Source organism: Lagopus leucura, unplaced genomic scaffold, assembly GCF_019238085.1.
Source record: "Lagopus leucura isolate 7727_CA_CO unplaced genomic scaffold, USGS_WTPT01 Super-Scaffold_100157, whole genome shotgun sequence".
Taxonomy (NCBI): domain Eukaryota; kingdom Metazoa; phylum Chordata; class Aves; order Galliformes; family Phasianidae; genus Lagopus; species Lagopus leucura.
In genome coordinates, this window is record NW_024962334.1 from 2,780,068 (window position 1) to 2,898,951 (window position 118,884).

The following is a 118,884-nucleotide window of genomic DNA, read 5'->3' on the forward strand; positions in this document are numbered from 1 at the left end:
GGTTGCAATGATGTGTTTTCCTTGCATTTCTGTTTTTGATTTGTGCATGTTTTTTAAAAGTTACATAAGAATTAAGTACCTTGGTCACAAGTTTGTGCTAAACATTGTTACTGCTGCAGTTGGTGTGTTAATTCTGCTTCCTAATATTGCAGGAAAATGTGTGATGCGGGTCTATGACTGGACCAGGATCAGAAGTACAAGGTTTCATAAAACATAGTTTGACTTTCTGGCTATAGGAGATGTTGGCGGGCACAGGGAACGACCTTCTGGCTTGTGCTTTGCACCCATCTGAAAGATCAATGGGAAGCATTGCAAATATAGAACAGCTCTCTATAGGAGAACACAGGCACAAGGCTCAGAGCCTGGAGCTCCTCGGTGTTTTGCTTTGCAGCGCCTGTGACTGCATTCTGCTCTCTGGTTCAGGGAACTCCGTGAGCGGGGAATTTGGCACCACAGGAGCTAGGAAGGCTGATTTTGAGCTGAGTGCTGTCACCAGCTACACCTGACCCAGCCCTGGGAGTGGGTCACCCCACTGTCATAGAATCATGGAATCATTTGAGTTGGAAGGCCATCTACTTCAATTGCCCTTCCATGGGCAGGGACACCTACAGCCAGCTCAGGCTCACAGCCCCTTCCTCTCGCCCCCAAGAAAGGTGCTGGAATGCTTGGATGCCGGCAGTCCCCCAGCAGGGCGGCATAGGGCGGCTTCTGGAAACTACGGTGTGTCCCCGGACCGTTCCTTTCTGTATTTTTTGTTACTTGGCGGAAAAACCCCAACGAGGGGATGCCGCCCATCCCGAGGGGCCAACGGCCGCCTCCCGGGGGCCACCGCTCACCTGAGGCGCCGGCAGCCCCGCCTCTCCCAGCCCTGTCTTTAAGGCCCTCCTCCTCTTCCTCCTCCTCTTCCTCGCCCTCCCTCCCTCCCTCCATCCATCCCCGCTCTCCGCCGCTCTCCGCCGCCGGGCTCTGCCTCGCCCGCCTTCCCCCACCCCGCTCCCCCCGCCGCCAGCCATGGCCGACATGAAGACGGGCATCTTCGCCAAAAACGTCCAGAAACGCCTCAACCGCGCCCAGGAGAAGGTGCGGGGCGGGGAGGGAGGGGGGTGCCGGGGAGAGGCAGCCTGACCGAGGGGCGGGCGGAGCGGAGCAGGCTCCGGTGTTCCCCTGCAACGGGCGGCCGGAACCGCGGTTACATAACCGGCCCGGTTCCCAACGCGTCGCAGCGGCGCTCGGAACCCGGGCACCGAACCGGGTCCGCGTAGCGGCTGCCCGCTTCGGCCCGGCCCGCATCGCCGTCCCCCCGCGGGTACAGGCCGGGCGGGCGCAGGGCTGCAGCCCTCCTCCGCCTGTACACGTAAGGTTCGCCTCCTCTCTCCGCCGCAGACACGCCGCCTAAGAGGATTGCTTTTCCTTTAATATCCACGCCGGCTCATCTCGGGCTAAAGCCCCGCTCTCCCGGCCTGGCCGCCCCTCCGCGGGCTCGGTGGGGAGCGTTGAGGGGCTGTGGCGGCCCGCAGCCTTCCGCAGCGATTGCTGGAGTTGTGGACATCTCTTCTGAATGCTCTGGCTTTGGCCGAGGTGTCGGGTAGCCAGACCGGGTTGATTGCTTAGGAATCGCGGTGCCGGTTCTTCTTGCAGCGCTCTCCCTAGGAGCCGAGCAAGAAGCCGAGTCGGGAGGGTGTTCAAGTTTCTGAGGAAAGACCTTTGCTAATGAAAGGCAATAGCTATGAGCGTTCTGCTTCAACGCCTGTTCAGCTGCCCTGTGCCTCAGAACAGGACCATGGACACGGGCATCAAACCAAGCAGGAAAGCATTTGCGTGTGACTGTGCGCAGCATCCGCACCAGCAAGGCTGTTAGGAAGCTGTTCTCAGCCTCAAAGCAGTCAGCGAGTGGCCTGCCACAGCCTTTCCGAGGGCTGATGAAGCCTCGGCGCCCCTTTAGCTGGCGTTCTGTGTTGTTGTGTGTCGCTGTCACAGGGCTCTGCAGAATTAGAAAAGATTACTTTATGACCAATGTTTTTCATATCTCCCTGCCTAGAAAGCGCTTGCTGCCTCTGCGCTGTGCACTGAGCTCTGAGGTGCTCTAAGGGAATACAAATCACAATTTATATGTTAAAAAGACTCATATGTAGTCACATCGTTATTTATGAACCTAATTGTTGAGACTGTTACAGTCAGGTAATGAACTTTATCTTCCCAATGCTCCTGCCTAGCTCACAAGGTCATAAAGTACTTTTCAATACCAAAGCTGTGATGCACTGTCTTTCTTGAAGGTATCAGCTGTGTCTGTTTTCAGATAAAACACAAATTCTTTAATTTTTTTATCAGATTTGGAGACTTTATTATGTAAGCTCAGCCGGGTCAGTAGTTGGAGCAGAGATCTGCCAATGCCATTTGTTTCCTGCAGGCTTTGTTGGTGTCATTTGCTGGTGTTGTTGCTGTATCTGGTAAATCATAGGTGTAGGTCTTAAAATCATATGTTCTGCTCCCAGGTGTGTCTGTTCTGCCACAGGACATCTGTAGAAACATACAAAGCACATCTTGACTTGAATACCGGAGGTTCTGGTGCTGTGGCAAATTCAGCTCATATTCTGTCCCTTTCCATTACTCCCTCCCCCCTTTAAAAAATATGTTTATATAGAGAGTAACTTGTTATTGGATAGATTAAATTTCAGGACTTAGAAGTCCAGGAATTAAAAGTCTGCTATTTGATGGTGTGAACAGGATGACTCTGTGATGAGTACGTAATACCGTGCTGGCTTAAAGAGATTTTAAACACACTCTGAGTTGTTTTATCTTGTTACTTATATTGGATTTGAGCACCTGCAGTTTTCTTAATGTGTTCTTACAGTCAACTGGGTTTATAACACACTTATAAATAGTATCTATTATTTGTTATTGTGTGGCAGCTATATTAAAGATATGGAATGGCTACAACATGTGAGCCTTTATTTATGAAAACTGTTTTTGTAATGATGCACCCATTATCTTCATTTCTTTGTCATCTAGGAGGAATTTTAGTTGTGTGGTCTAGGTAGTGTACATACCTGTATATATAACTGCTTACTATTTATATGAGAAAAGCTAAATAACTGATGGAGAAACAAATCCTATTGGACAAGTCTAGCTGTCTTGCATTAGCAGCGCTTAATCTGACAGTTCCACAGTTGTGTCATTTGATGTTATTTTCCTAGTTACAAAAACAAGTACTAATCATCTGTGATACAGCAGACTTCTGGTATTTTTTTATATTAGACTTGGTAATATCAGTAATGTTCTTCTTTCCTTGTAAGGTTCCAGAAACTTTGTAGATTCCTTTACACTGTGGAAATGAGTGAGATGAATGCAGCAATGTCTTGATATGTTACTGACAATACAAAATAGCCTAATTTAAAGAAAGAATGAAATCATGAGCTTAGAGTGCTAACGAGAGGAAGAAGGTGATTGCTCACACTGGGCTGGACGAGGCCAGTTCTCAAAAAGGGACAGAATTTGAAAAACCAGAAATAGTTATTGGTCACTCCATTTTTATTTTATTTTTTTTTTTTTTTATGTCTACTGGAATGCAGTACTTTCAGTAGCATGTGTGCCATGGCAGCCCTATTTTTATGCAAGAATGCCCCCCGTACTTTAGTAGTTCTACACTACACTGTTCTCCCCTGCGTTTCTTGAATGACTTTTTCCCCACTATTTGGGTAGCATAGATGTGCTGAGCTTGCAGCACCTGCTGGCTGCTGCCGACAGTCAGCTGAAGGATCTGGTTTAGAGTTCTGAAAGCATCAGAGCAATTCAGGAGCCCACATGCTAGTCATAAAAGTAAATGAAACAGTGATGTGTTTAAATGTCTGCTTACACTGAAAACTGAACAGATGTGTTTGTAACCGAAGCTGGCTCAGTCAATCCTGAGGACAAGCTGACTTGGATGAAAACACTGAGTTTGTGTCCCTGGATTCCTCTGAAAGCTTGAACTAAAACTGCCAACCCAATTTGAAACAGTGGTTACCACTCATACCTCCCCATCATACCTGACACCTTTAGCTGCACAGACTGAGAGTTGTCACAACACATCTGAATTCGGTAAGGCCCGCTCCTGGGAGCTGAAGTAGCTTTTGAAATTCCAACTGGTGTGCTATTAGATGTTCAGCTTCCTGTTAGCTGGCTGTATGGTTACACCAAAAGTTAAAGTCATAAATGCTTTAGGACCTTTGGAGGAGTAACTAGTGATTGAAGTTTTATTGCAAAGGAGGAGCTGCCATAAATTGAAAGATAACTCCCAAGAAGGCAATTTGACAATTCTAGGCCCACCACGTGCTCTGCTGTCACTGAAACAATGGCTCTGAAGAACTGACTGGGGATCTGCATTTGGAATGCATTCACGACAGACATGTAATGTGTATTCCGCCTGCCTGCAAGTGTGATGATGTAGCTCTAGAAACCACAGGCTCTTGAAAGAAAATTACTGTCTAGTGGTATAAAACTTTGGCCCCTCATATGTTATAAAATGTAGCACACTGAACCCATAAAAGTGTTATGACAGACTCCAACATCTGGATCTTTACTGGCACAGGCACATGCAAGGAAGAGGCGCTTCCATTTGCTAAGAGCTGTTTGCTAAGCTATTTGTTTGTTGGCAAACAAAGCTAACCAGAAGTCACTGAATTCTTATGTGAATGCAATGTCTAAGCTCTGCAGCCCTGATTCAGGGTGCAGTATAAAAAACTTGAACTTATTTACTTTTTTTTTTTTTCTTTCTGTCACAGAAATTGCAGAAAAGAGGGAGCACAAGTGGTCATCTGGCCCATTTTTCTAAGCAAAGCAGAATCAGCTGTACTTAAATAATTCCATAGCAATGCTTTTCTTGCCTGCTTTTGAAAATAGCTGATGTTGGAGGTTTTGCATTTACCCTAAAGTGATCTGTGCCGTTGCTTATGTATCTCCAGTCAGAAAGTTCTATTCTCACTTAATAAAAATGTCACTATTTTAAGCCCCTTATTCCCCATCTTTCCTTGATATTGAGGGTGTGCTCTCTTTTTGCCTCAAAATTTACAAGTGATATTCAGACACATACTGTCTGTATGCCCTTTGATCTGACTGAAGCTACAGCATGACCCTTCCAACCAGCCCAAAGAGTAGCTGCTTTTAAAATATTAATTGCTTTTGATCCTTTTGCTTTCTAATATGACGTGTAAAACATAGAGGTAGATTGCAGTAGTCTGGCTGCCGAATGTGTAAGAATTGGAAGAGGAAATGGCCAGAGCTCCTTCCTTTTATTCCTTTGTGAAGATTTTTTTGTTACGTGAAGCAAGGAAATCAGTTTCCTCATTTCCAGTTTTCTCCCCATATACAATAACAGCCATGATGCTGTAAGTCACCATGTCTTTCCCTTCAGCTTCCATCAAATCATCAAAAACAGCATAAAAGTGCTGTTTCCTAAGTTTTATGGGAATCAATATTGCCACATTCACTGACCAAAGTATCGTCAATACCAAGGTGACCTGTTCCTCTGTTCTTGCTTGATGGCTTCATCTTCTCACTTTTATTTTTTGCCCATCTCCTTTTTTAGTTCTTGGTCGCATGCCTGTTCCTCAACCATTATCTGTGAAAGTGGTTTCCTGAGATCTGTCTGTCTCTTCATACATTTCACTGAGAAGTAAAAGGAAAAAAATATCTGTTGCTGCTTTTTGGGCTTGGAACTCAACTCTTTCTTTACTATGTCTTGCCCTCCTTTCTCTTGGAAAGCAGATCCTTTCCCTTGCCTTTTTGTATCATCAAAGAACTAATGCTCCTGAACCAAGGTCTGCCCATGACTGGTGTTTGGTGGGGCTACCATGAGTGGTCCACAGCTGCTCTGCAGCACAGTGCTGCCGTCATACTGTGACACAACTAAAAGTGAGACTTAAACAGTGTGTACAGGAGAGATATTGGGCTATCAGCAACTTGGTTCCAAGTAGCTTTGGCATCTCCTTCTACTAATCTTGCAAAGAAATGAGGGACTGTTTTGCCATGTTTCCAAGCACCAAATAGGTTTGAAGCTTCCAATTCACCCATGCAGCTTTCTCCAGGAAGACAGCTGTGGCTCTCTGAACTCACTTGGAGATAGCAAGTGGATTCTTTCACCTGCCTAAAATATAAACAGTGGGGTTCATCCCTACCAAAACTTATTGCAGAAGTCACTGATTGCTATGCCAGCCCTTCTACTCTCTTCAGGGATTGAAGAGCAGTGGGGGAGAAGGGTAGCAGATGGCTCTACTGCTTCAGGATGGAGAGTGTTTTCCTTGGGGAACTTTTTCCTGGTTTAGTTCATTGGGCTCAGCTGCAAGGCCAGCTGCGTGGAATTTCCAGCCCTGAATGTTTCAAACACTGGGGTTCTGGAGAGGTTAGGGAAAAGTCTCCAGCATCCATGCTGTGTGGTGCTGAGCCTATGCTGTTCTTGAATATGAGCTTATTTGATCCTGACCTGATGAATAGCTGGTTAGTCAACAGTTGCCAGAATCTTAAACCAATGGCTGACTTGGAAAAGCAGATGAACAATTTTGTAATGCTAATTGGAGTTTATCCATCTGAGTGTTGCATAAAACAGAGTCCTATGATAAAGATACGTGTAGCATATTTCTCAAGTTCCATTTGTGCAAGAAAGCTAATGTGGGAAGTAGCCTATCCCTCTTCTTGGCTGCTCTACCTTTCTTTGTTTTCTCAGTAATCTTCTTCTGTATCTGTAGAAGAGCAACATCTTTAAGACACTGTGGAATTGAGGACTGGTGAGGACAAACACTTTGAAAACATCTAAACAGCACTGTACCAGCTAAGAATGGTGGTAGGGCAGTGGGAGAGTTCAGAGGCCTTTCTTTGGGCAGAGACAGAGAGAAGTAAGGGGCTGGACCACTTTTCAAGTCTAATTCTCTGTGCCCTGCTACTACTTCTCAGTTGTCTCTTGTTTTTCTTCAAACCACCTTCTATTTTTTTTTTCCTGATTAAAAAAAGCTCCTGCTTACTCCTAGTCCTCTCAGATATGTTCCCCTGTTTCATTCTCCTTGCCTCTGTAGCTGATTAATTCTTTTGATGCTTACTTGAGTTCTCAGCTTGGAGTCTCTTTCACCTTTTTTTTTTTTTTCCACCTAGAAGACTTAAATCTGTTGAATCTGTCGTTTATAGTGATACAGAGCCCAGTGCTGCAGTCCATGAGCTGCAATCAATTCTCTTTATCTATGATACAAAAGAGGAGAGGAGGCTTGCCAAAGTCTTGGATTGTCACTAAAACAAGCCATTTGAAAAATAATTTATAGTCTAAGTTAACAAACAGAAACCCTTATTTTTCCAGAAACATCTCAAAAAAATGCCATCGTTATAGTGCACACACGCACATCTAACACAGAGGCTGAGAAGAGCTGCAATCCTATTTTTCCCCTATTTAGGTTTCAAACTGAGAAACACTATAAGAATAGCGTGGTGTCATTGTGGGGTTTGTTTTTGCTTTTTAGCAAAATTCTATTTGAAGAAATAAAAATTGCCTTAGGAACACAGAATCTGACTTTCTTTTCTAGGGCGTCAGCAAACATTTGCTTTTACAGAAGTAGAAGGGTTTGGTGGTGTGTGGCAGAGGTAGATGATGGTGTGCAGTGCTAGAGGAGCACAGTTGCATCAGAAGTGATCCCCCTGCATGACGATCAGTGTGCATAAGCACAAAGTACAACCAGATGAAAAGCTTCATTCATATAAGTCTAACTGAATAGAGACTGCATTTTCCATGAAAAATAATCAGTACTTGAGATCTGAGAGAAGATGTTTTTTTTACATCAAATGCATATGTTAGATTTAGATTCAGAGAGAGTTAATATTTTGTTTCCATGTAGGGCATGTAGAGGAGTAAATAAAGATGTGGTATGTTTTTATTGCACTTGTAGAGCTCTGTGTGGGTGCCATTATCAGATAAATACCCTTCCAGATAGTTTTATGTGGATGAAAGAGTTTCATCTTTTCATGCTGGTCTGCATGCTATGGATGATTTTTTAAATACATGAAGCGTATGCTGAGAGCATGAAATCATTTTGTCAAAATAAAATTATCAGTAATTTTGGGTATGGGGCAAATATTAGGCCTGTTTTTACATATGGAAAGGTTAATGAGGCTAATTGAAGACAAAACTGATTGTTTCACGTTACTCAAATCTCTACTAAGCGCACTGGTATCACAAGAACAACAGAAATACTAGGATCAAAGGAAAAAGAAAAAAATTATGGTAGAGTCAGGCCTGAAGAGAGGAAAGGAGCAGGGCTCAGTTCAGAAGCAGGTTGGTGTAGTGCTGGCTTAGGGCAGTGGTCTCCAAAGCTGACCTTGGTAAGTGGTGAAGCACACAGGGAGAAAAGCACACGATGAAAGACAAAAGGAACTCCAGGGCAGGCAAAGCAAGATGCTGCAACCACAGCACTGTCACTGGGGACCATGTTTAGGAAGCATTAAAGGAGCAGATTCATTATATGAGAAATGGCAAGAGAGAAACAACCGCGAAAGTACAAGGTCAGTTTTCAGGTGAGATGTCTGGATGAGATCCAAAAGCGAATCTGATGTGTTGTGATAGGAATTCAAAATGTATGGAATTTGGATAACAGTGTATAACAGTGCAAGGGAGTTCCTTTGAATTTAAAAAATACTTCACTCTTTCCTCTCTGTTCTGTGGAATCTTTTGGATTAATTAGTAAAGAAGTGAACGTATTCCTTATGATGTGACAGCCTTGCAGACTGCTAAAATGTGTCTCGTTGATAGCTCATCTCTAAGCATTGCCCTACTTAATTCTCAGCAAAAATGTGGGCAGAATTCATCCTATCAGAACAGTTGCTTTATCTTTCATGTTTTTTCACCTTCCGTCTTCCTTTTTTGTTTGTTTGGTTTTTTTTTTCCCCCATCATCCTTTCCTTGCTTTTAATTTGCCTTCTGTTCTGCATTAGAGGTGGGTCAGATGGAACCTGGCTATTAATTTAGGGTCTGACGGGCAGAGCAAGGCCCTCCCATTGATAGGAAGCTGAGAATAAAGTGACAGAATACCACATAGGCAGTACATTTATCTAGTAGTTAAAGATGCCAGTGCATAAAAACCAAATGTCAGCTGAAGTGTTCTGCAGTGGGCTATGCTCACAAGCATTATTTTTATAGGAAGCTCCCGCTAGATCCACAGGAATTTCACCTAAATGATTGCCTTAGAATGTAGCCCAGCAGTGCTGTTACTCCCAATGCAGTGAAGTCAAGGTGCTGTGTGCATCCTAGTGCTTTGGAACCTACTTCTGCTCTCTGCTCCTGTTTATATTAAAAACAAACACAAAACAACAGAAAAACCTCCTATGATAGCTGTATCTCAAGGATCTGAAGAGAAGGCAAGCCTTGCTGATGTTTTGCAGAGCTGAAGAATTATTCTTAACACCACCCTGGTGTTATGTTTCCTTCTAGCACCAATCCAAGATTCTATTTGTTTGAAGCAGAGTGCCAGATCTTTTGTGCTAAGTTACATTCTAGGGTAAAAATAAATGGTAATTCACAGATTGGTCAAAAATCTAGGTTGATTTGACAGCCAAACTGAAAAACAAACTGGGAGGGCATTAAAACAACTGTGAGCTAACAAGCTCCTGCATTTTGTGTGTTGTCTTACCTAGTCACATCTCCAGGAGTCAGAAGAGCAATAGGCAGGACAGAGGGGGAGCACTCTGAGAAATACCTGGAGTCAAGAGCACGTGTTTGCAGACTGCTGTAAGAGTGGCAAACTTGAGTATGGAGTATTTTCATCAGTGTTTCAACTTGAATTGTGATGTTTAGATCTGGCTTCTACTGAGAGGGCTGCTCTGAAGAATAATTTAAGAAATTATACCCCACCGAAAAGTATAACTTAAAGGATTCCCTATGCAGTATCAAGGCTGCTAAGCTGCTGTTCAGAAAGATCTATTTTCGTGAGCAGTAAATTGTGGGGTGTCTTCCCCCTCCTACAATCCAATTTCAAGTTTGACTCAAAGCTTTTGTACCACTATCCATTTGTCAGTGTCCACTGGTGCATGCCCATCCTGCCAAAGGCTTATGCTGACATATGCTGTTTAATAATGTTGTTGGATTGCTCTGTAATGTGTGGTATCAGAAGTGTTTGTAGGATTGAAGTTTTAATATAAACCCTGCACAGACTTGCTCCATCCACTTGCTGAAAGCATTTAGTTGTTGGTTTGTGTTTTTTTGTTTTTTTTTACATTTTCTATAGAAAGATTCTTTACTTGCATGAAAACAGTCACCAATCAAGCAAACTTTATTACAGATTAATGGGTCTTGGAATATTTGCACATTTAATGGATCTGGAAAAGAGGCATTAAAAAATCAGTCTCGCAAGCAGATCACTTAATTTCCCCCTTTTCTCTCTCTGCAATTCAGGGTATTTTCAGTTCCACTTCTGGCAAGCTATTATCATTAAGTGTTGACAAAAAAAAAAAAAAAAAAAAAAAAGAGCCACCTCTGGGGGGTTGTGAATGAATTTCTGCCTTTTTATTTTTTTTTAAATTAGCTTTTACAAATCTGAAGAGCTAAAATAAGTGGAAATAGCAAAAAAGTGAGGAAAGGTTTTCTGGAAAGTGTCACAAACTCCCTCGTGTTCTGCAGTGTAGAACATTAGTAAAACCAAGTGTTGACTAAATGCTAACAGGTTACGTCTTCATCTAAACCAGCTTCATCTGTAGCAGTAGTGAACAAATGCTGTCCTATGGAGCCAAATCAGCTGCTGTACTACTGAGAAGTGTTAAATAAAGACCGCATTTCATTCAAGGTCTTTGCCCCTTTCCTCATTTTATTTAGGGCTGTTGGTTCTGAATTCCTTACTCCTGAAGTACCCTTTCTGTGCAGCTAATGCTAGGCTGACTGTGGTGCAGAAGGTTTCTGCTCAGCACTCCTCAGCTGCTTAGAATTGAGACTCCAGGCAGGAACTGAGAGTAACCTTGTAGATTACTTCATGAAGACACGTGTTGTCTGCATCTTCATCCAATGTCAGCTCCAGTAAAATAAGAACTCTCCAAGCCCTTACTTGGTGAGGCACAGTGCAAAGTGTAAAGCCTTCCACTGGGCAGGGGCATATCTCTGTGCATTGCAGAAAAGAAAGATTGCATTTCTGTTTACAGTGGCCCAGGAAAAAATGCAGTCTGAATCTTTAACACAGTTTGTCTGGTACTTACAAGTATTAGCAAAATAAACAGGGAGAACGCATTGATTGTTTGTTTTTTTTTTTTTTTTAATCCCTATTCTGATGCTTTTATGCATAAAAGGGAAGAAGAAAAATTTAACATCAGACTAGTCTGATGCACATCAGCAGAGTTGTTGAACAGTTCTAAAATAGAGACATGTGAAAGACATTCACTTGACAATGACACACGCTCAGACTGAACATGCGTTGCAGTGAGTGAGAATAATCAGTGGGAAACCTTGCATTCACTTAATTGAACATCTGAATGCAATGGGATGCTGGTAAAAATGGAAATCTGATAGACAACCAGTGTTTGTTCAAAATTAAAAAAGTGCCAGCTAAGTTCCTTTGCTTTACTACATTTGCTGTAGGAGTCTATTTGTCCAAAATGGAGTACATGTAGATTTTCTTTGTGGATGTTTTTTCACAAGGAAATGCAAATGTTAGCAAAACATCATTCGCATATGCAGTCTGAAGAGAATTTTGTCATAACTTCATGTCAATAAGGTGAGAAAACACACCCATGTTAATGTAAATTGAACCCAAACAGATGGCTGCATTACTTTTATATAATCTATGATTCCATGAAAATTAAATAGCTCAGTCTTAAAGCACTGGCATTTTAGTAAACAGTGAAGTAGCTGGGTCCAATACCCATGAGATAATGCTGGTATAAGACTGAAGTGATGCTATGGTTGATTAAGGCCAGCTCTTCTAGATGAGAATTTGACTTTCAGTGGGTTTACCTGTTTAGAATTAAAGGGGAAATCTATAACTTCTTAATTTCTTTGCATGTACTGAAAAATAAGAAAAGAATAAGGGTTCAAATAAGGAAAAAAATCAACACTCAGTTATACAACGTTTTTATAGAAGTATTACAAAAATGACGAATGTCTAGGATTTACAATTAATATCTCGTGTCTGTTAGAAGAGCATACGTGCTGTCAAATATAAAATCCATCTATTTGCGTCACGTAAACCTGACTTGCAGTAAAGAGCTTTAATTTCAAAACAATGGGTTGTTTTCTAATTCAGGGCATGTAAATGCATATTATTGCTTGGTCCATAATTCTGCAGTAGCTAATTTTACCAGAGACACATGAAAATGCCTCTACTCCCACCTGGGATCTTACTGATCCTTTGGTCTTTGACAAGCGTAGGAATAACAGAATTCTTCCTTTCTCACCGCCTGCATCAGAAAAGGCAGTGATTTAGATGCATTGGATGGACCAGGGGAAAGGTCCCTCCCCAGCACAAGCATTTATGGGATGCATACACATACCAAGAGTTATTTTACTCTATTAGTAATCTCACTGACATGTGGTGGGCTGCTATACAGCAGAAAGAAATGCACACCAATCAGTGTCAGCCAGCTTCCCACCTGGGTTACGTTTACTCCCATTGTCTTTTTTATTTATTTTTTTTAATGTTTTGAGTTGTTTTAATACAAAACCTGATCTTGAGTTGAATCATGTAGGAGTTCAGTCTGTATGAAAGAATTCAGATCAGAGCCACACATTGAGAAACAGACATTACACCCATCATAGTATTTAACCTTTACTTCTATTACAAATTGTGATGAACTTGTTATCAAATGACTCTGAACAGGTGTCATACATAAGTTTTCCTGCTTGTGTTGATTTTACTGGCAGCAGAACATGGCTCCGCTGGTAAAATGTAATCCACTTCAACATGCTAGCACAAGATTTAATGCTACGTGGTCTCTGTACTGCCTCTGCATGGGACTGAATTTAGCCATATCTAGTTGCATGATTTTCTGCAAATGACAGCTGGTCATATGTATACATATATTGTGATGTAAGAGGAACTTTTACTTCAATATCAGAAGCCGTTTTTCTCCTTGTTTTGAGGGAATCCAGCTGGTTATGCCAGCAACAAATCTGACCTGTGATCATAAAATTCCTAGATTCTACGATTCTATAAAATTCCTGGCTGACCTAGCTGTTGTCTGCACAAGTTGATAGTTCTGTTTTGCTGATACTGCCAGTTTTGTGGCTAATTGTAACTACTTCAGGACACCTACAATGTCCAACAGAGAAAATGCCTGACATTGACTTTGTGCTAAGATTTAGCAAAGGAATATGCATGTTCACTCCCTCAAGCCTTTTGCTTGCTACCTCTGCATCAAACGCCTACACACAAATACAGAGGACTTAATAGAAGAGTCTGGGACCGTCTGTCACTGTTTTTAATCCTGCTAATTTTTCCTTGCCTATTTGTACCCATCAGTTGGAGTGTACACGCAGTTTGATTGCTCCCTTTTCATTTTGTACACACCAACAATGTGTTTTGTTTCACTTCATTTGAGGCCTGAAGGTGCAAAATGTTTAATCTGAACCCAAAGAATCATTGACCTGAAAGATGGTTTTTCATCACCTCCTTTGCTTTTGCAGAGTAAATTCCAACATTTTGTTGTTCTGTTCAAAACAGTGAAAAAAGAAATAAACCAACAGGGAAGGACAGTGACAGGCTGTATTCTTCATACTTGGAAGAATAATAGGAATTTCTGTGTTCCCTTTCATCTTACTAAGGGCATAGCATGAATTTACTGAAAATGGGAGCAAATAGTTATTCCCCTCATTCCCTTTGATTAGCGTTTTTCACTTTAATTTTTAATCACATGCACAGCCCTCACAGTACCCATCACTGCTTCTTTCTCTGTTTCCGTCAGGACAGTGTGTAAGACTTGATGTAAGTTTGAATTTAGAAGCGTAGAATAATTTAGGTTGGAAGAGACCTGTGGGTGCCATCTAGTCCATCTCCAGCTCAAGGCAGAGACACCCTCAAAGCTGGGTCAGGTTGCTCAGTACAGAGACAGGGAGTTGTGTTGAGTGCGGCAGGAGCGAGGTACTGCCTGCCCTGAAGTGGAAACCAGCCTCTAAAATAATGTAGGCATTCACTGCACATGGATCAGTTAGACTCTGAATCACAGCCAACCTTTGGCTCGTGTAGGTGAGTTCTCTGGAATCAATGGAAATGCATCTGGCGCAGCTGAGAGCATTTAAAAACAAAACAAAAACAACAAAAAAACATGTTGATTCATCTCCACAAATGTTTTTGCTTAATCAACACTTGAAGTGCTCCTTATTACTTTACTTGATGGCCTTGAAAAAGAATGGCAGTGTCTCTGTGCAGAAGTTCAAGATTCAGGCCCAGATGGCCTATTAGTTAGCCTATGAATGAAATCCCCGATTTCACTGGAAGGGACCATAGGGAGTGGGTAAAGGAAGCCCTACTTCATAGATATTTAACTCCATACTATTTATGCAATAATCTTAGAGTTCCATTATGTTTCACTAAACTTCATGAGTACAGCAGCATCAAAAATATCATAACTTCATCAGAATCATAACTGCAGAACCTAACAGCTTTGTGGTATCTGTGCCTTGCTGTTAGTTTGTTCCTGTAACGCTTCTGTGGAGTCCAATATCAATAAATATCATCCTTCTGCACATGACGCACCAGGTGGGACTGTTCTTATTTCTCATAGCAGAGAGGAAAGACTCTCACAGACTCCTTTAGATGTAGATACGCTTCATGTGGAGAGTTTGAGATTCTTTGCATTTCATTTGGCATTTCCTGGATGCATTTACTGTGTAGAAATAGTCTCGGGCTAGTGTGTTTTGCCTGTGTGCTGTATGGTTGTTTCGTAAGTGCACACAATGCAGTCAATGCAGGAGTACATACACCTTTCTGCCTTGAAACTGGAAGTCCTGGAAGGAATAGGAGTGTCCCTTCACATCTTCACATTACCTGTGGTGGTGCCATATCCATGGTATGGAAACATCTTGTGTTTGATATGTATCAAAACAACTAATCTGAAGATAACCTATTGCTCTCTGCAGTAGAAATACAGGGCTATATTCTCAGGTGTTGTATCAGTTCACATCAGCCTGCTGACTTCACTGACTTTAATGCCAGATGAAAATCTGGCTGACATCTGGTGATTCTACCTGCATTAATTTTAATGTCCTTGCTATGGAAAACTTTGTGCCACCCTGAGTCTTTGTCTGGATCAAGACTCTATGGCTCCGAGTATTTGTGTTTTTGGAGAGTTTGCTAAGGGCAGTAGAACCTGCAACATTGCTTCCACCATTCCCCTTTGCCAAAAACTGTAACTTCCTGTTTAACAGCTCTTCATAGATTTTCAACTATGTACATATTTAAATTTTGAATATATTCATAATTCTGCAAACTGTTTTGCTCTCAGTTCTGTTGTATTCCTTTATTTTAACTTTTCTGATAAAGCAGAAGCTTTGGAGAAGGGGTTAGACCTCTAATATCCTATACCTAACACCTGATTTTTTTTTTGCTACCTGATTTTGCAGGCAGTGTTTATTTTTTAGTTTCCAGTCTGTATTTAACGTGCAGTTGGCATCCTGAAAGCTGAAATGCAGAGCAAATGTAAATCCAGTGACAAAACTCTGCTTTGTTGGGGACTAGAGATCTAGAAATCTACATTTTGCACTGTGTAGCAATCTTTTGGAAATGGATAAATAAAACATCTGCATCATCTCTGAAGCCATTCCTAAGATTTGTGAAGTGCTGGTGTATTTTGCCATACTAAGTGGATTTGATTGTCTTTTGTCCCTCCTTTGATTAAAGCACAAAGCAGAATGTAGCATGCATTTTCTTTTTCTTGATAGGTCGTACTCTTTAGGAAGAAAAAAAAAAGTTTTTTTTCTACTTTTAAGAAACATCCCCCACTTCTCACCCTTGAATTATGTAGGGATGGGAGAGAATGGGAAAGGTGTGGGCAGAAGACTGTTAATGCCTGGGCAGCTCAGAACACAATGTTTCAGATTTCTTTCATCTCTTCTGTTATATAATGCCATCAATACTTCACTGAAACTTGATTTGATAAGCTCAGGTTGAGTCCAGTGACAGTTAGAAAATACCTCTGATACAGAGTGCATGCATGCATTTTTCATCAGAGGTCATTGTTTTTCTCTGTGGACAGAACAAAAGGGGCTACAGAAATCAATTAACCTGAAAGAGCCCAGATGATAAAAAGCTCGTGCCAGCAGTTTTGCCCTTAGAGTGGAATGATGTCAAGAAATCTTTAAATCTCATCAACTTTAAAAAGTTTTTCATCTTAACACTTCTCAGATTTTTCTAGTATTGAGCCTTTTTTTGCAGCGTTCTGCCAGGTCAGTTTTGAGAGTGTGGGAGACTTACCTGTTTATTATTTGTAATTGCATCTGCAAATCAAAGCACAGTGACAAAGCAATTTGAATATTGTGTAAGTGATTCCTCTGGTATAAATTGTGAAGAAAATGAATACACGTAATACAGCTGGCAAGAGTTTTCCCACTGAAATTCTTCCCTGAGCTGAGAAGTTTCTACTGAAAAATGCCCCTTAGTATGTTAAACACTGAGTGTGTCTTGTTTGTTAATAACTAAAGACATACTTTTGTTATGGCTTTAAATTATTTTCTTTTAATTCATAACAAAACAAAGCAATTACTTCTTGCTATTACCATTCCAAAAGCCTCTTCTTAAAATGTTAGAGACTTCAGCATGAAGTCAGGTCATCTGATTTTCTTCACTATTATAAAACTTTCCTGCTAGAAGTTCATTTTCCATTTAACTTGTATGAATTAAGCAAAATACTTTGTCATTGTTAATTGCCATACAACCAGAAAAACAGCTATATTCAAAACTGATGAAAAGACTATCTTTCCTTATTAAGTTAGTTTTTGGGAAAAGCCCTTTTTTTTAATTTTAATAAGATAAATATTCTAAATGTGGTAGAAGCACAGCATCGGACTGCATCAGAAAATAAGTAGATCTTTTCTTTGCAATCTCAGAATGATACTGTGAAATTGGCCTGCAATTCTGAACCTACTGATTTCATTATTTTTCTTGCTCTTTTGTTTCTGGGGGTGGAGGGGGGAGGGAAGGGAGGGGATGGTAGGGTGGAGTGCTTAGCTTTGGAGATGATTTTGTGCAATTGTGTTCAGACAGAAAACTTGTTCATCATAGATGTCCTATGGATGAGTGCAGCTTGAACCTCCAGGAAACTTCCTAAAAACTGTAGATATGATGCAAATGTTTCAAGCAGAAAAAAAAAGATATTAACCAAATGCTGAGCTGCAGCATAGCAAATTAGAGAAATGATTTAATGTGGGCTGGGTTGAATGGCATATATCTTAGATAAGGTACCCAGGGCAAATACACATATTTCTAGAGGGTGTCTGTCATGAACAACCAGAAGACAGCTTTAAATGACTTCAAGTTTGAGTTGCTGCGAAGACAGGTGGGATGGTGGTAGGGAACAGCATTTAAATAGTCTGTCCATTATCTCTGGACAGGTCAGAATATAGAAGTATAGAAGTGTTGGAAACTTATCAAAACAGCTTACTAAGAATTTGAGTTTGTGTAAATACTTGTAGAGAAGACATCAAATGTGTTAAGAGGGAGGAGACTAAATCCAGGGATGTCAGCAGATGTTGTTTTTAGTGGAGACGGATTGAGCAGAATCAAGCAGAGGGCGTCTTTATGCATATATAAATATATACACACATTCATATACAGAAAGGATTGTTTGCCCTTAAAGTTATCACTTGTGATAAGGTGCAGGTAGAAAAGATTCTGGCGAATGTCCCCACTGTCACACAAAGTTGGCCCTGCAAGTATTGCTGCTTGATGGAATGGAATGGATGATGTATTTGACTGACTTCAGACTGTGCAGCAGCCCCAGGCAGAGTGGCAAATGAAATGATAGTCCAAATTAATTTGACAAACAGAACCAAAAAGCTGAAATTTGGTAAAAATGAACAAATGTCAACAGTACAAGGCCATTCAAAGAACTTTACTTAGTGATCAGAGCTAGTCGAGTCACATTTACAAAAAGGCAAAAGGTAAAAAAAAAAAAGTATCCAAGCCACTGATGTTAACAGTTCAGTTGATGACTTGTGTAGTTTTGGGTAAGAATTACTTGAGAGGTGAGTAGGAAATATACAGAGATGGAGGAGGAAAAAATGGAATGCAACAACGTATTTGAGGAAGTTGACTTTCCTTAGTACAGAACAGAAAACACTAAGTGGAGAGGTGATGTCTTCTATGTGAAACTATTTACCATTACCAGATTGGGATCTGTTTAATTGATGGGAACTCTTTTCTACGCTGTCAATTCCTTGAGAGCATATATGTAAAATTTCACTGTCACACAACTTGAAAATTTTCGTTCATGAGGTGTGATTTGACTTGAAGGGTATCTAGATATGATTCGAGTTCACTAAGATGATGTTATATGGAAAGAAATAAAATCCTGCTATTTGGGCATATATAAAATGCAAAATAGAGCATGGAAAGGGGACTGTTGTATCTTCTGTGTTTCTGCAGCTTTGTGTTTTTCTTTCCTTAAACCTCTGTTGTGGTTTGTTAATGAAGGTCTGCCCTAGAACACAACAAGTTGCAAAAGCTGGCCCATAAATATTTATATATTTATGATTTTTGCTATTTTAGATAAAATGTGAGCCATTGAAATCATTAATGCCTACTGGAAACTTAGTTAAATATTTTTTAGCTTGTCTGGCTTTTCCTGAGCTTACAGTATTTTTTCTGTTGTCTCCTGTTAGAGCAGATTTGTGAACAACAACGGGGAGACTGCAGCTTTCTCTTCTATGGAAAAAAAAAAAAAAGGAAAAAATAGAACATAAAATAGTCTGTCATTAAGGATCTCTGTCGTTTGGAGACAGTTTAGTAACGTATTTCTTTCTAGATTTTGCTCTGTTAACAGTATTAATGTGTCTCAGTACTTGTCACTATCCAAGCTAGAGAAGTTGATCCGTTGTGGCACAGCAAAAAATACTGGTCTCAAGATTTGACTTTCAGAACCTCTTCAGGGCACTGGGAGGTTCCAAAAGGAAATTTCCAGCCTGAAGATGTTATATGCTAGAAGCAATCTCTCCAGTTACAAGCCAGGCTGAGGAGTTTGTAGGTGTCATGCAGTTAGGTTCCTTTTTTCACAAAGCAAAGCAAGTGTTGCTCTTCTAGTAGCAATCTGTTTGCAGTATCTGGACTGTGAGTCAGATTCTAGCTGTGGCTTAATTGCAAGGGGAGAAAAATGGAAAGAAATTACTTCAAGCCTGATATTGTACTGCCCTGCTCTAACAGTCCTTTGAATGTGCAGAAGGCACCAGGCGTGGTGGTGCATCCAGGAATTACTCATTGACTCCACCTCAGAAGCCCAAGAGAGTTCTTAATTATTTATTTTGAGCATAATTTTTTTCTCGACTTTCAGTATTGAAAACTATCATGGTTTAGTAGGAGCTATTGGGAATAGGTGAACGGTTGGACTGGGTGATCTTTTAGGTCTTTTCCAACCTTAGTGATTCTATGATTCTATGATTCTATCATCTTCTGCCAAGGCTGGAATGAATTAATTGTTGATTGCTCACAGCGTTGTTCTTAATCCTCAGTTGTGAAGTTAGGAACCCAGGGAACATATTTTAGTTTTGATGAATCCAGATGTGTAGTCATCAGGAGCAGGACGCACCTACTAGTGTGAGCTGTAGACACAGACAGCTGAGTGAGACATCCACTGATCAAATACTGCCCTTGTTGTAAAGGCCATGAAACAAACTGAGGAGAACTGTGATGGGTAACTAAACACACGCCTGCAATGAGCCTCACATTGCTCTGAAGTACCTACACCTCTTTGCTGAACCAGAGTGGAGTTATGTGGTTACAGGTGACCAGCCTAGCAAACTTCATGCTGGAAGATAGTGAGTATCTGTGATCTCCACTAGCAAAACTGCTCCAGCATTGAACTAAAATGTTTTCCCAGTACCAGCTTGCTTATGGACTTGGTATGCTAACTGCTGACTCCCTTATGGTCTTGCTAATTCATGCACCCTCTGAGTGAGGTTCAATTCCCACATACCTATTATGAAATCCTTCTGGCATTCCTGTAATTCTATTGACATCTTCCTGGATGGGAAATGAGATTGAATAAAAATGCCATGATAAAAATCAGATGGAAATAGTTAACATAACTAGAAAAATCACTCTGAGTAGTGTAGGTATAAAGCAACGGTTTGTGTGGAAGCACTGTCTTGTGTTGCAGTGGAGTGTAACATAATCAGAAGTGTTAATTTACAACATAGAATGCAGCACTTCTTGCTTTCTCTTCAGCTCTTTTCTTCTTAGTATCAAAAGGAATTTAAACAAGATGAATAATTGAAATCTTGAAACAACCATCTATATGGATATTTTCAAATTAAGATTTGTTATGATCAGAATAGCACAGTGGGATTCTTTCTCTGCTAAGTGGTGAGAATTTGCCAGAAGTTTGGGGAATACTGTATGTCTGTTCAGATGTTTCAGATATTTATTGATTTGGTTCATCTGTGTTTTCTTTCCATTCTTAGCCAAAACTGTTCAGGTGTCAGTAGAAACAGGAGGAATAGATCCATTTTAAGGTACAGATATTGTATCAGCACAGCCATTCAGTGAGTAGCAACTCAGGTGTTCGGCTCTACCTGTGTTGTTGTGGCTCTCTGGTGTCTGAAACCAGGGGTGTAAAACACCAGCTGGTTGTCTGTGGGGACAAACAGAAGAGGAGAGGGTCACCTTCCAAGCCTTCTCCATGTCATACGCTCTCTCCACCTGGCATCACAACACTGAATCATCTGGCCCCTTGCCATCAGTGTTTTTCCAAGTGCTTTCAAGCATCCAAGGTTCTGCATGCATTGAGGAATCCCTAGCAGGTTTACATTATAAATACATTTTTTGTAACTCTCTCCAGATAATTTCATGGCATAGTTTATCATTCAGTACTCTCGTGCTTACTTGTTTTCAGAAGAATGGGTGGTTCTTGGTGACCTTGTGCACACCAAGCACAGGAGTCCAAGGGTGGTATTTCCAGGAACACCTTCCTACTATCTACTTGGATTTGCATTTCAGTTTTGGTTCTTTTGTTTTGTTTCTCATTCCAAAAAGGGTGATATTTGAGTTGGCCATAAGCTGTGGTGATGGGGCTCCATGCTTCTTGTCTATGGGCTTGCTGAAGTAGCTCTGCATGCCTCTGCATTGTGCCTGATTGGATGGCACGGGGAAGTTCTTTCCTATGAGAGTGGTGAGGTGCTGGAACAGCTGCCCAGAGAGGCTGTGATGCCCCGTCCATCCCTGGAGGTGTTCAAGGCCAGGTTGGATGGGGCCCTGGGCAGCCTGGGCTGCTATTAAATGGGGAGGTTGTTGGCCCTGCATGTGGCAGGGGGTTGGAGTTTCATTATCTTTGAGGTCCCCTCCAATCCTGGCCATTCTGTGATAGCTGTATCCTTTGTTCACACTGAGGAAAACTGCTGTTAGGCAAATAAGAAAACACAAACTGAAATTCCTCTTTTTGAAAGCTTCTTCCAGTGTGGGATTGAACAAATCAGTCCTGAGTTGCGTTGGTTTTTGATGATTCTGGTTAGTATAATCCTCTACTGAGAAAAAGCTTGCATTTTTATACTGTTGGCTCACACTGTCCTTAAATTCTTAAGAGAGAAAAGCAATTATCTGAAAATACATAAATGTGAATGATAGGTTGGATTGCTTTCTGTACCCTCTTCTCCATGCTATCTTGCATCTTCAGAGTTGAGATGCAGTGCCCTATGAAGCATTCTTCTCACCTTGCTGTGCTCCTGTTGAATAATTTTTGCTTACATGGAGTAAGCATGTCAAGGAACTGCATATAAATTCCTCATAAAAGATTCATTTCTCATATTGTAAATGTAATTATATGTAAAATGTTAATTAATACAAACTGTTCATAGTCCAAACTTAAAAGAACAGCAGTATTTTTATAGTTTACTCTAAACAGGCTTAGATGTTCTTATGTATTTATGTTGCAGTTATATTTAAGGAAAAAATGTTTTTTGAGGACCAATTTATGCTATTAAATGGAGAGGTAATAAAATCTTGAGATAGACAAGGAGAACTGATACAAGTAAATCAAAGCATTTTAAAATGAGTGTTTCTGGTTTTTTTTTTTCCTAGCTGCTATTGATTTGTATACTGCTAATAAGCATTTCACATGGTTAACTAGCAATTAGTGCTTCATAACTCGTTAATGAAGAGTAGAAGCTGTATGCTGCTACTGAGGATTTGGAAGTGCAATAAACAGGCAGACTTGACCTTTTGAGATCTGATTAGTTCAGATAGAGAGCTTTGAGATATGATCTTATTTAATCAGAGCCAGGGAAAAAAAGGGAATGATGTATGAAATAAAAAAATAATGCAGATTTTTGTTGAAATTTTTCATCACAGTTTTTAAAGCAATTTCCAGATTTGTTACTGTTATTTGCTGCTGTTAGCAATATCAAGAATACTGTGTACAGTGTGGAGGCACTGAAGCCATTTTCTTTTATAGTTGCTTTCATCATTTTGTCCAAAAATGTAGGGGTTGTTTGGCCCTATGGCGAGAGATGCACAGCAAGAAAAGCAGTAAAACTCTATCTTCCTTCTGAAAGTAAACCAGATTGAACATTATTCTTGCAAAAATAAGAGCTTCCTGGTATTTATTTGCAGGAAAGGCTTATGAATGTGAACCAACCTACCTCTGCTGTATAAGCACAGGAGCAATTCCCAGTTCTAAGAGGCTGATGGGCACTGCTGTGACTGTAAGGAGCTCCCTGAGTGGGTGGGAATGGCAACACCAAAATGTGAGCAGGTGTCTGATTACAGTGAAATTAACTATTCTGATGGCAATCATGTTTCTGAATGCGATCTGATTATCTTCTTGCATTGTGATTTTGAACAGATTTCAATTTCTTCAAGTTATTTATTACTTGGTCACTTACTAGCTTGTCCATAACCAGAGCTTTAAAACTGACTTACTTTTTTGTTTTAAAAATACTTGAAATAGTCACACAGGTGACTATCCAGTCACAAAGACTGGATGTTGTGTTGAGGGATGTGGTTTAGTGGGAGCTATTGGGAAGAGGTGAACGGTTGAACTGGATGATCTTTTAGGTCTTTTCCAACCTTGGTGATTCTATGATTCTATGATAGGTATAAAAATAATTATCCTGTAATTTAAATAAATTATTAGTAAAAAGCAGAATATTTATATATTCAATATTGATGAAATTTTCCTTCGAATTTAAACCAAGTATAAGAGATAAAAAATGGAGCATTTAGTCCTGAGCGAAGTGTCAAGACAGACTGTGTGGTAGGGTTTCAGGTGGAGGTAGAAAAGATGACCAAGGTGGTGAGCTAGGGAGAAAACTCGAGAGAGAGACAGGAAAGAAAGAGTTGGACTAAGGGCCAAAAATCATGGAGATGCTGTGACAGAATAACAGACAAACAAAAGAGACTGAAAGGAAACTGAGCAGAGCTGAACTGTGTGTTTGCACGTTGCTCATTAGTGTCGATACGTGTGTTTAATTTGGGAGAAAAACTTGTTTCAAAAACGCTGACTAATTTTGTTGTTTTCTCTCGTGATATACCTCGGGGACTTGATGCAGTTTTCCTCAGGAGTATTTATAATAGGATGGAAAATCCTGATGTAACTCTGCACACTGCCTGTTTGTTATCAGTGGGATTTCCAGCACTAAAAGCATGATGCACAGAAGAAATCTGACTGCATTTTACCCTTAAGGGCTTTCTGAAAGATGACTTCCTGCCTTAGCAAAGGTTACTTAGCTAAAAGCCCATCATTATTTCCTCAATCCTGCTACAGCAGAAAAAGCCACCATGAGTTTCCCCATGTAGTTTGTATCTAGCTAAGGTTACCTCTGTTTTCAAAATCACCCTTCATTTCTTCAAGTGCTTCTACAGCCAATATTCAACCAAATTGGTTATCAGTTGTACTTTTGTGGGGAAAAAAGACACAGCACTACATAGAGGTACCAAAGGTACAGCTCCAAGAGCCATGGGGCCATGGGAGCAGGCCCACCAGAGCTGAGATTTTACTAGGATGGAGCTGCTGCTCTTGCAAAGCCACGCAAACCCACCCAGCCTGGTGTCTCTGCACACCCCTACACTTGTGTTTTGTGATAAACCATCTGGCATTCATTTAGCTTTTGTATCTGCCTCCTTCCCTTGCTGCAACAGCTTCCAGATCCTTTAAGTCAAACAACTTTAGACATTTGACAGCATGATAATTAAAATATCAAACTATATGAAGGTTTTTCAAAATTGAGATATTCTTGGATTGTAATTTTCTGCATCAATCTGGCCTTGCAATAGCAAAAATGAATTTAGGAGGGTTTATTTTATTATTTTTTAAAATATGAAGACCCAGCACTCAGATAATGGGTGAGCATAAATGGAATACTGCATATGCTAACAGTACTGTCTGTACTTTTCCCCCCCACCCCAGGAAGAAAATACTCTGTGTTCTTGCCAAAAACCAGTGTACTTGTTCCACCCTGTAGGTCACTGGTGTACATATGTGTGTGGAGGCTCTGCATAGAGGTGTTTCCTGGTGCTCCCCTGAGCTGCACTCAAACTAAGAAGCAGGTGACCTCCAGTGGGGGCATTCAGCTAAACTCAGCTGCTCATACATTTACTTTCTGGCAGCATGCTCCTTCCCACAGTTTCCTCAAGCAATGACAACAAACAAGCATTTTCATTCTCATGCTCAGCCATTCCTTGAGCTGGCACTGGCAGGACTCACCTTGCTCAGGGACTTGGTGAGTCAGCAAAGTATCTTGCAGAGGAACAGAAGCAAAGCTGCAAACCCGTGCTTGTGAGAAATATTCATTTACTAAAAGCCCTTTTTGTTCAACAGGGAAAAACAACTGAACAGATGCACAGTTGTTTGCCAGACTTCTCACGAATAAAGCTTTTCAATTTACAATTAAAAAAAAAAAAATCCCTGGTCTGATAGCTTGGCATACGCAACCCAAAATGTAAGAATTAAAACAAGTTCTTGCTGTCATTGATGATAAAAGAGATTTTTCAGACAGGATCTCTTTCTTAAAGTCTATGGGTAACCTTAAGGTAAAATATAACCCAATTCCTTTGGCACAGCAAATCTAACAAAGGGAGGTGTAATCATTGTGTTCTAAAGCTCGACATAAATAGACACCCTTCTTGAAATGCGTCGGAAATTGTTCTGCTAAATAAGGATAAATATTTTTATAATGGGCTTTAATCACATGGTAGCAAGATTTACTGAATAGAAGGTCAGCTCACGCAGAATCGGTCTTCAAAAGAGCCATCATTTTAGACAGACAAAGAAATCATCCCTGGGTTTGATTGGTGAATTTTGATTTTCCTTGGTTGTAGGAACTTCTTGCTCAGTTTCTTGCATTAAAATGTGTATAAAAATGGAGAGCTGAGCAGATTAGTTCTTCTCAGAATATTTTCATCCTGGAATTACTCAGTTCTCACCTCAATTTCTAGCTAAAATTTGAAGATGCCAATGGAATGACCTCTTTGTGCAGCACACAGCGATCAGACTCTCTGGATCCCGCAGAAAAAAGATGAGTAATAACTGCACTGAAGCAATGTGGGTTGGAACTGCAGGGCAGAACCACGTCCATCGTGTCTCTTGCACTTAATGAAAACTGCTTCATCCTTGTGTTTTAGGGAAGGGGAATTTATTTTTTTGCTATTATTTCCCTTATAAGTGATAGCGTATTTATAGTTGATCTGTGGTACTCAGTAGTCCTTCACAAAATGAGAAATGGGGAACTATGACTGCAAAAGGAAAACTAGGACCTGCAAGCAAGTGAGAAATCTCAGCTCTGTGCATGTAGAAAGTGGGAGCTAGAGGTTCTGGTGATGTGCCCCTTGCCACACAAATGCACCACCTTCTCCTGATACACAGCTTATCTGCAATATTTGGGAAAATCTCAGTCTTCAAGTTATGCAGAGTATGAAGCATTAACTTGGAAAAGCTGATTACCTTTCATATTACAGAGGTTGCTAAGGCTGTTCATCTACGTGAAAGCTGTGTTGTTGTGTTGAGTGATATTGTGCAGAGGGAAGATGGTTTCTCACAGTAGAACGTTTGTATTTGTTTGGTTTTATTTCAGAAGGAGGTGTTTAAATGGACATGATGGGTTTGCTGGGTTCAGACTAATCTTTTTAACATCTCTGTGCTCGAGGCTATTTATTTATTCATTTCTGTCGTTGTGTTTGGTTAGCTCCAGTAAATCTTACTGCAGCAGATTCTGAAATCCTTTTGAGGGTAATTTATCTCGTGGCCTAGGAAACTGGCAAAAGGTTTTATAGGTTTTGGATTTGATAAAGGATTAAAGCTTATCCAAAGGTGAGTTTTCCTGCCTATACCCAGGCACTTTCATCTGTGTGATGCTCAATTTCATTCCTAAATATTTATTACTGCAACTTAACTTTGAGCCATTAAGCTTTGGCTCTGTGAGCACCTGTTTGTCTTCCAGAGTTCATCTCTTTCTTTTGTCATCTTTACTGGCATCTTTTTGGAATGTAATATCTGCTCAGAAGATAAATAATTTCAGTGTAATTAATGGGTTGTAACTGTATGATTGTGTGGGTAGAAATTATATTTCTTGGATTTGTGGGTAAAATGTTGTAAAGTTAATGCTATGTATTTTATGCACCATTTCCATTATAAAATAATTATTTTATAATGGAAAACATGCTTCTCTTGAATTTGTGTAAGACTCCTTCCTATGCTTCCTGTGCTTTCTGTCTTGAACTAGGCAACAGGAAAAATTCCCCTATGGCTGATTCAAATTCTCATCTAAGTTATCCTGGCAGGGGAGTTAGATGCTGCATTTTTATTTCTTGATTACTTGATTGATTCCTTTCTGATAACCATTTGATTTTACTCTGATGGCTTTTTAAGTTATCCTGACTTACAGTCAGTTATTCCTGACTTTTCCAGGCTCCAGTCTATGCTAGAAATTAATTGTATTTTTTTTTCATCAAAGTTTACACACAATTATTTTTGAGATTGTTATTATTATTGATCTTGTTCTTTAAAAGAACTGATGGACTTAAAGCTTTGAAAATCCAACTATGTTTAACTTTTTTTTCATGTGGAGATGTGGGAGTCGTGGGGAATCCGCCCTGAGCAAAGACTAGCAGATTTCCCAGGGGTTGTTCAGCACATCCTTGCACATGCACTGCACTTCACAGCAGCACATGGCCAGCAGCTGCCCTGCAGGTAGGACAGCATAGGAGCTGTTTCTTTCAGAAAGGGATCCTCTGGGGACAGGGTTCAGTCTTGCAGCTGTTGTGTACCCAAATGCAAAGACTATCTATAATTATGAAAATCTTTGAATCATAGAATCACAAGGTTGGAAACGACCTGCAAGATCATCCAGTCCAGCCACCCTCCCATTCCTATTAGTACCACAAGCACTAATCCACATCTCATAGCTCCTCATCCAGGCGCCTCTTGAACACTGCCAGGGACGGTGACTCCACCACCTCCCTGGGCAGCCATTGCAGTGCCTGACCACCCTTTGAGAGAAAAAGTTTCTCCTAATGTCCAACCTAAACCTCCTCTGGTACAACTTCTGGCCATTTCCTTGGATCCTACTATTTGGGAGAAGAGGCCAGTCCCTTTTTCATCACAACCTCCCTTCAGGAAGTTGTAAATTAATTCTGCTTTAATTGAAGTGCACATTCTTGTGGTAAAGCCTGCATTTTTGCAAAATCTTGCTGTGACTCCTCATACATTTAAGGCTTCTTGATGCTGCCAAGGAAGCAAAGTCTTCCATTCTGCAGTAAATTGTTCTCACCTGCATGTCTTTCATTGCTGTGATTTACTTGCTGAGATGCCGTGCAGTTGCACGGTCATGAGTGCTTCATTTTTTCAAGAGTCTGGCATCGTTTAATATAAATAAATAACAAGACAGCTCTTGAGATCTCCCTTTTATTTCTGGTGTTTTCTCCACTGAAAATTCCACTCTCTATCTGTTGTTTCAGGCCGTTAATATTCATGCTCAGGTGCTGCCATTCAGAGGAGCGGGTTGCAGCACAGGAAGGTTGCTGGGGCTGTTACACAACGGCTGGAGCCTGCAGTGGTTTTGAGAAACAGAGCAAGCTCTGACTCAAGCTGCGTGAGTGAGGAAGGCAGGGCTGTGCTCTCTGTTGCCTGCAGCAGCCATGTAATCTTTTTGTGACCTGAACATGCTTTCCCACTGATGAACAGAGGAAGGTGGCCATAAGAAACAACAGTGCTTTGGGCCTGACTCTTCCTCAGGATAAGTGATTTTTAGAGGTTTTTTTCTCTGAGCAGAGCATGTCTAACTACTTGATTTCTGAGCAACCAAGCTGGATTCTTTCCCATCTGCTCCAGGGTTTGAGAATTCTTTTCATACGTTTTGCAGATTTTTAATGCATTTCATGTGCTTACAAATGCCACTGTCATACTTGATAATAAAAATCCTTCCTCGTCCATATTCATAAGGAATGTTGTATCACTCTGGTAAATCTAATTTTTCTCTTAACATGACCCCAGAATCTCTGAAGCATCTATATTTAGCCAAATGTTGTAACCCACATGCAGCGTTTTCCCCTGGAATCAGCTACTATGTCACTGTGAGAGATCTTTAAGCATTCATGGGTGCATATTTATTTTGAAGCAAAATAGTAAATAGCTGGAGATTAGAAAAAGAAATGCTGTACCAACACGGTACTTTCAGTCTGAAAAATGCTTTAAATAGTGTCATCCTAATTTTGAAACAAATTTAGAATCAATTAAGTTAATTGTGGAAAGAGAAAGCAGAGGACTGATGTGTTGCAGCTCTGTTAATCACACTGGCTTGCACTTAATCACACAGTTTCACATTAATCGCGTAACTCTGCATTTACATTCTTTTATCATCCATGAGGACCGCCGTGTTTCATGCAGAATCCATTTCAGGCACTACTGAAATGCAGTTTCCTTTTGAGGGATGTAGCAAGTGTTTCCCAGTGCGTAGCAACACTGACAACAGCTGAGAACAGGGAGAGAAGAATATATCAACTGGTAAATGGAGAAGGAAGTTAAGAAAGGTAGAACGTAAGAACTTGAAATTATTCTTCCTCCTAGGAAAAAACATGCTGTGATCAATGCCTGGGACTAACAAGATTTAGCTTTGGTACTTGTGTGAAAATGTAGCATCTCCATTGGGCTCCTAGCAACCAGCTGAAGTACTGGGGTTAATTTAAATTTGAGGAAACAATGGCATCTACTGAATAGCTAATACAGTTTCTTGCAGCATCCAGGATTTCCATTGCAGTTATCAATCACGGTATGTGTAATATATATATATATAGTGCATCAAATTCAACATTCAAAGACATATATAATTTTTATTCCTAGCTTTGTTCCTTTTAATATTTCCTCTGTCCTCTTATTAGTTTGCGTATTATGAAATTTTCTTGTAGAGCCTTTAGTCTTCACAAACAGAAGCAAGTGGGCTACCTAACAAAAGAGTTATCCTGATAGGAGTAGCATCATTATTTAGGCAGCCTTTCATTTAGGTTCATTTCATGAGCTTTCTTTGCCTTAGCACTGTTTCACAGCCTGGAAATGCCTCAAAAAACAACTTCCTTTCATTTTCCTCACCTTACCTGCAGTGCTGTAGGAATCATAACAGTGATGAACATCACATGGATGAATTAGTATGAGTCACATAGGCATTACAATGGAGGGGGCATTAGAAGACCAGGAACACTCATACAGACGTCTTCTTTTTACTAAAACTTTATCACGCCACATTACATCTGCCTAGTTTATTATTCAAACACTTTATTTGCAGAATTGTTAAATAAGTAAAAGGACCTGGCAACAGCAAATGTTTATTCCTCAAGCATCCTTCCAGACTATCTATCTATGACCTCTCAATTTATGAAGCTGTAACTGGTGCTGCTGCCCCTGCTGTCTGCAGCGCATCCCATTCTAGGGTGCTGGTCCATCCCCTGCGTGTGCCTGGGGAGAACTGCTGGTGCAACTGGGGCAGTACAGGGGGAATCCATACAGATTAAGCTGACTAATTAAGCTTTTCGTGTTTTCAGACTGAAAAACTCTCAAAGGTCCTTTCCTTCCCAGTACTTGTACTTTAAGCATTTCTTCATTGAGGACGATACAGATTCCACTGTGACCCCACAGAATCATCTTAAATTGGTCGCTTTCAACCAGTCATAGAGTTTCTCTGGAAAGCTGAGGGCTGAGAAGATGCTGGCTTTGTCTTTGGTCTTTTCAGAAGAAGTATGAGGTAAAAGTTTGATTTCCTCTTCATCGGAAAAAGTTAGAGAATCCTTTTCTTCCTTTATCCATGCTGCTGCAGCATCATCCCAAGCTGTTCCTTGATGCTATCCTGGGGGAACAGCAGAAGGGGAGCCTGAGGTCTCAACAAGCTCCTCTGGATCAGAAGCAGAAGACATTTCTGATTCAGGTAGCTCAATTTTAATTTCTCTTTTTTCAGTTTGGTGGAAGTTCTCATGCGGAGACACTTCTGCATGTCTTTGCCCTGCCAGTTGGCAAGCAACATCTAACAGAGAGAGCGTCCATAGGAGGTCTGCATGATAGGAAAGGGTCTGGAGGGCAAGGAGCACCTAAGGTGCCTTGCTTTGCTCAGCCCAGAGCAGAGGAGCTGATGGGAGGCCTGATGGTGGCTGCAGCTCTGCTCTGTGTGACAGCAACAGGGCAGAGGGAATGGCACGGAGCTGTGCCAGGGGAGGTGTGCATTGCAGTGATTATGGCCCTGAGCTGCTGGAGCTCAAGGAGCATTTGAGCAACACTCTCAGACAAAGGATTTGAGTTTTGGGTATTCCATTGTGGACCCAGGAGCTGTACTTGATGATCCTTGTAGATCCCTTCCAACTCAGGATATTCTGTGCTTTTCAACTTCAGTGGCAACAGGATAGATCATAAAATAATTCAAGGTGTTTGTCTCTTGCCTCTGGGATAGTTATGAATTAAGACAGCTGATTGCTTGAGTATATAATATGTATTAAATAAAGCTTTTCCTGCTTTATTTTCCTGCAACATTTATGAAGTCAGAAGAGGTTTGTGTGTGGTACATGATAATGATTTCCTTAATATCATGGCTCAGATCTCAGTCCAAACTGAGTTCTTCACATTGTGGAAGTCTGATTAAACTTGGTAAATTTAGGTAGATTAAAAAAAAAAAACAACAAAACCCTTTTTGCTTAGTTTAATGTATTGACTGGTACTTTATGATTGCATTGGTGGAAACTTTTTTGAAGTAAAAATATTTTTCAAGGAGTCTTAAGATTAAAATAAGCTAACTAACAAATCCCAAAAGGTTAGACATTCCTGAAGTGCATGAGACTCAGGGGATCAAATCTTCAATCAGATGTATTACATCAACTGATATTAATTTATGACAAACCACCCAGATGTGGGAGACACTGACTCTTGAAGAGGCCACAGAACTCTCCCATTTGGAATAAGCTGGCATATAGTGCAGTCAATTTGGCTTTATCAGTTTCCTTGAGGCTAACACGAGAGGAATGAGAACTGATAAGGATGTGTTTCTGGATCAAAACAGCAAGTGTGGACGACCTGGCACTCCGCTCTGTTTGTTTTGTGTTGGTTTGGTTTGGTTGGAGTGTTTTAAGGGAGCAGGGAGGAAGAGGTCTGGAGTTCTTGTTGGTTTGTTTTAAATTTAGGTTAACTCTAATCCCATGAATTGAACACCTGTGTGAGGCTGGGAGTTGTGCTGCCAGAGCACTCCCACAGTTTTGTTTCATCCACAAGCAGCATCAGTGGAGTTGACTGGGAGATCTACTGCAGAAATGCTGTCCTGGTCTCAGCTACTTATATACCATGCACGTACATGTATTTGTATATTTACAAAATTATGCATACATATTTTTGTGTCTGTGTAGGTATATTGTCCATGGATGCCTCATTCTCTGCGTTCCTCGTGCAGGCTTGCAGCACTGCAGTTAAAGTGAGCATCACAGACATGCGAGGTAGAAAAGTGGTGATACAAATATCTTGCTCTAGAATGATGACTTACAGTATAGTTTAATCTTGTAAAAGTAAGCTGTTTAATGATAAACTTCTCCTGTGACTGAAAGTCAGTACAGTGGCTCCACTCCAGTATTTGCAAAGACAAACATTTTATTACTGCTAGGATACTTGTTGTTCTTCTGAGTGGAAAAGACATTCTCTGCCGAAAGGCAGCAGATGCTGCTTATTTAGAAGGAAAGTGGGAGCCAGAGAACTGCAGCAGTAGTTACAATTCATGAACAAGGTCGGGATTAGTTAATTTGGTGAAGCCCAAACTAATTATAACACTAACGATTGAGTACATTTTCCCTCATGGAGAAAAAGCTTAACTGACAGCTTCTTAAAATCTCTTCTCCACAGTTTAAGGATACAAACCAGCTGCAGAATAAGCAACTTGCAAGTTTCCAAGTACAAGAAGGGACTTTGCCCCTTAAACACAATTGGATAAAGGGTATGTCACGATCCCTTTGACTCATAGCATTATTTTTTTATTTTCTTTTCCTCCCCTAATCCCCACAACAAACTGTGTTGTTTTTTTAACACTCTTATCAATCTCATTGTCTGTACTCTGAGATGAGCATTAAGAAAAATTTAATGGACTGAATCTTACAGTACACAATTTGGTATAAATTCTATAATTTTACTCAGGTAAACTGTAAAAGAGGAAAACACTGAACAACTTTTACAGCTTCTAATTGTCAGCTGTTTTGGACCTTGTGCTGTGGAGTGTATTAAATCAGTTAGCGTATTATTTTACTGCAATAGTAGATGAGAAGGTTCTTAATATGATCATTTATTTCCCTGGAAACCATAGTCTTCCTGGGAGCTGCTCTCTTCAAGGACATCTTGTATGAAATAAGCTGGACAGTAGAATTCAGCTGCAAGAAAGAGCTGAGACATGGATGGAAGCACAGGTACTTACATAGGTATTTTGGATCAGGAGGAGGTCTATAATGCTCCTTTATTATAATAATTTAGCATCATGTGCAGAAAATTGATTTGCCCAACATAGGACAGGTGCATGTCCTCTCTTTTTTGTCTTTTTATAGCCATCTCTTCAGTGTAGCTTGGTAGCCCGTATTCAATATCTTCTACTGTTAATCCCACAGACACTGAAGGGTACTGTGTGATTAAACCTATGATTTTGCTCAGTCAGGTGAATCTTGAAGTTATCTGAAATATATATCTCAGCAGCCTGTGAGATATTTGGCCTTATAATTTCAGTTATTCCATTAAACAAGCTCCTCTGCTACTACTATGCATGGACTGATCTTCTTTAGTCATAAACAATGTCTCTAAACATTTAAATAAAAAAGCAGGATTTTTTTAAAGACACCCAAGAGTATTATGTGTTTCCTGAAGTACTTGTAGCCTCTTTCCTTACCTTTGGGTGATAAATACATCTGTATTCCTAGACATACTCTTTATATACCTGAACAAAATGGTATGGATGTGGTGCATTTCTCATCTGTTAGCTGCAGCCAGAGGTTACATTTGTATTTATAAATGCCTATAGTTCTGCTTGCTGTTATGGTTCAATTTGTGAAAAGCATTCCTTATGAAAGAATGTAAGAAAAATCATTTTAAAAATGTCTTTGTTAGGAAATTACATACTGCAGAAGCTATTTTACACAGCTGAAAATTTCAAGGATAGTATTTGATTAAGAAATGAATCAATAAATCTAATCATGCCACACACGTACAGAATTATCCACAGCAAGTTCTGATTTCCTTATTTTGCTCCAGGATCTTTAAACTGAATTTTAATTTCTTGCTATAAGAACTGTGACAGCTTGAGTAGCTATGATAGACAGTATTAAGCAGTCACTGCCATATGCATCATTTTATTTCTGGAAGTGAGAGAGAAACTAATCCTACCTCTTTCTCTCACATATTCAGATTCCCAAGTCTAATCACACCAGTGTAATAATCAAGATTGGCCCCTTATATGTATTTGTACTCTCTCACACATGCTTTTCTAGTTCTTTGTGTTGTTCAGTTGTTGTTGCTGAGGGAGAATTATATTCATGGGAGCTCTGGAAGTGTAATTTTCTATATTTCCTATCACTTTGTAATTTATTTTTTTTTATCCCTCTCAATGTATCAGAAATATATTTTTACCAAATCCTGAGTTCATTCACGTTGATCACGCTGGCATTGTCCTCTGGCTCGTTGTTTATACAAATAAAGACCACTAAAAGATATAAGAATGTGACTGCAGCTGAGTGGGGACTTCAGGAGTACCTCTCACTGTGAGGGCTTTGGAAAAGTAATGTTCTTTTCTGCCAGTTCTTCTCTGTCATTAGGAGATATGCTGACTTTTCCTGACAACTTTTTGCATGGAAACTGTATCTATTAGGGAGCTCTTAAATCTGTTGATTTTGCCATGTAGAATAGAACAGGACTGCTGTTTGCTTGGCAAAGAAAGAACTTCACTGCAAAGTGGGCCTAACTGTGCTCTGGGTGCTGTGGACCCAAGCAAAACACACCAGTTTCCATGCTCAGCAGCTCTGAGCTATGTCCAGGGGAGTTGCCAGGGAAAGGGCTAATTCTGGGGTCTCATCCCTAAACCTTGCAGGAGAGCGTGGGGCTGTGTTTGCTTGCAGCATCTCAAGCAAAATCTAGATGTCAAAATGTGGGCATTTTATGCTACCTTGGCTTGTAGACCTTGCTAACACTGGCATTAATTTAGAGCCTTCTTTAACTTTTGCCTGTTATTTTAAAGTCCTGTTTAATTTGTACTATTTCTCCAACCTCAGTTATCTGCATCAGCGTGGTTATTTTCTTCCTTGGTACTGAAATAATGTCTAAATCATTTCAAGTACCCGGTGACCATGACTTGGGATGAGCATGAAGAAATGATGCACGTAAACTCCTGAGAACAACCTTATCCTTAGCAGCTATCAATGAGAAATGTAGAAATATGCTATGTAAGATGAGCTCCTTCAGAATACTTTAGGTTTTTTGACCACGAGTAATGCAAAAATGTTGAATAATTGTAAAATACCATGAGATGGGAAGCTGGTAACTTTTCAGAAGTATTTACTAGTATTCTGCTAGTCAAAGCTACCACGTTATGCTAGGTTAGTTGTAATTTTTATAAAGCTTGTCTTGGGGAATTTGTGATTGTTACGAAATGCCCTCAGATTCTTCCAGTAAGTAAAATAATTCTCTCATGAATCAGTGAGCTTTTGAAAAAGCTATTTTGAAAAAACGAATGAAAGAAACGCCTGGGTAACATAAATGATTTCCTGAGTTTTCAAGTTTCAAGAATAAGTCTATGGGATCTATCTAATTTTTCATATACCTGGGAAATAATTTTCTCAATTATTGGGAATGGAGACCTAATTATCATTCCACCTACAGGGCAGTGAATTCACCTGGAAGTATCAGGTCACTTCCTCTTGCTTTGGATGAGGGTGCAGCAGAAAGCTTTGGCACAAGATGAAAAGTAACTCATTAGCAAATGCTGCCATGTCAGGCACTTCACTGGTATTTAGCTTGCAATGTATTCGTGCTTCATGAAGAAACAGTCAATTCCTCCACAGATGAGCATCAACCTGGCAAATGTTTTGCAAAGTATGAGGTGAAATGTTCTTCGTGTTCTTCATTGCTATGTGTGGCATGACATGAAACTGTCTAACAGGTGGTGAGATATTCTGTTGGCAAGCCACCAAACCACAGTGGGAACTCTTGATTTTGCTTCCAAGGGTTTTACTCTCAGTCCTGTAGTGAAGATTGCCCTGAGCCTTCAACAAGGAAATCCTGTCTCGACTGGGCATCAAGGAGCCTCTGGGTAGACAATAACTGCACTTCTGTGCTGGACCAAAGGTTAGCATTTTGTTCAGCCTCAGACAACTCCTTTATCAAGGAGTAAGAATATCTGTGAAAATGCCACAGCTCAGACTGGAGGAGGCAGTCAAGTTTAGGCAGCTGTATTGCTGCATTCAGCATATGGATTAATTTAGCAGCCAAAGGGATAAGATACAAAAACATGACTAGCCTTGCATATGTAACAATGAAAGGAAAGTAAGTTCACCTGTTAACTAGCTGCACAATGAGTAACCTGTGAGCTCCATTATTACCCATGTCGGAATGGCTGAGCTTTTGCTTCTGCCATCATGGCTGTGGTTATGGATGTTTTTGTCATTCAAGGCCTAGGAATGTGGATTGAATCTTACTGCAGAGTGGGAAATGGAGCCATTTCTCCTTATCTTGCAGACAGCGGATAGAAAAGCACGTTGTGTCAAAATGAAATATCTCTCTTAAGCATTTTATTTGCCTTTACCTTTGCAGAAAATTTATTAATTTTTGAAACTTTTTCTCTGGTTCTTCGTCCAGATTTTAGAAGTCACATTCTTTTGTAAATTGACCTTTATTTGCCTTTTTTTTAATTGGAATTAACCTGGAGATGCCCATAAAGTTATTGAATGGAATTTACAGACTTAATATAAACCTGCTGTGGAGACATTATGTTTTAATACTAACTCTTTATCTATTTAATGTCAAAATCCATTTCTCTTGTTATAAGTTGGTTCTGTTCGGTGAGTTTAATCAAAATCAGTAGAAATTGTTGTTCTTGACTCTTGGAAATAAGTACAGAAAATCAGGTACTGCAATGCAAGTAGAATGGGAAATAACCTGAAAAGCATCATTACTTAAAGTGAAAGGCAAGTTTCTTTATGAATTCTTTGATCCACTGAAAGCATACCATCAGAGCTAAAAAGAATAAAATAGGAATCTGCTATATATATCCAGTTGAACTAGACAGGGGAAGAATGCCTGTGTGTTTTTAAATTCAAGGTCTGTCGTATTGAACGTGATCTTTATTTTGGCTTTGTTACTGAAAAGCTTTTTGCTTGATTATTTTTTATTTGACTGCCATTAGACAGACAGATAAAACATCATTAAATACTTGCTGCAATGAATCCAGAGCAACAATTCTGAGTCTGTAAAGGACAAAGTTGTCTTTTTCAAGGTAGAATTTAAGTGCATAAATATGAAAGCAGAACTGAGCTAACCACAGATAAATTGCAATTTTATCTTTGAAATCTTTCTTCTTGACCCAGGAAAAGCTTAATTAGTTTAGAGATAACAGAATGGTGCTGCTGAGGACTACAGTAGGGTAGATAAATTTCCATGTGCAAGGGTGAGCTTCGGTAACACTGTTGTACAGAAGACAGGTTTTTTGCAATCATATTGCAGCTTTTTCCAGATTAAATAATTTTTCACTGAATGTCACTGTAGTTGATTTCAATGTTCTATTTGCAGGAGCTCAAAAATTAGTTTTGGGGAACAAAGAAAGTTGTTTATAGGCAATCTACTCCTTTTTTTTAACATATTTGGATCATTAAATTGTTGTGAATAGTAATTCTTCTACAGCTGGTTTGATGCTACTTCTTATGCTTTGAAAATACAATGAAAAAAGTTTTGAATGGTGGCTTTAACTTTTCTCTCATAGTTTCTGAGGACCAGAATTTTCAAGTAAATAGTGAAATAACTAGCTGGTCACTGGGTAAATTTAAATTGGAAGATAAGTTGTAAAATCATGGGTTTTTGGGTAGGAACTTCGAGCAAATCAAGATAAGTACTGCCTTGTCTTCAATACAGTGAAAGGAAAATATCAGATACTCTCTGCTTTGAAAAGTTTGCAGCCCAAATAGGGGAAAAAGTGAATAGAGGACTGATAACATGAAGTTATAACATGAGCTGAGTGAATAGTTGTCAGAGTGGGAAGTGTTTCTTGTTAGTACTTATTGTAGAATGTGCACTAAAGGAAAATATCTGCTCAACAGAAAGTGTAGAGGATAAACCATAAGGGAACAGGGAAGTGAAGGAGCTGGTAAGGAAGAGGGAAATAAAATTGTCCATGGCCTGGATGTACAGATAGGACCTACAGGTCTGAAATACTTGTCCAAGTACTTTCAACTGGATTAGTAAGTTTAGGCAGAAGTAATAGCAACTGACAGGATGCTTTATTAATTCAGCAGAGCAGTACTTTTATTTATGTGGGATGCAGTAAAGGATGTGGAAATTCAGCCAAGGACGTTATTGCTAATTGTGCAGACAGTTAAATTTAGCTCCTGTTCAACCAAAGAAGTGATCAATCTTTTCAAGAAATACAAACTTCAATAGCTGGAGAAGGGCATACATATTGTCTTTTTGTTCTCTCTTCCTCTTTTATTCTGTACAGGTCTAAACACAGCAAATTTCTGTAGTAAGAGACTCCTCCTCATAGGAGGAAGGCCAAGAAGTTAAGATGCTTGTCTGCATTTGCTACCCTTCTGTAACTAACTTTCTCTGAAGTTGGTGAAGAAGTTACTTGCTCTTACTGTACTTCAGTTCCTCAGTGGTAAAGTGAGCAATAAATGAAATATCAAACTCACAGCTTCTCAATGTTCATTCTTCTGTTATAGGTTACCTTTAATGTAATGCTTTCCTTTTAATTCCTCATTTGGTTTCTTACTTTTTTTTCTCCCCTGTTTTTTTTTAACCTTTCTTTCTATTTTGTTTTTCTCTTTAAAATGCCTCCCATGAAGGTCATCCACCATGCCCCTTCCCACGTTCTCTACCTGGATGCCCTTCCCTGTTAGGCTGGTTCCATGGAGCACACAGGAAAACTAGTTCCATGGCTTGCCTCTCCAGAGTTCAACTTTTTAAGTACACTGCAGGTGTGCTGTGCTAGGCTTTCACTTTCAGTAGGTATGCATACTTTTCAGACCACATATGGAGAGCGATGAGCCACCCTTCCAGCTGGGAGGGTTTATAGCATTAAACTCCATGCAAGTCCCCAGAGACAAGCAGGAAAAAGGCCTTAGCAACGCTTTGACACTGCTCTTAACATTTCTTCTTTTCTCACAAGCAAAACAAGCCTCCAGAACTCCGAAGTTTGTCTTTAAGTCTCCTTAAATTGCTCAACCTCACAGAATCCACTTAGGCAGAACAATAGCCACCCATCATGTTAAATGTTGCAAAGGTGCCTAATTACAGTACAGCAAGTTTTCTGAGTGCAAGAAGGAACCAGTAGTGAGAAACAGTCTAGCATTGTGCTGCACTGCAATGTGCAGGTCTGTGCTCTCTGTAAAGCACTTTCTGGCTTTAACCATAATGACCGAGGGCTGATGTCGAAGTCTGCCTGTGGTGTTACTGTGAAAAGAATTATAATGTTTATTTTGCAGCCCTCTCTAGAGCTTTTTAACATCATCTGGTCAATGATGTGCAGTTAGATTCTGTAATTTGCAGAAAAGTTGTTATAATCATCTCTCATAGCATAATGTTCACATTTGTCATTCAGGCTGTGTAGAAAGATCACATTTCCCTCTTTCAATTTCATTTAAGAGAACATATCTTATCATAGCATTTTATGCTTGTCTGGTTATTATTTAGCACTCTTCCCATTTGTTACATAATTACTTCTATATATTGTAGTATTTTACAGCACTCAAAGCACCAGCAAACAAAATCTGACATAAAATTAGCAAAAGAAAAGCAGCCATGAGAAAGTGAATATTCATGCAAACAGCAAATCCCTAACCTGACTTTAACAAGGACAGGACTGTCATTAGGAAAAATCCAGCAGGGATTTAGAACCTGAAGACACCACACCAGAAGATGATTGAAACAGTTTGCTAGGTTCTGCAAGGATGTTCAGAATTGCCACTGCACAATTGCTTTGTATCCTCCCAAAGTATCTTCTCCTGGGAAGGCCTGAGAGAGGTTGGTAGGTCATACAGGTACTTAGTCTGACCTGTAGAGTACTTCTCGTGCTCTTCCATCCTGGTGAGCACTTGGTTCCACTTCCATCTCTTAGGCCATATCTCATGTATTAGTGATGTTCAGTATATGACTTTTCTTTTTGTCTCCATGCAGCAGAAATTGTCATCTATTAGGACAGCAGTGGTGAAGTTGCATTCCTCCACTAAATATATTTTCCCAAATTGCAGTTTGCTTTGAGGCTTATCTTCTACTATGTGATCCACCACATCCAGACTTCAGCAGTAAAATTTAACTGGAGGTGGTGGGTAAATAAGGGCTATTGTACCCGGTATAAGACAAGCCCTAACAGGGGACAGGGAAACAAATGGAAATACAATAATAGAGATACAACATACATTGCACAGCAATGAGAATTGACTGCAGAATGTTGAATGATCAGGAATTCTCTCTGCATCATAAATACTGTAAGTGTGCAGGGACAAATAGAGTGATAACTACAGATCAGCTAGCACTGACCTGAAAACCTGAACCAAGTGTCATCATTTCTTACAGTAAGTAATGATAATGATCCAGACTGCAGGTAACAGAGGAAGAAGAGAGAGTGATCAAAGAAGGGTGAGGATTGTTCTGTATGGAGAAGGCTCAGGGGAGAGCTCATTGTGGCCCGCTGGTACATAAAGGGGCCTAAAGGAAGGATTCTTTATCAAAGAGGGTAGAAATAGGGCAAGGGGCATTGGGTTTAAACTGAAAGAGAGGATTTAACTTGGATATTAGGAGGGCATTCTTCACTATGGCATGTGCTATTCGTCCAGCCTTGGTGTTTCTTTTACAGGTTGTAGAAGAGAAAAATGTTAAGTTTAAAGCAGTACTGTAGAACAGTGATATAGGTGCATGAGTTTGCTTCTGCTGAGGTCCTGAGCCATTTGCTGCTCTCAAAAGATGTAAGGCAGTGACTTTTGGTCTTTCACTCAAAAGTGTTTGTTTTGCTGGGGTTGTTCTGTAATATCCTTACTTAAGAGTACTTTTGGCAAGTTAGATTATCTTAATGTTTTCAAGCTTTTAAGTCCTGAGAATTTCTGATGAAGACTTGTCCTGGGTATTCCTATCTGAGCAAACCTGTCTTTACACCTTGAGTGGTTTGGAACACGTTGGTTGTTCTTTAAGAATATCACAGCTCCTTATTAGCGTTGGTTTAGATCTGAAAATCACTATTTCCCTCCCCTTCCCAGCAGTACCATAGTTTGGGAAACTTCTGTAAAGAAGGGTGGATAAGCCCTTCAGAATGACTGCCTCAGCAGCTATTATAACACTGTCATCCTTGCCACAAGATATGAGTTTTCAATATAATCAAGTGTACTCAATCCTACCAGTAAGCTTTTCTATTATATTAATGTCCTTTCTTTGACATGTTGGAGACACTTAGCAATATTTACTTCACCATCCTTACAGAATTCGTCATTTTAATTCAAGATCAGCCAATTATTGACGCTTTTTTTTCTAGCAGTTCAGATCTTCAGAGATCTGAATTTTATTGATTTTGGTATATGAAGGTGCTTAAATGACTTAAAATGGAAATTGTCAAGTCTCATGTTTTCCAAAATGGTAACTGAAGATGCAACATCCTCACATGGAAATATGCAAATGAAAATATTAATAAATGGTATCAGATATGGTTGATGTACTTACACAAATTATGTGTATTGAATCTGTCATTTATCTGTCTCAATACCGTATTACCAGACCATTGATCAGTACATGTATTCATTCAACAGAATCAAGGTTTACCATCAGACCAAATTTAGCTTTTACCTTCATTCTCAATACCAATACTAATACATTTTAGATCCGTAGCACAATTCAGTGCATCGTGTGGACCGTATAGTATCACATTTGTAAATTACAGTTAAATCAGGAAAAAACAGAGCTACTGTTTCAAGTTCTGCTAATTAAATGAAATATGTGCAACATTTTTGCCTATTTTCTTTTTAGATAGGGAGGTCAAGTTTACCAAATATTTTAAGCGTTCTTCAGAAAACTACAGAACAGTTGACTGTAGATGTTTCATGAGATTCACAGAATCCTAGGACCACCAAGGTTGGAAAAGACCTCTAAGATCATCCAGTCCAACCGCCCATCTATCACCGATATTTCCTACTAACCCATGTCCCTCGGTACAACATCTCCAGTTCACATCTGCTTCTTCAACTTTTATTTTTCTGTGTATACTTTTCAATAATATAGGCTGTTCATTGATGGGTGTTCTGAAACCTAGTCCTAAACATTCTTTCTCTGTGTGGGCATGCTAAGAAAAAAAGTGCACTAGCTACCAATCCTGGACTCTCTGAGTCCATGTCTCATTCTAGCTCTTCTGGGCCATGAGATTCTCAGCAACAGCTTTGGTTCTTCTGCTTGTTTGCAGAAGCCAGCTTCTAACACCATCTCTTACTCCAGCTTACTTTCAGCTATGTAGCTGAAAATAGGAAGAATTTAAAAGTCAGAGATGAGATTAAAACAACGTAGAAATTCTGTAAGGGATTGGTTGTTTAAGCCTTGTGCTATTGGACCCGAGCATCCATTTGGAGACATAAATGTGTGCTGTGAATATAAAGATAAAAGAATTTATCACGACAAGTTTTTTTGCCCTGGTTTGTTACATATGCTATGAATCTCTCTGACTCTAATTAATGTGCCCACTACTTGTTCCTGTGCACACAGCTTGAACGTCTTGGTTCAGTGAGGGGGTTTACCTGGCAGCCAGCACTTTGAAAGCAAACATGCAATTGTCAGGGAGCCATTTGGTGCAGATCAAAGCCACGCTGCAGCTGGGGGCATACTGTTGGACTCATTGGTGACAGCAAGCTATGGGTACTGCTGTGATTATTTGAAATGTTAAATTAAATGATTCCTCTGTAAAGCTGACTGTTATACTTGTTTTATAAAAGGATTGGTGATGAGAACACGTGAGATCTTGGGGACTTAAAAGCAAGCCAAAACGCCCAAATGAGCCATGGCAATGAAAACTTAAAACATGACTATGGTCAGAAAAAATCTTTTTTTTTTTCTTCTTCTGATTTCATTCTTTCTTTCTGCTGTACATACGTCAGAACTCCCTTGAAGTCCCACATGCCAGTTGCACAGGTCACGTCGCATCAGCTTTTTGATCATCTTTAACTCTGGTTTCCATGATAGCAATGCTCTCTGCACCTTTGTGCATTCTGGCTTTTACGGCTCCAGGCAGACTGGAGTTTAAGTTCAAATGAAATGACACAAAGTATGCCAGGACTGGGGCTGTTTCTATGTTTATTCATGGTATCAGCTAGTGTGGATTTTTTACGTTGATTGTTGTTGTTTGATTTGTTTTGTTTGTTTGTTTGCTTGCCTTTTCTGTGAAAATAGAAAAGTTGGTTGCTTTCTCTTGGGAGAGCAAACTCAATATCGCTCTCTGAGATGGTTTATTCCTCTAGCAGTGTTCTATGAAGCTTGGGTGCTTTTTTTAACAAGGGTAAAATTTATTTTCTTTTATATGCAAATCTTCAGTGTTAAAATGGCTTTGCAGTGGTGTGATTTAATATCATAATATATTTTTTGTAGTTTAACACTGTATAAAGTTTAGCGGTTCAATTTATTTTTGAGATTGCTATCACATGAATAACCTTTGTTGCTGACATACTGCAATGTATTTATTATTTAACAGATGACAGTCAACTCCTGAATTAATGAGGATGGTAAATATGAAACAATAGAAGTTTTAAACATGTCTCACAATTCTTTATTCTCATTTAATGCTGAAAATCATGCAGCTAAGGATAGCGTTAGTACCATTGGACATAATGAGCCATAAACAGTCAAAAAATATGACTTGATTTTTTAGTCTAACTGCACGGGAAGAGAACTTGAAGTGACAGCAAATTTATCTAATTTTTTCTTGCTTTGAGACCCTGGGATTTTTTGCTGAAGGAAAAGTAGGTTTATTTAGAACAAAATAATAATAATAAAGGAAAAGGAAGGAAACAAAACCAACATACACTCTCCTCCAAGAAACTCCATACTTTGAAGTATATTAACACATACCTGCCCTCACCAAGTATGTTTCTGCTCGTGCACACAACATATTTTGCTTTGTCTGTGGTCACCATTTTTGATTTTTGGTTTCCCAGGTAAACTTTGTAAACAGTGGTGCGTGTAGCACTTCAACAAAGTGAAACGCAATTTCAGCCTCACAGAAGGAACAAAAGTGTTGAATGTAACAGCATTTTTGTTTTGTGACACTAATACTGATCTGTTTTTGTCTTTCCCAACGTAGGTACTTCAAAAACTAGGAAAAGCAGATGAAACAAAGGATGAACAGTTTGAAGAATACGTTCAAAATTTCAAACGGCAAGAGGTCAGTTACTTCCTTGGTTTCTTAAGAAGGATGCAGTGTATTTGAACTTGCTAATTTTGAAGAAGATGGTGAAGGGTAACAGGTGAAAGAAAATGCTTTCAATCATATGAGTGTAAGATTTTGTTCTGAAATTTAAAAAAAAAAAAATTAGTTGCATTTCTGCATACAAACATGTAATACATTTATATTAAATAGGCATATTCTAATAATTCATAATCCCATCATGCCATCGGGATTCATTGGAGTGTCAGCATGTTTTCAACAGTGTGATTTAGAACAGAACCCAACCTCAATTTGATACTGCTTTGTAGTTGCCTTCTGACAAAGAAAATGATTTGTTTCCTTGGTTTCATGTTGTGGATTGTTTTCATCAGTGGTATGTAGTAAAACTGGTATTATATTAAGTGAATAACTGAACAGTTTTAGACTGCTGTGTGTTGTCATACTCCCCACTAGTGGAGGGATGGTGAGAGCTGTGGTGGCAGTGTTGATGATGCACTGCAGGGCAGCAGGACTGCTCTTAATGTTGTAAATACATACATACTAATTGAGCTTCCCTGAATAGTTTATAATATACTCCCAGTGCAGTCCTGAAGTCTAACTTCAGTTGCTCCTCACTTTTTTGGATGGGGTTTTTAGCTCCAGGGTGTTAATGTCAGCAAGAAAATAATCTTGTTATGCAAGTATATACAGAGGTATCAGTAGCCTTCATGAGCTCATATGTAAAAGCCATCGAAGAGTGAGAGAACTACTCCCACAAAAATTACATGACATAAAAGTTGGTTCATATTAGTGTTTGCAGTTCCTACACTGACTCAGTCCAATCTACCACATGCCTTTCTGTCCTTTTTGTATAAACACAAATCCTGAAATCTCTCTGCTCAGACTCTGATTAATCCTTCTGCATCTTACAGTGACTTACAGTTATTTTCCAATCTCTAGAAGGACAGGGAGGCTCGAGGACTAACTGGACTATGTAGCTCATTCTTCCTCTGAAATGATGATAATGGGAAGTAAAAGAAGCTGTTTCTCTGAGGAGAGTGGTTCTTTCCTCAGTTTTGCTAAGGTCAGGTAGATACTGGGATTTAATAAGGCTGAAAAAGCATTCAGAAGCTTTGAAGCCCCGTAGAGATGTCATATTTTCCCTTTTCTTCACCTTCCTATTTTCCAAATCTGCTGAGATATCAATAGAGGATTTCTTTCTTTCTTTCTGATTTTTCTTATCTTGTGGCTTATCATTGTTTTCAATAACACAGATGTTTGCACAGCTAGTAACTGTGTTATTAGAAATAAGGTGCATCTGTAAGGCTCTTACTGGATCGGAGAGGAGCAGCTGGAGTATCCCCATGAAAAAAATAGAATTCTGTGGGTTGTATTTTTAGATGCAGCTTCTGAGTCAATTAAAAAAGAAGAGATGAAAGAGAAAAAAAAGTCATTATCAGCAAAATTATGTTTCAAGTGTGTGTTTCTTCTATTCTCTACCAAGAATTTTCTGTAATGTTGTTTTTCAGCTGAAACTCTTGCCAAGGGCTAAGGAGGAACTTAGCATTTCTTCATTTTTATTTCCTCCTTCTCTGAAGTACTGAGAGACAGGAATAAGCAGTCAAGGACTCCACAGGAACTGAATTGATGTTAAATCTGAATGCAGATATGACTTGGGGCCACGGTAGGAAATGGGCAAGGAATGAGTGCTGAAGGAAATACTACAACTCATTTGAGTGACACATGCAGATTAGGTTAGATTCAGTGGCATAACAAATGAAAGATCGTGTGTACATTTATTAACTTAATCATGCATGCTGCTGTGTTCTGCTTGTCTTGCTCTCAAATAATCCTGTTTTGCTCAATTTCTCAAATACAAAGGGAAAAAAAATGCTGTAAGAACACTGTTTCTACCAGGTACCCCAAATAAATTGCTTAAGTTTTCATAGTTTTACCTATGCTTTGATATTCAACTGACTGGGAATGCAAAGATTCAAAGGATTACATTGTGCACCTGAATTATCACTCTTAGTGATCAGCACTTTACAGAACTGCTGTCCTCTGTGGACTCAAGCAGCCATCTCTTCTTGTTTTACATTCAATCCTGCTTTCAAGGTTACCTCTGCAATTCTGGAGCCCTTAGAAAAAGAAAAATCATACTCGAGGTATTAAAGAGTTGAAAGGCAGATAAGGTGATGGATCATTGTGTTGAGATCCACAGAACAGTGGACAGAAATGTGGGCTTCCAAGGAGAGCCACCCCCTACTGGAGACTGCACCATCTTTTCCAGTTCTCTTCAGGATTATTTTTCTCTACGATGGTTGTTTGTTATAGTAGTCCTTCCTGTGACAGGGGCAGCTTGGGAGAAAGTTCAGGCTAAACTTCGTTTCTTGCAATCTCATTTGACAGTGATTTGGTTCCATTTCCTGGCTATCTCACTTTCCTACATTTGGTTTTGAGGAAGGCTGTCACAGCTAGTGATATGTGGGCTCTGGGTAAATTGAAAGGTGTTGAAATGGACTATTTGTCTTAATTCTCCACCTCACTGACCTGATGTCACTTGGGAGGTCAACTGGTTTTATGGATAGAATTATCCTGTTTTGATACTCTCCAAGGATAATAAATGAGGACTCCCAGTTTAGCTCAGGGAAAGGACAGAAAAAAGAGCAAAGCACTTATTATCCAGGAAACAGATAATGCAAAAACTGAGATCTTAATAAGCAATTCCTTGCCTGAAGAGCAGGTTGGATGATAAGTATGTAACATGCTCAGCAGGATGCTCAGTATAAGGGTACATCCAGAAGATCAATATAACTTTATTTAGGATAGCATAATTTAAGCTGCCCTGAGGTCCATTCCCACCTCTATTTGAGTACAGCTGGATGAGAGACCCCCATTTGGCATGAGACTCAAAGCTGAATTACCAGATGAATCACCATGGAGAAACTGAGTCATCCCATGTCTGGAGAGAACAGTGGCTCTAGAGAGCCTCCAGATTTTCCTGTCAGAAGCAGTAAGCTGCTGCAGCTAAAAAAAAAAACAAAAACACCAAAAAGATTGGATTTTCAGCAGTGAATAAAACTGCTTCCACTTCACCTTCCACTTAAGTTGTGAACAGGAAATTGTCACTTTAAAACAAAACTTGTGGACCTTATATAAACTTGTGTGGCACAGGTTTTCAGTATATTGCAAGAATTTACTTGGGACTTACGTGTTTCTTTCTCCACAGCTAATTGTGGATGTTCTCAGCCCCTCAACTGACCTTGAAGTTCAGGGAAAAAAAAAAAAAAAGACAGTTCCTGCAAAATTCTCTACTCTGTGAAAATATCATCAAGTCCAAAATTTCTCTCTATATATAACTATAGATATCATCATTCAAGCAACTGCATCTTACACTTTTTTTTTTGTCAGAAAGTTCAGTAGGAATTTTCTTATTCTCTGCTATATTTTAATGACTCAGCACTTGTAAAGCATCAATATTCTCCTTCACATCTGTGAATATTTACTCTCACCATTTTTCCCTACATAGTTATGAGATTTATTTTATAGACTACAGTTTAAAATGTTTCAGTGTTTAAACTATTAGCATTATATATTGTATATGTACACGCAGAGATACACCAGTTGCTGCTATTAAAAAAGCATCTGCCCATGAAATATTGTCAGAATAAAGCAAAATGCTGAGTGCTGCTGTTGGTGGTTTATGGTTGCTGTTTGGCGGGGCAGTCAGCAGATGCTGAAGTATTCTTTTCATGTCAGACATATCACTAACTTTTTATAATTCATTAATGAGAGAAGATTTAGGTTGGATGTCACCTTTACAGAGGTGATGTGCTGGATCAGGCTGCCTAAAGAAGCTGGATCAGGCTACCTAGAGGTGTTCCAGGCCAGATTGGATGGGGCCCTGGGCAGCCCGGTCTAGTGTTAAATGGGGAGATTGGTGGCCCTGCATGCAGCAGGGGGGTTGGAGATTCATGATCCTTGAGGTCCCTTCCAACCCTGGCCATTCTGTGATTCTGTGATTTTGTGACCTAAGACAGCAAAGATGACATTCGTGGCCTACACACAGGCATTAGATGTGCCTCTGCGGTCCTCTCAAGCACACCTTGGCATCTCCAGGGACATGTTTTTTAGCTGAACTCTGTCACTGGAGGCTCACCCATTCCCAGATTGCAGTACTTGAAAGTAGGTATCTGTATTTGACTTCATTTGTGTTGAACCAGGCAATGTCATCAGGGCCAAAATAGCAACACATCGTGTTTCTGGGGGCAACCACAGCCCTAATGGCCCTAATCAGTCCCACTCAGGACACACAGCCCTTCACTTGGGCCCAGCAGTCCTATTTTAGCTCATACCCCTGAGCCATATTGTAGAAATGCAGTCCCCAGTCCTGCTTCCCACAAGGACTCTGGACATACATCCCAGCTGTGTCTCCTGCTGCTGCCAGCTGGATCTCCTAGGCAGCATCTGGATCTGACACATCCCCTTCTTGGTTGGAGGTACGTTAGTGAACCCTCATTTCACTTGTGGCTCCTGGCGTAGCCCTCTTTGTGGTTGCCATGAGGAGTGTGAGTCAGTTCTCTAAATGTTAGCACCCACTGCCATCTGTGACGCCCCTTCTTGGCTCCCCAGCACCATCCCACAAAGCTAGGAGTCTCCTTTAGGATGAGTTGTGTTTGTGGATGTGTTGCAAGGTGTCCCAAAAGACACTAGGCAGCTGTGCTGAGTGAGTGGTCTTGACTTTAGGATTTAGTTCTCCTTCTGACTCCATAGACTGCACCAAAGAGACCTGCATTAGCTCTAAGAGGAGGAGAGGCACTCAAGTCATGTGTAGGCAGTCGCAGATGTTTTGATCTGGGGTTGAATGAAGGGCACGATGAAAACATTTCACAAGAAATTCAACATGTTCTGCAAACCCTTCTTTCTTTTGGAAGCTATGTGCATCCCGTATATCTATTAATTGTCTTATGCACCTCATGTCTACCCTTCAAACCCCTCATTTTACTGATCTTGTGCATAGGCTTTAGGAAAAATAATCTGGGCAATAAATGAAAAGTGCAAGTTTTAAATTCACTCTCAGTGGAAGAGTCCGTTTTCCCTTGGCTCATATGCAGGTTTCCTTAGTTTTCCTTAGTGTGGAGTCCCACACTAAACTGTAGGGGATTTTTAAAATCTGCTAAACTACAACTTAAGGTGGATCAGTACACCTCTCTCCCTGGAAGGCTCCATTGCTAAACAAAGTTGATTCCAAATGATGTCCCTGACCCCCCAAAATAAACAGGACACATGAAAACTCCATCTGCACTAGCAGAAGGGAGCTTTTGTTTCTGTAAGCCTAGAAGTATTTGCAAACTGTGTTCTGAGGGACTTCATCTGACTGACATCTTTTCAGGGGCCATCCTAAGGTCCAGATACTAGATGATCACAAAGCCAGATACCATCAAAACGATGTGCAGATTATTCTGGGCCTGTGGGAGGACGTTCTACGCTGATTACTATTTCTTTCTAAAATGCATGTTTAGTAATTATCTTACAAACGAAAGGGTATTTTTCGCAGCACAAAAAGAGAGATAGCATGCAGTTATATCTCAACCTCACTAATTTCCAGTCAGACAGGATTCTCAGGAAGGTGAAGCACTCCGTTCTATGCTACAAAATTATCTCTGCAGGAGCAGCTCAGATCCTTTCCAAGTAATTCTTCACTTGAAAGGACAGAGTGGCTGATTTGATGTTATGCTTTTTCAATTCTGCCTATTGACTGCTCCAAATCTAAAGTCTAAACTGCTGTCACACTGGGCTGCTTCCGATTGTCCCTTGGATTTAACCAGTTGTGCCTCTGCAGCTGTGGTAAATGTGAGAATTGTTTTCTCCCAGGATGTGAGGTTGAATGATCAAGTTCTTTACATTTTTGAAGCAGGCTGGTGTATGTTTTTTTGGGAACTCTTTGAAATAACTGGCCCTGGAGGAAGTTGACATAGCTGAGCTCTGTAATTCAGTGCACCAACAGAGCACAATCCAGTGGACTGTAAATGGTTCTGAACAGTTTTCTACTAGATCTGTTAATACATAGCTTATATATGTCATTTGTAAATACAGTTATTAATATGCATCTGTGAGCTGCAATCTATTCTGAAAGTGCTGTTTTCAGAAAATATGCATATGCACAGAAAATCTTTAAACAGAAAGTCTGTATGAATGCAATACTTCCGTCCATATTCTTGTAGACTACACTTGCTGACCTTGCATGCCCAAAATATCCACTGAAAACGTTAGTTTGAGCTGTAATTAAGGAACATGAGTATGATTGTAAGGTGATGTAGTAGATATGAAGACAGAATCCTAGCTTAGGAAGGTAGATGTTTAGTTGTGAGGCACTGGAAATAGAAAGCAAAAGGTTTGGGTTTTTGTTTAGGGAGGGCACCAGGAATTCTCTGTCTTCATCTCTGCATCATTGCTCTGTCTTCATCTGAAGCAGTGAGAATTGGTTTTAGCAGCAGGAGTCAAAATTAAAATGGTAGTTAGAGCATTGCAGCAGGCAGTGAGTTTTCTTACTTGGTCTGTTGGGTACCACTGCTATTGTGAGGCAGGAGATGATGGCATTTATCTGTGAAGTTGATATTTTTTTTATTAGTCCAAGCTCTTTGAGAAGCATGATTGATTTGACTCATGTTTCCTTTGACTCATGTTGTCACTTCATTACTAGAATGATTAAATTCTTATCTTGAACCTACATGGTGGGTGACCACAAATTTGATGCTGTCCTGGTATAACAAAAATACTCCATTTTCAGTGCACTAGACAAGTAGTTCAAATGCCAGTTCTTTCACAGATGGTAGAAAGAGAAAGGAAGAAATATATTTACTTGAGAAAAAAAACAAAAAGCTTAAACTTGGAAGACAGTTCCAGGAACTACAGAGGGGAGAAAAGCAATTAAATAGGGTACAATGGTACACAGTTCCATTTCATACTGAATTATGGAAGCATCTAAGTAGTCTCTTGTTGTCAAGCTTCACTTAATTACACAGACCTTTGCATTTATACTTTTCCCTATAAGACCCATCAAGTGGATACTACTTATCTGTTTGCAGAGTTAGTGACAGCCATGCTGTATGTTGCAGCTAATAACTGCACGTTACACTAGAGGGTCCCTGACAGGTGATACAGATAATGCTTCCAGGTGAACAGTTTCCTCAGTGTGTTAGTGCTGGAATTCCAGTATTAGACTCTGAGCTGCATTAATAATTACCTGTTCTGCATTTCTATGGGACAAGTTAGTGCTCCAGCCTCAGCATCAGCTTTCTGCTGAAGTGGAGGGATTTATTTTGGTATAAAGCACACACTGTTTTGACCTTTCTATTAAAGATGTACTGTGTTTATATCCTGTATGTGACATGATGGAAAAATCATACTCTTCTGTTCTGCCTGGAAAGCTGTGAATGAATGAGCCTCCCAATAGGTCATCCGATTCCTGCTTATGTGCAGACAACATGGCCATTAATTTCTGAGTGGAAACAATTTTTCTGATGCATAAACTAGTAAAGACACAAACCTTGTTTTGTATGGTGTTAGTATTTGAAAGTTTTAACAGGTTTTTTAACTCTTTCAACCTATGGTGACTGTGCTATAAATGTCTTAAGTCCAGTACTAAGACATACCTAAATACTGTTCTTTAATAAAATAAGACCAAAAATATATATTCTGAGAATCAGTGTTGCTGAAAATGCTTAATGCTTCTGTAAACGTCTGTAAGGGCTGTGACTGCAGACAGCAGATGCTCCTGAAATCATGAGCCTCCTTATCTCACTGGGTACCTATGTCTCTACCAGCTACATAGTACTGAGCACATAGTAAGAGCAGACAGTAGAAAAGAGCGTCTGACAAGCAGTACTGACTCTGTGCTATAATGTTCAAAACAAGAAATTGTTGCTTGGATAGAGCTCTGCTGATTTTTCTAGTAAGAGATGTTTCAGGTGGTCAGCACACCCCACCACTCATATGTAAAGACTGCCTGGATTGCTTGACAGACTTTGGGGAATCTGCATATTGAGTTTGACCAGGTGAGCTAGGAACTCTTGATTTCTGTTGCTGGCATCTGGTGAGAAACGTCTGCTGTTCTCAAACAACCAGACCATGAGAAATTTGCTATTATGTACACTATCAAGATGCCTCCCTGGACTTTTCTTGCATATTATGATACTCTGACTCATTTTGCTGCATCATGTAAAGCAAATAAAACAAATTATGAAATAATAAGTGAAGCTGCAGTGCTGCCTTTGGAAATCTCATTTCAGAGGAATACAACATCTGCAAAATTACATCTATTTTTCATTCTCCTTCACAATGCTTCATCTCTACTAATGAAAGTGATGGCTTTAATGAAGAAATTTCAGGCTGTGGTTTCAGAGCCACCACATGCCTTCATCTGATAGACCAAAAAAAGGGGAAAGATTGTATCAGTAAGGAGGAAAATTAAATGTGTAGGAAACTTAGAAATTGCATTGAATATGCAGAATCTTAAAATCAGTGTTTTTTATGAGCTGTATGTGATGGTTTGCAAGGGATGCAAAGCCATCAATGCAGGATTTTCATTCTGTGATCAATAGTTATTCTGTTAGGTGATAAAAGTACATGACCTTTACTAATGGGGAGCTTACTGTTGCAAAATGTGCAGAGCAGAAGCACGTTTTGCAGGATTTTCAAGACCGAAGATTTCTTATGGAAATTTGTATTTGTTTATTTGTTGTTGTTGTTGTTTTTAATAGAAAGGCGTAATTTTGTTACCACTGCAATTGAGAGGTTTGCTTTCAAATTCAATGAAAGCTGGCCCTTGTCTGGGGGTGCTTTAATGTCATGTGTCATACAGTATTTGCTGATGAAGGAAATTTCATGTGGCTCTATGTAGCCTATATATTTGAACAGCTTTGTGAGTTGTTAATAAGAATTAATAAGGCTTATGGATACCCATGTTCAAGATTATTCTTTTGAATGAATCGCCAGAATTTGCAGCAGCACTTATTGCACAATATTTGCATCATGTTTTACTGCTTCTTGACTTCTTCAGCATTCTCCCAAGCAGTGGTTGCTGATGACTTGTAACACTAGCAAAGCCCAAAGGATCTCACAGTGATTTAGGACAGCAGGAGTAGAATATAGGCAGTGTTTGAGTAATCTGTGGCCACTGCATGCCATTTGTTGTAAACTATGCTTACTATAGAATAACTCCTAGTGATACAAGTGTGTATGAGTAAGTACAGGGCTTTTAATGGAATTAAAGGCAGGCAACGGAATTAAAGGCAGATAACAGAATTAAAGGCAGACAACAGAGTTCAGAATGTTCATGTTCAGCTGAACCATGATGAAGAATCTAGTTGCTGAACCTACTTCCAATTCTCTTCACAAGTTAAGAGGCTATAAAAGCATTCATGCTAGAGAACATACAAATTGGAAAGATAATTCCTGTACCTTTGCATGACTCCAGAGCACAAGTATCTTCCCAGAAGGAGAATGACATGTATGAAAGGAGAGCTGCTTCTTCTTTCTGTTGTGTGCTTGCAGATACCCATCTTCAGATCTTCCCATGAGAAACTCAGTCATCTCCTTTCTTCCCTGTCAGTGTTGACTTCTGCCACCTCTCTGCCTCCCTTTTTAGCATGGAAAGTAGAGAAAAGATTGCCTCCGCAGTGCGTTAGGATGTTACAGTGTTACATAGGACAATAAAATGTGCTGCTACTTGTGAGGATGGTACTTTTTACTAACCAATATGAAGATGTATGTGTGTATATTTTCATAAGGGACACAATATCAAGATACCACTGCTCTTAAAACTTACTATTTGTTGTGTTGTAAACCATTAAATCTGAGGCTTAATTCCCTGATTGCTGCAACTGGTACCTGTCAGACCCCTTCCTTGATGTGCAACTCCAGTCCTGAAGCAAGGGAAGGGTTTGCCTTTCCTTGAAGTAAAAAGTAGTCCTTTCCTTGAAGAAAGTAGTCCTAAACCAAAGGCAGATGAGTGGGCTAGGCGCTCCTGTGCTTTTACCATCACTCTACATCTTCTCTAACATCATCCTGATGGATCTTTTCCCATGTTCGGAATTTAACTGATTAATGAATTTAGGCTTAAAAAGTCTTGCTAGAGATAAAATTAGTGTGAAAGCTGCCTTCATTTCTTAAAATCCATAAGTGCCTTTTTCTGATCTAGTATTTCCAAGGCTGTAAAACATGTGCTCTCTTCTTCTGGTATTATGCATGCTAGGGACATTTGATTCTCAGATGTAAAGGCCTTCAATTCCTTGTAGACAGGGACAGGCAAGTGAGTTTGGCACATATAACCTGTGTGTTGCAATGTGTGTGCAGTCTGTGCAAATGAGTATTTTTTGACCGAGACCAAGATGATCTCTTTCAATCTGAGTTTGTTATGATTCTCTGCCTCTGAATGCCCTGACCATTGCTATAATTCCTTTACTGACATCAGAGATCCTTTGGCGTCAGTGGAGTTACAACAGTTCATACCAGTTGAGACTCTGCCTCCTGATGTATTCACACACACATCCTTTTGAGGTCTAACTCTCACATGAAAAACATGAGAAAATTTCCCAAACCATCGCTCATATTTTGCAGCTGATTCCATATGGCGTAGCTGTATGTGAGAAAATGTGAGGGATGATGTTCTTATAGATTCCGAGCACTTAAATGAGCACTTTTAAGGATATTGGTAGGTAATAAGCACAGAGGGTTTCCAAAATCTTCAGGCTATTGAGAATGTCCTGGAGAGCAGCTTTGTAGCAATGAAGTTATGTGCAATAGTTTAGTACAGATTTTACTGTAAATCCTATGAGTTGTGAAGTCCGAATTGTGATACAGTCAGAGATAAAGTAAAGCAGTTTGTTTTCTCTCCTTTAGTCTTGAGTTTTTAAAGGACTGTTGCTATAAGATAAAGAAAGAGCCTTTTGATGCATTTACCAAAGGAACAGTTGAGACTTCACAGCAAACTGCTGTAGCCAAACTAAACGTAATTACTAGCACTACTGGCTTTTTTAGGAGATACACACTTGCAAAGTATTACAGCATTTGGAATACTGTTCAAAAAATAATAAGCAATGCATGTAAGGTCATGGACTTTCTATACATCTAGTGTGGCCTCATTTTGAGTGGCTTCAAAAGGGAGTACAGTATTCGTGGTTATACTTCTTTGTCCTTCTGAGGACATTGGCCAGGTTGACATGAACTAGACTGTAGCTGTAAAATGTATCTGTTGTTCTTTGATTGGATTTCTTCTCCATCCAAGTGACTGATAAAACCAAAGCAGAAATTTTAGCATAGAGAGTACATTTTGTGGTCTGTTAGTTGATCTTACATGCCTACATCATGTAACACCATTCATCAGGAAGCTCGTGGAATTGCTCTTTTTTGGTAAGTCTGTATGCGTGTAAAATGTAACTGAAACTTGTTTGCAATAACATAACTGTAATGTCTTTTTTACTTACTAGTTGTCTTTCTTGTCTGTTTGTTTTCTTTTCCAGGCAGAGGGTTCTAGGCTCCAAAGAGAGCTGAGAGGATATTTAGCAGCCATCAAAGGTGATTTTTTATGTTCTATGTCATTTTCATAAAGCAAATTTGATAAAAAGTGAGATAAATATTCTTATTTAAAATGTACAAAGACAAGGACAAGTACAGCTGCTTTAGTCATTAATAATCTACTTTTCTGTTTTGGATCTGGCATGGGCTGTTTAATCTGTTGATAGAGTTTCTGCTTCTTCTGATGACAAGTCATGTGCATACATAGCCTTGCACGCATGGCTTACCCTCAACTGTCCTCTGTGTGCAAATCTGCTGCCCAGAGCCCCAACAAAATCTGTGCATTACTCATCTTTTAAATGCTGTAATGCAAAATACTCCATGCAAGGCAAGAGATCCCTCGCAGGTTTCCAGGTTTCCTTACATTTCCTGGTGTTACTATTTGGATGATAGGTCTTCTCTTTCTGAAATCGTGTTCTCTAAGATGTTGTGATTTCTTGTTAGCTTCTGAATGATGGATCTATTTATTTTTTTTCAAAATATTTTTTTTTTTAAATTGAAAATAGGATATGATCCCTTAATAACAAAGGTCCAAGTAGCAGAAGCTCAGTGATTAAATATCAGAGAATATGTAAAGAGCTGTTTAAATCCTAGTGGATGCTCATAAATCCAGCATACTCAATTTAGTACTACATACAGCAATTATTCTCTGTCATCCCACTAATTTTCAGAGGAGATGGAGGCAAGGTCCTAAATGAAAGGGAGTAAGAGTTTGTGACATTTGTAGATTCATTAATAATTGTAGATTCATCAATAACAACTTCTTGAGATAAATAAAGAAAATATGTATGCATACATATTTTTAGCCTGACTCCTGTCCTGCAGGAAAAATGTTATAAACCAGTTCTGACATCTCTGAAAGCCATTAACAAGCAGAGAACTCCTTTCGATGGGAAGTGTAGGAGAGCAAAGCAGTAGCTTAAATCTTTGATTTTCTATTACTTGCTGTATGGTCTGGAAAAGGGAAATCCTGTACCAGACAAGAGGTAATTCTCCTTGTAGGGATTTGCACAGTGCTTGGAGTTTTTTTGGAGGAAGGAGGTTGAAAGGAATTTCAACGTTCTTCATTTATTTGGGACCCATTGGACACTGACTTTATATTCTAGTTTTTCTGTCATTCCATTCCCCACACACATTATCAGATGTAGGCATAGCCAGAAGCAGTGTGATGAGGCTGTTTGGCCAGATGGCTTCTATGTCATGTAGGCTGACTGTTTACATGCTGCTTTGATTTCCGTGTTGGTGACAACAACCCTCCTCCCCATGTTTCATTTTCTTTCCCTCTGACTCTCTTCTTATTCTCACACTTTGTGCATTAGTGACCCTTTTGCTGGCTTACTATCAAGTGGGCTATTCTTTCCACTGAGTTTTACTTTGAACTTCATGTGAATTTTTTCACTGTGCAAATTTTGCCTTTTTATCTGTGCTTTTCTGTTCCCCACCTTTCTCTTTTTGCAGCCTGTAAGTCCATATTTAAAAATGTCTTTCTCCCTGGGAACGTAAAGTGTTTGCTAACGCCTTGTTATCTTTCTGTCCTAAAAAAGACCCAGCCATAAGCAGCTCATAACAGCCTAAAAATATTTTTCTCCAAAACCAGCAAGCCACTGGTGATCATCTTTGGCACATATGCTGGAAACTGGGACAACAGCTCAGGGCAGCACTCCTTGATACACAGCTCTGAGGCGTCCTCAAAGCTGATGAGCTCAGCAGTGGTGAAAGCCCCTCCAGATTTTGGGTGGCAGAGATCATCAGAAAATGTCTACAATTGCTATTCTTTCTAGTACAGACACCATCAAAAATTTTGAGGTGTCTACTCTGAAAAGCTTAGGAACCTCCACTACGGATATTCAGGTTCTGAGTGGTATTTCAGTATAAAGGACATCTGGGCTTTGAAAGTACACTGTGAGCAGGAGTTCATTTTGCAGGGAAGAAGGTTGATTATATGAATGCATTTGATATCTTTGTGTTCTTACAGATGGAAGAAAAGCTCACTTTATAGGGTTCGTTTTAGAGTGTTCCAAGGAATGGCAAAATAGCTAACCTTTCTCCAATTAAATGCATTTTACGAAGCTGGAATGTTGTCAGCTCTAGTAAAAATTGCCATTTTGCAGCACGACTTTTGAGTGAATATTGGAAGCTAAAAGTATAAGATCTGTCCAAAATTTAAGCAAAGGAGCCTTCTTAGAGCCCTTTACCCCTTTGTTCTAATATAGTGAGCATTTTCTGAGGTTTATTAGCACACATTCTTAAAGAGAATTTTTGCTGTATTCAGACTCCATTCCTAATTCTGATGTGCTTCTTAGCCTCAGTTCAGTCTTGCCTTTGCTACTTGTTACTTAAGGACCCAGTGGAAGCATATAATGAAGCTGTTGTGAATCTGAGTGGTTTATATGTGCTACTTTATTTAACCTGCATGCTAGTTTCATGTCTGCTACGCATCAGTTGTGTTTGTACTGACAAAGCCGTGTGCTACCTCCCATAGCTGTAGTCATCTCATGCCTCAGTCTTTGCCTCTTCCTATCTCCTTGGCAACGTGCATCTGGATTCTCTACCATGATACTTTTTTGTGCTTTTTAGAGCTGTAGGAGATTTAAAAGGTTTTACAGGCCTGTAGTTAAAGAAACCCTAAATCAGCCTCCTAGTTTCTACCATAAGCTCTTTGCTAGTACAAGCACAGATGAGTAGATATATCCTGGGATTTGCCTGAAGGGAACAAGCTGACAGAGGGGGAAAGGAATCCTGCTTCATAAAATAGAGTATTTTTCAAATAGCTTGATGTAGTGTAAAGTAGTAACCGGTTCATAGGAAGACATGGGCTGTAAGCAATTTTACTGCCTAGTTGTCAGTCTGTGGCTGACAGAATCACAGATATCCTTCAGACAAATAAATCTTAAAATCATTTTTTTTCCTGAGAAGCAGTAAAACAATTCATCATCTTTCTGCGATGTTTAGCAATGAATTATGAAGTGATTGAGTTGTTCTAGAAAGAAATATAATGAGAAATGGGCAAAAATGAATGCAACTCATGTGGCAAGACCATTTCCTTGGAGAACCTTACATGAAGTTCTCTTCTCCACTCAAACAATAAAATATTAAAATATAAAGCCAGAATAAGGTGCTTTGTTTAGTTAGGAAAATGGAATTTTCTCCTTAATTCTGCCTAGATTTCCCTGCCAGGACATGAGGAGATAACACAGTATATAGGTCCTGAAATTAGCATGGGTTCCAGGTCAATCTCAGTCTCCATGGGAGCTTGAGTACCTTGGAACTGTGATAGGAAAGAGTCACCTGTTCTCTTCCACCCCTAGGGCACTGTGATGGGAACACCTATACATACATCCTCTGAGGATCCCTACTGCATATCGTGCCTTTAGGAGTGCAGGAACAGAGGCTCTTTCCCAAAGAAAGAGAGAATATTTCACACGAGTGTCTCAAACTTCAGTAATGGAATTATTTAGCATCATTTTTTCCTGAATGATTCAATTATTTCTGGTTATTAAGTGATTTAATTATCAAGAAGCGGTACTTAATGAAACAGTTGATATTAAGTATAAAATTCCACATGTTCACCAGCAGTAAAAAATATTTTCACATTTCATAGTGCCTTCATGACTTGCTCTAAACAATTTATCTTTCTCAGTGACAGCAGCTGAAAACAGCAGAGAGAGACAGCCTGCAGTCTATGGATGACACTAATCCTCTTAACTTTAGTGGTGATTAATACATAAAAGGTATCTGTGTGTAAGAAATATTCAATGTGAAAGTCAGCCAAAATGAAAAAATCTTTGAACATTGTAAGTTTATACCTGTAGGCACCAAAACAGAATGAGAAGGCACTGAGTTAGTACTTATCCCTGCATTCCTTTGAGATATAGCAGTAAGCACAGTGTAGATTTAGTAGGAAAATAGTAGCCTGGGTGGTTTTGTCCTTTGGGAATTTCATACTGAAGCTTTCTGACCAAGGGAGCCAAATGTTATTATGTGCATCTTCTTCACACTGCAGCTGGGTTTGTCTGATGCTTTTTGCAGGGAATATGCTTGACTGAAAGACTGCAGATTCTCAGAAGTGAAGGAAATATAGAAGTTGGTGTAAGCTGATGTCCCTCAAGAAAGGGCTGTTAAGTGTCTTTTACTTGCTCTCTTAAGAGATACGTGCTCCAGTTCTGTAGTATTGAACAAATAATGAAGTATTTAACAACGTCTGTGTATGTACAGGTGTTCTACGCAAGGCAAGACCATGACTGAGCTGAATGCAGATTGCAGGAGAGATTAGGGGAAAGCTGTGCTAGCAGGCTGCCACCAGAATGTAAGCTACAGATTTAGAGTGCAGTATCCTGAAGGGCAGAAGTTCAGGCATCAGAAAGGATCAGGTGTGAGCAGGGATGTGCAGACCTTCCTAGTTTGTGTGTTTGCCCTGAGTGGGCAGAGCACAGCCCTCCTGAGTATGGCGATACAGTGCTGGTTTTGCCTCACCTCCTGAATTGGTTAATTCCTAGTGACATTAAAGAAAAAATTTTGAGTGCTCCCTGGAAAAAAATATGTCATCTGTATTTTAGTGTAATCTGCCATACCAAAGAGAAAAAAACAAAACAAACAAGCAAACCAAAAGAAACACCTCTATTCAGTAATTCTTTCTGAGCACGTGACAAATTATTCTTAATGTTTACCACAAAGAAGAGAAGGGAGAAATGTGTCTTAAACTGCTGTACATTCTTCAAGCTAAGTTCTGTCATTCAGAAGCACCCCCACCAAAACCCCTGAAAAAAATTAGATATTCCAGTTTGGCAGAGCACCATTTGATCAAGGGGTGAAAATCTGTACCATCTGAACTCATGGTTCCCTTTCTTTGTAAGTATTCTCTCCCCTCCCCTCTCTTGAGGGACAGCTGTTTACTTGCAACTTTTTCCATACTCTTTTTTCCTACCATTTGTACATTAGGAAGTGTGCAGTCTTGCATTTACTTTCCTCTCATATCTTGAATGTGTGTTTTGGAGTGCTTGTTGGAATAGCAACTGACAGTGTCAAAACTGCTCCTCTAGACATACAAGTTCCAAGTGAATTATCTTCTGCTCCTAAATATTTATTCATGAAGAAAGCAGAGCTATTGATGCTAAATCTTGCCACTTAGCAGTTTAATCTGAAAATTGGATTAAAAAACTGCTGTTGCAGTTGGACTTGATGATCTTTAAGTTCTTTCCCAACCTGAGCGAGCAATTCTATGAATCACACTAGAGATATTTTCAAGAAAGCACAGATGTGCTGCACCAAGCAGACTTTGAGTAATTTTTAGTTTTTGGTTAAAGGTAATGCCAAGATAAAAATTTACAGGCTGCCCAGAGAGGTTGTGGGATCTTTGAATGGAGACATTCAAAACCCAGCTGGACACGTTCCTGGATGTCCTAATCTTGGTGTTCCTGCTCCAGCAGGAGGATTGGACTAGATGATCTTTTGAGGTCCCTTCCAAACCCTGATGTTCTGTGATTCTGTGAAAAATGTTTAGTAGCCACTGTTTAGATTTTGCAAAGAAGGTGAAAAAAAATGTCATTTTGAAGTTACTGATCCTGAACTTAGTGTCTTATATGAGATCAGATACAGCAGTTCCCATGAATCTCTACCATTTAATCACCCAACCCTGGAAATGCTTCATCTTGCACGCAGGCAGGCATGGACTCACTGTGGATAAGCTAGGAAGCTATCCTGTAGGATGGAAGAGCTGAGAATAATCAGACATGCTGCTGTTTGTTTGGCTTCTCTGTGATGGTCTTTTAAGTAGGTATTAAATGTCTTTAGGGACAGGACAACCCTCCGTGTTGTTTTCATGTTCCAATAGATTTATTGCAGAACAGCAAATGAAATTCCTAATCTAATAGGATTTTTTTCATGCATAAATATGGGATAATTCTGGTATGAAGGAGATTTCTCACTAGCCTGGGTGAGCTGATTGATCATAAAGGCTTTGTTTCAGCTCTTGAAAATCGCATTCTAAACATGCCAGAGGCAATAGTATAGTGAGTACACGTAGATTAAAATGAAGCTATTTATCAACTATTTCCTGTAGTTTGCACCTACATATTCCTTTTTCTGTTTAATTACAGGGATGCAAGATGCCTCAAAAAAGCTTACCGAGTCTCTCCATGAAGTGTATGAGCCAGACTGGTACGGACGAGAAGATGTGAAAATGATTGGTGAGGTAAGATATGTAGAAAGATGAAAGAAGTAGTGTTTTGACTGCAAATCGATTTGTCTGAGCTATCAAGGAGAAGAATACATCTGAAATTTCCCTTACTTCTATATTGTGTGAGAAATCAAATTTTCTAAGCATAGAAATTATTGGTCTTGTGAGGTGTACCTCCTGCTGACTAGGAGCCCTATTTGCATTGCCAGTTTTACAAAGTAGTTGGCATAAGCTCCTTCTGAGATCAGCATTACTATGACCAGAATTGGTCCTCAGAGCATCTGATGGACCAGTTTGTGCCACTCTCTATAGCCTTGTCTAGCTTCCTCCAGTTTAGATTAGAGAATTAGTTCAGATTATTCAGATTAGAGAAATACTTCTTTTCTAGAAGACATGGGAGAGTCTAACTTGAGGTACTCTCGATTGCTTAAGTAAAAATCCTTAATTCTGAGGGAATTCTGTCAGCAGAAGTGCTGGTGGTGACAAGAAAGTGCTAAACATTACCAACGTAACTTTAAGTCAGGTGATGTTCAGGTGTGCAAGGCCTGCTGGATAATATGATAAACAAGAAACTGGAACATAAAGCAGTCTTCCCAAATCAGCTGAATGTTTGCTTTCTTCTCTGTGGCTGCCTTCTTCTACCTTTCCCTGCTGCTGAAGGCATGACATATTTTTGATTTTAAAAGCACACAAAGTCCAAACGTGTAAGAAGAGATACCACGCCATTTACGTCCTCTTAGGTTAAATGGCTGGATGATTTGCTGCTGCATCTTGCTGTAGCTCTTCACTGTGTGCCTGCAGACTATTAGATTTTGCACTTGGAAATTTGTAATCGCACATGCAAGGACCAAAATTTTGTGTTGTCTCTAATAAGCATAAGGATAAATGACGGATGTATCATCTTAATAAGGGACTCATGTGGGCAATATTACAAAATTGTTGCTTCTGGTTTTCTCCCAGTATGGTCACAAGTGTAAATTTATGCATCTCTCAACCTGGAATAAGAATGGATTATTTGTGCAGTCCGAGATATAAATGATTATTCAAAGAGGGGTCCATCAAAGTGACCTAGTACTGCCTGGCAGGAAAGATGATGGCCTAAAGGGCTCTTGAGCCATGTTTTTGGTCCCATTAGCTTTCAGAAAACCTCCATGATCCTAATATGTCTAACATGCATATCAACAAGATGCAAAAGCACAGGACTTGCCATTGCTTTCTGCAATCTAATGCTGTGCTGCTCTGTAGACCACCATGAATGTTGCCTTAAATAAATGAGGTATTTTGTAAGTATGATTAATAGATTGTGATAATCCCTTAGAGACCCTATTAGGGTAGAAAATGAATGAACAGAATGCTGACATCACGCAGCATTTGCAATGTGCCCTGTAGTGGCTCACAATAAAGTAAACACCAGGGAATCGTTTTTGGACTTGACTTGAGGCTAATAGCCCCCTTTAGCCTCCCTGCCATCAAAGGGAAATTCAGTCATTTTTAAATGTGCAGAGAGAGAAGGGGAACAAGATATTTAACACTTGCTTAACTGAGAATCCAGGACCTGGAAACCTTTGTAACTATGTAATAGGATTTTGCTTTTGGCAAGGAATTGCACCCAACTGTCCCTGGGCTCCTTGTCACATCAGCTGCATTAACATGTTCTTAAAAAACTGAAAGCTACCAAGGGGAGCTGCCCAGAAGCTGCAAAGAGGACTGGGAAAAATTGCTATAGCTTCTGGGATTGATTTGTTTGTTCTGCTTATTGGTAAGTTTCAGATCTGTAATCCCAGTTTTCTAGCAGTGGGAGGTAGAGTTTAGCCTGTAAACCAGAGATTTCATCAGATGCACCTTAATGGCACCAAAGTTATGGGGTAGAAGAATGGACTTTTCTTAGGGTGAATCTCCACAAGTTTTATTTTAAAAATCATAAAGTATCCTAAGTTGAAAGGGACCCCCAAGGATCACTGAGTCCATCTCCCTGCTCCATACAGGACAACCCAAATTTCAAACCCCAAACTAAGCTTACAAAACCTTGTTGATCAGAATCTCACTTTTTTTTGTTTTTCTTTTATTTACTTTGTAGTTGTCCTTCCTTTCTCTGTAAGGAGAGTTTATCATCAGTGAGCACAGTCAATGCTGCGGCCACTTCAGATTCAGCAGTGGTAATCCTAAGGAATCTGATATCCTGAGGAAGACCTTGAATACGTGATACTCTTATTTTCAGAAAACATGTACTATCTGAAAAAAAAAAAGGGGGGGGGAAACCCTAATTTTTGAACTAACACTTCTTTTTTGTTATTAATTAAAGCTTGCAATACGAAGGTGCAATTTTTTATTTAATTTATAGCTGCATTCTGAAGAATTGCCATAGAAAGAACACTTTAAAACTTCAGAACTATTAATATTTACCATTTATGTGTGTATTTCCCCTGGTTTTGAAGTGAGTTAAACTATTAAGTGCATTTTTTTTTTCTCTTTCTTTACAGAAATGTGATGAACTTTGGGAGGACTTCCATCAAAAACTTGTGGATGGGTCGTTGTTGACTTTGGATACATATCTAGGACAATTCCCTGATATCAAAGTACAGTAATGCTTACCTACAAAGGAGAATTTGTAAATACCACCAGTCACTGTAGTGTCATCAAATAAATATAGAATCAGATTTTACACACACACAAAACACGGGGAGGGTCATTTGTTTCTGCAGTGAACACAGCCTTGTTATGTTAGCTGATCTTTGGCATCAGGCTGCACTGATTTTCCAAGATAATTTTCATGCTGTAGTACTTGTATGTAAATTAGGCTTTGTACAAACAAAAATTTAGAATGTTTTTTTCCTGTTCCATTTTCATTTGCTATGAGACAATTCTCACTGACTTTCACAGGGACAAATCACGTTCTTCAGTTGTTAAAATGCCAGACAAATTATAAGACGAAAAGCAGGCCTTTTGTTATTGACTGGATACACCTGTGGGTATCTAAGTACCTTTCTCTTAACTACATTATGGTTCCTGGCTTGTGATTAGTTGCAGTAAGATTTTGTGGTACATGTGAGGAGGCTCTGTTAATGCGGATTCCAGCTTCAAACCAATCATTCCCAGTGTGCAGTTCAAGGAAATGGTTGTTAAATGAGGATAAAGGCTCATTAAAAGTGTGAGGGAGAAGCATTTTATCTCACTGTATGGACAAAACTGGACGTTCTTTGTTGGGATTTTAGAATCAATCAGTTATCCTGCAGCCATCTCCTTTGCCATTTACATCAGGAAAAAAAAATCCCTTTATTACTGATACTCAGTTTCACACTTGCTGCTACATCAAACTGTGCTTATGTCTTCTCAGCCTGCAGAATTCACTTGTAATATGGAACTTTGTAAAGTCAGCTTATAATGGAGGACATTTGCTTAGTTGCAAGAGAATTACAGCAGTTAAATTAAAATTCCTATTATATGTTAAAAGTTCCTGCTATATTGTATCCAACTTCTGTATCAGAGCAACTGTATTGAGAACTACATTTTAAGCATTTTTCCTACTCTAAAAATGCTATGTTAACTATTCATTAAATTTGCACACTATATGTAAGGTAAAAGGACAGTGTTACCATGAGTTTAACAGGTCCACTTATTCTGGAGAATGAGATAAATCTTGCATAACACTGTTACCTCACCACACCCACAGAACAGCCTTTCAAACCATCTGTATACATATTTCTTATTTAAAATAAGATTGTTAGTTTCTCTCTTTTTGCATGCCAGTGTTCTTCAGTGGCATTATAGTAAGCTGGTATTGAATGGCAGATGAAGGAGAGTACAAACATGTTAAATGACTGCATAGGTAAAATAACTTAAAGAAGTGAGTTGGACTGACTTTCATTCTTACCTCTGTACAGACACGTATTGCAAAACGAAGCAGAAAGCTGGTGGACTACGACAGTGCAAGGCATCATTTAGAAGCCCTGCAGAGCTCCAAAAGAAAAGACGAAGGCAGGATTACCAAGGTAGGAAAGGATGCTGGCTGATGACTTTGAGAGCTCCAGTTCTGTGCAGAGACTTTTCACAAAGCTTCTCTTCTTTTTCCTCTTTCAGAATTAGAGGTTACCCTTAAGGATAGAAGCATTTTAAGTATTTTGGTGGATGGGGAGGGAATACAGCTGATTTTAGGAGTGAGTCCTATTTGAGCTCTAGCTTTATCTTTTGATGCGATTTAGGAGACAGCAAGCCCTGTGCTGGCCTTTGTGGTTTATGACTAAGTCACATACTTTGTCAATAAAAATTCAAATTGAGTCACAAAAAAATGAAAAAATAAAAATAAAATATCCCACCTTCTGACAGAAACAGTTTTCCCAGGTTTTTTTTGTTGTTTGTTTTAGGCAGAAGAAGAGTTTCAGAAAGCACAGAAAGTGTTTGAAGAGTTTAACACTGATTTGCAAGAAGAATTGCCATCTCTGTGGTCACGGTAAGCCTGGGCAGATATTGCCTTTGAGGCCTAAAGGGAGACTAAGAAAGGGAATGAGGGGATTTTAACAGGCTGCTAGAAAGTCTTTGAAATCCTATCTGTCATCTTTTGAAATCATTACAGGGAAAATGCCTTATAATGATTGAAAATTATTGTATTTATTGTAAATGTATTTATGCTTATTTCTTTCAGTATATCTCAGTACTTAAAATTTTTCATCTTTTTTTGTTATGAGGTGCAAAAATGTTTCATTTTTTCTGGATAAAGAACTGTGGCAGAGAGCACAAAATGGCATCACGACTCAAAACCCACTGCTTCCATCACCCTTCTCAGAAACTGTGATGCTAGATACCTGATCCTTTCAAGAAACAAACAAAAAAAAGAGCCACTAGTTGACAAAGGATCAAATATACCCACTCTTAAGAGCAACCATATAGAGCAGTCACACACTGTTCCAGAAGACTTGCAATTGGTCTTTTTATAGGTCATTTTCTCTGTAAAATGTGTCAAAGCAAAGACATTTACAAAGGTGTAAAGATTGAATGGCAACTGTTGTTTTCAGTCTTCTATAAAATACTACCAAAGCAATGTAAGAAAGGAAAAATAATATTTAATTATAATTACTTCAGAATGCTCACTTCATAGTTTTACACTGAATATGTTCTTGATGTAAAGGCACTGGATGGGGTTGATTATTCGTTTGGGATGTGTACCTATGGACTGCATTTATACAGAAATTGCACACAAAATGAGCAGGAGGACAAAGACAGTATGGAAATAAGCATCTCATTAGTGCACTGCTTTCTTTAACAAATGGCAGTCTGGAATGAAAGTATCTGGTGAATTGCTGAAGTATACTTTTATTTCTCTGCCTTCTAAATTAATTCCTGTTCAATTTGAGATGACTAGAGAGTTCTCCTACTGTGTTTCTGCCTAGTTCAGGCTGAAAAACTTCCTTGCACTTTGAGATACTTGTTTTATGGGCTTGTGAACAATAAAACTGCATATTATTTAGTAATTATTATTATTATTTATTTAGTAAGGGCCCTCTTATTTCAATATATGTTGCTCACTAACTTGTCTCAGAGAAAGATAAAATTTAATTTGAATAATATGCATAGTTTAGAAACTGTGCTTTAGGTAGCAAATGCTTTCATGGTCCTATTTTTAGATATCACAGTAACTCAGGAAGAAAAAGATTCATTGTGTTGACATACTGCAAGCTTATTCTTATGCCAAAGACAATTTGGACTAGTAAAAGCTTGGAGAAATTGTGCTTATAAGTTTTAAATAGGAGAAAGAATAATCCATAACCTAAGACAGCATCCCTTACTTTTAAAATGTGTGGGGGACATACAAACACTCACCCTGAGAAGGCAGATTTTTGAATGCATGTGGAAAAATGTCTGTATTAGCAATGAATTTCTTTCATTTGCATATATTTCAGGATTGGTTTCATTAGGGTGGACTGAGCACGAGACATTTACTCCTGGGCAGTGCACCCTATAGCTGTCCCACAACACACCCAGCATCACCTAGATGCACTTAAACAAACTGAAGTCCCCTGCTGTGGGCTACTTGCAAGTTGATTGCTCTGTGCAGTGTGAAACACAAACAGAAATAGTAAGGAACAAATAAGTTGGAAGTTTTGATGTACAACCCAGTGTTAGACTTTGCTGACAATAGTAGTCAAGGATTCTGCCTGTGGTCTGGAAAAAAATCATTCACTTTCTTTTGTGTCTCTGCTATCCCCATTCTTTATTCTCTTTCTCCTTTCCCTGTGCCATCCTCCATAGGCGAGTTGGCTTTTATGTGAACACCTTCAAAAATGTATCCAGCCTTGAAGCCAAGTTTCACAAGGAAATAGCTTTAGTAAGTAAAATGAATGTCTCATGTATAATGGAGTATGTGCTATGCATAACAGCAAACAAACGTAACACAGCAATAAAAAACCAGCAGCAGCACAGATCAAAAGTTGCCCTAGATCCAGATTTGTACTATATTCTTCATATTGGTTCCTACTTGCCTTTTTTGTACTCTTTTGGATCTTTTGAATGCATTAAATACCTTACTAATTGGTAGTGTATTACCTATAGTAACCAATTAACTTACTTACTTAGGAAGCCAAGTAGCATGGAAAAATTGTTTGGCCAAAGTCCCATGCGAGTTGAGATCAGACTTTTGAGGGGAGAGCAGGAATCATCTCTGCTACACGTTTCTCTATCAGAAAGCTGACAGCACTAAGTCACGTTTACAAACTTGATCTCTGAACATCAGCTTTTTTGAAAAACCATCATCTTTGAGAACGCTCCTATGCATTTCTAAAGGTTTCCACTTTTGTTATGTATAGCACTGCTTATTTTTTGGAAGGAACTGTTTACAATTTTAAGGAAATCAGAGCAGTAATCAGACCAGATTTATCAGCTATGTTTTTAATCACAGCCATAGTGCTTCACCTAAACTCTGACAAGTGTTTTATTTTCTCAGCTATGTCACAAACTGTATGAAGTGATGACGAAGCTGGGAGATCAGCATGCAGACAAGGCCTTCACCATTCAAGGGGCACCAAGGTGACTTTGTTTCTTATTTTAGTGAATTGCATTGCAGTAAGATTTGTGGATTTCAGCACTGAAGTAAGCACCTGCATAATATATAGTGTTTGCCATACAACCCAGTTACTGGGTTTCTTCTTTCAAGAGGGTAGATGAAAGTACCCTTGGTTGTTGCTGCTTCCAACATAAGTGAAGCTGCAGAACTTTCTTCATTGCCTACTTATTTTCCATTCTAAAAAAGAAAAAGGGCAATACTTCCTGCTGTTGCAATTTACCCAATTTCACTGTAGCACAGAATACCAGTTTGCACCAGCTTAGTATGTAGCTCATTTACTCTTCAGTGTTTAGTCTTCAGTGCGTTTATTCTGAGTAATATTCTGAGTTTAACTGTCAGAATATTTTTAAGGCCTTGAAAAATTAGATGTGTTTTTAGGACCTAAAGGCATGTGGTTAGGTGAGAATCTTGACCTTTCCATGTAATGCTCTATCTCCTCTGCTCATGGGGAAAAGTCAGGAAATATGATCTGAGTATATCATAAAAGCTGAAAAGCCAAAGTAAAATGAATGTCACAAAATGCCATATTTTTAATGACTTCCAAGAGCAAACTTGCCTTAAAATAAAAACAGAACCAAGAAAGCTTAAAATCAGTGTTTTCTTAAGGTCATTGGAAGCCAGTGCACTGTTTCTGATTTTTTTAACTTGAGAAGAACAAAGCCTTTCTGCCAGAATTTGATCTCAGTACTGCAATAATGATGGGCAGAAAAGATTGTAATTATAAAAGTGGCGCTTGTCAAAACATAGTGATAATTAGAGCGAATGCATAAGTCCCAAATTTCAAGCCAACCCTAGCTCATCCAAAAGCAGTCAGAACAATGTTATGGCTACTGTGAATTTGCCCTCAAGCCAGGCTCACATTAGCAACAATTAAGACTGTCCAAGAGCACAACATCTGCCTCAAACATATGGCTGACATTTCCATATTTCTTTTGATCTCATTTTAAAAGGACAAAAAATATTTGAGCTTCCAAACTACTGCAAAATTTAGAACTATGATATTAAGAATGTGTCCAAAATTTTCGTATTGGATTAGTTCAGTGTTAATCTGTGATCACACACACTCCCTGAGCTGACAACTCATTTAGCACCATTTTCAGTCCCTGTAGGATGGCTACATTTCCCATAGAGCATTCATAAAATGCTGTTATGGGATAATAAATAATATAGTATTGGAAAACTTAAAGTAGTTTTAGTAATAAACAAGTATTTGGCCACATGTGTCTCTTAGGCTGTGCCCAGCATGCACACATTCTTGTTATTACTGAATTTTTCTTCCCATCAGTGAGAGAAAAATAATAGGATTCTAGCTGCAAATGATTAGGTGTAGATTAATGCTTTGTGTTGTCCTTATTTAAAAATGCTTTTTAAAAATATTTTTACTGACTGTGTTACTCTTTCATTTGAGCTCTGCTGCGTCCCAAGTGAGAAAGTTGTAGTTATAGGCCATCAGCTCTAAGTGGTGGTTTGTTGCGTTTGCTTTTTTTGCTTCAGACTTCTGTAAGATTAACAGCTCATACACAGTGTGGTATTTTTGGTATACTGTTCACAGAGCCTTACGTGAAATTCAAGACAAATTTTGAGTTTCATTATTTTTATAGTGCTTACAACATTACTCAGGAATGAGCCTTTTTGAGATGAAACATTTTTCCTTTTTAAATATGTGAGAAATAGATACTAGACAAGTACATTACCTTTCCTTTAGAGTACCATATAAAAATAGAGTACCAGCTTAAAAATTTACATGCTACTGAATATTCTACCTTGAAGACAAATACTGTACCTAGGAAAGAAATTTCTTAATAACTGCTTATTTGTTCTTCTTTAATATTTCCACAGAAAGAGGTGGTGAGTGTGAACTTTCCAAGGAATTATTTTTTCTTGCACCTGTGTTAGGAACATGTTTATGGTGTGGTTCCCTCCATCATGTAGTGCTTCTGTTCTTGCTAAATACGTGTAGGACTCGCTCTTCTCTTACCAAGTACTGTGACTGTTGAATGCTGTAGATTATAGCCTCCTTGAGTTGTAAGCTTTCAGCATTTCTAAGTAGCTGAGTATGTCCCAGTGTTTGCACCAGGTCCTTTCACAGAAAGAACAAATCCTTTTACAGGACAGGACTTCATCAGATCTTTTCTTAGTATCAGCAGAGCTCTGCTGAAGTCTCTTGACTACTGCTTGTTTATAGTTGTGGTGAGTTGCCCATCTAAATAGTTACAGCTATATCATAATCTTGTTTGTGTTTTGGTTTATTGAAACCTTCCTGAAGTTGCTGAGCTTTTAATGTTATTTGCATTATTCATTGGCGTATCATCTTCTGGGATTTTTTATCTTTAAAGCCTTTTATTTTGAGAACTGTGTGAAATGAAGGCAGTAGTTCCAGCTCCCGTTTTATGATTGTTACAAACTTATACATAAAACATCATTTCAAATTCAGGAAAAAAAAAAAAAAAAAAAAGAAAAATGCAGGAATTGAGTTTCCATCAAGTTATAACGATCAGGTAAACAGATGCAGCAGATGTTCCAAAAATAAAGGTCACTCAAAAATTAAAACGTCGTTTGAAACTATAGACCACTGAATTTTGATTATATATAATTGCAGTTTTAGTTTTAGTGATTATATAATGATTTGGTTCATCTCCACTCTATATTGCCTTTTGTGGTCGCTGGCTTTCAACTATTCAAATTGTCAAGGTAATAAATTAGCATGATGTGTATGTCCTGACCATTACTTTGATTCTTGCCCAGTGATTCAGGTCCACTCCGCATTGCAAAAACACCATCACCACCAGAGGAGGTCTCTCCCCTTCCTAGCCCTACTGCTAGTCCCAATCACATGCTGGCACCAGCATCTCCAGCACCAGCCCGGCCTAAGTCACCCACACAGGTAAGTGGAAACTCAGCAAAGGAGACTGGCCTGTTGTGAAGTAAGCTGAGATAATGTATACAGTGGTGTTTTCAGTGTAGGCATGGACTGACATACAGTGGGGAGACCATTGGCTCCACTGTGCTCTATATGGGTCATTGGGTGGGTGTTCATCTCTGTGTCTCAAGCATGGGTAGAAAAGGGTTTTTTTTTAATAAAGGAGAATGAGGAAAATTTAAGGTAGCAGGTGAACTGGAGGCATTTGTTGTGCCTAAGCAAAACACATTTCAAAAACTTGCATAGTCTCTAAAGACACAGAAACGATAACTTGAAAAATCCATTTCCAAACTCCCATGAATTTCAATACATTTCAATACATACCCCATCAGTCTTGTTCAAATTCATACTTACTACAGTGAAAAAAAACACCTAGCCAGGGAGTACTACTAGTCTGCCAACATGGATTTCCCTCTGAAACAGTAAATAACAGAGCTAGTTTAAATACTGCTGTGATATAATTACTGATAATTAGAGGCTTATTAGTTGTTACCAATACTAAATTGAGAAGTTTGATGATGCAGGAGTCATTTCTGTTCTTCTCAATATCAGTGAAATTGATGAAGGGCATCCTCTGTACCATGAGAACTGTATGTGATATTCTATGAAAACAACGAAGATGAGACTTGATGTTGCTGATGTTTTCAAAATTGGGTGTAGCTTCTGCGTTGATTTTTGTGCATTTAGAAAACACGTGAGCACACCTGTTTTCTTTGGTCTTGCACACCACAACCAAACATTTATTGAATAAAACTCAGATTTGGTCTTACTGATGTTGCATCATCTGAGGAATTTTTTTAGATTTTCTTTCTTTTTTTTTTTTTTTAATATCATTTTAAAAATATCCAGTGATCAGTATTAATCCATGCAATACATTTGTCAGAGTTACACAGAGGGAGCAGAGGGAATTAGTGACCTAAGCACTTTGAGGTGCAGCAGTTCACAGGAGTGGTATATTCTTAGCATTAAGTAGGCTTTGAAAGATAGCAACAGGCAGGCAGGGAGAAAATCCCAAAGATATTCTGAAATGATTTTAAGAAGCAAAAAAGCTGGAAAGACCTGGTTCTGTGCAGTATTGCTCATCCAACAGTGTGCTGCATAGGAAATAAAGTGCACAGCATTGTATTCCCGTCAGAGCAGAAAAATTCCATCTAATAAATGCTTTTGTGTGAATTCTTAAAAGTTGAGTTTGAAAAATAGAGTTGGTTTGCTTTTCATGCAGTGTTTCCTTCAAGGCACTTGATGATGAGCAGCCAAAAAGTTCCTTTGATTCCATGTTTTTTTTACTGCATTTAAGGGGAAGTAGCAGAGACAAAAAATCTAACTCAAGCTGTCTTAAGACTTTAAGACTTGTCTTAAATCTCTCATTTATCTCTGAACCAGTCTGTGATATTTTTGTTGTCTGCCTAGCTGAGGAAAGGTCCCCCAGTTCCACCACTGCCTAAGCTCACACCCACAAAGGAGTTGCAACAGGAGAACATCATTAACCTCTTTGATGACAACTTTGTCCCAGAAATCAACGTGACAACTCCATCACAGGTAAGCTTCAGAGCATGGTGTGTGGGTCCAACCTTGCAATCACCTGAAGTTCTCCAATACTAAGGGTGTACGGCTGACCTCAACAGAGGGGGAGGCAAAGAGTTCTGGTAGAAGGCAGGGACGCAATGACCCTTTGCACTGTCTTCAAAGATTCACAAACATGGTATTTTATCTTTGAAGTCTTGAATAACCATTCTAAAGGCATAGAATTGCTAGCGTATGGGAAAAAAAAAAAAAGATTTTTCAAATGAGAAATGAGATTTCCTGGTGAGATATTTGACTGAAAATGTTATGAATTGCAGCTACAGTTGATGTTTAACTAAATTCAGGTTTCATCACAAAGCGAAAGTTAACCTAAGATGCCTTTTTTTTTAAATCCCAAACATGTTGTTCTTGGCTGTTTCTGTTTCTTCCATAAAAATTATTAAACATATACCTATTTGGGGTGTGCTTTTTTTTCTTTTTAAAAGAGCTTTGCTCTTTAAATCAACCCTTTGCAGGTGTAAAAGGCTATGCCAACTACATACATCATTTGTTTTGATTAATAGGAACATTAGTTACGCAACTAAAAAGTGATCAGAATTACTTTTATTTTATTATTTTTAAACTAGGAAAATTAAAATGATTGCATAGAACAAACAAGACCCAGAGTTGTGTAAAATAAATATGTATAATTTGCATTTAGTTGTTCACCCTTCATGCAGATATGGTAACTGTTGGTTGTTTAATAATGGACCATTTATATTATGGTAATTACAACTAGAAATCTTAGCCTATGTCTGATAGACTGTGAAGAAATATGCAGATCTAGAACTTACACTGAGTGTTTACAAATCTTTATTTTCACAGGAATTATTGTTTTTGTACTAATTCTTTTGATAACACACAAAAATGTAGGCATAGCAATGAAAGAAAAATTTCAGAGAATTTGAGCTTGTGATTTGGAGAGGACAAAAAGGCACTGCCATCTATTCCACAGGTACATATTTGGAAGAACAGAGAGTTATTTATAAATAAATTCCCACACAATTAACGAATTAATGGCAGCTGCCATACTGGGAAGCACATACACAGCCACTGCTGGGCCCTTGTGGAAGGGACTGTAGTCTGGTTTCATCATTGTGTCAGGAGTTCCAGTGTTGGCAGCGTAAGCTTCAGCATCACTGGGGCCATGAAAATGACCCAGGGGATGGAACACCTCCCTGTGAGGACAGACTGAGAGTTGGAGCTGTTTGTTCTGAAGAAGAGCTCTGGGGAGACATGAGAGCAGCCTTTCAGTATCTGAAGGGTGACTAGAAGAAAGAAGGGGGCAGATTCTGCATCAGGGTCTGTTGTGACAGGACAAGGGGAAATGGTTTCAAACTAAAAGGGGGGAGATTTAGATTGAATATAAGGAAAAAGCTTTTAATGGTAAGGGTGGTGAGGCACTGGAACAGGTTGCCCAGACATGTGGTGGATGCCTTGTTCTTGGATACATTCAAGGTCATGCTGGATGGGGCTCTAAGCAACGTAATCTAGTTGTAGATGTCTCTGCTCATTGCAGGGGAGTTGGACTGGGTGATCTTTAAGGTCCCCTCCAGCTAAAACAGTTCTATGATTCTAATGCCTCAAGGACGGCTGTGATGAAATCTGAACACATCGGATGAAAGACACAGGAGAATTTCTTGGCACTGCTGTTCTTACAGACTGATCTATTCTTGCAGCCTTCCAGTGCTTCACGCTTCAGCCATCGTCAGGGGCAGGAGTTTGGACTGTGTGCCCTTTTGATCTGACTCTGTTTACCTTTCTCTTGTGAGATTACATACGGATGTATGTGTACAAATTATATCCACTGATACCATTTCCAATCTGAACACTTTCCATAATTGCACTCTAACTCATTACGGCCTGCATATTCTATACAACCAAGGCAAGCTTCTCTCACTGTTTAATAAACACTGAACAACAGTGGGCAGAATTAGCCTTATTACTAAGATGTGTGCCCAGAATATTTATCATTAGTGATAATTACATCTCAGCTATAGTTTCACCCTGATTAAAAGTAATATTTTGCATTGATGCGTGGTAATTATTTGCTTATGTTAATTTGCAGAGGGAAAGACCTGTAGCCCATTGAACCAATATAGGTATTTACACTGACCTCAGAGGCCTTGGTTAATTCATTAATTGTAAACAAAAAAAGGTTCTGTTGTGTAATCGAGTTTTGTAAGAGCAGATGAAGGTACCAAGATTTATTTAGTTACATAAAATGTTTCTTACAGTTTAATGCTAATTGCACCAATAAATTTGAATTCTTATTTGTGTTCAGAACTGAAATTTAATTCAAACGCATTTAAGTCCTCCTGTATTGACTTATGAGTAGTATTTATAATTGTGAAGATATTCAGGTATTAAAATGTAAGGACACTGGATACAATTTATGCAGCTTTTTAATTTTGGTGTCTGACTCAGAGCACTTAAAATGGCCTTCACAGTCAAACAGTGAACACTTGGCACTTTTTCAGGAGGGCTAAAATTTGTTTAGCCTGAAAAGGCAAGGTTTCTCTATGCAGAAAACAAAGGCATCATAAAAATGAAGCTCATAAAGAATAAGGTTAAAAGTTCAGGAAAGTCTTCAGAGCTTCCTCCCATCCTTGCTTGAAAATTTGTTTGTTTTTTTGTTTGTTTGCTTGCTTTTTGTTTTTTGTTTTTCTTGGACCTTTCATTATTGTATTTCCTGGGACCACTTTTGAGAGGGTTTTTTTTTTCAAGGGTTATTTTTCTCTTCTAACAGAATGAAATTCCTGAAACTAAGAAAGAGGAATCTTTGCTAGATCTGGACTTCGACCCTTTCAAACCAGAGGTTGTATCGACGGGAGTAACTCATTCACCCATGTCTCAGGTATCTCTTTGCTTTTGAGACAGACACAGCATAAAAATGCAAAGCCCTGTGTTTATTAGCAAAGGTTGCTACTCTCCATCCTTACAACTATTCATGCTAATATTATAATCCTCTGATGCCTTTTTTCCTGAGATTTTTGTCTGACCCAGCTTTGACATTTCATGTCTGGAAAGAGATGTCAGGGGACCTAAGTCTTATGGAGTCAACATGCAATTTCTTGCTGTGATGGAGTTTCTTTACCAAGTTTTACCAAGCAAGGGATATGATCTGAGTGTTTTGCTTCATAAATCTATTTCGGACCTAATCTCATGGAAAGTGAAAGAATGAAATAGCGTGTTCCCTTGAAGGATGCTGTGTTAAAGAATTATGTGTTCTACAATAATATTTGCCATGGTAGTTTCTCTCTGCAATACAAAAAAAGAAAAAAAGAAAAAGAAGAAGCACATATGAAAGTTGCTTTGATTTGCCCTAAAGCACCTGGCATCTGCTATTTTAAGATCTAGAACTCACAATCACTATCCTTAGGGCTGATATTATGGTAGTTTCCCTGGTCAGCAGAGCTGGAGCTCTGCATTGTACATATACAAGGAAGCAATATTAACACACTGTTAGCAAAACCTATTATCCCTGTGGCTATCACCAACCCAGCTTGTACTGCAAGACATGAGAAGACTAATAAGCTGTTCAGTAATGCAGCACTAGGAAAGGAGTGAGCAGACAAGGAGCTTTAAGGCTGAGGAAGCCCTTGATCTCGGTTAATTAATTTCTTATTTGGTATACAGTCCTAGTTATATAATGAGATCTGTACTGATCTCCAATGGGTTATGCACTGTTAGAAAAACAGTGCTCTGTCAGCACTCCAAACATCAATGGAAGTTTCTCATTGTTCTTTGCTGTATTTAGTTATAATAGAGGCTTTGTGCATCTTGTTATTTTTCTTGCTTTCTGGAAACAAGAAAAGAAAGGAAATGATCTCTTGGCGCTCAGCAGTGACAGAAAATTCTAGCTTTGCCTTTGCTAACTCTGCCATTTCAGCTTGTCTTGAGTAAACCTGATGAGAGCAGTGGAATAATTAAACCTCCCAGAAAATTAACTGTTGTGGCAGTTTGCCTTGACATCATACTATATAGATTGCAGTTTATTGTTTTAATGAAAAAAAAAAATTGCTTTAAGTTCATCTGTGCCTTGAAATACTGAATGTAATTAAATGTAGAAAAGTACGTTACAAGATTTCATCTGGGTACACAGGAGGCATTCAATGAGCACCTTCCATCTCTTCTTTCACCTTTCATCTCAACAAACACACATGAGAAAAAGTGGTCAACAACCACAAGCATGCATGGATGAGTCAGAGCACCACATCCTTAACAAGGAGAGGATAGCCCTACCGTCTAGTTTCAGTCCCACTGGATATGACAGCATCATTGCAGTGGGATCACAGGCAGATTGACGTCTGTGACTGCACTGTTTGGAGACCCCTGTGCAGGGAGATAAAGTCAGCCTGAAGTGTTCTTTCTATATGTGTGCTGGTTTTACCTCAGTTGTGGTTATTTTCCCTTCAGAAAACTGTGCTGAAGCAGTGAACTGAAGGCAGGAGTTGTCTGTGCCATGATGCCTTTGGAGGGCAGGCTTGACTTCCCTATTGATCATTTAACTACTTCCCTCCACTTCTCTGCTACTGTGATCAGATCACAGTGAGAGAGCCTTAGCCTGCCCTTCCTCACTGCTTTCTGGTTCTATGAATGTCTCAGAAGTGTCCTTTCTAAATGTGGCTGACACTCACCTCCTTTTGCTAGCTATGGTCTGTTTCACCTTCCCTTCAGTATATTCCCTCCCTCTGGTCTTGTGAGCACTGAAAGAAAAATGAAGAAATGAAAATGAGCAGTCTCCTTCCCTGAGAGTCAGTAGGATGTCTGGGGTTTGCAACAGTTAAGGCCATCAGAAAAGAGCTACTCTTTTGCCTTGAAGTTTGAATGTTCATCTCACAAAGTTATGCCAGAGTAAGCAGGTACACTTATGAATTACACCAACACAGAGGAAGCACACACCTGGACTTAAACTGAATGAGAAATGGATGTTGATGTTAATTTGTTGTAAATCTGAGTAATGATTTATTACTGTGTCCTTTATTTGTGAAAGTGAAAGCAGAGGTTGTTCAGAGAGCCAATCTGTAGTCATTAAAAAAAAAACAGTTAAGAAAACAAGGTATATGCAGCAATCCTTTCTCCTAATGACTGTTAGATGTGACATTTAACACATGGAAATGTTTCAGGAACAATTTCACATTTTATTTAATGAATATCATTAGTTTTTATCTTTCATGGACTTTAACTTAGATGTGAATGTAATAGATGTGTTTCAAAGTATCTCAGACCATTCAAAAACAGACCTGATGCCTATTTTCTGTCCATTTTCATCTGTCCATTCAGCTCTTCTGTTGAAAAGTCATTAATACTGAATATTTAACAGACTGGACAAGAAAATGAAAACATTGATCAACACTCTTGTTTTCTCTCCCCGAAAAGTATGCAGTTTTCCTTCCTTGTGTTTGAATATAAGAATATAAGTTGTTCTCAATGGATAGCAGAATCTTTTCTTTACTGCCTAAAAATGCTGACCTATGAAGTCTTCTTAAAGCTTATACCTTGCGGGCACTCCTGCACCTGTTGAGCATCGTACAGAACCACCAGTTCAGAATGTATTTATTATTCAAATACCCAGTGGAAAGAGGTTTTTTCCACTGGAAAACAACTACTGCTTTGAAGTGGAGAATACCACAATCCATCACATACTGCTCATCCTACTTAACCAAAAATCATATTCTGCAAACGTGCACTCAAATATAAAATATATATATTAGAGATAAGTGTATTTATATGTTCTGCTCTCATGTTATTTATGTAGCACATCAAACACAGAATATATATGAGCAGCATTTTTCTAAGCATCTTTTTTCTTTTCCTTTTTTCAGACATTGCCATGGGACCTGTGGACGGTAAGACTGACATTTATCATTGTGAACTGGGATATTTTTGTGCATCTGATAAAGAGTTTACAGACTGTAACGAGTACTTTAAAGTATATGAAGCCACCTGGGATCTATTAAAACAAGCAGAAAAAAAGAATCGCTGTTGCTTGGTCTGCAAAACCTAAATCATGTTTGAAATCTAGACTAACAAAATTCTTATATAATTTTTAGGGTGTAGGAATGTATGCTGGCTACCTCTCTAAATTATCTGAAGACGTAGTTCCTTTAACCACTAGGTTTTTAACCCAATGGAAAACTGTTTTTTCACAGTTTGGGAGTGAAGAGAGAATTTGACTTGTTCTTTTCATAGTTTGCATACAGTGGACTGGAGTTGCTGCTGCTTTAGGAAACTGCAGAAATACTTCCTTCCACCTCCTAATCAAATACAATAATCTGCAGGAAGAAAACAGATAATTTTTGTGAGCTTTCTTTTGCCTTTGTGTCATGAAAATAGTTGGGTTGACTTGACAGAAAGCCTTAAGGACCCTTTTTTGACTTTTTGCAAACTCATGTAGCACAGAAATCTGTGGATGCTTCTCATGCATTCAGATTTGCAGCACTATCTTGTGAACATACAGCAGATGTGATGCGTATTAAGTGCTCATCTCTTTCTATTGGCATGGTTTAAAAGAAGTCTGAAGAAAAGAGTCATGTATGCAGTCTAACCAAAATTTCAAGGTTGCCAAAATCTAGACCAGCTAAAATAACCCAGAAGTGTTTCAAATGTATAACTTTTAATTAATATTACGTATCTCTGTCAATTTCTTCCTTTCACAGGTTTACTTATAGCTTATGTATAGTTTACTTATAGTTTACTTGACTACTAATAGTTAATATTATATATATATTCTACATTATAATTATTTTCCTATTTCCTCTAGTTAAAACCAAAAAAGGAACTATAAAGCTTCACAGCTAAATATTTGAAGCTAAGGCTTCAACCTTTACAGTTTTTCTCATAATTTTGAATGCAGAATAGTTGTTGATCTTCCTTGCAGTATCTGTATTTCTTCAGAGTGGTGGTGTAGATAGCTGGCTGTCTGGTTTGATTCCATAGTGTGTGTGAGGCTATAAATGCTTCTTCATGGCACAGCGATGGAGTATCAAAGCTGTCCACTGACACCACTGGTGTTGCCTCCTTCTTTCTTCACTGTCCAATGGAATGATTCCTCCTTTCTATTGAGGGTACCTGTGATAAAAAAGTCAGTGAGTCACAGGAAGGCAAGGTGTGATAAATCTTCAGTGTATCTGTAGAACTTCTTTTCTAATGTAGTCTGGTGGCTAGAAGGCTTAAATTCAGGAGTCTGTCTTTACCTTCACTGGAGGGGCAGGAAAGAACCCTTTGCTGCTTCCCTACGCCAGTTTGGTAACTGCTGCTAGTTAGAGAACAGATAATTAATGAACTGCTGCTTGAGTAACAACAGCAACAAAAAATGTATTCTTGTTTTCTGTGTTTTAAATGTTTTTTTTCTATACAGACAACAAGCGAATTGGTGCAGCCGGTAAGCAAACTTCCACCCAACATTGCAACTGCTCTATATGCATGCTTTAATCAATGTGATTTAATATATAGTTTTTTGTTCTATCAGTGCTGCTCTTCTAGATTGCAATCTACTGCCTCCAAATGTTGCAAGCCACATAGCTTTTCCTTAAACTGCTTAATTTAGTCACTTTCATTCTTTAGATTAAAATTGCTCTAGTAAAATATAAATCTTGTGTTTTCTCATCAAGTCCGCCTTTATCTTTTTCATCTTGTGTTTTTTCTTTGCTTTTCTGTCTGCTTAAAGCCTGATTCTTCAAAAAGTCTTTCCCTGTGTAACCTGGTCATGGAGGAAATCCCAAACAGTGGGTCATCAGAAGATGTTAACAGATCCCAAACTGGTCTAGGTTCACTCAACTGGGGCCTAGATGTTAGCACACCCAGTGTCAGCCAGAAAATTACTACAGGTGGTTCTTTGCTTTTCCCTGGGGCAGAGCAAACCTCAAGCGAATCCATGGGTACTCTACCTGCTAGCGTTTGGCCTGCTGCAGGTCAGCAGGAGGATGCTGCACCAGGGTCTGCTTCAGAAAATGAAAACCAGAGGACTTCGCTGGAGCACCTGTTGGATGCTAAGAATGTCCCATGGGAAGATGTGGCAACCAGTCAGCGTTTAGAGAACATAACTGGTTTTGAGACGCCCGTCCTGGGAACCGATAGCTTGTTGGATAAACCCCTCCCATGTGATGTGCAAAAGGAAGAGGAAAAGCGTGAGGAAGAAGAATCTCTGTGGGCAGGTGTCAAACCAAGTGAAAAGGTAGAGAATGGAGCTGTTAACTACACGGAGGTAGAAGGTGCAGGGGAAATGGAAGAGCGAGGTGGTGATATGGAAGGAAATAGTGAGGCAGAGCTTCCTAAGTGCTTAGCTAAGGCAGAGTGTGAAACTTCAGAAGTCAGCACTGAGGTAGAGTTGGAAGTTAGCAGTGGGGAAGCTGGAAGAGCTAGTGTTGATAACTTAGAAATCCCTAGGGAAAAAGAATTCAAAGGAGTAAATGTCATTGAGGAGACAAATTCAGAAAAACCATTACTGAGCACAGGGTTGGAAGATGGGAACAAAGTAGTAGAGGACAGCAGTAAAACTACAGAAAGCACTGGCAATGAACCTGAGAGAGTCTTTGGTATCTGGAATCAGGACCATCAAACAATATTTGAGGATGGCCTAAACCAAGCTGACAATGTTACTGGACAGAATACATCCACAGAGGGTATAAATGTGATGGTCACTGACCACACAGAAAAGAACCATACAAATACTGGGAACATTCTTTGTGATGCTGAATTATTCACTGCAGAAGAGTCTGGTAAAGAAGCTGAAGACAGTAGCATCAGCATCCTCCCAAATGGTAGTGCTACCAATGAAAGTCAAGCTGCTGCTGACAAAGAGTGCCCACAAGAATTGATGCCCGAAGCACCTCATGCTGCTAGCACAATCTGTGGTAATCCTTGCCTAGATAATAGAGAAGACCAAATGACAGGTAGGGCAGCAGCAGCAGCCACTGAAGAGCATCCTCATAGCAGTGGTGTTCCTGAAACCTTGGAAACAGACCCCTGGCTGGCAAACTGGGATCCAACAGTTACTAACGATTCCTGGGGGTTTTCTAATATGTCAGATGGCCAAGCCAATGGACTGGACAATTGGCCCTTTTTCCCCAAGCAGCAAGACTCAGAGGAAGGTAACATGGAAAATGCTTGGTTAGGCATTAGTGATAAGTGGTCTACACAGGACCTGGGAGGGACTGATAACATCTGGGGAGAAGTAAGTGCAAGCACAAGCAGTAAAATTCAGGAGGAACCAATAAAACAAGGTTTGCCTGGGGAGCAGGCAAGTGTTGGCAATGCTGGATTTAGCAATGAGGTAGTTAGACCCTTGGCTCTGTTTCAAATGGGAAATTCCCGAAATGCTAGCACCGAGAGTTCAACTAGTCCTAAAGACAATGAGACCAACAACTCAGATTTATCTGAAGATGAAATTGCTAACCGGAGATATGGATTGTTGTACCAAGAAATTGAGGCTGATAAAGAAGAGGTACCTACCCCAGTGTGTAGCCTAGTCTAGACAAAGAGTTCCTTAGGTCATGCATAACCTTGTCGTCTAAAACCAATCCATCTGTGTGTTTCCTGCTACCCCTCCTAAGCCCTTGCAATTCTTGTTCAAAAAATTGTCACGCAACTGTGTAGTATGGTGCCCTTCAGCCGTGTAATGAAGCAGGCTGACAAAAATGCATCTCAAAAAGGTGAATGAAGCTTCACACTGTGAAGGCACACGGTGTCTCACAGCTTTTGTACTTTATATGTATAATTTTAAATGCATCTCCAGTCTTTTTTCTTTTTACAAAAATACTTAAGCCGCTCCGCTTTTTTATTCGTTTTGGTGTTCTCTTTAAGCCTGTGAAATCTGTTATCGAATAGCACTGTCATCAAGTATCTTTCTGCCTTGCCCTTCCTTTTGTTATTTATTTATTTTGTTTTATGTCTGGCCTGTTTTTATTTTGCAAATAGAAATGTTTTATCCATGTTCTCGTTTAGTAAACAAACGATAACTTGTTCTGATCTTCACTTCTACTTAGGCATCCAGCACGGCATTTAATGGATTTGCACAGGTAAGAAACAAGCAAATTTTCAGAGGTTTTTTTTCTTTTTTGTTGGGAAGAGGTTAAGACTGGCTGCACAGTTTTGAAAACTCTGTTCTGCAGACCAGCTGCACAATAATGTCATGCTGACACAAATCCTGAACTTGTCTGCCCTCAAAAAGTCTTCCTGGATGTTCCTAGAAGGTTGCTAATATTCTTGGCCCTCTTGGCCTAACTGAATTTAATTGGAAAACTCCCACTAACTTAGCAGGACTGTCTTCTTATTTTCTGTGTGAAAGACCTGGGTTAGTATTTTTGTTACTCTCTTTTTGGGATTTTTCTAACAATCTCAAAATCCTGTAAAGCATGGCTTCCTCATAGCTTTCACACCTGTTCAGTGACTCTATGTATTCATGTATTTGTGAAATGAGTTTTATTTGGTTCTGCAATTTTGTTTTCATTTAGAGGACGTTTTAGTCTGGGAATTAAATCTGAGTTGTTTATTTACTGCTGTGATAATGCTGAGAATCTGCACAAGGCACTGCAGCAGTGCAGTACACTTTTATGCTCTCAAATTCCAGGGTCCCCATCCCAAGTGATAATGCAGATAATCTGGGGCCTTCTTAAATTCCAGCAGCCTTTCAGAGACTGGCTTACCCACAGCATGCTCTGCACACCATTTTTTAGATTTGCACACAGAAAAGGCTGGGTGTCTGCAAGGCTGAAAACGAGTCTTTCAGTACTTAATGATTTTGCTACAGGCCTTTTACATTAGTAAAGTATTCAGAAGGAAGGGCTAAAATATAAAGCTGCCACCACTTTCTTTAAGGGAAAGTGTTCACCTGGGGGTGAAATAAAAGTCTGATCCTTCCCACCCTCACAGTAGGAACAAACAAAAGCATCTTCCAAATGAATTGTTTCTGAATAAGACATTGGAAAATCTGTTCTCAGCTTCTGTGCCTTATGAATGCATATAAAGCTTCACATCTCTACTTAGCAGTGTATGCACTATTCAAATAAAAGCCCAGAATCCAGAAGATGTGTAAGTAACTTAGAGCTGGTGCACTCCCCATGCACGTGCAGTCTGGCAAAATAAAACTCTGGCATTCGCTATTTAGAACTGCAGTGTGCCTGAAGCGAAGTCCTTGCAATTTGCTTGTATTCAGTGAAGGATTCTTTGCTGATTTGAATAACTTAAAACATTTTAGAATCGTGGAACACGTTTGAAAGAGGAAGGTCTTTAATATTGATATTCATACCTATTTAGATTATCATTTTTCCATCTAAGCTCAGTTACTGATGGTTATGCCTGAGTAAGCCATAAAAGATCAGGTCTTTACTAGATACATCCCATGTAAAATACTGTTGCTTCGTTGTTTTTATTTTCCATATGTAGGATACCGCAGCATTTACAGTGCAGTCAAATGAGAATGTGACAGAGACTCTGGTAAGTGGTGGATTTTGCTTCCTTTCTAAATGTTGTGTAAAAAAAAAAAGGGTACTGTTTTATTCTTTGTAGAAAAGTATTTGCTCCTTCATACAAAAACATGGGTGTTTTCCATCCTCTAATTCATTACATCTTGACCTGAAAGAATAGGTGGGTATACCATTGAGCTGTAAACCTTTACTTTCTGAAAGTCTTTCACAAGGATAGCACTGCAAAAAAGGAAAAACAGGATGCCCTAGATACTTTCAATTTTTGAAGGTACAGTCAGTTTACTTATTTATTGCACTTAAGAAGCAGCAAGAATGAGTACTGTGGTCCAGTGTACAGCAAGGAAGTGCTCACGTGTAATGTCGGTATGCATACCTCTAATATTACTGCAGCTTTATCTATCTTCCACATTTTAGTAGGTACCATCTTTTAAGGGGTGGGAATATTGTTGAAAGTGATCATACTTTGGTGGTTTCTTAGTTCCTCTTGCTGTCCTCGGTTAGCCTGAGTTAAGGATATGGAGTGGCAGCATTGCTGGGTGAACGCTGCCGTTACTGAAGAGCAGAAGAGTGATACTATTTTTTAATGTGACTTTGGTTACTGAATACTGTGAGAGCATTTTGAGTATTTTTATTTGTAGTTCAAATGTGGCAGGTAGTCTAAAGATTGCTTGTCCACAAGTGACTCAAAGCACATCAGTACAATCTGCATTGTAACATATTACCTCTGATTTTAAGCCTCAAAGTTTCTTCCAGTATTAAGCCCCAGGAAACTCGTTAGACATCTTACCTGGGATAAATCTGTCTTTTGTTTCTCATTACAATCATGTTTTTTCTTTGTGAAATTCCTTGGAACTGGTATTATCACACAAGACAGACTTCTGCACAGTGTGGTATAATATCATGAATGTTTCTTTATTCTTTGCCAAATCCTGAAGGTGTTGCTTAGGCAGACTTCTATATGCCTCATTAAAAATAAGCCTGCTAAAGAAATATATGAGAAAAGAATTGAAAGGTTATGTTTTGTTTTGGTGGTGGGTTTTTCTGTTTGGTTTTGTTTTGTTGTTGTTTTCTGAAAAATATCAGGGAGAAGATTTTAGTATTTTTAAGAATTTCATGGAAGATGTCTCTTTATTACAGAAGACCATCTACCCAGCTGCATCTTATCAACTGCAAAGCAGCTGGATAGCTTTTGAGGTTCATATTATGCTGAGCAATTTGTTCATGGCAAATTAATCTACTGGGGTTATTTTATCTGGTTGAGTCAGCCATCTTTATAAATGGAATACGCTGAGCACAGCTTGCAGCTCTCTCCTTTAGTTGTGCATGTGTTTGCAAGGTTTTGTCCCTAGCAGAAATAGTACTTTTGCTGGGAGCTATTTTGCTACAGGACCAAACATCTTGTGGGACTGATGATGTTTACTAGATACACTTCCTAAAGAATAAGCATAGGCCTGAATTTTAGAGGGTGGGAATTCCAGAAGCATGCCTGATAAATGTAGGTGATTTTTTGTAGGTGATTCAGATCTCAGGATGAAATAAGCATTAAAAAGAAACTAGGGATGACTTTTTTTTACTCAGAAGGTGGTGAGGTACTGGAACACGCTGCCCAAAGAAGCTCTGAATGCCTCTGGGTCCTGAACATCCTGATCTAATGGGTGGCCCATAGCAGGGGGATTAGAACTGGATGGTCTTTAAGGTCCCTTCCAATTCAAACCATTCTATAATTCTATGATTTTCATTGTCAGAATTCATGCAGTCAGTACTTGCCTATGTGAAAACAGAGTCTGCAAAATGTTTCTTACTTTCAACAGAGAAGGGATCTTTTTGTCTGAGAACTAGTGGAATTAGGGGGATAGGGGATAATTTAAAAAAATCATATTTGAAATCATAATTTGGGACACTCCTCACTTTGCCCTCACTTTCTAGAGCATTTCTGAGCAAACTGATTACTTCTTCCCCATTTCTGCTGCTGCTTTCAGTAACTCAGGAAGCTAGCACTCTCTTTCCTTGCAAGGGATAGGACTGACTCAGTTTATATACAGGACACTGAGAATGAAGATGCTCTGTAGATGATCATTAGTAATGTAAGGCTGTCCTCTTCCTGGCAAAGCCATGTGGGACTGAGTCTGCTAGGAGTGAAGCAGCACTGTAATGCCAGGCAGAGCTCCCGTTCCCTTTTTCCCTCCCCACTGTCATGTGCTCCTCAACAAATTTTCCACTGTTTACTTAAAAATCAATAAAACAAAAGACTGAGGCTGAAGAAGCTCCACCTGGGGAACTCAGGGTCGAGGAAACCCCTACTGCTGCTGTTGTGGAAAAGGAGGCCATCCCTGCTGAGCCAGATGAGCCAACAGAGCAGGCTGCGGTGAGTGATCTGTCCTCCATGTCCATCTCCCAGCCTCATCTGAGCCATCTCTCATCACAGTGAATGTGCCTGCTGTATTTCAGCCATCCTCTCCGTCCCTCATTATGGCTGGTTTTGTCAGCATCCAGCTGTGTCACAGCATGCCTCTCCAGCAACATTTGCTCCTTTTGGTCCTAAAATGTCATTGCTTTTAAGACTGGCATTTTAGCTGGAAGTTCACCTGAATGGTCTTACAGGCAGTCAGAGGTCAGTGAAGAGCATCAACAAAAGGCTTATCAGATATGCAGATATATAGCATTGCATGGATCTTTCTGTGGAGCTGATTGTGTTTCACATTCCTGCTAGGGGCAATGGCTCAGGCACTGCAAGCCTGACTGCGACATCTATTAACAGAGGGGAACAGCATTAGGAAAGCATACAGACAGAACCAAGGAGTGGCTTGGAAATGGTCTGAAGCTCTACTCAACCCGTGTCAGGTTGGTTGTGTGCTGGTGGTGTTGGACCAGTGCAAAAGCCACTCATGATGCCACGCAAACTGTCTTCAGCAGAAGGCTCTGGAGTACAGCTGTAGTTTAAAGAACTTCTCAAAGACAGATAGATGAGTTTGCCTGGATAGTTCCAACTGTGTCACTGGATTAAAAACTGGCATCAAATGTGAATCAGGCTTTTCCCCTATGAGTGTTTTCTTTTGAGTTGGTATAAATCACTGTAATAACTTGTCAACTCTATAGTAAAACAAACAATGAAACTGTCTATCTGAAGCACGTTGTTCCAACAGACTGTTGTCAGAAATCCTTCATGGCTAGACAGAGTAAATTTGATGGTTTGGAATAAAGAAGAAAGAAAGGATGGTGAGTAGAGGAAGGATGGGACATCAGTCATTGGTGAGGAGGTTTCTTCTAGTACTCACTCTACTGAGTGGCAGTAAATAAAGTGAAGAACGGATATCAAAGAAGCTTAAAAGGTTGTTTCTGTATGGTTTCAGTCTGTTTTTTCTGCAAGGATTTAATGAAGGAAAGAAAAATTGTGATGGAAATATTTTTTTCTAAAAGAAAGCTGACTCCTTTTCTTGAACTAAGACAGAGTTCTAAAATCTTCAGTGTCTGAGGTGCTAATTAGATGGCAGGCTGGGGTGCAGCACCACTCATCCTGTCTGGTCCTGTCACTCACCGTGTCACTGGCCCTGTCCTGTGACCCCTTTTGCTGCCTCACCATCACTGAGGCATTCTCAGTCCATGTTCTTTCATGCTCCAAATGGCTGCAGAGCTATTGGGAGCAGGGAGAGAAAGACAGTGTGAGAGATTGGCAAGTCAGTGGCAATCCAGGAGGAAGATCATAGGCGTTAAATAGAAGTTAGACAGTTCTGACTAGGTTTATTTTCATTTTTTTGTTAGCTTTAGAATACAAAGTTGTCTTTACCAATTTGGAAGAGATGTCTAGGAAAATAAGCTCAGTGTTGATTTCTTATAAATTCAGAAGTAGAATTATTCTTCATTTGGCTCTGAGGGGCTATTATTTCAGGAATTGCTTTCCAGGACTTGCAAAGGAGAGTCCTGAACATCAGGATTAACAACAACTGTGATCAAAGCTAAGGAAGTTTCACTGAGATGCAAAATAGGAAAGCATGTCATTTCTCAGCAGCAGTTCAGCATTCATTCACTTTACGAGTGATGAGTTACTTAAAAGTGGAGTGGTGAAATATTAATAATATCTTTCTGATAGGAATCTTTTATTGATTTTAGTAATTTCAAGTCTGTGGTGACAGCCCCTAATCAGCACAATTTTTCTGTGGTGAATTTACTGTCAAACCACATTCATTCGTAGAATGTACGGCATTCATTAGCTGTTGCAGGAGCTTTGAGTAAATTTTCTGATAGGGCTTTCATTTAAACTGAGGAGAGGGTAGGCCAGAGAATAGGGTACAATTCCCTGCTCAGGAGTTTTGGGTTCTGTTATTTACAGTTTCATGATCTGCCTGAAGCGTATTGCCAAACACTTCATTCCAAGGGCTCATCTTAATTGCTACATGGAATCTTATTACATGTTCTTGTCTTGATCCATCGGTGCCACAGAACAAATAAAATTTCTATTAGATGCTGGCAACCATTGATTCTTATTTTGGTTGCAGGGAACAAAATTTTTGACAGTTAAAAGGACAGAATCACCATGTGCACCAGAAGAGCTGAAGCGAACCATGGTAAAAAGTCCTTGCATGGACTTTTGCCCACAGAAACTGTTTTGTTTCCTTATTTCCATAGTACATAAAATCCAAAGGATGCAGTCTAAAAGATACAGTTTATTAACCACTGATTGATTTCAGTTTCAAATAATAATATCCCTCTCACCAGATCAATTTTTCAAAGTCAGGCAAAGATGACAGGTGTACAGAACAAAGAGAAATCACAGGAAGTCTTGTTATTTCGTTCTCCTATCTGTGAAATATTGCACCCAGAGTTCACAGCATTACTCAGAGATCAGCTTTTTTGACTTCCAGTATGCTCATTGGTTTGGAAAGAGCCTTTTTGTGCTTTGGGTCTGATTCTTGCCTGGATTTTAATATTTTCTCATTAAATTAGTCAGGCACTCAGCTAAACACAGTGATTTTCAAAGCTTTGTGTAGGCACATTTGAAACTACAGCTGGAAGCTCTCTCAGACACTGAACAATGACAGAGGCCAAGAAAGAGCCTTCAGCTTAGAGATGTCTAATTATGGTTGAATCCCACCGTAGGTACAATCCATGGCACCCAAACTGCAGATAATATAATCTGGGAGTTTTAAAATGTTCAGATCTAGAAGAGTGATCAGCTGTGTCCGAAAGCTGAGCATGGAGCCAAGTACAGGTACAGCGTTGGAGTATGAGGCCATTTAAAGATAAAATATTTCTTTCAAAAAATGGGAGAGAACTGATGTAGAATACTGTTCTGTTCTAAGTCAGCAGAAGCAGATTGCACTCTGTTTATGGAATTGCAGCATTACTTAGGCATTATTTCAGTAATCCTATTTACTAGGCGTTTACGCCTCGTGTGGCATAAAAATAAGAATTGCACTACCGTGCTTCCCTTCTAAAACTTGGTCATCCTTACCATCCCAACTCCTAACTAATCAAAAGATCAGTGCTGCTAATTTTACTAATACAAAATAATCCTTAAGAAGTAAGGGCAACTCTCCTTACCTTTCTCTTTACCCAAAAAAATCTGCTTCCAGTGGTGCTTGAAAAGAGCCCTCATTTAAAAGTACATGTATGAATGCATCAAATTTTGTAAAGAGGCCCAAGCTGTAAGCTTGGTTGATGGAATTCTTATGGGAGAGAGTTTCCAGGTTACTGATAAGAGAAGGGTAGGGACAAACACATTCCTGACATAGAGCAGTGCTCATTTCTGAAGGCAAATTGACTTCTAAATACAGCTTATTGAAGAAAATCAGTACTTTTTAATATTGAAAGTCAGAAAAGAGTTTGTGTACCAACTTGCCATTGCCATTAGACACATAGCTTTTATGAGGCAATAGAAATATTTGTTTACATCTCCTGTTTAAAAAAAAAAAAAAAAAGAGCAACATGCTGCAGCAAGCATGCATGCTTTGCTAGAGTAAGAAATAATTATGTTTTGCAGTTGAAGCTCGTGGGATTTTTTTCTGTTTAAGACCCTCTACAGTCTCTTTTAAAATTAACATAAAAATCAGGTCTTCACAGCATGGCTGGCAGCTTGAAAGAAGAATTAATCCTATATATATGAAAGAAAAGGTTATGTAACACTGCAATTTTAACAGGGTAAAGCTATGAGGGGTTTCCATGGTAACACTGCTGTCAGCAACTGCTTTGCTCTGGCATCTGGACATGTCTGGGTCTTATGAGGTGACTGCAGGAAGATTAGATTAGGAAACACATGAGTGATGTGAAGTTTGGCTATAACTCAGCATCCTTCTATTAAACAAAATAACATGCAAGCATTTCAGATGAAACTTCAGATGAAACTGGGAGGTGATTGTCCCTCTCTACTCGGCTCTTGTGAGGCCCCATCTGGAGTACTGTGTCCAGGTGTGGAGCCCTCAGTACAAGAAAGACATTGAGATTTTGGAAAGGGTCCAGAGGAGGGCGACTAAGATGATCAGGGGGCTGGAGCACCTCCCCTATGAGGACAGGCTGAGGGAGTTGGGCTTGTTCAGCCTGGAGAAGAGAAGGCTGCGGGGTGACCTCATTGCAGCCTATCAATACCTGAAGGGAACCTACACCCAGGAGGGGAGTAAACTCTTCAAAAGGGCTGACAACAGCAGGACTAGGGGAAATGGTTTTAAGTTGAAGGAGGGAAGATTTAGGTTGGATGTTAGGGGGAAGTTCTTTACTAGGAGAGTGGTTAGGCCCTGGAACGGGCTGCCCAGGGAGGTTGTGGATGCCCCGTCCTTGGACGTGTTTAAGGCCAGGTTGGACGGGGTCCTGGGCAACCTGATCTCAATGTGGATGTTTGGTGGCCCTGCCAGGCAGGGGGGTTGGAACTACATGATCCTTGGGGTCCCTTCCAACCCGGGTGATTCTGTGATTCTGTGAAACTTGTAGGAATTTTGGTGTGGCAGGTGTGTGGAGGCAGTGAGCTGGAGACTGAGCACTTGAGGCCTGATCACAATTGCTAAAGATGGCAATCTGATCTACCTGCACTCAAATAGATTTGCATGACTTGTCTTCACCCTTACAGGGCTTTTGAAAAACTTGACATATGCATGTTGGCACAGCAGCCTCAACATTTATTAGAGAAAGAGATTTCTATAAGGGGGCTTAGATTTACTTTTCCTCTGAAAAGCATCTTTAGAAATACCCTGCAATCTGCAGGAAGCCAAGACTGAACAGAAGAGAAAAGCACTTCTAAGTATTCCAAACGAGACATCAATTACAGCCATTTTGACTGTTTGTTGACCTAAACTAGACCTGAACCTCTTGATCTAGGCTGAGCAATAGCCAAAACTGAATCCAAGCTCAAGCAGAAGGGATGTTGCTGACCAAATCCCAAAATGCTGCAGTAGAATTGGAAACCAGCAAGGGCACAACTGTCCCACAGGATTTAGGAGATTGTACATTTTTTCCTCTTCCAAAACCTGGAACTCATGCAGTTTTACAGCTTCTGTAGAAAAGGACCTTGTGTTAGATATCATCTGTGCTATAAAAAGTATTGTTTGGGGTGAGCCCCTTACTGTTCAGAGCAATTGATCCCTTGAACACCTTTGTGGGTGCCAGATTTAGAGCCACTGACACATGTCTGATGTTTTAAATGTCGGGCACCCAGTGCATGTACAACTGAGTATGGACCTAGAGAAAAGTGATTCTGCAAAAGCTGATGAACCTTGTGACCCACCTCTTTGAACAATGCCCTTAAATGTGTTTCAGCCCAACGTGTGTGGAAGAAGTGTTTTAGAAAGTTTTCCTGGAAACTGGTGAGTTACAGGGGCAGCAGCAGGTTATGATGGGAACATTCTGAGTCTTGGGTGGGAGAAATTTGAGGTAGCTGGAAAACTGTAAGGTCAGCAGTGTTCTGGATTGTTGCTTAATAAAAACATTCATCCAGTGTGGTGCTATTATGAGAATACTGACAGCAGAAGTAAATAAAATTAACATCAGCACTTCCAGTGTGGTGATCATTATATAATTAACAGGCTTCATTTTTCGTGTTTTTTGCTGTGTTCTTGTTTTGTTCTGTTTTTGTCTTATAGCTACTTTTATTTCAGATATATAGCAGCGAGAATCTTTCCACTCACTCTATACTATCCCATTTAGTTCCCACCATTCATTTCATTGCATCCCATACATGCCATTCTTCCACTGAGCTTGATTAATGCCAATTTCTCTGCAGTCATTCCCTCAGCATGAGTAAGATGATGACCATATTTCCTCTTTATACAGGAGAGTATCGAGGCAGGGGATAAGGAGACAACTGGAATTGCTGAGAAAGAGAGCGAGGTACATATGAACAGCCTCAGGAATTTGGTTTTGCTTTAATATCTTCAAGAGGAGCATGGCAAAAATATATATATGACATTTGCATGTTATCAATATGCAGACAATACAATATGACTGTGACCCAGCTGTGGTACCAGAACATTTCTCATTCAGTGCAAGACCTACCTTAGAAACTGACTGTTGCAGCAGTACAGACAGATAAATATTTTGGGACAGAAAACAATACAGATCCATGAACAGAAAGTGGCATAATGCTGTTTCAATTGATATTTGTGGTAAAGAGAGAATATGCTGCGTAGATTCACAGTAGCTTTTACATTTTCCTTGAATTTGTTTGTCTAGCCTTCCTCTAAACATCTTCAAAAAAAGAAAAGGAATTTTGATTCATCATTTGTTATAAATAATATTTATATAAATATAAATAAAATAATCATGCTACAAGTTCATTTTCTAAAATACAAATCTGGCATTGAATTGGGTAAATTACAAAGCAACTGAAAAACTTGGTGACATAATTTCTCTTTAGGTGGGCATGTTGAAATCTAAGGGTTGTATGGTTGTGTTTTGCTTATGTAAAGCAAGACACTATGAATCCTTTTGTACAGAATTGAAACTGTAATGTTTTCGAGTGGGCATGGAGAGCAGCACAGGAAGAAGAGTTACCTATTAAATGCAGGAAGAGAAGTAGGGAATGCGAAAGAAATTGTTATTCCTCATTGATAATTGCTTAGAATCTGTATCTCAAAGAGCTGACCAACTGTTTGATTATGTTATTTCTCTTAGTGCCACAACATATACAAACAGATTATAAACTGTTTTCTACTTGTTTTGGCTTCATGGTAGGCTCAGCTGTCCAAGCTTGGGTTTGTTACACTGATGTAAACAGGCATCAGCCCTTCTGCAGTCTGGGATATGTCCATGCTTTGTGGCTACCCAGGGTACCCTGTGTTGCAGGGAAGCAAGATTTGCAGCCAGCAGCTGTCCCTGCTCGGCAGCATGGCTGAGCCAGGATGATGTCCCACTACCATGGGCTGCTTTCTTGCTGTGACCCGTAGCCCTGCCTCACTGGTGCCATACTCCTCAACAGCCTGCTGTGTAGAAGCCAGGGGAATTATACTAAATAGAATTTACAGGATGGGAGAGGTAGATCAAACCCAGTTTCTATAGCTACAGGTGTTGATGTGCTGCAAATGAGTTGCACTGCTTCTCTAGTATTGTCTTATCACTACCAAGTCTGGGCCAAGGAACGCCTTGCTAACCCCTGAGCACAAAGGCTAAGCCTTTGAAATGCATCTTTCCTCTGTTTTCCAAACAACGTGCCCTCATAAAGTAACTTTTATCTGGTAAGTTTAACCTGTTTAGAGGAGCAGTATTACTGAATGCAGAAGAGATGCTGTCAGGGATCAAGCTGTTTGCTAAGATGATATCCTGGCTCCAGTGGAGGACTGTCCTTCTGATGCAACGTTCATAACCAGTTCTTCAGTATTACTCCAAAAGCCTTCCAAGACTTGTCAAGCAATTGGTGTGCTCACTAAAGCATGATAGTTAGTTCTTGATCTTATATTAGGTGGCTTAGCTATAATTATGACTAACTGTCATAAAAATTACCCAGTCCTTTTCTAAATCAAGCCATGGAGCAAGATCTTCAGCTCTGGAACACAGGGAGAGCTCAGTGAGCTCCTCCCAGACCTCCAACTGCAGACTTGGTAGCTCTCCTCCTCTTCATGGCCTCACTCTTGCTGCTGCTGAATCTGTGGCATTGCACTGAGCTGACAGTGGTGTTAATTAGAGGATAATCCAACCAGCTGCATCCTGGGTAAAGAAGCATTCACTTTTACTGCAATTAAAAGTCGTGTGGCTCTTTTATCACAGCCTTCATTATATTGGATGACCCTCGTTTCTTCTTCTGCATGGCTGTGCAAATTTCAGTAACACTTCTGTAGGTAGCTAGTTTAGGATACTCTTAGTCTGTGTAATGTTACGGAAAACAGGTTCTCAAAATGAAGACAGGAAATACCTGCAAGTACGTGGCCCATTGTAGCTGGGTGTGGGATTCTTGCTGTTCTGATTTCAGTGGAATTGAGCCTCCCTCTTTTTAGTTTAGTTCTTTTTCTTCTTCTTAATCAAAGATATTTGATACTAATAGTGAGATTCATTCAGCACTAGGACACATGCTTTTGTAAAAGTCATTTTTTAATTACCCATCTTGCTTTGGTTTGGATTTCTAAGACACAGGAAATACACAGTTCTGCATATGTGAATGTGTTGTACATGCAGTGAGTTACAGCTACAGCTGTTGAGAGCATCTCCCTTTCAGTGCTGACTATCTGAGAGCTGACTCATGTAAATTAAAATTCTCCTCCGCAGTAAAAGAAAATTGGCCATACAAATCCAATAAGTAGAAAATAAATGTTGATCCTAATCACAACAGACAGCAAGATCAATTTCTGCAGCATGCTGTTAGAAGCACATGTTATAAAATCAATCTGATATGCATTCTGTTCCCCTTCTTTCATACTGGTCTCTTCCAAGGCTTTCACATCCACTATTTATTTGAATACTAGCCTGGGTCAAGATTGCTAAAGTGGTAATACTCTGTGAGACAGATTTGCATGCCTTACAAGTCACAGGAGAAATTGTCAACATTCATCCATGTCTTTTGACATTACTTCTGTTTGTGACAGAGCATCCTTCCCTAGCAGAATTTTTAGTTGAAGCTAAAATTTCTCCAGTGATTGCTGCAAAACACTGGAGTATTTTCTGCTTTCAAGGACTGCAGAAGAATTTATTTATCATAGCAGATAATATCAGTCACTGGGGTAGATATAGCTAAAACAAAATGACTGAAGAATGATCGTGAACAAATGCAGGCAGTTCAAGTTGAGCTCAGATAGCTGCATTAGTCTCATTCATAGGTGGAAAATCAAACTGAGAAAACAGAGCATCAGGCTGTTAACTGAATTTCTGCTAAACTTAGCTTGACATTGGTACCTAGAAAATAGCTTTTTTTTAGTGTTAAAAACTTCCTGAAGTTAATTGAATTGACAGAACGTGGGTTTTTTATTTACCTTCACCATCCAAGCCTTAGGATTAATCTGCAGTAAACTCAAGTATATCGCTGTAAACAAATACCAGTATATACCAACACAAATGTTAGGGTGATACATAAATTATCTCTGCTGGAGGAAGGATTTAACAATGGCCTTTAGGAAGGTACTTTTCTATTCACCTTTCAATAACTGAAATAAAATGCATACTAACTTTTCAACACAGACTAATGACGAATGATTCAGTCATATCAAATCTACTTGGGTCTTTATTTACGTTTCTTTCTTTTTTTAAATTGGCCTAGCTATAGGCTAACATTTTCTAATACCTGATGACATCTGAATATTTCTAACCTTTATCTAGCTGTAGAGTATATTTGCTTCAGCTAATATAGCCCAAGTTGCACATCTCTGTTCAAAAGGACTCTAACTAAGGCAATGCTCTTGAAGGCAGTCCAGGTCTAGAGATTGGAGACAGCAGCTGGAGAAGACTTGCAGCCTGTTCCTAAGAACAGACTTTATGTAGCACAGTGGACCTCGGGACAGTTTGCCAAGCTTCAACTCACCTTGAACCTGCAGGGAATTTCTCACACCGAACTGCTTGGAGGCAAATCAGCCCTGAGAATGCAGTCCCATAACTGTTACAGAGAGCAGTGGAAGGAGCCTGTTGTGAGAAAGAAGAGACAGTGAAAACACATGAGCCTTGAGAAATTTTTCCTACACTAGCAATACCCATCTGAAACTCTACTGCATGTTGACAGGAAGGTTTTGTAAATGTCCCTCTCCTGCCTGTAAATCAGCTTTGTTGTGCAAGCCTACCCCTGTGCTCCCCACATGGTGCTTCAGGTATAGGATGGCAGCTTCTGGTGCTGCTTTCCCCCTTGGGTCAGGAGAAACCCCAGTGAAACCAAAGCCAGGGGCCAGCAGCAACTAAAGAGATCGCAGAGTACAGGATATCTCTAGCTGATATTCACAGCTCGTGTCCTGAAAGGTTTCTCCTTTTATTCTGCAGGTGGTGAGTGCTGCAGATGGGGCAGTGGCAGTGGAAGACAGTGTGGTGGTGGCAGCAGGAGCTGGTGAGGGTGCTGCTCCCACTGAACAGGAGGCTGCTGCTGAAGGTGACAAACCTCAGGGAGAAGAAAAGGAGGGTGATGTTTCTCAGGTACCTCATGTTGTTGTGTGGGTGAGCATTAGAGGAATCCAGCCAGATCCAGCAGCTCCCAGCACAGGCAAGGCTGATGCAGCTCCATGCCCCCAGGGTCCAACAAGCAGTGAGGATGAGCATGTATTCTCAGTGCACACACAGAGCACACACAGACATGATATTTGTGCATACACAGACGGCTGTGGAAATCACAGACAGGCACACGGGGTACTTGCACAAACACAAGCATTACCAGAAGCCTCATCACGTTCTCCTCTCTGGCTGAGCAGGGTAGAGATCTACTAGTGAGAATATATATATTTGTATATATATGCTGATGTCACTCAAGTCCACTCACCTGAATGTCTCCAGTGGCTGGCACCTGGATCTCTCATGTAGCTGGCAGATGGGCACACAGGCCCTGCAATCCATGATCTGACCCTAGTGCACACACGGGCAAGAACAAAAGACAGCCCTCACCCTGGAAAAGAGTTAGCAAGCAACTTAATGAGAAGATAGGACAGACCACACTCATCAGGTGCAGGACGTGGCCAGATACTCATTTGAACTATCCACTACTTACATGCAAGCAGCCCATTTATGCTGTTATCTGTGCCTTTGTTGTCCCACACTTGTTCCCCCCCAGATCACCTCAATCCACCCACTGCTTTTGGTTTCTCCCTTCAACATCCCATAGTAAGTCTTGTACAGTAGTGTGTCCCATGGCTCTAGGCAACAACCTCCCTCAGTCCTGAAGGTGCTCTAGTGTATGATGGATTTCACACCTGGACACTGGGACAGCCCTGAAAGAGGTCCAGGTCACTTCTGCTTTTGCACCTTGTGTTCCTCTAAGCTCTTAGAGCTTTTACTTTTCTGCACAATTATTGTTCTCTGTCTTGATGTAAGAATCCGACCTTCAGCAGAAGTAAAGAAACATGTTTTTCAACTTGAAATAAAGTACGAAATACTCTTGTGGTGTTTTTGTTGTATTTTATTTCTTTTCCTAGGAAAAGGTCAGCAGCATCCCTTCAGTCGTAATAGAGCCAGCATCGAACAATGAAGGGGAAGGAGAAGAACATGATGTGATCATGAACGAGTCCAAAGATGCTGCAGCAGAGATGGGCACTCAGGGCACTGACAGTGAAACTTCCCAAGTTGGAAGTGAGCAGAAACCAGCTGAAGAAATCCAGACTGCACCTTCTCGAGATCAGCCTTCATCAGCAGGAGACACAGCTTCTGACATGCCACCGGGCTTTCTCTTTAAGGTCTGCTTGTTTGTTTTTCTTTTAGACATCTTTTCACATCTAGCTTCTGAGGATGTGTCTGAAAATTGAGTCATTACAATGGTTTACTGAGGCCAAAGGATGCCTAGTTTCACAGCCACATGCTTGCATGTGCATATACTCACCCAACCTTTGTTTTTTCTCCATACATGAATTTTGAGAAATATATTTTCTGCACTTGGATTTTGTTGGTTACATCCCTCTGTAGCTGTAAGAATCATTAGAGGTCTCCTTTCATCTCGCCAAATCAGTACTGACAGTGAATCTTTTAAGTAAAATTCCACTGCCAGCAATTTAGACAGCAGTATCATATGATCATTTGCTACCAATACCGAAAAGGCATTTTTCTGGCCTGAGAATCTGTAGAGGAAGTTCCAGCCCTATTGAAATCTATGGGACTTCAACAATTCTCTGTAATGAAGTTGAAGTGTCATTTTATGTCCTTAGTATTACTATACTTACGAACTGTTAGGGTATTCAGACAGAAAAGTTTAATGAAGCTTGTGGGAAATTCTCTCCTTGGCTGGTAAGAGCCACAGAGATTCCTGGTTCACAAGGTTCTTTTCACTTCAGAATCAGTGAGCAGGAGAAACGCTCCTTGAGGATAGATGAACTTTATATGCTCCCTACTATAATTTGCATGCTTCAGACTAATTAGTCCCATAGCAGTCCATAAATATGCCATTCTTTCTGATCCAATTTCATTGGTCGAGATTTTCAGCAAACAGTGAGAATAACATTAAGGTTAGAGTGACCGGTATTGTGCAGTTTTGGTGCAGACCTGCTGCCACAGTTCATCTTCTGTTTTTTGTCACGCTTCCTTGAGTCAAACATAAATAAGAAGCGGCAGGATATATGACTGCCATCTGGTTCTCGATGCTGTGTTATTTCATTATTGCAGAGTTACCATGGAACTGTCTGTGCCTTTGAGAAAACTAGGGTAGTATCTCTCTACAGGAGGAAGAGCTATTTAGTTACAATGGTCTGTTCACGGCAGTGTACTAACTCCACAAATGTTTTAATAATCACCTCTTTGAAAGAGATATTTTTGGCATTCCTATCTGCCAGTGAATGGGAGTTCTTTCCAGGACAGACAGGAGTTATGGCTCCCATTATTAACTTCTTTTATCTTATATTGAAACCGGTGTTGTAACCTCACTCTAATTTCCAGGGATGTTTACACCAATAATAGTATCTAGCAGACAACATAAGTAAGGGTCTGAAATAACATTTCCTGTGATTCTTTTCCAAGCTTATTAGCAAAATGCTGCCATCCCTCTCCTCAGGTCTAGTAATGATAGTGGGAAATGAAAGCAACTTCCTTGCACGATAGGAATAATGTAACAGGACTTGTCCAAGAGGCATAACCTGTGGGATTCTGCAACCTTGGGAAAGGATGTTTGGTTTCTTTCAGTAGTTTCAGGAAGATTTACTGAAGCTGTACCTGTTTCTTAAGCTATAAGTAGAAGCTTTGATGTGAACATTAACAACTTGAATGTACGTATCTATGGCCATATATTTCCATAAAGAAACAAGTGGAAGAGTACATTTTTCCTTTTTTCACAATGTCACTATTTTAATCATTTCTGTATATTTGGTATTTCCTTTAGGTTGAAGTTCTGCATGATTTTGAGGCAGCTAACAGTGATGAGCTTAATTTAAAACGAGGGGATATTGTACTAGTAATTCCTTCTGAGACCACAGCCGATCAGGTAACAACATGATTATTTATTTCTTTTGTTAATGTTTCCCTTTGTCACAGTCTTCTTCTCACTGCTTATAGTTAATTTGAAATGTTGATTCAAAACATCTTTACTGTTAGAAAACACCAACATTCTTATTTTGCCCTTTTACTTGGTTTAATTTGTGACCAAACAGCACAGTTAACTAAGCTAAAGTCCCAGGTATGTACTACCAACAGGATCCAACTTCAGCACATTTTTCTAGGCACTTTTATGTTACTTTGTAGTGAGTTTTATACAGGCTTACATACATATGTAGGCTTAATACAGAAGATGGCTTACAAATTGTGCATCCTGCTATCATTTTGTTGTAACATTGGGTCAGAACTGATCGTATATTCCCCATATGTTCAGAGTTTTACACAGAGATCTGGAGAAATATACATTTGCCCAGAGAGAGCACTGAGACTGCACACAAACAGTTCTGTCCTGCAGCCAAATGGCACAGAGGTGTTCCTACATGTCCTGTGTGCCTCTTGGAACCTGAGCCTCACACAGCAGTGCTCTTGAGCTGCACCAGCAATCACTTTGTCTTTGATGCAAGAACCCAACAGCTCAATGTCATTTAAGATATTTTGTTTTAACAGCGTGTTTCAGGTTAATTTTTAAACAACTTAATTCCACATGCTATATTGATTTGCAGTCAAGTGAATTAATTTTTGACTACTCCTTGAAGAGAAGACCGCCTTGTACAATTAGTACGAGCTGCTTCGTGGCTGCAGTGGCAGCAAGTGTTGATGAAAAATATCCCACTGAACTAGGGGCTGGGAGGTTGGGGTCTGAATCCTGCACAGTGAGATAGCAGGTGCTCTGCTCTGAATGAAGAGCATTTCTTAAAATATGCCCAGATAGTGTCTAGTGTGTATTTGGAGAGCCAGAAACTGTTCATTATCTAAGCTGAACTCTCTCTTAATACAAGAGACAAGTAATTGTTTTGGTTTTTGATTCCTTTTTATTATTGTTTCTGAATAAAAGATTATTTTTATTTTCCTTTTCACTAGGACACTTCATTATTTTTGTAGGGACAGATTCTCTTATTCAAACTGTGCTGCGTGACACCTCTTGGGCTGCTCAACTGATTTTATTGTCAGTATTTGCAGAACCTACTTTAAGGATATAAAAACAGGTTGTCTTCAGTTATTTTTTCTTATAATGTTTTGTATATATATATATACAATATATAAATATAAATATATATAACCTTTACTTGGTGAATCCATTAATTATTTTTCTCTTGTGGTGTGCATCCAAAAAGCCCATTAGCATTAATTGGAGTAAATCGTGTGCAGTGATGGAGAAAATAAAGCTCCATGTATTCGTGTTTCTGAGATCATTCTGCTCACATCTTTATTACTCAGTGCATATTTGCCCTTCGTGTTTAACATCACCATAAAACTTAATTTTTCTCTTTTACCGGATATTTTGCTGATTTACAGAGAGTATTTGATCTTGGTTCTTTTTTTCTCCTGCAAAATTGATCTGTCTAAAACCATCATTCTGACATGGCTGGTGCTGTCAGCCTGTGCTCCCTGTTCAAAGCCAACTAATCCCACCCAGTGACTTCAATTTTTTTCCATAATTATTGAGTTGAAGTTATTATCCATTAAAACTTCAGTCCTGAGTAGAATCTACTCTGTCCATAGTAGAAAACTTCAGTTCCTCCGTCTCAGGTTTTCCAAAAGGTGAGCTTCAAAAATGTTCTGCCAGTTACTCCATCTCTTTTTGTACTTTCAGTAGAATAATAATGAATCAGCATTAGAAATTCCCTGTTAATCATCACTTTACTCTGACTCCTGTTCTTAAAAGGAGCAAAGCACAGAGTTAGTCATTTGGTGAGATGAAAACAGGCTGATCACTGCAAAAAATACTGACTGGATTTTATTCCAGGTGAAATGGATAGCACTTAAGAGAACCCAGCACTTTCCAATAAGAAATCTTCCTTTTGATTGATGGTGCTGCTGAGGGTTTGGATTGCAGTGTTGCGTGTCAAGATCTGGCTTAGGCTAAAGTTTCCAGGAATGTTTGAAAAAGGTAGTTGAATATCAACTGACTTTTAGTTTCTAGAAATTATGATGGCAGAGAAAACAAGAACTGTTATTTCTTCTGACTGTCAATACAGGAATGAGAGAAAAGAACTCTCAGAAAAAAAAAAAATCAGATGAAAACATTGATTTTTTTCCCCTCATCTGTGGCATTCTATAATGATTCTAGCACACTGCTATGCTCTTACTGTGTAAGTATCCCAATATTGCTGTGAGAACTTTGAAAACATCTCCACATGCATTTGCACAAATGCAGATTTGCTGTGACACTGGATGACTCCAGAGGCTGATTATCCAATTTTCAGTTCAGTTGGAGGTTAGGTGGGTTAAAGGCCATCTAATGTGCTCACAGTCTCACAAAACCATGGCAGAACAGAGAAAACAGTCTGTGCAAAATCAGAGTATGCTGTGTAACAAATCACCACTTCTTTTAGCCGTATGGCTCTAAAACTTCTCTGGGCTTGGAGTATGTAGAAAGAAATGGGAGAGACCTGACACTGAGGATGCTCTGTCTTTTCTCTTTCAGGAGGCTGGCTGGTTGACAGGCATTAAGGAATCTGAGTGGCTTCAGTACAGAGATGCAAATAGTTATAAAGGACTTTTCCCAGAGAACTTCACACGCCACCTGGAATAGTTCTTCTCACAGGCACATGAATGTGGTTTGAAGCTCAGTCAGTGGGTTCTTCACCTCTTTGAAACACAGGAGCCCACTTTTTCTGTAGTTCAGGCTGTTAATGGTTTACAGATCGGTGCCAGACAAAGATTGTTGAAGCATATCAAAATGAGCATGAGTGCAAACAGTTAAGCTAGCAATTTCTGAAGCAGTGCGTGAAAAAAAAAATCAAATAAAAACAGAAATGTCCTTTATTTGTTCACATGTACGTGGCAACAGGTTTGTTTGTGCTTTGTCAGAGCTATGGTGATCCTGTATTTGGTCCTTTCCCATGAAATCCAAAATTAGCCTCCTTGATACCAAAACCTTAACTTCTCTGCACTAAGTGTATTGTATTGAGTTGCACTGCAGAAAATTTAATTAGTAATCCTGTAGTAATGAGGTCAAACTATTATAAGTTTCATGTGTTTAAAAAAGATAATTAACTGCTGCAACGTTTTTCAGTGTTACTTTTGGACATGCATAGTATATATACACAGGAACTTGGGTGTGTATATATAAGTGCATATGGGTATATATGCATTTTAACAATTTCATGGTAGTTCTTTGACTGTGTAGTGTCATCAGTACATGCATTGCTCTCTCACTGTCTGGCATTACAGGAAACAGTTTTGTTCCAAAGCAAAACTAGCTGCTCCATTGCCAAAACACTGAACAGTATCCGTGTTAGTAATGTGAATTTTTCATTCTGAGATGATGAATAACATCATTTTCAAAGCTGCTAAACCTTTGAGAAGGCATGGCTCGGTTTCCTCTTCCAGCTGCAGTAGTTACAGTGAGATAATCTGGAAGGGGAACTGTTACGATGCTCATCTATAGTTTTTTATTTAATTGGCTGAATAAAAAAAAAAAAAAAAAAAAAACACAACAAAATTAATCTCTGAGAAATAAACATATTTTCACAATAAGTATTTATGCAGCGTACCTTCACAAATCCTTTTAAATGAAGATATATAATGTATCCTTATCAAAAAGTCATCTGTAACTTATGTTTTCCAGTGCTGTGTCATTAAAAATAAACCTTTGATCCAAAGACGTTTCATCTGTGATGCTTTTGAAGTTGTGTCACAATGAATTTCACGTGGTTCCTGTGTTCTATTAGGGAATCTAATTTTAATTTAATGCCTCTTTTTCCAAAGAAACACAGCGCAACTGGTGCACCATCAAAACTCCTGCTTTCAACCTCGAGATTCCAACAGGTCTGATTCCCAGCTCAACACATCTCCTGGCTGCTCTTCCTGGAAATGGGCTCTGGCCACCAGCAGCAACAAGGGAACTTGTCTGTGCCCAACTGTCACTCAGACTGCTACCTCTTATTCGTTTCTTGCTCGTCCATTCATCTTGTGTGAAAAGAAAATTCTCCATCAGTCTGCTCTGCTCTGTTTGCTGATGCATGGAAGCTACAGCCATTTAGGAACACCCACATTTTCCTGGCAGTTCAGTTATTTTTTGTGATATTTTGGTTGTGAGCTTTTTTTTTGTGCGTAGAAGTTCTTTCTAGTCTAATTTGTCAGACTTCAGTTGACGAAATAGAATTTTATTGTTCCTCTGAAAGAGGAGGGAAGTTGCTTTGTTGGTATTTACTGAATCCAGTAGTTTTCAAAAGGAACTTTGATGGTGGAGAAGTGGAGTGGCTCGACTGCGGTAGCTGGGGTTTTGGCTTTAAAATGTTACAGTGAGCAACTGGAGTCTCAGGGTGTTGTGGAGAGCTCTTTGGTTTTCTTTTCAAACCTTTAACAGGCTTGGAAATCGATAGTGATCCAGGACCAAGAATTTCTCCAGGGGAACAACTTTTCATTTGTTTCTGACATTACAGTAAATTGCAGACTCCGGTGCACCCGGTTGTCATAATGACCTGTTAAACCTCATGTATGGTGCAACTCTGATAACCTCCAGGCCACAGTTTCCTGCTTACCTAGATCTCAACATTTGCTTTTCAGCAATAGCTGTTCTACAGATCACTGCAGATGACCCACAAGGAGCCTCCATTTCCCTGTGCAATCTGTGCAGTCACTTCTCGATCAAGCAGGTCCGTCATTACAGCCATATTGCTAAAGAAGCAGAGAATGGTGTGAGATCCCCAAGGAATCTCTTTATCCAGTGATATCTGTGTGCTGTTATCTTTGTGCCCTCTTCTTGCTGGAAGTACCCAAGTCAAATTTAACACTCTTGACCTTGATACTCCTAAAACCTTGGTATAGGTGTATGTGCCAAATTCACTGATAGGGGGTTTGAGGTATGCATGAGATTGTACATAGAAGGGAAAGGTGCCTAATCTACAGCAAATAATTTTCATGCTTCCCTCTGATATGCTCTTCAGCAATACTTCTTACTCCTATTCTGTGTTTCTAAAAATGTCTTCAGTGTAAAGAAAAATATAATTTCAAGAGCCATCTAATGTCTGCCTCTCGCTGCAAGCACTGCCATTATTTGCTGAAAGTACAAAGATGTACAGATGATGTCCCAGCAGCCATGCTGTTGCACATGATGCGTGTGTGATCGGTGTGCTGCAGGTCACCGTGGACATGACACCGTGCTGGCGTGAAGTACATCTTACATCTCACATCCACACCTTGGATCCACAAAGCAAATAGGCTTCTTGTGGGAAGGATGAGGAGAATTATTAATGTTATCCTTAAAAGCCCCTGCAAAAATTCGTATAACAAGATGATAGATGCAAAAGGAAGGACATTGATAGACTAGTCAAAATATTATTTGTCCTAATTTTCACTCTGAAATATGGAGCTGATAAATAGAAAGATTTATCATTTGGAATTTAGAGCTGTTTCTCATATTTGATTTCTTACTCGTGTTTCATAAGACAATCAGACTTCTCTCTCAGACACATTTATTTCTGCAGCTCCTGAGATGCACAGCATAAAATAAATGTATTTCTTGGTCATTTATATAAGCTTATTCATGGGAAAGCAAGGCACATTTTTCTATTTTATTCTTTTGTTTGTTTGTTTGTTTGCTGCTGTTACATTCAAGTTATACCCTCCTCCCCAGAGCCGTATTAGCCCAGAACTGTTTCCCACTCTTGCATTTCTCAGTTTAACGCACTATATTGCACTTGGTGAATGACCAAATTTTATGCTTTCCAGGTGATTGTAAAGCAATAGCCCGTTGTGCATTGATTTCTCTAGAGACCTATTTATGCCTAGGACAGCACACACTGCTAACCTACAGCAGCTATCATTTCTATTTGTACACGGGAATGAACACTCATAATATTTAGGGTCCCGATGTCCTGATCCTGTGGGCTATGGACGCTGGGCCTTGGAAGTAAGAAGAGTAACTGAAGATGGAGGAGCGTCTCATGGGAGTGAACTGATCAATTGTGCATTTGCAGCTTGTCTGTCCAGTTTGCAACCTTTCACGAATAATGGAAAGTGTGCAAGATGAATGGCACTTTTGTCCCATTCCTCATTCTTCTCCTCCTCTCCCTCCCCCCTGCTCCTTGTTCCACCCCTGCCCTACCTCACACCTGGATGCATCTGTCCCTGCCACCAGAAGAGAAAGCATGCTGGGGGTACCATCCTGCTTGAACTGCGTGGGACTTGTTTGCACGGTGCTCTGCTTACTGATGCCCTAGCACCAGGAAAGCACAAAGTAAATCATAGTCTCATTAAGCTCTTGCTTAATGAACGTGTTTAAGTATCTTTCTGACTCGAGAAAAAAAGACATTGAACAATGTTGCTATGATGGGTAAGGTAAGTGGATGAGGTGGTGGGTGTAGGTGCAGTTTGCAGGACTGGGCAGGCAGAGCACAAGCAGCCATTCCACTGTACAAAAGCTCAAATAGGATTTTATTGTCAGTTTGCAAAACAGATTTAAAAGATCTTCTTTATTTGAAACAATACGTCACAGGTGATGACTCACCATTTGATAAGCCAATTCCTGCCTACAAAAAGTAGTTGGCCTAGTTAACCAAGGTCACATTTCTGAAAGCAGTGCAAAAGAGCATGGAGATGTTTTTCTATCTGCTGTAATGAGCAGAGCTGGCTCTGATGTGTTCTCTGGCTGCAGAATGTTTGCTGCAGATCGGAGACTGCAGGCAGCCCGTGGGGCTGAAGCCAGCTGCTTTTTGAGAGTAAAGCTTCATCGTAATTCAGGGGGAGGAATTTGAGGTAATGTGATCTCAGTCCACACCTAGAATCAGAGAATACAAAGTGGGGGGTGATTTAAAACTGAGCATCTCCCCAAATGCATAGATACTTGAGAAGATAACCACTTTTCAAGCATTCCTCTCTCAGATCTGCACCCACTGATTTCAGCTCCGATGCTGTCTTTGCATGTAGCTGCCTCCAGCAACATTTCAAACAGACCTGTGTTACTCTTGTATGGATGTCTTTGACCCATGAGCATCACATGGGGAAAACCACAGCACTTTCCAAACACTTCCTCCTGTAAATCGACAGGAAGACTTCATAATTAACATTATTCTAGCAAAGCTGAAATCAATCAAAAGTCAACTGTGCTTCGTAGCACAGTGTGCTTAGTAGCAGTTAACAGAAACTTTGCTGAGAGAAAATGCTTAGAAAATAATGGAAGTACCACTCCACACACAGACAGGACTTCTGCCCAGCCGCAGGCAATGAGTACAGAGCAGAGCAAAGCAGCATGCAGCCATAGGAATTACGGTCTGCAGGAGTCAGAGGCTCACATGTGCCAGAGAGCATCAAGCTCCTCCATCCTGGTGGGTGTGTGCTGAAGTACCATTGTGCCAGGCCAGCATCTGCCATGTGCTCAAGCAAGGCACGCATCTACACTGCTGGGCACTGCTGGTCCTAATAGACCAGGGTTCAAAAGTTCTCCGTGAGCTGTCAGAAAAATAGGCCCAATGTGAAGCTGGGTGGCTCTTCTGGAACAAAGCACTGCCTCTCTGTAGCTAACAACAAGCACAGAAGTCCCGGATGTATCCTGAGCACGGCTTTAGAGCAGAAAACAAACTGGAGCCTCTCCCTTCTGGTGCTGCTCTGGCATTCAGTTTGCTGTGTATCAGTGAATGAAAAAAAAAAAAGAAAGAAAAGCAAAACAAGAAACCATCATAACCATGTAATCTTGAATAATCTGTGTGTCAAGATCACATTGCTGAACGTGAAGGTGATACAAAATTCTCTCAGTGGCCAAAACCTGACAGACCCCAGACCTGACAAAATGCTGTGACCCCACAGGTCCTGTAGAGAAATAACAAAGTAGAAACTGCCTGTAGTCATTCACAGGGATTCAGAACACTTAAAATAAAGTCTATGTATGATAAACGTTTTACTGGAGAAGCTATAAAAATCCTGAGTCTTTGAGTATCTCCTGGTGCAGCAATGAACATCACGCTCCTGTCCATTTAGAAAAGTACTCTCCAAAATAAAAGGGATTGGTGCACTGTTGTTCTGCTTGAAAACGTCAGCACGCTATGGGAATTCTCAGCATCTGCCAGCACTCATTACACAGCTGCTCAAAAAGTTTACTCCTTTACTCCAGCAGAGGGTGGCAGACACTAGAATTTGTGTTTAGCGATTGGAGATACCATCTGATTCAGTCTTCAGATAGCATTTTTTTTTTTGCAATGACCTCTCATTATCTAAAGTTGGCTCACAGCTGCAGACACAGGGCAAATGAAATGAGTCTTATGTACAGAGCAACTGGCTACTTCAGCATGCTGGCAAATGAAGATGGAGCAGCTCATTACCGAGCTGTTCTCTAACTCGTTGCTCTAACTCATCTTTGTGTTTCACGCATGTTAAAACTTACAATATAGATCAAACTGGAGCAGCTGCTCATGGAAGATCTGTACTATGTAATGAGATATTTGGCTAATTCAAAAAGACAACGTTAAGAAAGAAAGTAATATTCTATGCTACCTCTGTTTAAAACAACTTCCAAGTTCATCTTGTTTAAATAAACAGCCAAATTACTAAAAATGAGAAGATTTTAAAACCTTTAAGTGGTCTCATGCTCTAGCTCCTTGGCACTACTTTGATCCTATTAAGCCAACATCGCTCACAATTTTCTTACATATCTGCTCCTGTTTGCAGCCTGGTCTAGTATAATATATGGAGGTTGCTGGCCCTGCCTGTGGCAGGGGGGCTGGAGCTTGATGATCCTCGAGGTCCCTTTCAACCTTTCTATGATTCTGTGATCCTCTGCCTCCATCTCTCTCCGTTCACTTACCTGTGCTTAGCTCTGGCCTCACTGGGATAAGTGCTGTTCCCCTGCATTCTGTGCTGTGGTGTTTGACTTTCAGCTAAAACACCAAAACTAAATGAGCATTAGCAGTCTTTTCATGTTGAGTGCCTGCAGCCAACAAGTCAGTCCTTGTAAGTGTCCTCAAAAGGACAGAAAAGGAGGTAAAGGTGGGAGTAGGGATGTGCTTAGGTAGGTTTCATGTACTCCTTATGTGTCGTGCCACGATGACACGGCATGTCATGTGCCCCTCTCAGCACTTGTGTGTGCCTGTGTGTCCCCTTTCTCTCACTGTCAAAACCTGAAACTTTCAAAGAGGCCTGAAGCACCAGCAGCTGGTAAATCTCATGTTTCTATCAGAGGCCTCGGGAGCCTGCCTCCTCTTGCTCTTTCAGTCCCAGAGCACTTATTGCTGGGAGCCCTGCTTCTGTCCCCTGAGGAGCAGCAGCAGCAGAGGCACATCAGGCTTCCAGACCCAGCGGGGCACTGATGTCCGAGCACAGGGGCATGTCTCTAGCTGCCGCCTCCTCATCACTTCTCTCCCCCATCACTTTCCAAACACAGCATAATGGTTTAACACAGCCTGTGGCTAAGCACCACCCCTTCCCAGTGGGATAAGGGAGATAATTGGAAAAATAAAAGCAACCACAAACTAGAACTCATGGCTTAAGATAAAATTGTTTACTAAGATAGAGAAAAGAGTTATAGTTATGACTATATGTATACAAAGAATTATAGTTATGACCATATGTATACAAATGCATATAACAAATGATGCACAAGCAATTGCTCGCCACCCGCCAATGAGTGCCCAGCTAGCCCCCTGAGCAGTGGAAAAGAGCAAGAAGAACAACTCACTCCCCCTTCAAAACTCTCCTCCTGCATGATGTCATATGGTACGGATAGCTCCTTGGCCACTTTAGGCGGCTGTCCTGAATTTGTTCCCTCCCAGCTCCTTCTCCAGTTCAGCCAATCTTGTGAGATGTGGTCAGGGGGCTGCCCACACTGACTGCCAGACTTAGGGTCATTGCCTTTTAGTGATGGTGTTACGAAACGAAAAATGTTTAGGAAATGCTTGATAGGGAACTAGAGTTGTCCAAGAGAAAGAGAGCAAGGAAGGAAGAAGTGGTATGGGAAGTGGCTAGGAGACAGAAGGGCACGAAGAATTAAGTCACTGAGTTTGCATCTCAAATGATCTTCAAGTTTCACCTCAGGACACAGAATCCTGAATGATGAGCATTCAAGCCTGGGGAATTGTTACAGGATGAAAAAGTGTAGCAAGAACTCCAGGTTTCCCCTGTGTTTGTCTGCACCTGCCAGACAGAGCAGGAAGGAAAACCTGAACCTGCACTGCAGCAGTCCAACTTCCTGCAAGCTCCTGGTGCCTGGATGCCCTGAAGCAGCAACAGGCAGGATCAAGGCCAGTACAGCACTCCTGCTCATCTTCTAGCTCACTGGACAGCTATAAATTCAACTTACATATTTTCCCCCCTCACCAAACCACGTGCATTTTTTCCAACAAAACCAGGCTTTCACTTCTGACTGTTTGGCCATTAAGGCAGGAAACCAACAGCGAGGTTTATAAAAATCTAAAAGTTATGGATGGCAAGCACTTCATCAGAAAACGATCAGCTGTTGTCCTGGGATCTAGACCTTGCTCTAGAGACTCCCTTGGATATTGTTTTGTTCATTCACTGGTACCGCAGGAGGCCTGGGGCAGCTCCCAGGCGCATTGCCTACATGGCAACCAGGCTGCTCCTTGAGAATGAGTCCGATGAGGGGAAATTCAGCATCGAGAAGGACCTCGCCAAGTCGCAGTGCACCCTGACAGTGGGCAGACTCACTGCACAAGACGCTGCTACCTACTACTGTGCCAGATGGGATGCACAGCAGCAGAGAGCCATGGGGAACCTGCACAAAGACGCGCTCTGCTTCCTGAACGAGACGTTACAATGCAGACAACTTGTGGGACCTTCCCTCTGCATCTTTATTCTAGGCACATCCTATGTGGGCTCTAAAACGGTTGCGTTTCTTGTACCGTTTGGCCCAGCCCAGAAGGTCCCTCTGTTGTGCTGCTTTCTCACAGCATCACCTGCTGGCTGCGCAGGGCCCCTCTCTGGGTGGCCGCCAGTGAGTCACATCCTGCCCTCAGGCACAGCCCCTGTCCCTGCCACAGAGCTGGTGGCTTTCTCTGGGGCACAGCACGCAGGCACCACGAGAAGAATGCTGCTGCTGCTGCTGCTGCCACTTCTGGCCCTGGCTGAAGCCTGGTTGCATCCATTCCCCTCCCCGTGGCGGCTCCACTTGCAGCAGCAGCAGCAGGCTGTCCTGCGTACACCTGCGGGCAGCAGGCTGGCAGTGCTTGCTGCCTTTTCTCTCCTTCTGATACACGGACATGCACAAGTGCTGCTGCAACAGAGTCCACCATCTGTTACCAGAACGAGATCCACAACTGTGAATATTGAGTGCCAAGCTGAGGGCATAGATGACTTCCAGGCTGCCTACATCCACTGGTACCGACAACTGCCTGCCAGAGCTCCTGAACGGCTCCTTTTTGTGACAGCAAAATCACAAGTTTCCTATGATTCAGAATCCTATAGGAACAAATATTCGTCTTATAAAAGCGAGAATAATATCTGCACTCTCTCAGTTAACAGCACACAGGATGGAGATGAAGGTACCTACTACTGTGCCTACTGGGAGACTCACAGCAGGAGCAGCCTGCAGGCAGCCCTTACAGAAAGCTGGCTGCAACCTGAGCAGCACACTTTGATACAAGTGCCGAGAAACACAGCTGCCTTCCTGCCCCCATCTCTCAGCCTTCAAGGCGTCCCCACAGGCTTAAGCGGAGGAAGGAATTCCAAGATGAGTCCATCATTTCCTCTCCCTACCAGTAGCCATCCTGCCCCTAATGTTCACTTTTTCAATGCTGGAATGGCAGCACTGAAGGACTGGATGCAAAATGATGGATCTGTCACAAGGAAACTGGCAGTAGGAGTTTACAGAACATGTCCTGACGTGAGGTCTGTAGTGCATGCTGCAGTGACAGAGACCTGGAGAAGATCCAGAGCAGATTCACTCTCTTAGTCAGAGAAGGGGAAACAACTCTGGAAAGAACATGCGGTGGTAGGGGTGCTGTTTGTGGAGACAAACAACATGCAGGGCTGGTGCAGGTGGCTGAGGAGGCCCATGGAGTTGTCCCAAGCATGAGGAAGTCAGGAGTTCACCATGACCTAGTCCATTTGTGCTACAAAAGCAGGCAGCACTTTCTAGGAAGGGCTGATGAAAGATGCTTCTTGGACAGCCCTGGGGGTCTGAGGAGAGCAGAGTGACCTGGGGAAGGGCACAGCTGAACAACCCTGCTTTCTGCATGTGTGCTTAGCAAGATTGATGGGTAAGATTAAATGGAATGTAGCAGATAGATAGATAGACAGACAGATAGATATGTGCACACAAAGCAGTTGCAGAATTGCATATTTTAGGTCCTCTCTACAGTGAAATAATTGAGGCAGATGGGGGGACATATTTTGAAAATTCCCTTGCAAATACTTGGGCCAAAGATCTTGGCATCAAGTGGACTTATCTCATATTCCCTTGCATGCACCAGCTGCTGGTTAAAAAAAAAGGTACAGTGGGTTGTTGAAAACTATGTTGAAGGCAATGGGGGGAGGAACATTAAAGCAGTGGGAGAAGCATTTGGCAGAAGCCACCCGCTTGGCCAGTGCTCAAGGACCTATGAGCCTAGACCATTGCAGTGGAAATGCTGATACCACGAGGTATCTTACTGTGAAGACTGTATGGGAACTGCTGAATCACAGCCTGAACCTCTGATTGATCACCTGAGGCGAGCGCTGATCAGCCCTGGGAGCACAAGTGAAGGCAATTTGCTGCTGGAAGGGATGGAGCCTGGCTGCACTTCTCCTAGACCCCATTTAAGAGCTGACTGCCAGTGGGGAAGGATCTCTTTTGGAAATACCTCCTTTGGAGTTTTCCAGTGAGCCCAGCACAAAGGTAAGCCCTTTATCTATTCTTTTTGGTGTCATAACCTGCTTAGCCAAACTCTCTTGCATATTTCTTAATTATAACACCTGTATAATCATTGATTATTCTGATTATCATTGAAGACTAAAGAGATTAAATGAGAATTTAAGTCACAGAAAAGCATTCCAACTCACTGCTCCATCACAACAATTATTTATTGGAAGCGTCACAGAACAACTAAGACATATAACTTCAGAATTAATGTAAATCCTTGTCATATAAAAGATGTGCAGGTGGTGGTTTCAGAGGAACCTTTCCTAGTGTGAACTTCTTAGCTTTAAACAGCTTCAGCTCTTTGGCTGTTAATTCACTCATTGGTGTGTATAACTGGCCTGGTTTGATGCCACGTGAGGATGCACATTTAAGTACTCGCCAAATGTAAGGGGGAAAACAGGGATTTCTGGGAGAAAACCCCAGATTTTGGGAAAATACAAGGATTTCGGGAAGAATAGAGCCAGATTAAAGGGGAAAAACAGGGATTTCTGGTAAAGAAAACCCCATATTGAAGAGAAAAACAGGGATTTTGGGGAGAAAACCCCAGATTGAAGGGGAAAAACAGGGATTTCGCGGTGAAAACCCCAGATTAAATGGGAGAAACAGGGATTTGGGGGGGGAACCCCTGATTTAAAAGGGAAAAACTGGTATTTCGCGGAGAAAACACAGATTGAAGGGGAACAACAGGGATTTCGGGGAAAAAAACCCTGATTTGATAGGGAAAAACAGGGATTTCAGGGAGAAAACCCCAGATGTAAGCGGTTAAGCAGGGACTTTGGGGAGAATAGAGCTAGATTTCGGGATAAAAACTGGGATTTTGGGGCGGAAACTCCAGATTGAATGGGAAAAACAGGGATTTCGGGGAGGAAATCCCAGATTCAGGGGGAAAGCTGGAGATTTCAGGAAGAATAGAGCCAGATTTAAAAGGGAAAAAGGGATTTTGGGGAGAAAACCCCAGGTTGAAGGGGAAAAACAGGGATTTCGGGGAGGAAACCCCAGATTTCAGGGGTAAAGCAGGGATTTTGGGGAGAATAGAGATAGATTTTGGGGAGGAAACCCCAGATTGAAGGGGAAAAACAGGGATTTCAGGGAGAAAACCCCAGATTTAAAAGGCCGTGTTGATTGTCATTAAGCTTATGTGTGCCTAGCTCTCAAGCTTCTCCAGATCCTTCTGGAGGACATCCCTTCCTTCTGTCATACCATCTGCACTCCCCACCTCTGAGATTGCATCTGATCCCACTGTCTGTCATGGACATGTACCTGAAGAGCTCCAGTGCCAAGACGAGCCCCTGGATGACGCCAGTTACCACTGGCCTCCATCCGCACACAGTGCTGCACAGCACAGCCCTCCGCCTCAACCACCCAACCAGTTCTTTACTGACCGAACAGCTCACCTTTCAAACCCTTTGTCCTCCAATGTGGAGGTGAGGATGCAGCTCAGGACCACACCAAAGGCTTTGCAGGAATCCCGTTAAATGCCCATAAAGCACTGCTGTGTGACAAGCAGCAGCTCCGCCGTGCCCAAGATTCCTTCTTCTATAATATGCATTATACACACTTTGTCTCCTGTGTGTCTTGTATCTTGCATTTTTTTTGTCCTTTTGCCTCATTTCAGCATTCTCCCTCACGGGCTGTGGGAAAACCTCTGCACATACTAACTACTTATGCAAACCAATTCTCACACTCCTCTCATCCTTTCCTCGACGCCGGGCAGCACATGTTGAGCAAAAGGGGAATTGCACCGCTGATGTTCTCCATCCTTCTGCACCACCAAGCATTCTTTCCTCCTCGTGCTGCGCTGCCATCAGTTCTTTGTCCATTTCTCAGGCTGTTGCATCAACTGCTCCAAGTCCTGATGTTAGAGCAATTTCTTCCCTGCCACCAAGCTGCACTGTCCCTCCTGCTCCAACAGCCCTAAGCTGGGATACCTTTTTTCTAAGGAGTTTTGTAGTTTGTTCTGCAGCTGACTTGGATTTCTTCTCCCACTGTCTTGCAAAGGAGTTGATTTGCTTCAGTCCATCCAGCTCCATTCGTGTTTCAAGTCTCCCTCATTGCCACGCAGCCAAGCTCCAGCCCCTTCCCCAGACCTTGTCAAGGTATTTCCCTACAGAAACATTCCTGTCCTTCTGGCCCCTTCAGCCAGTTCCCAGCTCTCCCAACCAAGACGTGCGGCTGCAGCCCACCCCATGTTTTCTTTGGGGCAGCTCTGGGGCAGCCCCACCCCGAGGAGGAGATGCCTTTTCCCCACACACGGTTTGTTCTATGGCCACGTGGAGTGATGACACGGGGTGGTGGCTCACATGGGGGTCCTGCAGGGTCACAGAGTTGCGGGGTGGCGTTGGGTTACAGGATTGCAGTGAGTTATGGGGTCAGATGGGATTGCAGGGTCAGGTGGGATGGCATGGAGTTATGGGCCACATGGGGTTATGTAGTCAAGGTGAGGTTGGGGCAGGGATCCCAGAGTTCTGGGGCCACACGGCATGGGGTCGCACTGTGATGAGGCAGGCAGGGTCAGGGAGTCACAGGGTCGTGTGGGGCTGTGGTTCACACAGGGCTGTGGGTCACATGCAGCCATGGGGTAGTGCACATACAGGGTTCTGTGGCCATCTTGGGGTATGGCTCATGGTGGGTTACAGCTCACGGGGATCCCCAGTCCAGTTTCTTTCTCAAGTGTGTGTTCTCAAGTTCTCAAGAAGAAATAAATGCACTCCAACACCGCCCCACACACCCCTTTTTACCCCAAAATCCCAACCCCACATCCTAGCCCCAATTCCAAATCTCACTCCCAATCCCTCACCCCAGCCCCATCTCACACCTGTCAATCCCAATCCCTCCTCCCAAATCCCAATCCCACATCCCAACCCCTACAGCAACAGGGAACACCCCCACCCCCCGCCCCATCACAGAGCTCCGCCCCACTCCCGGCCTCTCATTGGTCAGTGGCAGCTCTGGCCCGCCCCCAGACTCTCATTGCTCAGGGGCAGTTCCGGCCCGTTCGTGCATCTGATTGGTCAGTGGCAGCACCGCCGGCTCCGATTGGCTGAGGCACAGTGCATGGGAACAGCCATAGGCAGCCAGCTCTCCCCTCAGACGGCGCCGGTCCCACAGCCGCTGCGCGCCGGAGCTCCGGGCAGCACCGAGACGGAAGCACGGCACGATGGCAGTGGTGCTGAGCACAGCGGCGCCGGAGCCGGGAGGGATGGAGAGCTGCGCCGGGACAGGGAAGGAAGTGTGCGCGGCCATCAGCCACCTCCATGTGGGGTGAGGGGCTGGAAGTGGGGCTGGGATGTGGGGATGTGGATGGAGACAGGATGGGGTGTGGGGAAGTGGGATATATATGGGATGGGCTGTGGGTGTGGGGTGGATGTGGGATAGATGTGGGGCTCTGGGGAGCTCTGGGAGAGATACAGGGGGCTGATGGGGAAATAGAGGGGGCGAGGAAGCTGCGGGGAGCTGGGAAGGGCTGCAGGGAGCTGGGGAGGGCTGCGGAGGGCAGGGGGCTGCAGAAGGCTGTTAAGGTGTAGGGAGGCACACGGGGCTGGAGTAGGCTGTGGCAGGGAATTGGAGTATATGGGCTCCAGGGGTGGGTCTGGGGGATTTGGGGCAATAGAGGGCTGTGAGGAGGTTCCGGGGGGACACTGCTGCTGCTCTGAGAGTGGAGGTTCTTGCCCTGAGAGAACCAGCAGCAGAAAGGATCCCATGTGTGGCCTCTGAGCCCTTTCAGACAAACCAGCTGGATTAGCGTGGCCCAGAAGAAGAGAGCAGCTTGTCCCTGCGTTCACATAGTAAGGTTTTCCTTTCTGATCTGTTGCCCCTCAGGTGGTGCCTGCAGCTGTGTGATGTGCTCTGCAGGAGGTGCCGACGTTTCGCATTCCACCTTGTCTTTCACCTTGTTCTAAAGCTTAGAGGCACCCTCAATTTCTGCAGCCCTAAGCGTTGTGCCACGACAGCTCTCCAGCTTCTACCCGGGATGTGGGACTGTAATGTGTCTACTCTGTCAGGCTCTTCTTTTCTCATTTTAAGGAAGGAAAATTCATTTCTGGGCCAGGAGAAGAAGAAATGCAGCAATCTTCCCTGCGCTGCTCAGTTTGCCTGAGATGCCAAGTGCTCCTCGTTTTTCTCGTACCCTACAATTCCCAGTCCATATTTTCCCCAAAGCAAAAGAATTCAGAGGTAACCACCTACAGTTCAGTAAGCGATTTCAGTATTTATTTCTGACTGTGGCAATCACTTCAGTTCAGAAGTCACACTTAATTTACGGAGCCTGCTTTAATTCTGACCAAGGTTGCAGTGGCAGCTGGCTTCCCAAGGCTGCAGTACGTGGTGGTGGCACAGCCTCGGGCTTCTGCATTTGTGCTGATCCCACATTTCCTTTCTCTGTCTCGCAGGTCAGCTGGCGCTGGAAGCGAACGGCATCCAGTGTGAATGAAGGTCAGTGCAGGAGCAGCTGCTGCTGGAGGAAGGAAGCGCAGGCTGATGGACGCTGACGCATCTCCCGGCACGGCACCAGAGGAGGCAGCAGTGATGCTGGGGGGCAGCTGCAGAAGAACACGAGGAGCTCCTCAGCAGGAAGCCACAAACCCTGCAGAAAGCTGCAGCAGACTCAGAGCACGCGTGGATGCCCAGGAGGAAATGCAGGCCCAGCGCTTGAGCAGCGCCCTGCCACAGAGTGCTGCGGCCCAACAACAAAGCTGTTCTGCCTTTGCCCAGATGGCTTTCCAAGGTGGACTCGTCTGTCCTCATAAAAACCAGAGGGCTGACTCATCCGAATGCTGGCTGATTGCTTGGGAGCCCCAATCCTCCCAGCCTCCAGCCAGGGGGAGCCTGGGGGCAACATCTCCTGGGTCTGATCATGCGGTGCCTGAGCGAGAGGATGACCCAGGCTGGTTACACAAGAGTCATCTTAATTTCTCTGTTTTGTTACTTCAGATAACCCCATTGGGCGGCCCTCATGTTTTCTTACAATTTGGTACCAGGCCTGGTGACTTTGGGCCAGTGCCCAAAAGGCTGCATCCAGCCCAGGGACTCACAGCCACAGCCCCAGTTAGAACAGCACTGACTTCAGGGCCTAAAGCCTCAGCCGCAGGCAGAGAAGAGAGCTCCAGCCTTGGAACTAAAGCCACAGCTGGAGAAGGTGGAAAGGCCCTAGGGCCTAAAGCCACAGCCAGAGAGGCTGGCACCAGCCCCAGAGCCAAAAAGGACAGCCCAAAAGGCAAGATCCAGCCCAGGGACTGAAAGCCACAGACACAGCTGGGGAGGCCAGCGCTGCCCTGGGACCGAAAGCAAAAACCAGAGATGCCGGGTTTTGTTTTCTGCTGATTCCTATTGGACTCCATTGACCACTCTGAGGCCATACTGCGTTTTTATTGGGCTGCACAAGGGTCGTCTTCACTTCTCTGTTGCTTTACTTCAATTAACCCCCATTCAATCAACCCCATTCACCACACTGGGTGAGTCTCATGTTTCCTACAGTTTGGATCTGGGAGGTGACCACTCCTTTGCCT

At 40.6% G+C, this 118,884-nt stretch overlaps 1 protein-coding gene across 2 annotated transcripts; it reads left to right on the forward strand.

Moving 5' to 3' along the window:
- The first annotated feature begins 1,011 nt into the window (after window positions 1–1,011).
- AMPH (amphiphysin) lies at window positions 1,012–104,025 on the forward strand. Of its 2 annotated transcripts, XM_042888606.1 has the most exons (22): window positions 1,012–1,080; window positions 44,141–44,221; window positions 55,726–55,780; window positions 61,876–61,970; window positions 64,436–64,531; window positions 65,837–65,944; window positions 66,317–66,402; window positions 68,199–68,274; window positions 68,890–68,972; window positions 71,755–71,893; window positions 73,340–73,468; window positions 76,242–76,349; window positions 79,321–79,344; window positions 80,856–80,879; window positions 83,482–83,514; window positions 84,881–84,931; window positions 87,170–87,286; window positions 93,175–93,231; window positions 97,291–97,440; window positions 98,430–98,687; window positions 100,316–100,417; window positions 103,016–104,025. In XM_042888606.1, the coding sequence occupies exons 1-22, from the start codon at window positions 1,012–1,014 to the stop codon at window positions 103,121–103,123; spliced, it is 2,049 nt and encodes a 682-aa protein (XP_042744540.1). In that variant the 3' UTR covers window positions 103,124–104,025. The 2 variants fall into 2 exon arrangements, with proteins under 2 accessions (XP_042744540.1, XP_042744539.1); XM_042888605.1 differs by lacking the exons at window positions 87,170–87,286; window positions 93,175–93,231.
- Window positions 104,026–118,884: the final 14,859 nt, after the last annotated feature.

Excerpts from the sequence above, each read along its gene's own strand:
- AMPH (XM_042888606.1), top strand. The coding sequence starts at position 1,012 with ATGGCCGACATGAAGACGGGCATCTTCGCCAAAAACGTCCAGAAACGC. Across the intron at positions 76,350-79,320 it reads CTCATTCACCCATGTCTCAG|ACATTGCCATGGGACCTGTG; the intron begins GTATCTCTTTGC and ends TCCTTTTTTCAG. Across the intron at positions 79,345-80,855 it reads TGCCATGGGACCTGTGGACG|ACAACAAGCGAATTGGTGCA; the intron begins GTAAGACTGACA and ends TTTTCTATACAG.